At 34.9% G+C, this 125,967-nt stretch overlaps 2 protein-coding genes across 2 annotated transcripts; both read right to left on the bottom strand.

Moving 5' to 3' along the window:
• Window positions 1-4,324: 4,324 nt before the first annotated feature.
• Window positions 4,325-39,980, bottom strand: LOC141299809 (palmitoyltransferase ZDHHC8B-like). The gene is made up of 10 exons (XM_073830179.1): window positions 39,898-39,980; window positions 27,630-27,751; window positions 26,481-26,638; window positions 23,952-24,124; window positions 20,057-20,159; window positions 19,905-19,996; window positions 17,552-17,681; window positions 15,376-15,484; window positions 15,185-15,291; window positions 4,325-8,339 (listed from the first exon to the last, which is right to left on the bottom strand). The coding sequence occupies exons 1-10, from the start codon at window positions 39,978-39,980 to the stop codon at window positions 7,524-7,526; spliced, it is 1,893 nt and encodes a 630-aa protein (XP_073686280.1). The 3' UTR covers window positions 4,325-7,523.
• A 7,350-nt stretch (window positions 39,981-47,330) lies between these two features.
• LOC141299236 (ankyrin repeat and LEM domain-containing protein 2-like) lies at window positions 47,331-81,173 on the bottom strand. The gene is made up of 13 exons (XM_073829584.1): window positions 80,920-81,173; window positions 78,023-78,379; window positions 75,818-75,979; window positions 68,528-68,715; window positions 65,125-65,313; window positions 61,522-61,644; window positions 61,385-61,448; window positions 61,113-61,297; window positions 59,022-59,128; window positions 58,802-58,950; window positions 50,431-50,770; window positions 50,213-50,344; window positions 47,331-47,797 (listed from the first exon to the last, which is right to left on the bottom strand). Exons 2-13 carry the CDS (start codon window positions 78,366-78,368, stop codon window positions 47,635-47,637), a joined length of 2,148 nt encoding a protein of 715 aa, XP_073685685.1. The 5' UTR covers window positions 78,369-78,379; window positions 80,920-81,173; the 3' UTR covers window positions 47,331-47,634.
• Window positions 81,174-125,967: the final 44,794 nt, after the last annotated feature.

Raw genomic sequence — 125,967 nt, 5'->3', positions numbered from 1 at the left:
AACCATTTAGTTGTTTCTATTTGATTTAAAGACAAAACTTTAAATTTAATATTAATTACCTTATCGATGAAGCTTATATTAATTTAAATGTTTGTAAGAATTTCTGTAAATAGTAGGACTCACCTGAAAATGATGTTCCCAGAAGAGACTGCATGAACCATCTTTATATATATATATATATATATATATATATATATATATATATATATATATATATATATATAATTATAAGAAAGCACTTTAAATTTTACTGCCATGTATTTAAAAAAAATAAATATGAATTATTAGTTGTTTAACACAAAAATTTAATGTACTTTTACAATAAATGTTTAAATAAATAAATCTCTATATTCATCCTAAGTTGTACATTGAATGATTCGCAAACCCGCACCCAAGTCCCTATCTGAATCAAATGATTTGCGAACACGTTCAACTAAATCAAATGTGACCCTGGACCACAAAACCAGTCTTAAGTCGCTGGGGTATATTTGTAGCAATAGCCAAAAATACATTGTATGGGGTCAAAATTATTGATTTTTCTTTTATGCCAAAAATCATTAGGAAATTAAGTAAAGATCGTGTTCCATGAAGATTTTTTGTAAAATTCCTACTGTAAATATATCAAAATGTAATTTTTGATTAGTAATATGCATTGTTAAGAACCTAATTGGACAACTTTAAAGGCGATTTTCTCAGTATTTAGATTTTTTTGCACCCTCAGATTCTAGATTTTCAAATAGATGTATCTCGGCCAAATATTGTCCTATCCTAACAAACCATACATCAATAGAAAGCTTATTTATTGTATACATCTCAGTTTTGTAAAATATAACCTTATGACTGGTTTTGTGGTCCAGGGTCACAAATGACTTGTGAACCCACACTAAAGTCCCGATTTAAATCAAATGATTTGCGAACATGCTCTAAAGTTACAAACTAAATCAAATGACTCATGAACCTGCACTGAATTCCTGATTTGAATTAAATGATTCACTTCTCCGAGGTCCCAATTTAAATCAAATTATCCGCAAACCCACAATGAAATCCCGATCTGAATTCACACTGAAGTCTCGATCTGAATCAAATGATTCATGAACCCGCACCTAAGTCCCTATTTGAATTCATCGCAAACATGCTCCAAAGTTCTGATTTAAATCAAATGAATCACGAAACCGCACCGAAGTCCCAATCTGAATCAAATGAATTGCGAACACGTTCTGAAGATCCAAACTAAATCAAATGACTTGTGAACCCACACAAGTCCCAATCTGAATCAAATGATTCATGAACCCACACCAAAGTCCCGATTTGAATCAAATAATTTGCAAACACTATACGAAGTCCCAATTTAAATCAAATGATCCGCAAACCCGCAGTGAAGTCCCGATCTGAATCAAATGATTCGTGGACCCTCTTCGAAGTTCCAAATTAAATCGAATGATTCATAAACCCGCAATGAAGTCCCGATCTGAATCAAATGATTTGCGAACAAGCTCCGAAGTCACGATTTGAATCAAATGATTCTCGAACCCTTAATGAAGTCCCAATCTGAATCAAATGATTTGTGAACCCGCACCGAAGTCGCGATTTGAATCAAATGATTCGTGAACAAGCTCAGAAGTCCCAATTTAAATCAAATGATCCGCAAACCCACAATGAAGTCCCGATCTGAATCAAATGATTTGTGAACCCGCACCGAAGTCGCGATTTGAATCAAATGATTCGTGAACAAGCTCAGAAGTCCCTATTTAAATCAAATGATCCGCAAACCCACAATGAAGTCCCGATCTGAATCAAATGATTTGCAAACACACTCGAGTTCCAAACTCGATCAAATTAATTGTGAACCTGCACTAAAGTCTCAATCTGAATCTAATGATTCATGAACCCGCACCAAGTCCCGATCTGAATCAAATGATTCGTGGACCCTCTTCGAAGTTCCAAATTAAATCGAATGATTCATAAACCCACACTGAAGTCCCGATCTGAATCAAATGATTCTCGAACCCTTAATGAAGTCCCAATCTGAATCAAATGATTTGTGAACCCGCACCGAAGTCGCGATTTGAATCAAATGATTCGTGAACAAGCTCAGAAGTCCCAATTTAAATCAAATGATCCGCAAACCCACAATGAAGTCCCGATCTGAATCAAATGATTTGCGAACACACTCTGAAGTTCCAAACTCGATCAAATTAATTGTGAACCTGCACTAAAGTCTCAATCTGAATCTAATGATTCATGAACCCGCACCAAGTCCCGATCTGAATCAAATGATTCGTGGACCCTCTTCGAAGTTCCAAATTAAATCTAATGATTCATAAACCCGCACTGAAGTCACGATCTGAATCAAATGATTCTCAAACCCTTAATGAAGTCCCAATCTGAATCAAATGATTTGTGAACCCGCACCGAAGTCGCGATTTGAATCAAATGATTCGTGAACAAGCTCAGAAGTCCCAATTTAAATCAAATGATCCGCAAACCCACAATGAAGTCCCGATCTGAATCAAATGATTTGCGAACACACTCTGAAGTTCCAAACTCGATCAAATTAATTGTGAACCTGCACTAAAGTCTCAATCTGTATCTAATGATTCATGAACCCGCACCAAGTCCCGATCTGAATCAAATGATTCGTGGATCCTCTTCGAAGTTTCAAATTAAATCGAATGATTCATAAACCCGCACTGAAGTCACGATCTGAATCAAATGATTCTCAAACCCTTAATGAAGTCCCAATCTGAATCAAATGATTTGTGAACCCGCACCGAAGTCGCGATTTGAATCAAATGATTCGTGAACAAGCTCAGAAGTCCCAATTTAAATCAAATGATCCGCAAACCCACAATGAAGTCCCGATCTGAATCAAATGATTTGCGAACACACTCTGAAGTTCCAAACTCGATCAAATTAATTGTGAACCTGCACTAAAGTCTCAATCTGAATCTAATGATTCATGAACCCACACCAAAGTCTCGATCTGAATCAAATGATTTGCGAACACACTCTGAAGTTCCAAACTCGATCAAATTAATTGTGAACCTGCACTAAAGTCTCAATCTGAATCTAATGATTCATGAACCCGCACCAAGTCCCGATCTGAATCAAATGATTCGTGGACCCTCTTCGAAGTTCCAAATTAAATCGAATGATTCATAAACCCGCACTGAATTCACGATCTGAATCAAATGATTCTCGAACCCTTAATGAAGTCCCAATCTGAATCAAATGATTTGTGAACCCGCACCGAAGTCGCGATTTGAATCAAATGATTCGTGAACAAGCTCAGAAGTCCCAATTTAAATCAAATGATCCGCAAACCCACAATGAAGTCCCGATCTGAATCAAATGATTTGCGAACACACTCTGAAGTTCCAAACTCGATCAAATTAATTGTGAACCTGCACTAAAGTCTCAATCTGAATCTAATGATTCATGAACCCACACCAAAGTCTCGATTTGAATCAAACGATTTGCGAACAAGCTCCAAATTTCCGATTTAAATCAAATGATTACAATCATTACAATCGATGTCTAAATTTGAAAACGAATGGCTATAACTGCTTTTTGCTATTGAATTGCTTGAACTGAATGATCGAAGTCACAGGTTTGAATCAATCGGAGCGGTTCCAGCGTAAATGACTCACTCAATTGTTTACACGACACTGTCAGTACTACCACTGCATTAGCTCGCTAGTTCTCCTCGTTATCAGTCCACCTCAGGCGAACCGGCACATCAAACACCTCTCCATAAAAAGCCTTTCAAAGTCTGGCGGGAGCGCGCATAGCACTCTTAATATTTGATCAAAGGCGGTAAGTGATTCCATCACGGGAACACAACTAATGCACGAATCGCGATCACTGGGTGTAATCAGAAAGGGCTGAATGTGAGCACAGGAAGCTCAAATAAACAATATTTACTGCATGATTTATTCATTTTGGCACATCAATATTAAAAGCAGTCTGATGATGTGCTTTTCCATACTTTGCATCAGTTTTTACACTTGTATATTCAGACTGATTTGTTTAAGATGTACATGTATATTGTTTACACATGAACTTTCCAGTTCATGAACCGCATGTAATTTGTCTCAGTGAACACCAGAGGGAACTTCTGCTTCCATAAAGTTTGTAATAATCCTGATAATATTCCTGTCTACTTCACTAATGACATCAAGGGAATCTGTTTTTTTAGTGTGGGATTGTGACCTTTATTAAAACAGTCTGACCTACAACACCCTATTTCAGATCTAAAATTAACAAGAAAATAAAGTTCATTATAAGAGCAGAAACCAAAACCATCAAGTCAACAAATCAAACTTTATTAGCCAAGAATTACATAATAAAACACAATAATGATACAGAAAAAAACAGAAGTAACAAAACAAATATATCTGACATTAAATAATACTGTTAACAAATAAATGTGTTGTAATTAAAGCACAGAATGAAGTCTTTTGCATCTTTTAGTGTAGTAAAATCTTTTCTTGCTTATAGATTTGCTTGTTTATAAATGTTATGTCACTTTGGCTACTGTCTTGAGTTATTATTATTTTTTTAAATCCATTTTTCTGACTCATAGAATAACTGACTGCAATATATTCCTGTAAATACATTTTTACAATAAATAAATGGAAGAATACCTGTTGGGATAAAGTTATTTTAATATGATCAATATGTTCTTTATTTTTTTAAATTAGATTTTATTTGTATATTTTCTGTTTTTTCTTTCATTATAATCAAAGTTTTATTAAATCTGTTGCTTTTCTGTTTTTAAATGTCTATCATTTTTATTAATTTTAGTTATTAAATAAAAATTAGAAATGATGCCTTAAAAAACTAGCTGAAAATAAGTATTTTTTAAAAATATTTTAAGTTAAAATGATTTTTTTTTAAAGTAGAAAATATGTTTTTGATGGGATATCAGCATCTCTACAGTGTTTCCAACCCCTTTTGACCAATACATTTTTAGACCGATTGAATTTTTTTTTATTTTTTTTTGGATCATCACTGTTTGTTAAAGCGATAGTTCACCCAAAAATTAAAATTGTCATCATTTATTCATCCGTTGTTCCAAACCTGTATGAATTTCTTTCTTCTGTTGAACATAGAAGAAGATATTTTGAAGAATGTTCGTAAACAAACAGTTGCCTATGGAAGCCAGTTTGCGCCACTGAATAAAAAAATTAAAAAGGTATGAATTTTTTTCTTGCAATTGCAAGTTTACATCTTGCAATTCTGACTTTTTTTCTCAGAACTATGAGATATAAATGCACTATTGCAAGTTATAAAGTCAGAATTGCTAGATATAAAGCCAGAATTGCAAATATAAACTCACAATTGCCAGTTATAAAGTCCAGTTCTGAGAAGAAAAAAAAAGTTTATATCTTACAATCCTGACTTTATGACTCGCAATTGTGAGTTTATATTGCAAAATTCAGACTTCATTTCTCAGAATTGTGAGTTTCTATCTCGGAATTCTGACTTCGTATATTTCGGAATTTTGACTTTATAACTCGCAATTGCAAGTTTATATCACACAATTCCGACTTCATTTCTGATAATTGCAAGTATAAAAATCCCAGAATTCTTACTTTTTATATCTCGGAATTTTGACTTTAGAACTCGCAATTGCAAGTTTATATCACACAATTCCGACTTCATTTCTGATAATTGCAAGTATAAAAATCCCAGAATTCTTACTTTTTATATCTTGGAATTCTGACTTTTTATATCTCGGAATTTTGACTTTAGAACTCGCAATTGCGAGTTTATATCACACAATTCCGACTTCATTTCTGAGAATTGCAAGTTTATATCTCGGAATTCTTTCTTTTTATATCTCGGAATTCTGACTTGGTATATTTCGGAATTTTGACTTTATAACTCGCAATTGCAAGTTTATATCACACAATTCAGACTTCATTTCTGAGAATTGCTAGTTTATATCTCGGAATTCTTACTTTTTATATCTAGGAATTCTGACTTTTTATATTTTGGAAATTTGACTTTAGAACTCGCAATTGCGAGTTTATATCACACAATTCAGACTTCATTTCTGAGAATTGCAAGTTTATATCTCGGAATTCTTACTTTTTATATCTCGGAATTTTGACTTTAGAACTTGCAATTTTGAGTTTATATGACACAATTCAGACTTCATTTCTGAGAATTGCTAGTTTATATCTCAGAATTTTGACTTTAGAACTCGCAATTTTGAGTTTATATGCCACAATTCAGACTTCATTTCTGAGAATTGCTAGTTTATATCTCGGAATTCTTACTTTTTATATCTCGGAATTTTGACTTTAGAACTCACAATTGCAAGTTTATATGACACAATTCAGACTTCATTTCTGAGAATTGCTAGTTTATATCTCAGAATTTTGACTTTAGAACTTGCAATTTTGAGTTTATATGACACAATTCAGACTTCATTTCTGAGAATTGCTAGTTTATATCTCAGAATTTTGACTTTAGAACTCGCAATTTTGAGTTTATATGCCACAATTCAGACTTCATTTCTGAGAATTGCTAGTTTATATCTCGGAATTCTTACTTTTTATATCTCGGAATTTTGACTTTAGAACTCGCAATTGCAAGTTTATATCACACAATTCCGACTTCATTTCTGATAATTGCAAGTATAAAAATCCCAGAATTCTTACTTTTTATATCTTGGAATTCTGACTTTTTATATCTCGGAATTTTGACTTTAGAACTCGCAATTGCGAGTTTATATCACACAATTCCGACTTCATTTCTGAGAATTGCAAGTATATATCTCGGAATTCTTTCTTTTTATATCTCGGAATTCTGACTTGGTATATTTCGGAATTTTGACTTTATAACTCGCAATTGCAAGTTTATATCACACAATTCAGACTTCATTTCTGAGAATTGCAAGTTTATATCTCGGAATTCTTACTTTTTATATCTCGGAATTTTGACTTTAGAACTTGCAATTTTGAGTTTATATGACACAATTCAGACTTCATTTCTGAGAATTGCTAGTTTATATCTCAGAATTTTGACTTTAGAACTCGCAATTTTGAGTTTATATGCCACAATTCAGACTTCATTTCTGAGAATTGCTAGTTTATATCTCGGAATTCTTACTTTTTATATCTCGGAATTTTGACTTTAGAACTCACAATTGTGAGGTTAATATCACACAATTCCGACTTAATTTCTCAGAATTGCAAGGTTATATCTCGCAATTCTGACTTTATAACTCGCAATTGTGAGCATTTATCTCACAATTCTGAGAAAAAAGGTGAGATTTGTGAGATAACTAGTCGCAATAAATTTTTTACCTTTTTTTTATTCAGTGGCAGAAACGGCTTCCATAGTTGCCGGTAGCCATTTACTTCCATAGTATTTTTTCCCCTACAATGGAAGTCAATGGGGTCTGTTTGGTTACCAAAACATCTTTTGTTTTTAGGTTAACTATCTGTTTAAAATTCCCTCATATTTCCAGGTTTTCCATTGCGTCTCTAAACGGACGCTTTCATCAGGACTCATAGTTCTGGTTCAGGTATTTCTCCTCCTCTGATATAAGCCAGTGCTTTCTGCGGCCCGTAGGATGAGGTGGGAGGAGGAGCGGGAAACGAGGACGAAGGGAGCTGTGACTGTCGGTCCAGAGACTGATAGATAGAGGGCGATAAAGAGCGGTTAAAGTGCAGCGGCGAACTGGCGGTCCGAGGCGCGCGGGTGAGCGACGAAGACGAGGAGGAGGACAGATGCGAGCGACTCCCGTAGCCGTACGCCGCGCTGCTCAGGAGGAACTCCCGTGAGCCGTATGCCGGAGGAGTTGGACCGCGAGACGACGGTCCGCGGAAATCCAGCGGCAGGCTGCGTCTGCTGGGGGTGTCGTAGATGCCGGCGTCCGGCCCGAGAGAAGCCTGCGCAGGTTTGTCCTTGTCGTCGGGCTCACGGCGCTCTTGGATGGAGCTCATGAGTGGTTTGGGCAGGCTGTCGTAGCGGACGGGCGACGGCTCGCGGTTCATGTGAATGAACACCGGGCTGCAGTTGCGTGCCGGAATCTGCTGCATATCAACGGAGCCGCGGGACTGAGGCGGATCCATGGGTAAAAACGGCGCCTGGATGCCGATGGGACGCAGCAAGCTGTCGTAGGACAGGCTCCCCGTCCGGCCGCTGAGGACACTTTGGGGCGCTTGTGGGATTTCGGCTCGCTCGGATCCGCGGCGACTGGAGTGTTTGAGACTCAGAGAGCGTGAGTTCAGAGTCAGAGTGTTGACATGATTCTCAGACTGGAGCAGGCTGGGTTCAGATGCGTGTTCCTGAGGAACCAGTGGGGAAATCCTCGACCCCATCTACATTGACAGACAAAGGAACATCTAGAAGAACATGCAGCCACAGTTTCCAAGAAGTCATTTAACCATTGGTCGATTTCATTTTGTTAAGAGATTTGAACGTTGGTCATTTTCGTTCTATTACGACATTTAAATGTTGGTAGTTTTTATCCATTTAAGACATTTAACCATTGGTTGGTTTCATTCTGTTAAGAGATTTAAACATTGGTCGTTTTTGTTCTATTACGAGATTTAAACGTTGGTCGTTTTCATTCTATCACGACATTTAAACGTTGGTCATTTTCATTCTGTTAAGAGATTTAAACGTTGGTTGTTTTCATTCTATTACGAGATTTAAATGTTGGTCGTTTTAATTCTATTACGAGATTTAAACGTTGGTAGTTTTTATCCATTTAAGACATTTAACCATTGGTTGGTTTCATTCTGTTAAGAGATTTAAACGTTGGTTGTTTTCATTCTATTACGAGATTTAAATGTTGGTCGTTTTAATTCTATTACGAGATTTAAACGTTGGTAGTTTTTATCCATTTAAGACATTTAACCATTGGTTGGTTTCATTCTGTTAAGAGATTTAAACATTGGTCGTTTTTGTTCTATTACGAGATTTAAACGTTGGTCGTTTTCATTCTGTTAAGAGATTTAAACGTTGGTTGTTTTCATTCTATTACGAGATTTAAATGTTGGTCGTTTTAATTCTATTACGAGATTTAAACGTTGGTAGTTTTTATCCATTTAAGACATTTAACCATTGGTTGGTTTCATTCTGTTAAGAGATTTAAACATTGGTCGTTTTTGTTCTATTACGAGATTTAAACGTTGGTCGTTTTCATTCTGTTAAGAGATTTAAACGTTGGTTGTTTTCATTCTATTACGAAATTTAAATGTTGGTTGTTTTCATTCTATTACGACATTTAAACGTTGGTCGTTTTTGTTCTATTACGAGATTTAAACGTTGGTCGTTTTCATTCTGTTAAGAGATTTAAACGTTGGTTGTTTTCATTCTATTACGAAATTTAAATGTTGGTTGTTTTCATTCTATTACGACATTTAAACGTTGGTCGTTTTTATCCATTTAAGACATTTAACCATTGGTTGGTTTCATTCTGTTAAGAGATTTAAACATTGGTCGTTTTTGTTCTATTACGAGATTTAAATGTTGGTTGTTTTCATTCTATTACGACATTTAAACGTTGGTCGTTTTTATCCATTTAAGACATTTAACCATTGGTCGTTTTCATTCTGTTAAGAGATTTAAACGTTGGTTGTTTTCATTCTATTACGAGATTTAAATGTTGGTCGTTTTAATTCTATTACGAGATTTAAACGTTGGTAGTTTTTATCCATTTAAGACATTTAACCATTGGTTGGTTTCATTCTGTTAAGAGATTTAAACATGGGTCGTTTTTGTTCTATTACGAGATTTAAACGTTGGTCGTTTTCATTCTGTTAAGAGATTTAAACGTTGGTTGTTTTCATTCTATTACGAGATTTAAATGTTGGTTGTTTTCATTCTATTACGACATTTAAACGTTGGTCGTTTTTATCCATTTAAGACATTTAACCATTGGTTGGTTTCATTCTGTTAAGAGATTTAAACATTGGTCGTTTTTGTTCTATTACGAGATTTAAACGTTGGTCGTTTTCATTCTATCATGACATTTAAACGTTGGTCGTTTTCATTCTGTTAAGAGATTTAAACATTGGTCGTTTTCGTTCTATTACGAAATTTAAATGTTGGTTGTTTTCATTCTATTACGACATTTAAACGTTGGTCGTGTTTATCCATTTAAGACATTTAACCATTGGTTGGTTTCATTCTGTTAAGAGATTTAAACATTGGTCGTTTTTGTTCTATTACGAGATTTAAACGTTGGTCGTTTTCATTCTATCACGACATTTAAACGTTGGTTGTTTTCATTCTGTTAAGAGATTTAAACGTTGGTTGTTTTCATTCTGTTAAGAGATTTAAATGTTGGTCGTTTTAATTCTATTAAGAAATTTAAACGTTGGTAGTTTTTATCCATTTAAGACATTTAACCATTGGTTGGTTTCATCCTGTTAAGAGATTTAAACGTTGGTCGTTTTCATTCTATCACAACATTTAAACGTTGGTCGTTTTCATTCTATCACGACATTTAAACGTTGGTCGTTTTCATCCTGTTAAGAGATTTAAACATTGGTCGTTTTCGTTCTATTACGAAATTTAAACGTTGGTTGTTTTCATTCTATTACGACATTTAAACGTTGGTAGTTTTTATCCATTTAAGACATTTAACCATTGGTTGGTTTCATCCTGTTAAGAGATTTAAACGTTGGTCGTTTTCATTCTATCACAACATTTAAACGTTGGTCGTTTTCATTCTATCACGACATTTAAACGTTGGTCGTTTTCATCCTGTTAAGAGATTTAAACATTGGTCGTTTTCGTTCTATTACGAAATTTAAACGTTGGTTGTTTTCATTCTATTACGACATTTAAACGTTGGTCGTTTTTATCCATTTAAGACATTTAACCATTGGTTGGTTTCATTCTGTTAAGAGATTTAAACATTGGTCGTTTACGTTCTATTATGAAATTTAAACGTTGGTTGTTTTCATTCTATTACGAGATTTAAACGTTGGTCGTTTTCATTCTATCATGACATTTAAACGTTGGTCGTTTTTATCCATTTAAGACATTTAACCATTGGTCGTTTTCATTCTGTTAAGAGATTTAAACATTGGTCGTTTACGTTCTATTACGAAATTTAAACGTTGGTTGTTTTCATTCTATTACGAGATTTAAACGTTGGTCGTTTTCATTCTATTACGACATTTAAACGTTGGTCGTTTTTATCCATTTAAGACATTTAACCATTGGTTGGTTTCATTCTGTTAAGAGATTTAAATGTTGGTCGATTTCGTTCTATTCCGAAATGTAAACATTGGACATTTTCATTGTATTACGAAATTTAAGCGTTTAATTTTATTACAAAACGTTTCTCTTAAGAAAATTAAATGTTAGTGAGGTTTTTTTAATCAAAAGATTTAAACATTGTTCATTTTTGTTGAAATTTAAACTTCGGTCGGTTTTGTTAAGAGATTTAAACGTTGGTCAGTTTTGTACTATAAGATTTAAACATTGATAGATGTTGTTCTGTTAAGAGATTTAAAAGGTTGGTTTCATTCTATTACAAGATTTAAATGTTGGTCAGTTTTGTTCTATTATAACATTTAAACATTGGTTGGTTTGGTTCTAATACGAAATGTAAACATCTGTAGTTTTTGTCTCATTAAAACATTTTAACATTGGTCGAATTTGTTCTGTTAAGAGATTTAAATGTTGGTTGGTTTCGTTCTTTTACGAAATTTAAACATCAGTAGTTTTCGTTCCATTAAGAAATTTAAACGTTGGTTGCTTTTCTGTTAAGAGATTTAAACATTTGTCTGTTATATTCTATTACAAGATTTTATGTTGGTCGGCTTCGTTTTATAGCAAGATTTTAATGTTGGTTGTTTTTGTTCTATTACGACATTTAAACATCAGTAGTTTCTGTCCTAATAAGACATTTAAATGCAGATCATTATGTTCTGTCAAGAGATTTAAACATTGGTTGGTTTCATTCTATTATAAGATTTACAGGTTGGTCAGTTTTGTTCTTTTACAACATTTAAACATCTGTAGTTTCCGTCCCATAAAGATAATTTAAACTTTGGTTGGTTTTGTTCTTTTAAGAGATTTAAGTTGGTCAGTGTTGTACTATAAGATTTAAACATTTATAGGTTTTGTTCTGTTAAGAGATTTAAACATTGGTTGGTTTCATTCTATTACGACATTTAAACAATGATAGTTTTTTTTGTCTCATTAAGACATTTAAACATTGGTCGTTTTTTTTTTATTTATTTTTTTAAGAGATTTAAATGTTGGTCTGTTATATTCTATTACGAGATTTTAACGTTGGTCGTTTTTGTTCTATTACGAAATTTAAATGTTGGTCAGTTTAGTCCTATTACGACATTTAAACGTCAGTAGTTTCTGTCCCAATAAGACATTTAAACTTTGGTCATTTTGTTCTGTCAAGAGATTTGAACATTGTTTGGTTTCGTTCTATTACGAAATGTAAACGTTGGTCGTTTTTGTTCAATTACGAGATTTTAACGTTGGTCGTTTTTGCTCTATTACGAGATTTAAACATTGGCTGGTTTTGTTCTATTATGAAATTTAAACGTTGGACGGTTTTGTTTTATTACGAAATTTAAATGTTGGTAGTTTTCAGGCCATTAAGAAATTTAAACGTTGGCTGATTTTGTTCTATTACAAACTGTAAACGTTGGTCGTTTTTGTTCAATTACGAGATTTTAACGTTGGTCGTTTTTGCTCTATTACAAGATTTAAATGTTGGTCAGTTTATTCCTATTATGACATTTCAACGTCAGTAGTTTCTGTCCCAATAAGACATTTAAATGTTGGTCATTTTGTTCTGTCAAGAGATTTAAACATTGGTCAGTTTCGTTCTATTACGAAATGTAAACGTTGGTCGTTTTTGCTCTATTACGATATTTAAACATTGGCTGGTTTTGTTCTATTATGAAATTTAAACGTTGGACGGTTTTGTTTTATTACAAAATTTAAATGTTGGTAGTTTTCAGGCCATTAAGAAATGTAAACGTTGGCTGATTTTGTTCTATAACGAAATGTAAACGTTGGTCGTTTTTGTTCTATTACGAGATTTTAACATTGGTCGTTTTTGCTCTATTACGAGATTTAAATGTTGGTCAGTTTAGTCCTATTATGACATTTCAACGTCAGTAGTTTCTGTCCCAATAAGACATTTAAATGTTGGTCATTTTGTTCTGTCAAGAGATTTAAACATTGGTCAGTTTCGTTCTATTACGAAATGTAAACGTTGGTCGTTTTTGTTCTATTACGATATTTAAACATTGGCTGGTTTTGTTCTATTATGAAATTTAAACGTTGGACGGTTTTGTTTTATTACAAAATTTAAATGTTGGTAGTTTTCAGGCCATTAAGAAATGTAAACGTTGGCTGATTTTGTTCTATAACGAAATGTAAACGTTGGTCGTTTTTGTTCTATTACGAGATTTTAACGTTGGTCGTTTTTGCTCTATTACGATATTTAAACATTGGCTGGTTTTGTTCTATTATGAAATTTAAACGTTGGACGGTTTTGTTTTATTACAAAATTTAAATGTTGGTAGTTTTCAGGCCATTAAGAAATGTAAACGTTGGCTGATTTTGTTCTATAACGAAATGTAAACGTTGGTCGTTTTTGTTCTATTACGAGATTTTAACGTTGGTCGTTTTTGCTCTATTACGAGATTTAAATGTTGGTCAGTTTAGTCCTATTATGACATTTCAACGTCAGTAGTTTCTGTCCCAATAAGACATTTAAATGTTGGTCATTTTGTTCTGTCAAGAGATTTAAACATTGGTCGGTTTCGTTCTATTACGAAATGTAAACGTTGGTCGTTTTTGTTCTATTACGATATTTAAACATTGGCTGGTTTTGTTCTATTATGAAATTTAAACGTTGGACGGTTTTGTTTTATTACAAAATTTAAATGTTGGTAGTTTTCAGGCCATTAAGAAATGTAAACGTTGGCTGATTTTGTTCTATAACGAAATGTAAACGTTGGTCGTTTTTGTTCTATTACGAGATTTTAACGTTGGTCGTTTTTGCTCTATTACGAGATTTAAATGTTGGTCAGTTTATTCCTATTATGACATTTCAACGTCAGTAGTTTCTGTCCCAATAAGACATTTAAATGTTGGTCATTTTGTTCTGTCAAGAGATTTAAACATTGGTCAGTTTCGTTCTATTACGAAATGTAAACGTTGGTCGTTTTTGTTCTATTACGATATTTAAACATTGGCGGATTTTGTTCTATTACGAAATTTAAACGTTGGTCGGTTTTGTTCTGTTAAGAGATTTAAATGTTGGTTGCTTTAGATTTTTTTTTTTTTGCAAGATTTTAGCATTGCTTGGTTTTGTTCTATTATGATATTTAAACATTGGTCGGTTTAGTTCTATAATGAAATTTAAACGTCAGGCAGTTTTGTTTTATTACGAAATTAAAATGTTGGTAGTCTTCAGGCCTTTAAAAAAATTTAAACGTTGGCCGATTTTGTTCTATTAGGCAATTTAAACATTGGACGGCTTTGTTTTATTACGAAATTTAAACGTTGGTAGTTTTCAGCCCATTAAGAAATGTAAACGTCGGTCGGTTTTGTTTTATTACAAGATTTAAACGTTGGTCAGTTTTGTTCTATTAGGAAATGTAAACATTGGTCACTTTCAGCCCAATTAAAAAATAAAAATAAACATTGGTTGAGTTAGTTCTAAAACGAGTTTGAAGCATTGGTTAGTTTTGTTCTTTCTACAAGATTTAAACGTTGGTCGGTTTCGTTCTATTACGAAATTTAAACGTTGGTAGATTTCACCCCATTAAGAAATTTAAGCACTGGTCGGTTTTGTCCCATAAAGAGATTTAAACTATAGTTGGTTTCATTCTAATTAGAGATTTAAATGTTAGAGATTTTAGAGATTTGTGTTTTATTAAGAGATTTAAATGTTGGTTGGTTTTGTTTGATTGATATATTTAAATGTTTAAAAGTTTTCCAAAAGTAATTAGCAAGCTCTATGTAGTTTAAACAAGCGGCTGCTGGAAATACAACACATAAAGCTTTATTCCCCCAGTGAGCAGCCTGAGGAGACGCTGACAAGGAAAGATAAACACCCTTTGGATGGCCACAGGAGAATAAAATCCTTGGGTGAACACAGGCTACAGTGGGAGAACCAGCTCTCCTTCGGCTAAACAATTTTTGCATAAATCTGTATTCTTACCTGACCTCTGGGAACTTGGTAGAGCACTCTGGAGGGCGACTCTGATGTCTGAAGTGGATTCATATTGTGTCCTGAAGGCATTAGAGCTCTGGACTGGAGCAAACTCTCTGTTAGAAAACACATAGAGGAGACATGAAGACATTTAGCATTTCAGACGTCCAGAAACACGACTGTGCCACATGTCCACCCACCTTCCAACGCTGCCAAATGGTTCTTGAGCAGGACTGGATCTGGTTTAGGGGGCAGTGGAGGTGGACTGGTCAGACGTTTGCTGTCTGAAGCATCTAGTTCCTCTAGAGACTGACACAAACACAACTAAATCACACAAAAGATACACAGACAGTGATAGAGACATATAATAACACTCTTACTGTGATCTGGCATGATGGATGGGGAAGCTGCTTTGAAACCAGGGTTATTAAACTAAAACTGAAATCATAAAAAAATAAAAAAATAAATAAATTCATTACTTGGAATAAAATAATGCTAACTGAAATCACGTGAAAAATATTTTATTTCAGCTGTGGAATGTGGAAGCTTGATGTGCTAAAATAACTATAACTACAACAAAATGTAGAATCATGCTAGAACCATGCTAATAACATGCGAATCATGCTAGAATCATGCTAGTACCATGCTAACCATGCTAGTAACATGCTAATCATGCTATTAACATGCGAATCATGCTAGAATCATGTTAGTAACTTGCTAATCATGCTAGTAACTTGCTAATCATGCCAAACATGCTAGTAACATACTAGAATCATGCTGGTACCATGCTAATCATTCTGGAATCATGCTGGTAACTTGCTAATCATGCTAGAATCATGCTAGTAACTTGCTAATCATGCTAGAACTTTACTAATCATGATAGCAACATGCTAGAAACATGCCAGTAACTTGCTAATCATGGTAACAACATGCTAGTAACACCCTAGCAACCAACCTGAGTACCTAGCAACCACATAGCAACACCCTAGCAACGACCCAAAGTACATTAGCAACCACAGCAACACCCTAGCAACCACCCGAGTACTATAGCAACCACATAGCAACACCCTAGCAACCAACTCAAGTACCCTAGCAACTGCCCTAGCAACCACCCTGAGTACCTAGCAATCACATAGCAACCAACCCAGGTACCTTAGCAATCAACCTGAATACCCTAGCAACCACATAACTACACTCTAGCAACCACCCAGAGTACCTTAGCAACTACATAGCAACACCCTAGCAAATACATACTAACACCTTAGCAATTACCCCGGGTACCTTAGCAAGCAAATAGCAGCACCCTTGCAACCAACTCAGGTACCCTATAAACCGCCCTAGCAACTATCCTTGATACCCTAGCAACCGCATAGCAACACCCTAGCAACCAACTCAGGTACCCTAACAACCGCCCTAGCAACCATTCTTGATACCCTAGCAATCGCACAGCAACACCATATCAACTGCCCAGGTACCTTAGCAAACGCATAGCAACACCCATGCAACCAACCCATGCTAGAAACATGCTAGTAACTTGATAAAATATGTTACAAAAAATTGACTCTGTTTGCTTGCTATCTAGTGTCTAAACTTTAAGCTTTTAAAACTACTAATTAAACTTACTTCAAAGTTTCTGGCTATGCTTTTTTAAGGCAAATCAAAGTTTGTCTACAAACTTTACTCACCTAGTTTAACTTGATGTACTAAAATAACTATAACTAAAACAAAAAATAATAAAAACTGTATAGATTTATATTTAAACACTCACCAATAAAAAATGACAAAAACTATTAAAAAAAACATTAAGTGAAATAAAAACAGACATGATAAAATCAAAAATGAATGCAAAATATTGAAAAAAATGTATATAATATCTCAATTATTTTAAAATTACACTAGTACCCACTACTCATGATTTTGATATATTACTAAGTAATAAAAGTAGAAGCTCTTTAAATATATAACATTTGGTATATACAGTATATTTGTCAAAAACTCATTTAGCTAAATAGTTTGCTATATTAAAGGATGGACTCAGTGAATCATTTTGAATCATCCAAATTACCAGATTCCCTAAATGATTTAGATCTGCTTCAGAGAGAGGCCATAAAACCTGTTTCAAATTGTTTACTAGTTTTGCTGCTAGATTGAGACACATGTATTAACATTCATAAGCTGAAAACATTCCATAAATAATCTTTAAGCTTCAGTATCTTAGTAAATTGACTGTATGTTCATCCATGAATCTAAGTGAGTACGTTTATACTGTAAAGCACATCTGAAGGTTAATGCCGCTGAACGCAGGTCAAGTTTGCTGTTTGACCTCATTCATTTCTTCATTAGACCACAAATGAAGTATTTATGGGCATTAAGTACCTTGATCGGGAGCGTTTGGCTCGGGTCGCTGCCATCAGAGCTCTTCCCGGGGCTCAGTTTGAGGGACTCTGGGTGATGGAAAGGAGGCTGAATGCGAAGCGGCAATCTGTCACTGAGTTTCTCAGTGTACCTGATATTGAAAGAGCAACATCAATGTTAAAAATCAACATGCATGCTGTTAGTTTATCAGCAAGAGCTAGCTTTGCCAATCCTTGATGTTTGATTCATAAGAAAATGCATTAGGAATACGTATGATAAAAAATGTATAGCTTTGAATAAAAGCATGTCCTAAATGCATAAATGCTAATACCTTTTGGGTATTTTCTGCATTATTTAATGCGTGAGAGTTGCAACTATCAGCTATTGTTGCATATTTTAATAAAGTCAATTTTTATTATTTTATCTTTGTTATTAATAATAAGTAACAAACTAAAGGACATATACAATAAAACAAAGACACAAAGGAAATAAATAGGGCTCTATGAAATTTGTTTTAGACCCCAAGTTTTATTTTTTCCAAATTTATTTAATTTTTTCTGGATTCTGTTATTCCCGTTTTGAATTTTTCTAGACGCTATTTTAATGGTTACATTAAAAATATTAATCAAAAAGCATGTCTAATTAATGAAATCATGAAACATACATGATTTAACAAAAAGTGTAAACTTGAAAGTTTAAAAAAAAAATTACATTTTAAGGCCCTATAAGATTCAGTTTTATTTTCATCAAATTCTGTGAATTAATAATAATTAATCAATAAATAATAACTAGATTTTTCTAAAGATTTATTTATTTATTTATTTCAGAAATACTGTCTTGTGTATTTACAATTTTCTTGTAAATAAATTCTGGTAAATAATTTATTCCTTAAATATTATATATATATATATATATATATATATATATATATATATATATATATATAATATTTAAGGTTAATATTTATAATATTTAGCCTTTAATAATAACAAGTAACAAACTAAAGGACAAATACAATAATAAAAAAAAAATAAAAAAATAAAAAAATAGGGCTCTTTAGTCCCAAATTCCATTTTTTTTTCTCCAAATTTGTTGGAATTTTTCTGGATTCAGTTTTTCCCATTTAGAATTTTTCTAGACTCTATTTTAATGGTTACATTACAAATATTAATTAATTAATCAATTAATTAATTAATTAATTAATATCGTGAAACATACTGCATTCCATTGTAATAGTTTTAGTAAATTTAATAATCACAAGTATGTCTAATTAATTAATAAATAACTCGATTTTCTAAAGAATTATTCATTTTTTTATTTTATTTCAGAAATACTGTCTTTTGTATTTACAATTTTAAACTGTAAATAAATTCTGGTAAATAATTTATCTGGTAAATATATATATATATATATATATATATATATATATATATATATATATATATATATACACACACACACACACACACACACACACATATAATATTTAAGGTTAATATTTATAATATTTATATTTATTTTATAAAACAAGTTTTATTAATTTATCAAATTCTGTTAATCTGTTTTCTATTAATTTTCTGCATTCCATTTTAATAGTTTCATTAAATACTTATAATCACAAGCATGTCTAATCAATTAATAAATATTAATTTGATTTTGTATTATAGGTAAATATTCCTATAATATTTGTATTATTAGTAGTAGCACTGTCATTACATTAAACAATATTTCTGTCAAGTAAAATCAAACTGTTTGTATTTAAAATAATAAAAATATGATCAAAAAGCATGTCTAATTAATTAAAATCATGGAATGTACATGATTTAACAGCAATTTCTTAAAAGTTTAGCAAAAATTTAATTTTAAGGCCCTATAAAATATGTTTTATTAATTTTGATCAAATTCTGTGAATCTGTTTTCTATTTATTTTCTGCATGCCATTTTAATAGTTTCATAAAATTTTAATAATCATGACCAAAAGCATGTCTAATTAATTTATAAAGAGTAATTTGATTTTATAAAAAAAAATATTATTTATTTGTTTTGTTTGTTTGTTTTTCCCCAGAAATGCTGTCTTGTGTATTTACAATATTTTTGTAAAAATAATTTTTCTGGTAAATATTCCTTAAATATTACAATTTTTTAATATTTAATTTTAATATTACTGGTATATCGTGCAACACAATAATGTGCATTGAAATAACTTCAAATTTACTATAAATTGTTAAAAAATAACATGAGGTCTTAGTTTGCTCCACTCTGCATGATGTTATTTTATTGGTAAGGAAACGCAGAAATAATAACAGCATATGGATTTGATCAACATCATGATTTTGATGTAAATGAGTGTTTTAAAGTGTGAAAGTGCTCTGACCTCGGTGTGATGGGACTGAAGAGCACAAACTGCACGTTCTGACAGCAGCCGCGTGTGAACGGATTCACTCCTCCCTGGAACTTCCCCGTCACCTGTGATGCAGTTTAATCAAAATAAATGCAGAAACCGATGCATGTCAGATATGATCTTACCTGTTCGTTTGTGGTGCGTCCTCTCGCCACCAGAACCAGATGAAAACAGGACAGACCCAAGACGGGAATGAAGAACAGAGCTGAAATGCTCATGACCGTCAGACTGAACACACACCGTCAAGAACTCATCACTGCTTCGTGTTTCAGACGCTTGGATAGTTTGTAACGTGGGTAAAAAAGCATTAAAAGCATTTCTGTTAACTGAAACCTACACTTAAATTGAACTAAATAAAGCTAAAAAATAAATAAATAAAAATGACAAACTTGCATAATTTTTTTAATTAAAGTAAAAAAACAACAACTACAACTGAAATAAAAGTAAACATATATAGTAACATATAAAAGTTAAAATGACAAAACATAACAAAATTACAGAAATTACTGAAAATAATAAGTGTTAAATAAAAAAATAAAAAAAACTGGATAAAAAAAGGTTTGTCAGGACAAACTTTGAAGTTGGCTTGAGAAAGCTAAAACGGACAGTTAAAAAATTTTTAAAAGCTAGAAGTTTGTAGGTTTTCAGTTTAAAGTAGTTTAAAAAAAATAGATAGGTAAATAGCATGTTGTTAGCATGTTACTAACATAATTAACATGTAACTAGCATGTTGCTATAATGATTAGCTAATTACTAACATGTTTCTAACATGATTAGCAAGCTACTAGCATGATTAGCATGTTGCTAGCATGTTGCTAGCATGGTTGACAAGTTACTAGCATGTTGCTAGCATGATTCTAGCGTGATTAGAATGTTGCTAGCATTTTAACATGATTTGCAAATTACTAGCATGTTGTTAGCATGATTAGCATGTTACTAGCATTTTAGCATGATTTACAAATTACTAGCGTGTTGGTAACAATATTCTAGCATGATTAGCATGTTACTAGCATGATTATAACATGATTAGAAAGTTGCTAACATGATTCTAGCACGACTAGACAGTTACTAACATGATTCTAGTATGATTAGCAAATTAGTAGCATGTTTCTGTCATGAATAGCATGTTACTAGCATGTTGTTAGCATGATTTTAGTTTGATTGGCATGTTAATAGCATGTTACCATGTTTCTAACATGATTAGCATGTTTTTAGCATTATTAGCCTGTTACTAGCATGTTGTTGACATGATTCTAGGACGATTATCAAGTAGATAGTATGTTTATTTTTTTTATGATTAACAAGTTACTAGCATTTTTAGCATGTTTCTAAAATGATTCTAGCATGATTGGCCTGTTTCTAACATGTTTTTACCATGATTAACAAGTTACTAGCATTTTATTAACATGTTGCTAGCATGACTAACATGTAACTAGCATGTTGCTAACATGTTTGCATGATTAGCAAGTTACTAGCACATTGCTATCATGATTCTAACATGATTAGCCTGTTACTAGCATGTTGTTAACATGATTCTAACATTAATAACAAGTTACTACCATGTTGCTAACATGTTTGCATGATTAGCAAGTTACTAGCACATTGCTATCATGATTCTAACATGATTAGCCTGTTACTAGCATGTTGTTAACATGATTCTAACATTAATAACAAGTTACTAGCATGTTGCTAGCATGTTTCCAGCATGATTAACAAGTTACTAGCATTTTTTTAGCATGTTTCTAACATGATTCTAGCATGATTAGCCTGTTACTAGCATGTTTTTATCATGATTAACAAGTTACTAGCATTTTATTAACATGTCGCTTGCATGACTAACATGTAACTAGCATGTTGCTAACATGTTTGCATGATTAGCAAGTTACTAGAACATTGCTATCATGATTCTAACATGATTAGCCTGTTACTAGCATGTTGCTAGCAAGTTTCCAGCCTGATTAGCAAGTTACTAGCATTTTTAGCATGTTTCTAACATGATTCTAGCATGATTAGCCTGTTTCTAGCATGTTGTTAGCATGATTAGTAAGTTAGTTTGACTGAGTTTAAATGGATTATAATTATTCATGGGTACCAAAGACGTCACTTCCGCTATGCTCGCCGCCATGTTTGTGTCCGATATGACAACAGACACAGCGCATCTCAATGAGATTTAATAATAAATTGAAATAAGAAATGACTTTTTACTACTACTTCCCACACTGTGTATTTGACTTGATTGTATGTTTAGGACAAAAAGTGTAAATTGTTGTGAACGTAGTCGCTCGATGAAGGCTTTAAGACCTTGAAGAATCCTCTGCCGGCTGGTCACTAACTTACTTCACAGCGAACGGGACTCGCGCTGACGGCACTAATTCCCACAGTCCGCGCTTAGATGTCGGCAAATTAGTTTTGGCGAATGCAAAAAAATGAGATTATTGAGCATAAGCGCAACATCCAGCAAGCCAAGAAAACATAAAATATACCTGAGGGAAGACGTCTTTCACGTCTTGTGTATTCCTAAAACTGGATCTCATTATTGAAGCACAAATTCAAGCACCAAAAGCATGAGATTTCTTTATTTAAAATATGCATTTTTATTCATTCAAGCTATATGGCTGCAATAACATTTTAGTTTAATTTAGTTTATTACACCACTTGTGCAGCCAGTCACAATTCACAATGGTACCATTTACTTGGGACGATGGTTTGTGTATAACTTGTGTGCCATTTTTGTATGACAAATCATTTTTAGAGTAATTGTACATAAATAGTTTTAGCAAAACAAATATGATTATTTTTGAGAACCCTTTTACATGTATATACTTTACTGCAGGCGTTGCAATGACGAACGCTATGTAGTACAATAGTTTAGCGTTTATTATTTAATTTTCATAATTCACTAAACACCGCATAATCTAAAACACCTTCAACTATAAAACACTCTTGCTCTTAAGCCAAATGAAAACAAATAATTTACGGCATCTGGATGTACTGTAAGTCACTATTCTCTGCATTAGCACTGTTTTGAACTTGCTCTTTGAATGCTTTCTTGTTTACTAAATCTTTGGACTTACGAGTTGATCGGTTCAAAATGATGTAATCGCAAAAAAATGTTTCTTTTCATTTTAAGGCATTATTTTCGTTATAATGTACTGATTCACAATCTTAGTCAATATTTAATTATTATTCCAGTACTCTTATTGTGCCGAAAAAAAAAAACCCTGCTTTGGAAAGCACCTGCGTGAATGACACCGGTACGCTATATGCATACCGACCCACTTCGAGCACTGCTGAGATCTAATAAAACTGTTGTTAGTTTTTTTTTTCTGATGACTGTTTTTACAGCTAACTGAACAACATATCCCGGGCATATTGTATACTTGTTGTGAACAGTCTGGGAGTTTTGTTGATCTTCCTCTGGTAGTTGCGGCTGCTGTGACCATAGACTGAAACAGGTAGCGCGGACACAAAAATGGCGGCGATAAACTACAGTGACGTCACATGGAACCTATGGATAGTTGATAGAAGGGCAGTTTGATAGAGTCTCAAGGGATTGTGGGAATTTTGACAGTTGGAGTTTGAATCTATTTAGCACACTAAGTAAGATCAGTCTAAAGATCTAAACTGAGTTTGGAGTTTGGAGAGTTAAAGCTCTAGGAGGAATAGCAGTCAGAAAATTCAGTCTCAGAGTCAGAAGAAGAAGAATAACTGTAAGTTCAAATGGCATTTCAGTAAGTTGCCTTTCTCATGCCAACTTAATAGTAAAAAAAAAAATCTAATTCAATAAATAAAAACTGTAAATAATACTAAAATAACACTGGCTCAGAGTCTCTTCCTGAAGACTGAAATACTGTGATGCTTTCAGAACATTACAGTGTTTTGCTTGAGCGACCCGGTTTGTGTCAACTTCTGACTGACCAATCACGTGAGTCGGGGGGCGGGACTATCTATCACACTGACCAATGACAGACAGCAGCAGGAGTGTTTGAGTCATTTCACAATCATGGAGCTGAAGGATACGTGACCGCGGCGTGCAGTTCCCACAGGTTCTCCAGATGATCCAGAACATACAGGAGACTTCCGGAAAACACACCCACCATGTGAACACTCAGAGTCAGGAGGAAGAGGAAGAAGAAGCGATAGTTGCGTCTCCCGATGCAGTTGTTCACCCACGGACAGTGATGGTCAAAGTCCTGAACAGATTACATATAGTGCTGTCGATTGATTATAAAATAAACAAATTGCACAAACAATAATATTCATATTTTCATAACTTCACATTAAATCTCCAAATCAATGTAGAAACCACATTAGGATGGTATAAAATACTAGCATGTGGTTACCATGATTCTAGTTTCATTAGCACGTTACTAGCATGTTGTTATCATGTTTCTAGCAGGATTAACATGTTTTTACCATGATTAACATGTTACTAGAATGACTGGCAGGTTACTAACATTTAGTTAACATGATAAGCAAGGTGCTAGCATGACTCTAGCACGATTAACAAGTTACTAGAAAGTTTCTAGCATGATTACCATGTTACTAGCATGTTGCTAACATGCTTAACAAGGTACTAGCACACTGCTAACATGATTCTAGCATAATTAGCATGTTTCTAGCATGTTATTAGTATTTTGTTAGCATGATTCTAACAAGATTAGAAAGTTACTAACATTTTGCTAGCACGATTCTAACATGACCAGCATGTTGTTAGCATGATTAGCAAATCACTAGCATTTTGCTAGCATGATTCTAACATTATTAACAAGTTACTAGCATTTTACTAGCATGATTCTAACATTACTAGCATGTTGTTAACATGATTAACAAGGTACTAGCACACTGCTAGCATGATTCTAACATAATTAGCATGTTTCTAGCATGATTAGCATGTTACTAATATTTTGGTAGCATGATTCTAGCATGATTAACAAGTTACTAGCATACTACCATGTTACTAGCATGCTGTTAACATGATTAACAAGGCCCTAGCACACTACCAGCATGATTCTAGCATAATTAGCATGTTTCTAACATGATTAGCATATTATTAGTATTTTGTTAACATGATTACAGTTACTAGCATGTTGCTAGCATGATTCTAACATGATTAACATGTTGTTAGCATGATTCTAGCATGATTCTAGCCTGATTAGTAAGTAACTAGCATTTTGTTAACTTGATTCTAACATGATTAGCATGTTATTAGTATTTTGTTAACATGATTACAGTTACTAGCATGTTGCTAGCATGATTCTAACATGATTAACATGTTGTTAGCATGATTCTAGCATGATTAACATGTTGTGAGCATGATTAGCAAGTTACTAGCATTTTGCTAGCATGATTCTAACATGATTAGCATTTTGCTAACTTGATTCTAACATGATTAGCATGTTATTAGTATTTTGTTAACATGATTACAGTTACTAGCATGTTGCTAGCATGATTCTAACATGATTAACATGTTGTTAGCATGATTCTAGCATGATTAACATGTTGTGAGCATGATTAGCAAGTTACTAGCATTTTGCTAGCATGATTCTAACAAGATTAGAATGTTGCTAGCATGATTCTAGAAAGATTAGCATGTTGCTAGCATGATTCTAGAATGATTAACATGTTGCTAGCATGATTCTAACATGATTAACATGTTGTTAGCCTGATTCTAGCATGATTAGCAAGTTACTAGCATTTTGCTAGCATGATTCTAACATGATAAGCATGTTGTTAGCACGATTAGCAAGTTACTAGCATTTTGCTAGCATGATTCTAACATGATTAGCATGTTATTAGTATTTTGTTAACATGATTAGAGTTACTAGCATGTTGCTAACATGATTCTAACATGATGTTGTTAGCATGATTAGCAAGTTACTAACATTTTGCTAGCATGATTCTAACATGATTAGCATGTTTATATTTAAAGAGCATGTTGTTAGCATGTTCCTATTATTATGGAAGCTTGTTTGCGCCACTGAATAACATAAAAAGGTGAAAGGGTAACTTTTTATCTCGCAAGTCTGAGAGAAAAGCTAAATCTGTGAGATATAAACTCAGAATTGTAAAAAAAAAAAAGTCACAATTAGCTTTTTACATTTCTTTATACCAGGGGTTTTCAAACCTGTCCTGGAGCCTCCCCTGCCCTGCACATTTTGCTTGTCTCTCTCATCTAATACACCTGATTCAAATCATCAGCTCATTAGTAGAGACTGCAAGACCTGAATTGGGTGTGCCTAATAAGGGAGACATACAAAATGTGCAGGGCAGGGGAGGCTCCAGGACAGGTTTGAAAACCCCTGCTTTATACCATTGCAGGAAAAATAAAACCGAATTGCAAGAAAAAAGTCAGAATTGCAAAATATAAAAGAATTGTAATTAAAAGTCACAGCTTTTATTTTTGAATTATGTTCTCTTTTGCATCTTATTGTGCTTGAAAGAGTGTTTATTCTGCTGTAATGCTACCCAAAGGATGCCAGGAAAAAATGGAGGCCTTATATATCTTATTTTTTAGTGTTTTAGCTTATGTTTTAGCATTTGTCTCACCTCCACACAGTGATCACACACACTGCAATGCGAGCAGCGCGGCGGACGGTAGAAATGACAGGAAGCGCACCATTTCATGCGCACCTGCACGCCGCGCACCTCCACGTTCTTGAAGAGCGGCGCACGGAAGTCCTCGTCCTTGTCTTCGTCCTCATTCGCTGTGGAGAAAACAGAAAGCGTGAGACCAGCAGTGGTGCGCACTTAATGAGAGATTACTATGGAAGCTTGTGTCCCCACAGAAAAGTAGCAAAAAGAGCAATTGCAAATTTTAATCTTGCAATTCTGAGAGAAAATAGTGAGAAACTCAGAATTGTGAGATATAAAATCTGAATTGTGAAATTAAAAAAACAACAACGTTTTACATCGTAATAATAATATTTTTGATCAAATGAACACAGCCTTGATGATCAGAAGAAACTTCTTTAAAAAAACATAAAAACATCTTACTGATTCCAAACTTTCCACACTGAGTGGTAGTGTACATATAAATATTTTTTTTTACAATTTATACATCTGTGTGTGTATTTAGATATACATAATACATTTTCTGTGGTGGAAAAAAAACGTAATTGAATTGCAAAATGTAAATTCTAAATAAATTCTAAAAGAAAAAATTAGCAATTTTGAGAGAAATACTAAGAAAAAAGTAAAAATAGCAAATATGGATTCATAACTTGCAACTACAAGATAAACTTGCAATTGTGAGGAAAAAAGACAGAATTATGAGATAGCACCATGCTAAAAAAAATAATACAAAAAAGATGCTAGTCATGTTAGCAACATTATAAAAACATGTAAGCAACATGTTAAAACATCCTAGCAATAACATGATAATCATGCTAATAACATGCTAGCAACGTGCTTATTTTAGAAACAAGCCAACAGCATGATAACTGTGTCAACAATGTGCTAAAACATGCTAGGAACATGTTCAATCATGCTACAGATATGCTAGCAATGTGCTAACAACATGTTAAAATTACCTTATTAGCCTCTGAATATCCACTGAAAAGAATAGACTCTGTGCATTACGAGACTTTTTAAAGCATTCAAATTGGATTAGTGTTTCAAAAGTTATTAAACTTTTAAGAACGATAGTTATTTTTAGCCGGCCTTTAAAGGTTAATGTCTATGTTTGACTCCACTGACCTCTCGGGAACACGCCGGCATCCATGAACATGGCCATGATGAAGTTCGCCATAACGAAGAGGAAGACGATCCCGACGCATGGCGGAAGAGCAGGAGACACGTTCACCATGAGCCACGGACACCTGAGAGAAACATCAGATCTAGAATTGATCAACACTTTCCTGTTACAGATAATGTGTCTTCTGTCATCTGATTGATAGTTGAGTATTTTATCAAGTAAAAGCTCTTCTAGTGTAATTGTTCAAGCGTCCTCCTTCAGCTGGTGCTACATTGTGTTCAGTGTTTTTGCTGTCAAATTTTAAAGGAGTAGTTCACTCCAGAACAAAAATGTACAGATAATGTACTCACCCACTTGTCATCCAAGATGTTCATGTCTTTCTTTCTTCAGTCGTAAGGAAATTATGTTTTTCGAGGAAAACATTTCAGGATTTCTCTCCATATAATGGACTTCTATGGTGCCCCAGAGTTTGAACTTCCAAAATGCAGCTTCAGAGGGTTCTAAACAATCACAGCTGAGGAAATAAAGGTCTTATCTAGCAAAACGATGGGTTAATTTCTAAAATTTTGGAAGTTCAAACTCGGGGGCACCATAGAAGTCTACTATATGGAGTGAAATCCTGAAATGTTTTCCTCAAAACACACCACTTCCTTACGACTGAAGAAAGAAAGACATGAACATCTTTAAGGGGGTGAGTACATTTTTTCCCTTTAACTGATTTTCATCAAGTAAACATCAGAATAACTGTAGTAATATTTCCAATTGAACAGTTACTGGACTGAAGCAGCTTGGCTTTACTTGATTCTCCATCAATCATTTTTTTAGTCTCAAATCTGATCATCAGGATCTTTTGAGGAGCATTTGTTCCCAGAAGCTTTACTTTCTCTGTTCCTCAGTGGAGGAATGATCTTTTCAAGCCTCCAAAACATTGATCTCTCAATCATCATTGGATTGCACTGCATTATATGTTTAGATCTTTTCAATTTCTTCTTCCTAAGAATTATTTTTGGAGATATAGAGCGACTACTGATATTTACATCATTTTATACCAGTATCTGCTGTACTGCAATTAAAATTATTCAACCCCCTTGAGCTGCAAGACATTTTGCTGCAGAGAACAAAATTTGGTTGAAAACTATTACACAAAGGCATGAGTACACTATTAGAGAAAGCTGATTAATCCACATCTGAGTGGAATGAAAAAAATCAAATTGGCTCTAAACATTCATGTTTAAAATTATAGAATTTGGTGCAGAATCACTTGGAAGTGCTGAGAAGCTTCTGTCAGCTCTCTACTGCAATCTTGGCCCATTCCTCGCCCTGGATAAGTATTCAGATCACTGATAATCTTTGGTTTTCACAGTGCCACTGCTTTCTTCAAATTCAACCAACTATTTTCAATGAGAAATAGATTTAAAAAAGAGTTCGTCAAGACAAACTTTAAGTTGGCTTGAAAAAGCCTGACCATTAAGTGTGAAAAAGTTTTAAAATTTATAAAAGTTTGAGAAATTGTGGAATTTTATGGTTTTCGTTTAAAAAAGATTGAAGTTTAAAGTAGTTTTAAAGCTTAAAGCTTTAATGTTTTGAAGGCAATACAGTCTGTCAGATAGATGGATGGAAAAATAGATATATAGCATGTTTTAGCATGTTGCTAGCATGTTTTTAACTTATTTAGCATGTTACTAACATGTAGCTAGCATGATTAGCAAGTTACTAGCATGTTGCTAGCTTGATTAATATGTTGCTAGCATGTTAACATGTTCGCATGTTGATAACGTTGTTAACATCAATAACATGTTAGCATGTTTCTAACATGAGTCTAGAATTTTTCTAACATGATTAGCATGTTACTGGCGTATGGCTAGCATGATTAGAATGTTGTTAGCATTACTAGCATGATTAACATGTTTCTAGCATGACTAGCATGTTAACACGTTTCTATCCTAGTTTTAGCATTTTGTTAGTATGTTTCTAGCATTATTAACATGTTATTAGCATGTTACTAGCATGATTAGAATGTCACTAGCATGATATTAGCATTAGTAGCCTGTTGTTAACATGATTAGCAAGTTACTAGCATGTTTCTAGCATGATTAGCATGTTGTTAGCATGTTTTTATCATGATTAGCCTGTTACTAGCATGTTGCTAGCATGATTAGAATGTCACTAGCATGATATTAGCATTAGTAGCCTGTTGTTAGCATAATTAGCAAGTTACTAGCATGTTTCTAACATGATTAACATGTTAACACGTTTCTAGCCTAATTAGCATGTTGTTAGCATTATTAGCATGTTGTTGGCATGTTAATAGTAATCATGTTACAAACATCCTAGAAACATGCTAACAACATGCTTATCATGCGAGAAACATGCTAGCAACACGTTAGCAACATTTTAATCATCCTAGAAACATGCTAGCAACATGCTAATCATGCTAAAAACCTGCTAACAACATGCTAATCATGATATAAATATGCTAGAAACATGTTAATCGTGTTAGAAACATGCTAGTAACTTGGTAATCGTGCTAGAAACATGCTAATCATGTTAGAAACATGCTAGCAACATGCTAATCATGCTAAAAACCTGCTAACAACATGCTAATCATGATATAAACATGCTAGAAACATGTTAATCTTGTTAGAAACATGCTAGTAACTTGGTAATCGTGCTAGAAACATGCTAATCATGTTAGAAACATGCTAGCAACATGGTAATCATGCTAAAAACCTGCTAACAACATGCTAATCATGATATAAACATGCTAGAAACATGTTAATCGTGTTAGAAACATGCTAGTAACTTGGTAATCGTGCTAGAAACATGCTAATAATGTTAGAAACATGCTAGAAACATGCTAATCATGATATAAACATGCTAGAAACATATTAATCGTGTAAGAAACATGATAGTAACTTGGTAATCGTGCTAGAAACATGCTAATCATGTTAGAAACATGCTAGCAACATGCTAATCATGCTAAAAACCTGCTAACAACATGCTAATCATGATATAAACATGCTAGAAAGATGTTAATCGTGTTAGAAACATGCTAGTAACTTGGTATTCGTGCTAGAAACATGCTAATCATGTTAGAAACATGCTAGAAACATGCTAATCATGTTACAAAACATGCTAATCATGCTAGAAACATGCTAGCAACATGCTATTGACATGTTATTCTTGTTACAAAAATGTTAGAAACATGTTAACAACATGCTAGTCATGTTAAAAACATGCTAGTAACTTGCTAATCATGCTAGCAAAATGCTAAAACATGCTATCTATCCATTTATCCATCCATCTGACAGACTGTACTGCCTTCTAACAAGCTTTAAAACTACTTTAAACTTAATTTTTTTTCGTACTGAAAACCATCAAATTTCTACAATTCCTAAAACTTTAAAACTTTTTCACACTTTCTGATAAGGCTTTTTCTTCAAGCCAACTTAAAGTTTGTCTTGATGACCTTTTTTTTCAGTTGCAACTGTGCCAATTTCATATTTTTGCTCAGTTTGAGTCTCTGATTAAAACTGATCAGTTTTTCAGACTATATGAGCCATTCAAGCCTGCTGATCAAATATGATACTCAACATGCAAACATGAGGTGCACATGTTGACTTTAAGAATTTGTTTCAACATCACATGAAATAATGTTGGTTTCATATCAAGACACCAATAATCAATTCAGATCGCCTTCATGCCTCCCTATTTTAGATCAAATGTAGTCCATGATGAATAATTCACGAGCAAAACTTTCAGTCGAGTCGAATCAAACGTCTTTTGCCTTTCTGAAGCTTCATCTCCAACATCTGAGAGGCTCATCGGCCCCTGAGGACCATCAGCTTCACAAAGCGAAAAAATGAAAGTGCGGATGAGTCAAAAAAAGGAAACTGAAGCGGATGATTACATCCAGAGCATGAGATTAAATGCAGAGGTAATCACAGCCGCTGGGACGCAGATTAAACTCAGGTTTTCACTGAATTGAATGAATTTGTGAGATCAAATTAAAGACGGGAAACTACAGCATGATAGCTATGGCTCCGGTTGGAGAGGAGGTGGATTTGTTTCTGAGTTCTCTGGTTTTCTGATATATTTCTGTATGTGTGTCAGCAGGAGTAACGGGGGAAGAGGGTCTGAACGTCACTAATCCCAGATTACAGGATCACAGACCCGTCTGCCTGACGCTCACTGCACAAAACTGCTGGATCCATATGAACAAACCACACTGAACAACACAACTATACTTAATACATGGAATAACGCCATCAAAATCAATGTTAAGAACACATACACTCACATTTCACTCCAAAAATAGAAAAATAAGCAGTAAGATATTCATTCTGAAATGCTAAATATGCAGTTTTAGGCCCATTATAACGGTTTAACACATCTGTATGGAAGCTTGCTTCTGCCATGGAATAAAAATACAAAAAAGGTAATATATAACTGCAGTTACCGTGAACAGGAAGTCAGCTATTCAGATAAAGATACTCCTCTGAGGACTTTCCACCGATAGCCTTTAAAAACATTAGGGATGCAAAATCGCCAAAATCGATGACTCAGATTGATAAATAGAAATCAATTTAGAAACATGCTAGTAACTTGCTAATCATGCTAGCTACATGCTAGTAATTTGCTAACCATGCTAGCTACAAGCTAGTAACATGCTAGAAACATGCTAAAAAACATGCTAGCTACAAAATAGTAACTTGTTAATCATGCTCGGGACATGCTAGTAACTTGCTAATCATGCTAGCTACAAGCTAGTAACTTGCTAATCATGCTAATGACATGCTAGTAACTTGCTAATCATGCTAGCTACAAAATAGTAACTTGTTAATCATGCTCGGAACATGCTAACAACTTGCTAATCATGCTAGCGAAATGCTGTTAACTTGCTGATCATGCTAGTTACATGCTAGTATCTTGCTGATCATGCTAGCTACAAGCTAGTAAATTGCTAATCATGCTAATGACATGCTAGTAACTTGCTAATCATGCTAGCTACATGGTAGTAACTTGCTAATCATGCTAGCAACATGCTAACAACTTGCTAATCATGCTTGCTACATGCTAGTAACTTGTTAATCATGCTAGCAACAAGCTAGTAACTTGCTAATCATGTTAGCAACACGCTAGCAACTTGTTAATCATGCTAGCAACATGCTAGTAACTTGCTAATCATACTAGCAACTTGTTAATCATGCTAGCAACATGCTAGTAACTTGCTAATCATGCTAGCAAATTGCTAATCATGCTAGCTACATGCTAGCAACTTGCTAATCATGCTAACAACAGGCTAGTAACTTGCTAATCATACTAGCAAAATGCTAGCAACTTGCTTATCATGCTAGAAACATGCTATTTTTTCCCCCAAGTATTTCAAAGGGAATGAGCTGTGTTCTGACCTGAAGCGCAAGAAAGGCTAAAATGTTGGGGTTGAAGACAGAGAAAGCAATGAGAAGAAAATAATTTTATTTATTGTACATTAAAATTTCATTACATGGATATATCACAGTTACATTAGAACTGTACCCCGAAAAACATCCACATTAACAAGCGTGACAAGTGTGTGCTGTCACAATTTCTTACGAAAATTAATCATTTTCCAAGCCTAACTAAAAAACGGAAGACAGAGTTATTTTTTAACTCCATGTAGATCACAATCGATTAAAAATCGACTGAAAATGTTAAACTTTACAGTGTTTTTATGCAGAAATACGCACCTCTCAAGGGTTACCTTGAGAAGCATCTTCTGCCATTTTTAGACTTGGCAGACCCTGCTTAAAAGACCCGCCCTCCTCACTGGACAGTTAAAAAGACTAATAGAACTAGCGATGACATCAAGTATTACCCAATCAAAAGTAGGAAAGGAGGCATCTTCATAAAATGCATGTGGGATGATTTGCATGAGACGCTGCTTTAAAAAAATGATAAAAAATACGGGACAAAACCCATCCCGTATTGATTCAAAAAACGGGACGCGCAATTTCATTCTCAAATACGGGACAATTCCGTATTTTAAGGGACGGGTGGCAACCCTATAGACCAAAACCACTTTTTGAACCAGGCTGTAAACATGTAAACATTTTAACATGGGGAGTCAATGGGACTTACTCCCTTTTGCAGCCAGTTTAGCGGCCAGTCGATGAATTGTGACCCTGGACCACAAAACCAGTCATAAGGTTAAATTTTACAAAACTGAGATGTATACAACATATGAAAGCTCAATGACTAAGCTTTCTATTGATGTATGGTTTGTTAGGATAGGACAATATTTGGCTGAGACACATCTGTTTGAAAATCTGGAATATAAGGGTGCAAAAAAATCAAAATACTGAGAAAATCACCTTCAAAGTTGTCCAAATTAAGTTCTTAACAATGCATATTACTAATCAAAAATTACATTTTGATATATTTATAGTAGGAATTTTACAAAAAATCTTCATGGAACATGATCTTTACTTAATTTCCTAATGATTTTTGGCATAAAAGAAAAATCAATAATTTTGACCCATACAATGTATTTTTTGGCTATTGCTACAAATATACCCCAGCGACTTAAGACTGGTTTTGTGGTCCAGGGTCACAATTGCAGTTTAAGCCACTTCCGTGTTGGTTTCAATAGAGAGAGCGGGAGGTTGCCGCTTGGTCACTACACTGAAACAAATGCTTTCCAACCGGTGTCTGCATAGTTAAGAATTACATTGATGTGTAGCATTTTGTTCAAACAGAGACATATTTGTAAATACAAATGGTTTGTATTGTATTAAATACAAATGGTTATGGTTTGCATTAAAGTATCATAATTTGTGCATGTAGCGATTAAAATGTGCATTTGTGGATCAGGCGACAGGTGCATTCATTCACATCTCTCTGAGTCGATTCTATTCGATTCATTTGAATTTTGATACTTTCGTTCCGCCCTTTTAAGGTCCGAATTTTTTTGTCCAAATTTTTTGCATGTTAAAAAATAAATACAACCCTCACATTGTCAATCACGTTTGTCAAAATTGTTTTTCAAAATATTTAAGACATAAACTTACAATTAAGAGAGAAATAAAGTCAAAATTGTGAAATAAGAGTCAAAATTATTATTATTTTTTTTAATTCTGTGGTAATTCTGAGATTTTCCCCCTCACAATTCTTACTTTTTACACTGAAATCTATAGTTTACATCTTACAACATGACTTTTTTCCCTCTGAATTTTGAGTTTTTCTCAAACAAAAAAAAATGGACATAAACTCACAAATTAGAGAAAAAAAGTTAGAATTGTGAAATATTGTCAAAATTCTTTTTTTTTATTTTGTGGTGGAAATAATTGAGAGATTTTTCCCCTCACAATTGTAAGTTTACATCTCACAATTCTTAATTTTTTCCCCTCTGAAATCTATAGTTTATATCCTACAATATGACTTTTCCTTCTGAATTCTGAGTCAACATCTCACAATTCTCTTTTATTTCCGCCACAGAATAAAAAGTTTTTGTCACAATTCTGACTTTTCCAGAATTAAAAAAAAATCCAAATTATGAAACAAGCTCAAATTGTGAGAAAAGAGTCAGAATTCCACCTAATTTCTTATTACTACAATTAAAAAATTTTACATTTTCAACTGAAAAAAACATATATAATTTTAATTTTAAAGTATTTATACCTCTTGATAATATTTGATGTGATGCTTTCTTACTTATACTGATCTGAAATACAGTGGGGAAATTTATGAAAAATACAAATCATTTACAATTTAACATTATAAATAGATTCTTTGGAATATTTTTTATTTTATTTTTTTTGTTTGTGTGTTATTTATTTTTCTGTATAGCTTCAAGATATAATCATTGTGATCTTCTGCTTTGATTGATCTTTTAACATCATATGTATCAGAGATTTTTTTTTTAATATCTGGCGATTTATACTTTTTTTTAAATTTCCCTTTATATATATATATATATATATATATACACACACATCTGTATCATACTATTGAAGTTCTCTTTGCACCATGCTTGTTGATTTAGTTTATGTTGTATAAGAAAACTAAACAAAGTACAAATAATGAAAAAATAATCTATAAAAAAATTACGCATTACTATAACAAATTAATTTAAATATAAATTACTCAAAAGTAAAACTTTTAGACGCTGCAGTAATAAGGGAAAATAATAATTTAAAGTAACAGTGAAAAACTCTCAATACAGGTTCATTTTTTTATAAAATATATAATGAAAGTGAGTTAATCTGGATATAGGTCACGAACAAATGATTTGTATGGAGGACAAAGGCTTTTCTCTTTAAGATGCAGATTTCTTATGAGCGGATTATGGCTGATGTTTCATTGATTTCTGACCATCTGCACACAACAATGACAAAAACCAACTCATATTCAGTCCAACGGCAGCAAATAAGGCAGATATTACCATCATTATAGCAGACGGGTTAATCATGTTACCTGATTCACTCACAACATTTCTCTTAACATTAGATCTAAAATACAAACATTAATGACAGAATCACTGATGGAAACAGACTGATCAGTGCCATTTTTGTACTAGTAGATTGAGTGATGTCTCATAAACTAAAGATAACAATAACACACTTATTATTATGAAAATAATCACTTATTACAAGCACAAACAAACTGGAGGTGCAATGCATTCTGTGATTCAGACCTATTCAGAGCTTGAGTTAAATGTTAACCTTCCTACTGGAGCATTTAGAGCATAAATGCAGTATCAAATAAAATATGATCAACAACATCTAACGAATGCAGATTATTAACACAAAAGTCATTAAACAGAAGAACAAATTAGTCTCAGTCATTCACGTCTCTCCAGACACAGATGGGAGTCTGAGAATGACTTTCTTGTTTAGATTACAGATCATCAGTGCATCATGGGATGCTTTTAAACACATGTGATGAGCTTCTTCTTCACTATTCACTTCAACTCAAGTGTTCAGAACAGGGATGCATCTCTAGTTCAGAAACGGTTTTAGAATGAAATTCTGATTTAGGCAGAACAAATATTTGAAACACAAAAACAATTTACGCAGAAGCCGTTAGATTAAAAATATACATAATATCAGTGTCCAAACCTGTGTTATTCTAGGTACTATTGTAGTTCTTATTAATATTTTGAACCCTACTGACCATATGTGACCCTGGAGCACAAAACCAGTCTTAAGTCGCTGGGGTATATTTGTAGCAATAGCCAAAAATACATTGCATGGGTCAAAATTATAGATTTTTCTTTTATGCCAAAAATCATTAGGAAATTAAGTAAAGATCATGTTCCATGAAGATTTTTTGTAAAATTCCTACTGTAAATGTATCAAAATGTAATTTTTGATTAGTAATATGCATTGTTAAGAACTTAATTTGGACAACTTTAAAAATGATTTTCTCAGGATTTTGATTTTTTTGCACCCTCAGATTCCAGATTTTCTAATAGATGTATCTCAGCCAAATATTGTCCTATCCTAACAAACCATACATCAATAGAAAGCTTATTTACTGAGCTTTCATATTATATATACATCTCAGTTTTGTAAAATTTAACCTTATGACTGGTTTTGTGGTCCAGGGTCACATATAATGGTCAAGGATCAGCAATCTCCACATAAAACTGATAGTGCAGACCAAACCGTAAGTCGTAGAGACTTGAAACTTGGAGGGATGGTAGTACTCACACCCCCTATAACGTCACCAATGCTCGCCCCAATCGGCCTGACGGGGGCGCTACAGCGATCAAAAGTACGAAATCACTCATAACTAGTAACTGTCAGTCACAGACTGAATTCTTGATAAAGAAAAAAACATTGATTCACATGCCGCTTGATCTGAGGCGAATATAGTTATCTGGGGCTGACTTGCTACACCACTGCTACTGAGTTTCTGTGATCATTCTGCAGTGAAATCTTTAATTATCAGAGTTTCGTTTAATCTCACCAAATTTCCCACCACACTCGTCTATCATGAGCTCAATCTGATCTCAGTGTCTCTTCATCACCTGGATGAGCGCTGTGTGTTTCTCGTGTGAAGCTCATTCTGTCCCGATGACAGATGTGGAGCTTAAACTCATCAGGGGTCACACGCCTGATCAACACCCCGATTCTTGCGGGACGGGAATCAAACGGCACCGCCGGCAAATCCTAATCCTCAACTTCCCATCTGCTCAAATCTGGGACGAACACAGCATCAGCAACATCCAGTTCACATCAACACTAGACAACACTAGACCAGGCCATGCATACACACTAATAAAACCACAAGAAACACACATGCATGGAGAAAAACAATGCAATACATGTAGAAAGTCCTGGATGCGCTGGAAAAATAAGCGTGCAATATTAGGACATAAGCGGTTGTTTGCGTGGCTCACTGGCCTACTTTCAGTGCTGGATTAAAATCCGTCTCAATATGGAGTTCAGATCAGTTCAGACACACAAATCACTCAATATACGTGCTGTTGTGTTCAAAATACACAGAAATACTGAAAAAATACACTGCTTTTGATTCATTTGTGACAAAACTCTTTCAGGAATAATCTTAAACAAAGTTAACACTTTATCTGAAGCTTTTATGTGCAATGCATTATAAAAGGATTCATTATGTACTATGTAATGCATTATAATATTTGAAGCTTTATTATGTGTTTAAGGGGAGACACTGCAGGCAAAAACACTGTTTTTTCGTGCACCTGTCAAGTTTGAGATTTTGGGCTTTTTGGTTTTTCATAAAGTGTTTTTTCAGACTAGTGGAAAGAAAGCATCCAAAAAAACACTGCTAGTGTTTCTTTTATAGCACTTTATCTATTTGTGGCAATAGATTTCAATTACACTGAGCCATAAATCTCCACTTCAGTAGCACTTACACACACCAAACTTTACATTTTTATTCCTGTCTATATCCTAAAGGTTTTTACAGAGGGATTTGTTCATATATAATTGGCTTGACTTTATACAACATTTTATTCCCCATAAAAACTGTAAAAAAATCTATCATTTTCTGCCTGTTCTAAGTATTTTCTGAATTATGGAGTGATAAAATGAGACACCCAAAATTAAAACATTTGACTCTAATATAAAACTTCATCCGGTGTTTAGATTTTTGTACTAGAAATGCATGCAAATTTAATTAAATAATGCTAATTTGCATATTTAAACCTAATATTTTTGAAAACTTGTAATACAAAAAATGTTTGCAGTTATCAACGTAATCAATCACCTGAGTAAGCAAAGTGATAACTATTAGTTCATTTTTTACCCTATTCACCTGCAGTGTCTCGCCTTAATGCATTATTCTTTCTAAAGGTGTAACAATGAATAGATATGCATTATAATATATTATAGAATTATTCATGGGTCATGCAATGCATTATAAGCTTCATTACAAGGCATAATTAACGCATTAAAACATTTATACATTTAATACACACACTACCACTCAAAAGTTTGGGATCAGTAACTTTAAAGAAGTGTCTTATGCTCATCAAGACTGCATTTATTTGATCAAAAATACAGGAAAAATGCTAAATGTTATTACAATATAAAATAATGATTTTTATTTGAATATACTTTAAAATATAATTTATTCCTGTAATGCAAAGCTGATTTTTCATCAGCTGTTACTCCAGTCTTCAAGTGTCACATGATCCTTCAGAAATCATTCTAATATGCTGATTTATTCATTATTTATTTATCATCAATGTTGGAAACAGTTGTGCTGCCAAACCTGTGACACTTTTTTCAGGATTCTTTGATGAATAACAAGTTAAAAAGAACAGCATTTATTCAAAATATAAATCTTTTTTTAACAATGTAAATCTATGCTATCACTTATAATTAGTGTAAGACATTCTTTGTGACTGACCTCAAACTTTTAAACAGTAGTGTATATTGTCAGAAAAACCTTTCTATTTTAAATAAATGCTGTTCAAAGAGTTCTAAAAAAATATTGAAAATTCATCTTTAATTTCAAATATAAATTAAATTTAAATGTATTTTAATATAGAAAAACGTTGTTTTACATCGTAATAATATTTCACAATATTACCTTTCTTTCTGTATTTTTAATCAAATGAACACAGCCTTGATGAACAGAAGAAACTTATTTTTTTAAATCATTAAAAATCAATTATTAATTATACAGTGCATTATTAATGGACATAATTAATGCAATAAAATACTTTCATAATGCATTATATATAAAGGCTTCAGGTTTATCGTGAAAAAAATTCATGCATCTGTCAAAGCAAAAGTTCCTTACGTGAAAACGAAGAACAGCGTGGACGAAGTGACCAGCAGAGCGGCAGCAGTGGACACTGGGATGTAAGCGCTGTTCCTGCGCATCCTGCATCTGCAACAGCCATCAATCACTCAGACAATCACACTCTCAAACACACCTTCATCATCATCATCATCAGCAGCAGCAGCAGCAGCAAACACACACTCAGATCAAAGCAGTGTGAGTGTGTCAATCCTCAGTGTCACTGAGTTCAGATTATTTATACAGGGGGCTGCTAAGTGGGCGGAGCAGGAGGGAGCAGTGGGTGTGGCCTGTAGAGGGTGGGACAGGAAGGAATGGTGGGTGTGGCTTAACAAGCTCACAATGCCTGGCATCAGAACATCTCACACACTAATAGCCTAATTTAGCTTTATGCACAGCTCAGTAGTCACTAATCTGACATGGATGTTTATGCTCGTCTAAAATAAAGCGTCCCGCATGTTTTATGTGTAGAATTAAAATACAATTTAATTTGATAAGCCACATTACATTAATTGTTTTTAATGTTTTTATGCAATCTTAAAATCATCTGTGGACAAGGGTGTAGAAATTTTATAGGGATGCTTGGGACATGTCTCTACCAATATCTAACAACTAATTAATTGTCCTTAGCAATCATTTTTATCAAACAGTTAAATATACCTGATGTGTTTAACACATACAGCGCCTTGCAAAAGTATTCATACTCCTTCATTTTTTTCACATTTTGTTATGTTGCTGTCTTATGTTAAACTACTTTAAATTACTTTTTGCCCCACATCAATCCACACTCCCTACTCCATAATAATGGCAAAGCAAAAAAATAGTGTTTTAACATTTGTGCAAATTTATTATGGTGTATGGAGTGTAAATTGATGTGGGGGGAAAACTAATGCTGCAACAAAACAAAACGTGGGGTATGAATACTTTTGCAAGGCACTGTATGTGCACATTTCATCTTTATGTTGTTGTCCTATTTGCTCTTTTTACATTGTCACTCTATATAGACTGATGCAATCAAATATTTATTACAAAATAAGCTGATAAATGTAAGATTGACTTTAATGGTATGAGATGACTGGATGCTTTTAACTGAATTTCTATTGAACTGCAGCTCAAACTATTTCAAATCTAGTGAATTAAGCTACAAACTCCATCTTAATGCACAATGTTTCCTTCTAACATGTATTTTAAGCTGCAGCTCGTCATATTAATGGCGTGTTTCATCATTAGTTAGCAGTAAACCGCTTACCTCTCCTCAATATGTTTCTAGATCCGTATCCTTGAAATGGAAATATGCATATTTTATTTATAAAACATCATACTTTTCTGCTTATTTCAAGTTATGTCATAAAACTAGCGAGCTAGGCCAGCAGTAGTACTGACAGTGTCGTGTAAACACGGCTAAAGACGCAAAGCAGCAGGAACAAAGTGATTCAATTGAGTGAGTCATTTACGCTGAAACCGCTCTGACTGATTCAAAGTCGTCACTTCGATCATTAAGTCTAAGCAGTTCACTAGCAAAAAAACATTAAAAGAGGCAATTTTGACATTGCTTGTGATAAAAAGCATGTATGGGTGAAACTAAGCTTTTCGGGTCGAAACTCCAAATCATTTAAACCATTGCATTGCCACACGATTCACTGTCGGTTCGCGTGTCGCGAATCATTTGATTCAAATCAGATCTTCAAAGCGCATATCGCAAGTCGTTTGATCTAGATTGTGACTTCGGAGCGGGAAACATTTGATTTAAACAAGAATTTAGGAGAGGATTTATTTCATGAAACTGAAGTCCCGATCTTTAATTATGGTTCGTGAATCATTATTCAGATCGTAACTTCGAAGCGCGTGTTGTGAATCATTCGATTTAGACTGGAACTTTGGAGTCGGTTCGCGAATCATTTGATTTAAATCGGAACTTATTCCGCAAATCAATCCGCAAATAAAATTACTTGCAAACCACGCTCTCTAGTCCTGATCTGAAATGATGGTTCATGAATCTTTTGATTCAGATCGGAACTTCGAAGCGGGTTTGTGAATAATTTTATTTAGATTAGACTTTGAAGTCGGTTCGCGAACCATTTGATTTCAGTCAGAACTTCGGCGTGGATTCGCAAATTAAATGATTCGTGAATTGCGCTTTGAAGTCCCGATCTGAAATGATGGTTCGTGAATTTTTTTAATTCAGATCAGAACTTCAGAGCGGATTCACAAATCATTTCGCAAATTAAATGGTTCGCGAAACGCTCTCTGAAGTCCCGATCTGAAATGATGGTTCGTAAATCTTTTGATTCAGGTTGGAACTTTGAAGCAGGTTTGTGAATCATTTGATTTAGAACGGATCTTTAGAGTCAGTCTGCGAACCATTTGATTTAAATCAGAAGTTTGATTCAGATTCAGATTGTAACTTTAAAGTGGGTTTGCGAATCATTATTTAGATCAAATTTGTGAATCGTTTGATTTAGATCGGAACCTTGGTTTCGGTTTGCAAATCGTTTAATTCAGATCAGAACTTTGGAGTCGGTTCGCGAATCATTTCATTTAAATCAGAACTTCGGAGCAAATTCTCAAATCATTTTACAAATTAAATGATTCGCGAACCGCACTCTTAAGTCCCGATCTGAAATGATGGTTCGTCAATCGTTTGTTTCAGATTGTAACTTTAAAGCGGGTTTGCGAATCATTATTTAGATCAAATTCATGAATCGTTTGATTCAGATCGGAACTTTGGAGTCAGTTCGCGACTCATTAGATTTAAATCGGAACTTATTCCGCAAATCAATCCGCAAATAAAATTACTTGCAAACCGCGCTCTCTAGTCCTGATCTGAAATGACGGTTCATGAATCTTTTGATTCAGATCGGAACTTTGAAGTCGGTTCGCGAACCATTTGATTTCAGTCAGAACTTCGGAGTGGATTCGCAAATTAAATGATTCGTGAATTGCGCTTTGAAGTCCCGATCTGAAATGATGGTTCGTGAATCTTTTTAATTCAGATCAGAACTTCAGAGCGGTTCGTGAATCATAATTCAAATCAGAACTTCAGAGCGGATTCACAAATCATTTCGCAAATTAAATGGTTCGCGAATCGCTCTCTGTAGTCCCAATCTGAAATGATGGTTGGTCAATCTTTTGATTCAGGTTGGAACTTTGAAGCAGGTTTGTGAATCATTTGATTTAGAACGGATCTTTAGAGTCAGTTTGCGAACCATTTGATTTAAATCAGAAGTTTGATTCAGATTCAGATTGTAACTTTAAAGTAGGTTTGCGAATCATTATTTAGATCAAATTTGTGAATCGTTTGATTTAGATCGGAACCTTGGTTTCGGTTTGCAAATCGTTTAATTCAGATCAGAACTTTGGAGTCGGTTCGCGAATCATTTCATTTAAATCAGAACTTCGGAGCAAATTCTCAAATCATTTTACAAATTAAATGATTCGCGAACCGCACTCTTAAGTCCCGATCTGAAATGATGGTTCGTCAATCGTTTGTTTCAGATTGTAACTTTAAAGCGGGTTTGCGAATCATTATTTAGATCAAATTCATGAATCGTTTGATTCAGATCAGAACCTTGGAGTCAGTTTGCAAATCGTTTAATTCAGATCGGAACTTTGGAGTCGGTTCGCGAATCATTTGATTTAAATCGGAACTTATTCCGCAAATCAATCCGCAAATAAAATTACTTGCAAACCGCGCTCTCTAGTCCTGATCTGAAATGACGGTTCATGAATCTTTTGATTCAGATCGGAACTTCGAAGCGGGTTTGTGAATCATTTGATTCAGATCGGAACTTTGAAGCGGGTTTGTGAATCATTTGATTCAGATCGGAACTTTGAAGTCGGTTCGCGAACCATTTGATTTCAGTCAGAACTTCGGAGTGGATTCGCAAATTAAATGATTCGTGAATTGCGCTTTGAAGTCCCGATCTGAAATGATGGTTCGTGAATTTTTTTAATTCAGATCAGAACTTCAGAGCGGATTCACAAATCATATGCTTCACGAATCGCTTTCTGTAGTCCCAATCTGAAATGATGGTTCGTAAATCTTTTGATTCAGGTTGGAACTTTGAAGCAGGTTTGTGAATCATTTGATTTAGAACGGATCTTTAGAGTCAGTCTGCGAACCATTTGATTTAAATCAGAAGTTTGATTCAGATTCAGATTGTAACTTTAAAGTGGGTTTGCGAATCATTATTTAGATCAAATTTGTGAATCGTTTGATTTAGATCGGAACCTTGGAGTCGATTTGCAAATCGTTTAATTCAGATCAGAACTTTGGAATCGGTTCGCAAATTATTTAATTTAAATCAGAACTTCGGAGCAAATTCGGGAATCATTTTGTTAATTAAATAATTTGCGAACCGTGCTCTAAAGTCGCGATCTAAAATGACGGTTTGTAAATCTTTTGATTCAGTTTGGAACTTCAAAGTGGGTCCACAAATCATTATTCAGATCGGATTCACGCATTGTTTGATTTTGATCGGCACTTCAAATCGGTTTGCAAATCATTTCATATAAATCGGAACTTCGGAGCGGAATTTGCCAATCATTTCGTAAATTAAATGATTTGCGAACCGCACTCTGAAGTCCCGATCTGAAATGATGGTTGGTCAATCTTTTGATTCAGATTGTAACTTTAAAGCGGGTTTGCGAATCATTATTTAAATCAAATTCGTGAATCGTTTGATTCAGATCGGAACCTTGGAGTCGGTTTGCAAATCGTTTGATTCAGATCAGAACTTTGGAGTCGGTTCGCGAATCATTTCATTTAAATCAGAACTTCGGAGCAAATTCGCAAATCATTTCACAAATTAAATGATTCGCGAACCGCACTCTTAAGTCCCGATCTGAAATGATGGTTCGTCAATCGTTTGTTTCAGATTGTAACTTTAAAGCGGGTTTGCGAATCATTATTTAGATCAAATTCGTGAATCGTTTGATTCAGATCAGAGCCTTGGAGTCAGTTTGCAAATCGTTTAATTCAGATCGGAACTTTGGAGTCGGTTCGCGAATCATTTGATTTAAATCGGAACTTATTCCGCAAATCATTCCGCAAATAAAATTACTTGCTCTGTATTCCTGATCTGAAATGATGGCTCATGAATCTTTTGATTTAGATCGGAACTTTGAAGTCGGTTCCCGAACCATTTGATTTCAGTCAGAACTTCGGAGTGGATTCGCAAATTAAATGATTCGCGAATTGCGCTTTGAAGTCCCGATCTGAAATGATGGTTCGTGAATCTTTTGATTCAGATTGGAACTTTGAAGCAGGTTTGTGAATCATTTGATTTAGAACGGATCTTTAGAGTCAGTTTGCGAACCATTTGATTTAAATCAGAACTTTGGAGCGGATTCGCAAATCATTTCGCAAATTAAATTATCTGCGAACTGCGCTCTGTAGTACCGATCTGAAATGATGGTTTGAGAATCTTTTGATTCAGATTGGAACTTTGAAGCAGGTTTGTGAATCATTTGATTTAGAATGGATCTTTAGAGTCAGTCTGCGAACCATTTGATTTTGCGGGTTTGCGAATCATTATTTAGATCAAATTCGCCAATCGTTTGATTCAGATCAGAACCTTGGAGTCAGTTTGCAAATCGTTTAATTCAGATTGGAACTTTGGAATCGGTTCACGAATTATTTAATTTAAATCAGAACTTCGGAGCAAATTCGGGAATCATTTTACAAATTAAATAATTTGCGAACCGTGCTCTAAAGTCGCGATCTTAAATGACGGTTTGTAAATCTTTTGATTCAGTTTGGAACTTCAAAGCGATTCCACAAATCATTATTCAGATCGGATTCACGCATCATTTGATTTTGATCGGCACTTCAAATCGGTTTGCAAATCATTTTATATAAATCGGAACTTCGGAGCGGAATTTGAAAATCATTTCGTAAATTAAATGATTTACGAACCGCACTCTGAAGTCCCGATCTGAAATGATGGTTGGTCAATCTTTTGATTCAGATTGTAACTTTAAAGCGGGTTTGCGAATCATTATTTAAATCAAATTCGTGAATCGTTTGATTCAGATCAGAACGTTGGAGTCGGTTTGCAAATCGTTTAATTCAGATCGGAACTTTGGAGTCGGTTCGCGAATCATTTGATTTAAATCGGAACTTATTCCGCAAATAAAATTACTTGCTCTGTATTCCTGATCTGAAATGATGGCTCATGAATCTTTTGATTTAGATCGGAACTTTGAAGTCGGTTCCCGAACCATTTGATTTCAGTCAGAACTTCGGAGTGGATTCGCAAATTAAATGATTCGCGAATTGCGCTTTGAAGTCCCGATCTGAAATGATGGTTCGTGGATCTTTTGATTCAGATTGGAACTTTGAAGCAGGTTTGTGAATCATTTGATTTAGAACGGATCTTTAGAGTCAGTTTGCGAACCATTTGATTTAAATCAGAACTTTGGAGCGGATTCGCAAATCATTTCGCAAATTAAATTATCTGCGAACTGCGCTCTGTAGTACCGATCTGAAATGATGGTTTGAGAATCTTTTGATTCAGATTGGAACTTTGAAGCAGGTTTGTGAATCATTTGATTTAGAATGGATCTTTAGAGTCGGTCTGCGAACCATTTGATTTTGCGGGTTTGCGAATCATTATTTAGATCAAATTCGCCAATCGTTTGATTCAGATCAGAACCTTGGAGTCGGTTTGCAAATCGTTTAATTCAGATTGGAACTTTGGAATCGGTTCGCGAATTATTTAATTTAAATCAGAACTTCGGAGCAAATTCGGGAATCATTTTGCAAATTAAATAATTTGCGAACCGTGCTCTAAAGTCTCGATATAAAATGACGGTTTGTAAATCTTTTGATTCAGTTTGGAACTTCAAAGTGGGTCCACAAATCATTATTCAGATCGGATTCACGCATTGTTTGATTTTGATCGGCACTTCAAATCGGTTTGCAAATCATTTTATATAAATCGGAACTTCGGAGCAGAATTTGCGAATCATTTCGTAAATTAAATGATTTGCGAACCGCACTCTGAAGTCCCCATCTGAAATGATGGTTCGTCAATCTTTTGATTCAGATCGGAACTTCAAAGCGGGTTCACGAATCATTTGATTTAAATCTGAAGTTCTGAACGGATTCGCGAAATTGAATGATTAGCAAATGATTAGCTCTGATATAAAATAATGATTCGCAAATCTTTTGATTCAAATCATAACTTGAGCGAATCATTTAATTCATATCAGGACTCGTGATTGAGTGCAGGTTTGCAAATCTTTTGTTTTCGATCGGGATTTCGAAGCAAGTATTGCAAATGTTAGTTTTTTTTTCAATTTAATTTTAAAAATGAAATAGTAAACATCAAGCTTTACAGCTAAAGAGTCCTTTACTAGCGCCATCTGCTGGTACAGAGAAATAAAGAGGCTTTGCATTTGATTAATACTGTTATACTTACATGCACACAAATCTTGGTCATTCTGCACCTTCGTGTGAATTAAGAAAATATACCAAATGCAACCCGACTTTTTTCTTAACAAATCTTTATATAACAATGAAACATAGTTCAATGCATAATTATTATTATATATTACATATACCATACTTTAGACGCAGCATTTTTTCCCTGCATTTACAAACATTATAATGCTGGAAAATTAGTGCAATTATTATAGGCTGTGCAAAAATCGAAAGTTGCATAAAACATAGTTTAACTTGTAATAAAAGCTCCATTAAGAGTTTGTAAAGTGTGACAGCATCTGAAGTTCTGCTTAAAGATGGCTGCAGGATTTGTTCGGTGGGCTGAAGGTGAACTTCTGAGGGTTAAAGTGACCAGGGCTTCTGAACTTGGGCGAGACGGTTAACCAGTTCAATCTGAAGACCGGGGAAGTGCGGCTCTCAGCGGATCGGTTCATCTGTGAGGGCGACGGCCAGCTGAAAATCACACCGCATTTCAGTTCAGTACAGCAGAATACAAATACAGGACATTTTCACATTTGGAATAAATATTGTATTATAAATTTGGAAAAAATCAGATGCAACTTAAAATCCAATGCAAACAGGGTTTTTATTTGGGTTAAATAAAGGAACATTTAAGACTCTTTAAGACCCACAGAAACATGCAAAACATGCACAAATGCACACATTTGGCCCTTATTTATTTGTATAATGCATTTCACAAATGCCACTAGTTTTACTTTTGCTGTAAACTAATTTGTTTAGACATGGCGTTTATAATAAATGATATTTGTAATGTAAGCCACTATAATTTATGCTTGTTTTTATACTCATTTTTATTCCTGTTCTGTTCTGAATAGAGTTTATAATGTTTCTACACGTCTTAGTTTAATTATCAGTATTTTACATTATTTCTAAATGTAATAATAAAATGTGACTTAAACACCAGGATATAAAAGGGGGATTAACATTGATTAATACATCAATGAAGTTTACAAATTTATTTCAAGAATTAAATAATACATGAAAAATTTGATTGGTAGAAAAAAGCATAGATAACACATTTAGGAATAACATTGATTAATACATTTATTATAAAGTTGATAAATTTAATTACATTTATTTTAAGAAATAAATAGTAAACCGAAAATATGACTGACAGATTAAGGAAAAAAATTATATATTTATTGTTTATGAATTTAATAACATTTATTTTAAGAAATAAATTAACTAAATATGATTTACAAAATTAAGAATACAGTATAAATTCAAGAAAAACTTGATTACTATTAAATTAATATGGTTTATGAGTTTAATAACATTTATGTAAAGAATCAAACAATAAATAGAAAATATGACTGATAGAATAAAGAATAAAATTATAAATTTAAGAATAACATTGATTAATAAATGAATTATTTATTTTGAAAATACATTTATTTTAAGAATCAAATAATAAATTGAAAATATGATTGACAGAATAAAGAATACATTTAAGAATAACACTGATTAATAAATTAATAATAGTTTAATAATGTTTATGAATATTTTATGTTTTATTTAAGTTAAGAATCAAATAATACATTGAAAATATGACTGATAGAAGAAAAAAATAAATGTAAGAATAACATTGATTAATTAATAAATTAATAATAATTTATTTTTAAAATACATTTATTTTAAGAATCTGTTCGACAGAATAAAGAATAAATTACGAACAACATTGATTAAAAAAAATTGAACAATAATTTATTATAGTTTATGAATTTAATAACATTTATGTTAAGAATCAAATAATAAACGGAAAATAAGATTGATGGAATAAAGAATAAATTTAAGAATAACATTAAGAAATTATTAATAATTTATTTAAAAAATACATTTATTTTAAGAATCAAATAATAAATGGAAAAAAATTATTGATAGAATAAACTAAAATTTAAGAATAACACTAATGTTTATGAATTTAATGACATTTATTTTGAGAATCAATTAATAAATGGAAATTATGATTGACAAAATAAAGAATACATTCGTGAATAACATCGTTTAATAAATTAAGAATTTAATAAAGTTTATGAATTTGTTAACATTTATTTTAAGAATCAAATAATAATTGGAAAATATGATTGATAGGATGAAAAATAAATTTAATATCAAAGATTATTAAATTAATAATAGTTTAATATGGTTTATGAATATAATAACATTTATTTTGAGAATCAAATAATAAATGGAAATTATGATTGACAAAATAAAGAACACATTTGTGAATAACATTGTTTAATAAATTAAGAATTTAAGAATCAAATAATAATTGGAAAATATGATTGATAGGATGAAAAATAAATTTAATATCAAAGATTATTAAATTAATAATAGTTTAATATGGTTTATGAATATAATAACATTTATTTTAAGAATCAAATAAATGGAAAATATGATTGATAGGATGAAAAATAAATTTAATATCAAAGATTATTAAATTAATAATAGTTTAATATGGTTTATGAATTTAATGACATTTATTTTGAGAATCAAATAATAAATGGAAATTATGATTGACAAAATAAAGAACACATTTGTGAATAACATTGTTTAATAAATTAAGAATTTAAGAATCAAATAATAATTGGAAAATATGATTGATAGAATAAAAAATAAATTGAATGTCAACAATTAATAAATTAATAATAATGCAATATAGTTTATGAAGAATTAATGAATGGAAAATATGATTGAATTAAGAAAAAAAAAACACATTTAAGAATAACATTCACAAACCTAACTGAATAAAGTTTGTGAATTTAATAACATTTCGTTTAAGAATTAAATTATAAACACGCAAGACTAAATAAAGAATATTTTCGAGTTTTCTCGATGCAGCATTACCTTTGTCGCTGTGAAGGAGAAAAGGCCAAGATCTTGTTCTTCCAGCTGATGAGGTTGGGATGTGAGTGTTGCTCAATCTCCAAGTCATTCAGCGCTAAAAGAACATCAGTGTCCAGCTTGGTTGGTGAATTACTAACCAAAATAAAAGCAGAAGAATAAAACAGGAGCTCTGTAAATGCATTTCCATTCATGAATCTGAGCAGTACGCTCCATCTCACCCCACTATAAACACATCAGCTCTGCGGCGGTGCATTGGGCCGCTGTGGACATCCGTCACACTGTGTGTTGATTTAAACGAAGAGCTGGAAGAGCTGGATGAGTCCAGACGGGTGCGTGTTCCTCGGGACGTCCCGTCATCAGAGTCTTCATCGGCTGTGAAATACTCCTCTGAGCTGCAGCTGGAGCCGTCATCGTCAGCCGCACAACCGGAGTCAGCGCTGCGCTCCATCACTTCAGACGACACCAGAACCTTCTCAAACTCCTGCATCAGGTCACACACCGGGAACACTTCTGCTGCTCCAGATGAATTAAGAAACGACCTTGATCTAGCAGAACAGCCTTTAACACAGAAACACACACAGGACTTTCTGAGAACTGACATATGAGATAATAGACAGAAAAAGATCATTTTTGAAGCTTTGGGCAAAATATATATATATAAAAAATAATAATTAGTACTGTTACTACTACAACTACTACTTATAAAAAAAAAATAATAATAATAATAATGCAACTGTCATTAAAATTATTAAAATTTTAATGTTTGTTTTAACAAAAATTGTTAATAAAAATTATTTTAATTACATTAAAAAAAGAATAATAATTTTTTAATTACAAGATTAAATGTTTCAAGAAAAAAAGTCGAAATATTACGAGAATAAAGTCAAAATTACAAGAATAAAGTCAAAATATTACGAGAATAAAGTCGAAATGTTACGAGCATGAAGTTTAAATTTTACGAGAATTAAATCATAGCAATTAAAGTTATACTATTTTGAGAATAAAGTCGAAATATTACAAGAATAAAGTCGAAAAATTATGAGAATTAAATCATAGCATTTAAAGTTACATTTTGAGAATAAAAAAGAAATATTACGAGAATAAAGTCAAAATATTATCAGAATGTAATCATAGTAATTAAAGTTATAATATTTTGAGAATGAAGTCGAAATTACGAGTATAAAGTCGAAATATTACGAGAACAAAGCTGAATTATTACGAGAATAAAGTCAAAATATTATGAGAATTAAATCGTAGCAATTAAAGTTATATTTTGAGAATAAAATAGAAACAACAAGAATAAATTCGAAATACTATGAGAATAAAGTCAAAATATTAGGAGAATTAAGTCAAATATTATGAGAATTAAATCGTAGCAATTAAACTTAATATTTTGAGAATAAAGTCGAAATATTACGAGAATAAAGTCGAAATGTTACGAGAATGAAGTTTAAATATTACGAGAATTAAATCATAGCAATTAAGGTTATAATATTTTGATAATAGTCAAAATTACGTGAATATCTAAATATTACAAGAATAAAGTCGAAATATTACGAGAATTAAATTGTAGCAACTGAAGTTATAATATTTGGAGAATAAAGTCAAAATATTTGGAGAAACAAGTCTAAATGTTCAGAGAATAAAGTTAAAATATTACAAGAATTAAATTGTAGCAATTAAAGTTAAAATATTACAAGAATAAAGTTGAAAAATTATGAGAATTAAATCATAGCAATTAAAGTTACATTTTGAGAATAAAAAATAAATTACAAGAATAAAGTCAAAATATTACAACAAAGTCAAAATGTTATCAGAATGAAATACCAATTAAAGTTATAATATTTTGAGAATAAAGTCTAAATATTACAAGAATGAAGTCTAAATATTATGAGAATAAGGTTAAATTATTACAAGAATAAAGTCGAAAAATTATGAGAATTACATCATAGCAATTAAAGTTACATTTTGAGAATAAAAAATAAATTACAAGAATAAAGTCAAAATATTATCAGAATGAAATCATAGTAATTAAAGTTATAATATTTTGAGAATGAAATAGAAATTACAAGAATAAAGTTGAAATATTACAAGAATTAAATCATAGCAATTAAAGTTATAATATTTTGAGAATGAAGTCGAAATTACGAGAAAAAAGCTGAAATATTACGAGAATGAAGTAAAATTATTACGAGAATAAAGTCGAAATTACGAGAATAAAGTTGAAATATTACAAGAATTAAATCATAGCAATTAAAGTTAGAATATTTTGAGAATGAAGTCGAAATTACGAGAATAAAGTCAAAATATTACGAGAAAAAAGCTGAAATATTACGAGAATGAAGTAAAATTATTACGAGAATAAAGTCGAAATTACGAGAATAAAGTTGAAATATTACAAGAATTAAATCATAGCAATTAAAGTTATAATATTTTGAGAATGAAGTCGAAATTACGAGAATAAAGTCAAAATATTACGAGAAAAAAGCTGAAATATTACGAGAATGAAGTAAAATTATTACGAGAATAAAGTCGAAATTACGAGAATAAAGTTGAAATATTACAAGAATTAAATCATAGCAATTAAAGTTATAATATTTTGAGAATGAAGTCGAAATTACGAGAATAAAGTCAAAATATTACGAGAAAAAAGCTGAAATATTACGAGAATGAAGTAAAATTATTACGAGAATAAAGTCGAAATTACGAGAATAAAGTTGAAATATTACAAGAATTAAATCATAGCAATTAAAGTTAGAATATTTTGAGAATGAAGTCGAAATTACGAGAATAAAGTCAAAATATTACGAGAAAAAAGCTGAAATATTACGAGAATGAAGTAAAATTATTATGAGAATAAAGTCGAAATTACGAGAATAAAGTTGAAATATTACGAGAATAAAGTCGAAAAATTATCTGAATTAAAACGTAGCAATTAAAGTTAATATTTTGAGAATAAAGTCGAAATATTACGAGAAAAAAGCTGAAATATTACGAGAATGAAGTAAAATTATTATGAGAATAAAGTCGAAATTACGAGAATAAAGTCAAAATATCACGAGAATAAAGTCGAAAAATTATCTGAATTAAAACGTAGCAATTAAAGTTAATATTTTGAGAATAAAGTCGAAATGTTACGAGAATGAAGTTTAAATATTACGAGAATTAAAACATAGCAATTAAAGTTATTATATTTTGATAATAGCCAAAATTACGTGAATATCTAAATATTACAAGAACAAAATCGAAATATTACGAGAATTAAATTGTAGCAACAAAAGCTATAATATTTTGAGAATAAAGTCAAAATATTTTGATAATAAAGTCTAAATATTCAGAGAATAAAGTTAAAATATTGCAAGAATTAAATTGTAGCAATTAAAGTTATAATATTTGAAGAATAAAGTTGAAATATTACAAGAATAAAGTCTAAAAATTATGAGAATTAAATCATAGCATTTAAAGTTACATTTTGAGAATAAAAAATAAATATTACGAGAATAAAGTCAAAATATTATCAGAATGTAATCATAGTAATTAAAGTTATAATATTTTGAGAATGAAGTCGAAATTACGAGTATAAAGTCGAAATATTACGAGAAAAAAGCTGAAATATTACGAGAATGAAGTAAAATTATTATGAGAATAAAGTCGAAATATTACAAGAATTAAATCATAGCAATTAAAGTTAGAATATTTTGAGAATGAAGTCGAAATTACGAGAATAAAGTCGAAATATTACGAGAAAAAAGCTGAAATATTACGAGAATGAAGTAAAATTATTATGAGAATAAAGTCGAAATTACAAGAATAAAGTCAAAATATCACGAGAATAAAGTCGAAAAATTATCTGAATTAAAACGTAGCAATTAAAGTTAATATTTTGAGAATAAAGTCGAAATGTTACGAGAATGAAGTTTAAATATTACGAGAATTAAAACATAGCAATTAAAGTTATTATATTTTGATAATAGCCAAAATTACGTGAATATCTAAATATTACAAGAACAAAATCGAAATATTACGAGAATTAAATTGTAGCAACAAAAGCTATAATATTTTGAGAATAAAGTCAAAATATTTTGATAATAAAGTCTAAATATTCAGAGAATAAAGTTAAAATATTGCAAGAATTAAATTGTAGCAATTAAAGTTATAATATTTGAAGAATAAAGTTGAAATATTACAAGAATAAAGTCTAAAAATTATGAGAATTAAATCATAGCATTTAAAGTTACATTTTGAGAATAAAAAATAAATATTACGAGAATAAAGTCAAAATATTATCAGAATGTAATCATAGTAATTAAAGTTATAATATTTTGAGAATGAAGTCGAAATTACGAGTATAAAGTCGAAATATTACGAGAACAAAGCTGAAATATTACGAGAATGAAGTCAAAATATTATGAGAATGAAGTCAAAATATTATGAGAATTAAATCGTAGCAATTAAAGTTAAATATTATGAGAATTAAATCGTAGCAATTAAAGTTATATTTTGAGAATAAAATAGAAACAACAAGAATAAATTCGAAATACTATGAGAATAAAGTCAAAATATTAGGAGAATTAAGTCAAATATTATGAGAATTAAATCGTAGCAATTAAAGTTAATATTTTGAGAATAAAGTCGAAATATTACGAGAATAAAGTCGAAATGTTACGAGAATGAAGTTTAAATATTACGAGAATTAAATCATAGCAATTAAGATTATAATATTTTGATAATAGTCAAAATTACGTGAATATCTAAATATTACAAGAACAAAATCGAAATATTACGAGAATTAAATTGTAGCAACTAAAGCTATAATATTTTGAGAATAAAGTCAAAATATTTGGAGAAACAAGTCTAAATGTTCAGAGAATAAAGTTAAAATATTACAAGAATAAAGTTGAAAAATTATGAGAATTAAATCATAGCAATTAAAGTTACATTTTGAGAATAAAAAATAAATTACAAGAATAAAGTCAAAATATTACAACAATAAAGTCAAAATGTTATCAGAATGAAATACCAATTAAAGTTATAATATTTTGAGAATACAGTCGAAATATTACAAGAATGAAGTCTAAATATTATGAGAATAAGGTTAAATTATTACAAGAATAAAGTCGAAAAATTATGAGAATTACATCATAGCAATTAAAGTTACATTTTGAGAATAAAAAATAAATTACAAGAATAAAGTCAAAATATTATCAGAATGAAATCATAGTAATTAAAGTTATAATATTTTGAGAATGAAATAGAAATTACAAGAATAAAGTTGAAATATTACAAGAATTAAATCATAGCAATTAAAGTTATAATATTTTGAGAATGAAGTCGAAATTACGAGAATAAAGTCGAAATTACGAGAAAAAAGCTGAAATATTACGAGAATGAAGTAAAATTATTACGAGAATAAAGTCGAAATTACGAGAATAAAGTTGAAATATTACAAGAATTAAATCATAGCAATTAAAGTTAGAATATTTTGAGAATGAAGTCAAAATTACGAGAATAAAGTCGAATTATTACGAGAAAAAAGCTGAAATATTACGAGAATGAAGTAAAATTATTACGAGAATAAAGTCGAAATTACAAGAATAAAGTTGAAATATTACAAGAATTAAATCATAGCAATTAAAGTTAGAATATTTTGAGAATGAAGTCGAAATTACGAGAATAAAGTCGAAATATTACGAGAAAAAAGCTGAAATATTATGAGAATGAAGTAAAATTATTACGAGAATAAAATCGAAATTACAAGAATAAAGTCAAAATATCACGAGAATAAAGTCGAAATATTACGAGAAAAAAGCTGAAATATTACGAGAATGAAGTAAAATTATTACGAGAATAAAGTCAAAATATCACGAGAATAAAGTCGAAAAATTGTCAGAATTAAAACGTAGCAATTAAAGTTAATATTTTGAGAATAAAGTCGAAATGTTACGAGAATGAAGTTTAAATATTACGAGAATTAAAACATAGCAATTAAAGTTATTATATTTTGATAATAGTCAAAATTACGTGAATATCTAAATATTACAAGAACAAAATCGAAATATTACGAGAATTAAATTGTAGCAACTAAAGCTATAATATTTTGAGAATAAAGTCAAAATATTTGGAGAATAAAGTCTAAATATTCAGAGAATAAAGTCTAAATATTCAGAGAATAAAGTCTAAATATTCAGAGAATAAAGTCAAAATATTTGGAGAATAAAGTCTAAATATTCAGAGAATAAAGTCAAAATATTTGGAGAATAAAGTCTAAATATTCAGAGAATAAAGTCAAAATATTTGGAGAATAAAGTCTAAATATTCAGAGAATAAATTTAAAATATTGCAAGAATTAAATTGTAGCAATTAAAGTTATAATATTTGAAGAATAAAGTCTAAAAATTATGAGAATTACATCATAGCAATTAAAGTTACATTTTGAGAATAAAAAATAAATTACAAGAATAAAGTCAAAATATTATCAGAATGAAATCATAGTAATTAAAGTTATAATATTTTGAGAATGAAATAGAAATTACAAGAATAAAGTCGAAATATTACGAGAAAAAAAGCTGAAATATTACGAGAATGAAGTCGAAATATTACGAGAATTAAATTGTAGCAACTAAAGTTATAATATTTTGAGAATAAAGTCAAAATATTTGGAGAAACAAGTCTAAATATTCAGAGAATAAAGTTAAAATATTACAAGAATTAAATTGTAGCAATTAAAGTTAAAATATTACAAGAATAAAGGTGAAAAATTATGAGAATTAAATCATAGCAATTAAAGTTACATTTTGAGAATAAAAAAATAAATTACAAGAATAAAGTCAAAATATTACAACAAAGTCAAAATGTTATCAGAATGAAATACCAATTAAAGTTATAATATTTTGAGAATAAAGTCGAAATATTACAAGAATGAAGTCTAAATATTATGAGAATAAGGTTAAATTATTACAAGAATAAAGTCGAAAAATTATGAGAATTACATCATAGCAATTAAAGTTACATTTTGAGAATAAAAAATAAATATTACGAGAATAAAATCAAAATATTATCAGAATGTAATCATAGTAATTAAAGTTATAATATTTTGAGAATGAAATAGAAATTACAAGAATAAAGTTGAAATATTACGAGAATTAAACCATAGCAATTAAAGTTATAATATTTTGAGAATGAAGTCAAAATTACGAGAATAAAGTCAAAATATTACGAGAAAAAAGCTGAAATATTACGAGAATGAAGTAAAATTATTACGAGAATAAAGTCGAAATATCACGAGAATAAAGTCGAAAAATTATCAGAATTAAAACGTAGCAATTAAAGTTAATATTTTGAGAATAAAGTCGAAATGTTACGAGAATGAAGTTTAAATATTACGAGAATTAAAACATAGCAATTAAAGTTATTATATTTTGATAATAGCCAAAATTACGTGAATATCTAAATATTACAAGAACAAAATCGAAATATTACGAGAATTAAATTGTAGCAACTAAAGCTATAATATTTTGAGAATAAAGTCAAAATATTTGGAGAATAAAGTCTAAATATTCAGAGAATAAAGTCTAAATATTCAGAGAATAAAGTCTAAATATTCAGAGAATAAAGTCTAAATATTCAGAGAATAAAGTCTAAATATTCAGAGAATAAATTTAAAATATTGCAAGAATTAAATTGTAGCAATTAAAGTTATAATATTTGAAGAATAAAGTCGAAATATTCAGAGAATAAAGTGTAAATATTATGAGAATAAGGTTAAATTATTACAAGAATGAAGTCGAAAAATTATGAGAATTACATCATAGCAATTAAAGTTATAACATTTTGAGAATAAAAAATAAAGTCAAAATATTATCAGAATGAAATCATAGTATTTAAAGTTATAATATTTTGAGAATGAAATAGAAATTACAAGAATAAAGTTGAAATATTACAAGAATTAAATCATAGCAATTAAAGTTAGAATATTTTGAGAATAAAGTCAAAATTACGAGAATAAAGTCGAAATATGAGAACAAAGCTGAAATATTACGAGAATAAAGTAAAATTATTACGAGAATAAAGTCAAAATATTATGAGAATTAAATCGCAGCAATTAAAGTTATATTTTGAGAATAAAATAGAAACAACAAGAATAAATTCGAAATACTATGAGAATAAAGTCAAAATATTACGAGAATTAAGTCAAATATTAGGAGAATTAAATCGTAGCAATTAAAGTAATATTTTGAGAATAAAATAGAAACAACAAGAATAAATTCGAAATACTATGAGAATAAAGTCAAAATATTACGAGAATTTAGTCAAAATATTACGAGAATTAAATCGTAGCAATTAAAGTTATAATATTTAGCGTTTCGAGGATTCATTCTCGGAGCGTTTCAACGACTTTATTCTCGTAGTATTTTGATTTTATTCTCATAGTATTGCGACTTTATTCTTGTAGTATTCTGACTTTTTGACTTTATTCTCGTAGTATTTCGAGATTTTTTTTCTCCTTGGCACTAAAACGCCATCGTATAATAGCAATAATGTTAAATCTAAAAAAACCTTTTTCCGGAAAGTGACTGTGTGCTGCTGTACCTGTGGATGAATGGTTGATCAGACTGTCCTCTGTGAAGCTCAGATGCTCCTCCAGCATCTTCAGGCCATCAGTGCTGGTCAGGTCGATGAAGCAGCTGAGGAAATCCCAGTATTCGGCCCACGGGTGTCCCATCTCATGAGCCAGCTCTCTGTGGACACAGCCATGCAGGATTACTGGAGTAATGGAGTTTAATGTTATTAATTAAATGAACGTCCTCACCTGCCGACTCTCTCTGCGCCGCGCTCTGAATCAGTCTTCAGGATGTGATGGAAGTATCCGGCTCGCTCCCGCGGCGGCATCTTCCACAGTCTGTGAAACTCCTCGGCCTGAAAGGAAATCAGGATCTCAGTTTAACTGCTTTGTGAATCTGACTTTTCTTTTACTGTTTGTTATTTGCCAATCTGTGTTTAGTTTGAATTATCTATTTGTTTGACATGTCTGTATGTTCTCCCACCCTCTGTTTAAACTTTTTAGACTATTTGTTTAATGTTCTTTGTCTCTCTTATTGATAATAATGATGATTATTACTACTAATAAAACGAGTATTATTAATTTTAAAATTGTTATTATAAAAAAACTGTAATAAAAATTAATAAAAAATTATTTTACTTTTAAAAACAATAACTTATGCAATAAGGACAATACTGTAATATCTAAAAATGTCACTAAATGTTACAAAATAAAAATAATAACACAAAAATATTATTATTACAAATGATAATATTAATAATATTAATGTTAAAAAAGTTATTTAAATTATTATTATTATAACTTCTGTGCTACCAAAATTGTAATAAGATATAATTTTCACAATAAAATGTAAAAGAATAAAAACAATTGGCTAGTTTGCAATAATAATGACAATACTGTAATATCTAAAAATATTACTAAATATTATAATATAAAAATAATACTAAAAAATTATCATTATAATATTAATCTTAAGTTATTATTAAAATTATTGTTATAACTTCTGTGCTAACAAAGATTGTAATATAACTTTAATAATAAAATGTATTTATTTTAATTAGTAAAATAATAATTTACTATGATTTTTCGTAATAATGACAACAAATTTTAAAACTATTTATTTAAAAATAAAACAACACAATTTTTACTACTACTACTACTACTACTACTACCACCACCAATAATAATACTAATATTGAAATAATAATTATATGGTTATTTATTTTAATATTGTTATTATTAAAATTATTATAATTTGTGTGCCAAAAGAAACTGTAATATAATAATTTTAATATCAATTTTTATTTTACTTTTAAAAACAATAACTCATGCAATACTAAGGACAATACTGTGATATTTAAAAACATCACTAAATGTTATAATATAAAAATAACACCACAAAATATTATTACAAATAATAATATTATTTAAAAATAGTTATTATAATTATTACTATTATTATTATTATTATAACTTTTGTGCTACCAAAATTGTAATAAAATATAATTTTAACAATATTTTTTTACATTTTAAAAACAATTTGCTAGTTTGTAATAATAATGACAATACTATGATATCTAAAAATATGACTAAATATAATATAATATAAAATGAATACTAAAAATATTATCATTATTACCAATGATAATAAAAATATTAATTTTATTAGTTAAAAAAAAATATTAAAATTATTAATATAACTTTTGTGCTAATATAATTTTAATAATAAATTTTATTTATGTAAATTATTAAAATAATAATTTATTATGATTGTTTGTAATAATGACAACAATATTTAAAACAATTTATTTAAAAAATAATAACATTATATTTTTACTATTGAAAATAATAATAATGTTATTAATTTTTAAATTATTATTAAAATTATTATTATACTAACTTCTGTGCTAACAAAACTGTAATATAATATAATTTTAATAACAATAAATTGTATTTATTTAAATTATAAAAAATAATTATTATGATTGTTTGTAATAATGACAACAATAATGTAGTACCTAAAAATCCCTTTTTAATATTACTGCTACTACTACTACTAATAGTAACTAAAAAAATATATATTATAATAATATTTTTTTTAAATGTTATAATACTTTAATAATTTTTATAAATATAATAATAACAGAAATTGTAATCACTATAATTTTATTAGCATTATTTTAATTTATTTAAAACATAACATTATATTTTTAAATAGAAATAATAATTTAATAAAAAATTATTAAATTTGCTTTAAAATTCTTGTCATTAATAACGTCATTATTTTGATTGGCATTCATTTTTGCAATAAAAAATGAGATTCAAAGAGATATAAAGTACCTTTGATAAATTCAGAGGTCCAGCAAAAGCCTTGACGGTCATCATTGGGTTTTTGGGACTGTATATTATCTTTTTGGGACTGAATAACTGATCCCCGGACTCTGGTGAACTGGAACACCAGGGAACGCCGATGACTGGATGTAGTGTGTTATCTGCGGCCCTCAACAACGGCACGTAAAATCTGTCTGCGACAAAAACACCAAAAACCCAGCAGTGAAACACATCCTACATCACTGCACTGACAAAACCAGAGCGACACGATGGAAACAGACCTTCCAGATACTCCATGATCTTCTGCTTCACCTCCTTACTCTTGTTTTTGCGCTCACAGATCATCTGCCAAATGAACACAGGCCGTTATTTTTACATGTGAGAGTGAGACATGTTCAATATGATTGTAGTTTCTTACAGCGGAAGGTTTCTGGTCATATTTGTTCCTGCAGTGTTTGTCGATGCTGGGATGAGAACAGAGAACATCCACCACCTCCGGACAGCCGAACTTACACGCGAAGTGCAGCGGCGTCTCGTTGCTCTGGGAACAACATCACATCACATCAGATCTGTCAGTGTGACATATGCATGACGTACTCACTGCTTCGGTGAGATATTAGTACTACTATTAATCACTAGATTAAAAAATTTGTCAAGACAAACTTTAAGTTGGCTTGAAAAAACCAGGCCAAAAAATTTAAATTACTGTTTTAATTAAGTTTGACAGTTTTCAGTGTGAAATAGTTTGAAGTTTAAAGTAGTTTTAAAAGCTTAAAGTTTTAATAGATAGATAGCAAGTTACTAGCATGACTAGCATGTTGCTGCCATGATTAGTAAGTTACTAGCATGTTGTTAGCATGATTAGCAAGTTACTAGCATGACTAGCATGTTGCTACCATGATTAGTAAGTTACTAGCATGTTGTTAGCATGATTAGCATGTTGCTGCCATGATTAGTAAGTTACTAGCATGTTGTTAGCATGATTAGCAAGTTACTAGCATGACTAGCATGTTGCTGCCATGATTAGTAAGTTACTAGCATGTTGTTAGCATGATTAGCAAGTTACTAGCACGACTAGCATGTTGCTGCCATGATTAGTAAGTTACTAGCATGTTGTTAGCATGATTAGCAAGTTACTAGCACGACTAGCATGTTGCTGCCATGAATAGTAAGTTACTAGCATGTTGTTAGCATGATTAGCAAGTTACTAGCATGACTAGCATGTTGCTACCATGATTAGTAAGTTACTAGCATGTTGCTACCATGATTAGCAAGTTACTAGCATGACTAGCATGTTGCTGCCATGATTAGTAAGTTACTAGCATGTTGTTAGCATGATTAGCAAGTTACTAACATGACTAGCATGATGCTACCATAATTAGTAAGTTACTAGCATGTTGTTAGCATGATTAGCAAGTTACTAGCATGACTAGCATGTTGCTACCATGATTAGTAAGTTACTAGCATGTTGTTAGCATGATTAGCAAGTTACTAGCATGACTAGCATGTTGCTGCCATGATTAGTAAGTTACTAGCATGTTGTTAGCATGATTAGCAAGTTACTAGCATGACTAGCATGTTGCTACCATGATTAGTAAGTTACTAGCATGTTGTTAGCATGATTAGCAAGTTACTAGCATGACTAGCATGTTGCTACCATGATTAGTAAGTTACTAGCATGTTGTTAGCATGATTAACAAGTTACTAGCATGACTAGCATGTTGCTACCATGATTAGTAAGTTACTAGCATGCTAGCATGATTAACAAGTTACTAGCATGTTGCAAATATGAGTAGCATGTCACTAACATATGGCTAACCTCATTAACAAGTTACTAACATGTTGTTAGCATGTTGCTAGCATACTGCATCTTACTAACATATTGTTAGCATCATTTGTAAGTTAATAGCATATTGTAGCATGATTCTAACATGTTGCTAAAATATCTCGATTAGCATGTTATTAGCATAATTTGCAAGTTATTAACATGTTGCTAGCATGAATTTATCACGATTAGCATGTTTCTAGCATGATTAACATGCTACTAACATGTTGAATGATTTTATCACGACTAGCATGTTAGCAACATGTTTTTAAGATAATTTGCAAGTTATTAACATGTTGCTAACATGATTTTATCACGATTAGCATGTTTTCAGCATTATTTGCAAGTTATGTTTTTAGCATAATTTGCAAGTTATTAGCATGTTTTTAACATGATTCTAACATGTTGCTAACAAATCTCGATTAGCATGTTATTTGCATAATTTGCAAGTATGAATTTATCACGATTAGCATGTTTCTAGCATGATTAACATGCTACTAACATGTTGCGTGATTTTATCACAATTAGCATGTTAGCAACATGTTTTTAACATAATTTGCAAGTTATTAACATGTTGCTAACATGATTTTATCACGATTAGCATGTTTTCAGCATTATTTGCAAGTTATGTTTTTAGCATAATTTGCAAGTTATTAGCATGTTTTTAACATGATTCTAACATGTTGCTAACAAATCTCGATTAGCATGTTATTTGCATAATTTGCAAGTATGAATTTATCACGATTAGCATGTTTCTAGCATGATTAACATGCTACTAACATGTTGCGTGATTTTATCACAATTAGCATGTTAGCAACATGTTTTTAACATAATTTGCAAGTTATTAACATGTTGCTAACATGATTTTATCACGATTAGCATGTTTTCAGCATTATTTGCAAGTTATGTTTTTAGCATAATTTGCAAGTTATTAGCATGTTTTTAACATGATTCTAACATGTTGCTAACAAATCTCGATTAGCATGTTATTTGCATAATTTGCAAGTATGAATTTATCACGATTAGCATGTTTCTAGCATGATTAACATGCTACTAACATGTTGCGTGATTTTATCACAATTAGCATGTTAGCAACATGTTTTTAACATAATTTGCAAGTTATTAACATGTTGCTAACATGATTTTATCACGATTAGCATGTTTTTAGCATAATTTGCAAGTTATTAGTATGTTGTTAGCATGATTAGCATGTTTCTAACATGTTGTTAGCATGATTAGTAAGTTACTAGCATGCTAGCACGATTAGCAAGTTACTAGCATGTTGCAAATATGACTAGCATGTCACTAACATATTGCTAACATCATTAACAAGTTACTAACATGTTGTTAGCATGTTGCTAGCATGATTAGCATGTTGCTAACATATTGTTAGCATCATTTGCATGTTACTAGCATATTGTAGCATGATTCTAACATGTTGCTAACATACCTCGATTGCAAGTTATTAACATGTTGCTGACATGAATTTATCACGATTAGCATGTTTCTAGCATGATTAACATGCAACTAACATGTTGCGTGATTTTTATCACAACTAGCATGTTAGCAACATGTTTTTAGCATAATTTGTAAGTTATTAACATGTTGCTAACATGATTTTATCACGACTAGCATGTTTTCAGCATAATTTGCAAGTTATTAGCATGTAGTTAGCATGATTCTAACAATTACCATATTTCTAACATAATTATTATGTTACTAGTAAGTTCGCATTATTTTAACATGATTAGCAATTTATTAGCATGTTGTTAACATGATTCTAGCATGATTAGCAGCAAGTTTCTAGCATAATTTAAATGAGTTTTATTATACTAAAAATATAGTTGATAGAAGGGAAGTTTGATTGAGTCTCAAGGGATTGTGGGAGTTTTGTCAGTGTGAGTTTGAATAGTGTTGATCATTTAAACATTCCCTCAATGTAAGTCTATGGGATTTTTCCCAGTTTTATTCGTAATTTTTAGGAAAACTGTGAGTCGGATCAGTCTGAACAGATCCAGCAGCTGGAGTCCGATCAGTCTGAAGATCTGGCCTGAGTTTGGAGTTTGGAGAGTTAAAGCTCTAGGAGGAGTTAGTCAGAAATCTTAGTCTCAGAAGAATAATAATATTAAGTTGAAAGCCAACTTAATCACTCACTGCTTCGGTAAGATATTAATTCTACTACTAATAATTACTCACAGCTTTGTCAGGAGTGTTGAGGTACAGGTCGACGATGTATCGTATTCGCTGCTGCAGCATGAGCTCCTGATCGTCAGGATACATGAGCCGCATGAACTCAGGGTCCTCCAGCGTCTCCAGCAGCAGACGAGCCATACCCGCCTGGTTCTCTTTGGCCGCTACATGCAAGACGTTATATCTGCAGCCCTCCTGAACCATCAGAAAATTATACTTGGTGTTAAAAGAACAGCTCAACCAAAAATTTAATTTGTACAAAAAAAAAAATGCTTGTAAAATCTTCCAAAAACAACATCGATAATAATCAGAAATGTTTATTGAGCAACAAATCAGTATATTAGAATGATTTCTGAAGAATCATGTGACGCTGAAGACTGGAGTAATGATGCTGAAAATTCAGCTGCACATCACAGAAATAAATCACAGTTTTACAGATTTTCACATAGAAAACAGCTGTTTCACATTTAAAAAATATTTTAAAATTTTTACTCCTTGATGAATTTTCTTTTTTTCTTATTTAGTTTTTTTTTTTACTTACAGACTGGAGTAATGATGCTGAAAATTCAGCTTTGATCACAGAAATAAATTACACTTAAACAGATATTCACATAGAAAACAGCTGTTTTAAATTTAAAAAATATTTTACATTTTTTTACTCATTGATGAATTTTCCTTTTTTTATTTAGTTTTTTTTACACTTATCACAAACTTTTGAATGATTGTGTTTTATCCATTGTTTTCATATCAGTATATTAGAATGATTTCTGAAGAATCATGTGACACTGAAGACTGGAGTAATGATGCTGAAAATTCAGCTGCACATCACAGAAATAAATTACAATTTAACAGATTTTCTCATAGAAAACAGCTTTTTTGAATTCTAACATTATTTTAAAATTTTTGCTGTATTACAGGTTTTGTACAGACACTGTAAAATTTCATTCCAGGACTTTCAAGGACTTTTGGGGCACCTGAGGCACTTGTACATTTTTCCTTTCAGACCTATTCTAGCAGTCTGCATCAATTGTCATATATCAATATAAACATAAGAACAAATTTAAAATGACAATTTTCCTTTAGTTTTCTCTAAAAATTAGTGAATTTCTAGAATTTTAGGAAAAACGCTACCAACAACTGGGTGTTTTTTTTTTTACTGTGTACTCAAACAAAAACTCCTGAAGTTTGGCATTTTTTTCTTTGGAAATTTGTATTTAGGTGTTTTACATTTCCAAATAAAATTGTCCATAAATAGCATTCCCCAAGCAAGTTATAGCCATAAATTTCCATATATTATTATAGGTGCTTTTCAGTGAAAAACAGGCCTATTTAGTTTATTGACAATATAGACCTGTCCAAAAAATGTTTCAGGAGTAAAGTCATAGTAGAAACAGTGTTATATAATAGCAAAACAAAGTAAAAAAAAAAAAAGTTTATTTTTCAGATAAATATATTCTTAAATCTGAGTATGAACAATAAACACCAACAGTGTAGAAAATAGTGAAAACAATTGCACTAATTGTCTTGTGCAACAAAAATATAAACAGTCCAAATTATTCACAAACTACAGTCGTGGCCAAAAGTTTTGAGAATTACATAAATATTGGAAATTGGAAAAGTTGCTGCTTAAGTTTTTATAATAGCAATTTGCATATACTCCAGAATGTTATGAAGAGTGATCAGATGAATTGCATAGTCCTTCTTTGCCATGAAAATTAACTTAATCCCAACTGCATTGTTAATGAAGGCTTCAGGGTTCAAGGCGCATGGACTGCTGAGGACTGGGGCAAAGTCATATTCTCCGATGAAGCCTCTTTCCGATTGTTTGGGGCATCTGGAAAAAGGCTTGTCCGGAGAAGAAAAGGTGAGCGCTACCATCAGTCCTGTGTCATGCCAACAGTAAAGCATCCTGAGACCATTCATGTGTGGGGTTGCTTCTCATCCAAGAGAGTGGGCTCACTCACAATTTTGTCCAAAAACACAGCCATGAATAAAGAATGGCACCAAAACACCCTCCAACAGCAACTTCTTCCAACAATCCAACAACAGTTTGGTGAAGAACAATGCATTTTCCAGCACGATGGAGCACCGGCACAATAATAAGGCAAAAGTGATAACTAAGTGGCTCGGGGACCAAAACGTTGACATTTTGGGTCCATGGCCTGGAAACTCCCCAGATCTTAATCCCATTGAGAACTTGTGGTCAATCCTCAAGAGGCGGGTGGACAAACAAAAACCCACTAATTCTGACAAACTCCAAGAAGTGATTATGAAAGAATGGGTTGCTATCAGTCAGGATTTGGCCCAGAAGTTGATTGAGAGCATGCCCAGTCCAATTGCAGAGGTCCTGAAAAAGAAGGGCCAACACTGCAAATACTGACTCTTTGCATAAATGTCATGTAATTGTCGATAAAAGCCTTTGAAACATATAAAGTGCTTGTAATTATATTCCAGTACATCACAGAAACGACTGAAACAAAGATCTAAAAGCAGTTGAGCAGCAAACTTTGTGAAAACTAACATTGGTGTCATTCTCAAAACTTTTGGCCACGACTGTACACACAAAATGAGAGATAAATATACAGAGGGCAACAGAAAAAAAAAAATAGTACAAATAATCAACTATATAAGAATTAGTTACATAATATAACAACCAAATAGATGGATCTGCTGGCTGTAGTCTGCGTCCGAATCTATTTTACTGGGACATCGCCTAGTGACAACAAAACCTAAATTCCTGCTGTTTCATCCTTGTTTTAGGTTTGTGTTATGTCAAAGAGCTCTGTCCTGAGTATTTCTGTGCTTTTTCAAAGAATGCTGTCATGCAAATGTCTTATTTTGCATTTGTTTTCATGCACGCAAGACGCATTTTACTTTCACTTTGCGTTTGTTCACATTTCCAAAGAAACTTGCTGATCGGTGGTTCAAAAAACCAAAACCTATGTTTATTGGTTGAATAGATGCCAGTTTGAGCCAATCTGGGCACAGGGGTGGGACTAAGCATCAACATTCATTCCTGTTTGGCTCAGAGGACCCAAATGCATTGGTTTAATCTGACGAATCAGTGCTGAGAAAATGTGATGGAGCCTCTGAATATCCAAATGAGACAAATGTGATATCAATTTGTGCATTACAAGACTTTTACTTTTTTTACCTTCTAAAGCATTCAAATTGGATTAGCGGTTCAAGAGTTATTAAACATTTAGGAACAATAGTTATTTGTAGCCGCGGGTTAATAATTCAAGCAGTTTTCAAGTATCTCTTCAGGAATGTTGCTGTTTTCAAGGGTTTTTCCAGACCTTAAAGTTCAAAAGGTCAAATTCCAGTACTTGAACCCTGGTATTACTGATTAAAAAAACTGCCTTTGTGAGCAGAAGAGACAAACACTTTCAAAAACAAAAAAACACACCTGCACGATAGTAGGATTGTCACCAGATCCGATGAGATATCGTGGATTTCCCCAGACGAGTTCTCTGAAAGTCCCCTCGTCTCCTCTCTCCACGGTTTTGCGCAGTTTGGCCGTCAGGTCTTGTGTTCGAGGACTCTTAAAGTCATTGGCCTTCTCCAGATTCACTGCGTCTGAACTCAGCAGACACTCTGGACACACCATCCATCAATAACACATCATGCACTTCACATGGGACATCTTAACAAGCTTCATGTCTAGACAACTACGATCTCAGTCATGAAGAAAACAAAGAGAATCAAAGAATCCAGTCATAAAATTTTAATTTACAGTGTAAATTTTGTATCAATCAATCAAATGCAGGTCTGCAGACTGAATCAGATGTGGACGAGTGTGTGAATATAAATGTGAATCTGTAGGCGACGTGATGCTCGTTGTGTCTCAATATGTGACCCTGGACCACAAAACCAGTCATAAGTCTCAATTTTTCAAAAATGCAATTAAAACAAAAATTTCAGTAGAATGTACAAATGTAGTAATAATAATAAGTTTTATGTTAAAGGAATATCACAATTATTTATTCATGTTTCAATTTTAACAGTAAACCATAAATACAGCAAACTTAAGTTCAAACAACACACAATTTATTTAAAGACTAAAGCATGCTACTGAAAACTGTAATAAATTATTAAATTATAAAATAATTAATTATTAAAGTCAAACTAGACATGCTTTTTGTTATTGAAATTTAATTAAACCATTAAAAAACTGAATCCAGAAAAAGTACAACTAAAAACTGAAATTAAGAAGAAAAAAAAAAAATCTAGAAAACAGGATTTTTTAAAAACTAAATAAAATAAATAAAAATAATAATATTTAAAAACTGTATAAAAATTGTGTAAGTTTCATAAGTTTTATTAATTAGACATGATTTGTGATCAGTTAAATTTAATTTAACCTTTTAAATGGAATGCAGAAAAAGTAACACTTAAAATACTGAAACCAGAAAACGGAAAATAGACAAAACGAAAAAAATAAATAAATAATTAAAACCAGGGGAAAAAAATTAATCCATAAATAGTAAATGGTGGGTGTGTCAGGAATCCGTAGAGATGAGACTGGAAACAGAGGTAAGTAAAACGTAATGGTGGTTTATTAAACAGATTGAGTATTGAAACAGGAAATGAAGTCAATGGTGGCAGGTAAGGCTTATCTGACGGTCCTTTAGCAATCGTGGGAAATGAGTCCTTAAAGATCTCGCTGGAAGAGAGGAATATCCGGAAGAGAGGTCTGACGTCCGTGGTTGACATGGGAATGTTAACAGTAGACCAGACAAAGAGTCTCTGAAGGTTTGGTCTATTTAAACAGGTGAGGTGATTGAGAACAGGTGTTTAGAATTCGGTTGATGATGATCTGGTGGGTGGAGCTTCAGTGTTCGTGACAAGTGATGGTGGCTGTTGTGAATGCCTGACATTACCCCCTCCTCCAGGGGCGGCTCCCGACGCCCCAACACGACGTCGAGGACGGCCGCGACCACGAGGGGCTGGACGATCTGGGTGGCGACGGTGGAATTCTTGTAGGAGAGTGGGGTCTAGAACATCATCTCTTGCCACCCAGGAACGTTCTTCAGGACCATACCCCTCCCAATCCACGAGATATTGCAGGCGGCCACCTCGACGTCGTGAATCCAAGATCTCATGCACTGTGTAGATGGAGGGTTGGTCTAAGATCTCGGATGGAGGAGGTTCAGCTTCAGCTCTTGTGGGATCTGTGGCAGAGGGAGAAAAAGGTTTAAGAAGGGAGACATGGAACGTGGGATGAATTCGGTACCTTGGAGGGAGCTGAAGCTGAAAGGTAACGTCGTTGATCTGCCTCAGGATTTTGAATGGACCAATATAGCGGGGACTCAGCTTACGGCAGGGTAGTCGCAGACGGATGTCCTTGGTGGATAACCAAACCTTGTCTCCAGGTCGAAAGGGAGGAGCGATTCGGCGTCTGACGTCTGCGAAACCCTTGTGTCGTCGTATAGCCCGTTGGAGATGTTGATGAGCTGAGTCCCACACTCTCTCGCTTTCTCGAAACCAGTGGTCTACAGAGGGGACATTGGAGGGTTCCTCCGTCCAGGGAAACAGCGGAGGCTGGTACCCGAGTACGCACTGAAATGGTGTTAATCCGGTGGTGTCCTGGCGAAGGGAGTTCTGTGCGTACTCGGCCCACGGGAGGAACCTGCTCCAATTGTGCTGATCGTTGGAACAGTATGCCCGAAGGTAGCGTCCAAGCTCCTGGATCTTCCGTTCAGTCTGGCCATTCGTCTGTGGATGATAACCAGAAGAGAGGTTAACAGAGATACCCAACAGTTTGAAGAAGGATTTCCAGACGTGTGAGATGAATTGAGGACCCCGGTCCGAAACAATCTCCTCCGGGAGACCGAAATGACGGAAGATGATGTGGAATAGAGCTTCCGCCGTCTCCATGGCCGTGGGAAGACCCTTCAGGGGATGGAATTTGCAGGATTTGGAGAAGCGGTCCACCACAACCAGGATGCAGGTGTTACCGTCGGAGAGGGGTAGATCGGTGACAAAGTCTACTCCTAGGTGGGACCAGGGCCTCTGTGGAATAGGTAATGGCACCAGTTTTCCTGTGGGGAGATGTCGAGGGGAGTTAGACATGGCACAGACTGAACAGCTTTGGACGTACCTGATGGTATCTTGGCGCATACTCGGCCACCAGTAACGAGGTTGGAGAAGCGAGAGGGTCCTTCTGCTGCCCGGGTGTCCAGAGCCCAGAGATTGGTGGATGGAGTCCAGAAGGAAGGGACGTTGGGAGCTGGGAACATAGATCCTTCCTTCTGGACATTCCGGCGGAGCTGGCTCTTGGAGGGTGGCTTGACTAATCTCTTGATCAATGTTCCAGATGATGGGACTGACAATGATTTGTGGAGGAAGAATGGATTCAGGTTCGGAGGGAGAGTCTGTAGTGAACTGTCGGGAGAGTGCATCAGCAGGAACATTCTTGGATCCAGGACGGTAGGTAATTCTGAAGTTGAAACGTGTGAAGAACAATGCCCATCTGGACTGTCGAGGGTTAAGACGTTTGGCTTCTCGAAGATATTGCAGATTCTTGTGATCAGTGATTATGGTAAATGGATGAACAGCACCTTCCAGCCAATGTCGCCACTCCTCCAGAGCCAGTTTGATGGCTAGAAGCTCTCGGTTGCCAACATCATAATTTTGCTCCGCCGGAGTAAGTTTCTTCGAAAAGTAGGCACAGGGACGGAGGAGTGAGGATTCACCAGCCGCTTGAGAGAGTACTGCTCCCACTCCTACCGTTGACGCATCGACTTCCAGGAAGAAAGGACGTTCCGGATCAGGATGATGTAATAAGGGAGCAGTACTGAAGATGTTTTTAAGCTGTTGGAACGCTTCGTGGGCAGAGGAATTCCAGGCTAGATGTTTGGGTTTACCTTTCAGGAGGGAGGTCAAAGGAGCGGTGATGGAGCTGTAGTTCTGGATAAACCGTCTGTAGAAATTGGAGAATCCGAGGAAACGTTGGAGTTCCTTAACAGTATTGGGCTGGGGCCAAGTCTGGATGGCTTTCACCTTGTCCTGATTCATCTGCACACCCTCGGCATTGATGTTGTATCCCAGGAATTGTACTGATGGTTGATGGAATTCACACTTTTCAAGTTTGAGGAACAGCTGGTGTTGGCGGAGTTTCTGGAGGACCTGTCGGACGTGCTGGCGATGTTCGGCCTGGTTCCGGGAATAAATCAAAATGTCGTCAATGTAGACAACCACAAAACGATGGAGATATTCCCGGAACACCTCATTCATAAATGTTTGGAAGACTGAGGGACTGATGGATAACCCATAGGGCATGACCTGATACTCGTAGTGCCCTGACGGAGTAATGAAGGCCGTCTTCCACTCGTCTCCCGCCCGAATACGAATGAGGTTATAAGCACTCTGCAGGTCCAACTTCGTGAAGACTTGGGCTCCACGAAGTTCTTCGAGGGTGGCAGGAACGAGTGGTAACGGATAGGGTTGTTGGATGATTTGGGAGTTTAGGTGTCTGTAATCGATGCAGGGCCTGAGACCTCCATCCTTCTTACCCACGAAGAAAAAGCTGGAAGCGGCTGGTGAGGTGGAGGGTTGGATAAAACCTTGCTTCAGGGCTTCAGCAATATACTCCTCCATCGCCTGGCGCTCTGGGATGGACAGAGGATATATCTTTCCTTTAGGGAGCTGTGCCCCGGGCAGCAGATCGATGGCACAGTCCCATGGCCGATGAGGTGGTAGTTGTGTGGCAGCTGCTTTGCTGAATACATCCTGGTATTCCAGATATTCCGCTGGGATCTCCGGGAGACAAGCAGGTTCGGGACTTTCAACCATGGTGGATGATATGGGTATGGATGTGGAGCTTGGAGCTGGTAACTGAGACAGACAGTGTTGGTGACAGTGATTACTCCAACGTATGACATCGCAGGGATCCCAGCGGAACTCGGGTTGATGATGTTGTAACCAGGGACGACCTAGGATGATACTCACGGTGGAATCCTCCAGCACCAGAAATTTAATCCGTTCCGTATGAAACAAACCGACTTGTAGGGTGAGAAATGGTGACGAGTGGCGAATTCTCCCACGCCCAAGTGGCTTTCCTTGGATGGTTTTGACGGCGTATTCATGGTTGTGGCGTAAACGTTTGACGTGGAGTAATTCTAAACATTCTTGCGTGATGAAGTTCCCAGCAGAGCCTGAATCAACCAGAGCAGAGACACATACCGAATGATCAGCAGTATATATGGTTACGGGTATTAAGGAGAGTGAGGTAGTTTCAATGTCTGAACAGATGGTACTCACCACCGGGCGTGGGGGTCGGACTGGACAGTTTCTGATGAGGTGATCTGATTGTCCGCAGTACAAACAAAGTCCCATGGTGATGCGTCGATTCCTTTCCATCTGAGATAACCGGGTTGAATCAATTTGCATGGGTTCTGGTGCTGGAGTTGCAGCTGCCACAGAGACGGACTGAGGAGCGGTTAGAGTGGGCTGGCAGGTGGCTAGTTGCTGGGACACCCGGGTGGTTCGTTGGAGGAAAGATTCCAACCCGATGGAGTTATCGTAAAGGGCCATCGCGGCACGGATGTTTGAGTTGAGACCTTGTCGATAGGCACCCAGCAGTGCGGTTTCGTTCCAGCCGCTAGCCGCCGCCAACGTACGGAACTGCAAGGTGTAATCGGTAATCGAAGAAGATCCTTGTCGGAGACGGAACAGTTGATCGGAGGTGGATAATACATCTGTATTCATACAGAAAACTTCAGAGAAATGGGTAGTGAATTGATCAAACGAGTGGATGATTGTATGTTCGGCTTGCCATATGGATTTTGCCCATTGTAGAGCCTTACCGGAGAGGAGAGAGATGAGAAACGCCACTTTGGAATCCTCGGTGGTGAATTTATGAGGTTGCATTTTGATGAATAATTCAACTTGTAGAAGAAAACCGCTACACTCAGCCGCCTCGCCGGAAAACATTGCCGGCATGGCCATGGGACTTCCTGAGGCAGATGGCGGTGGAGGTGGTGGAAACGCCGCCCTTAAGGCATTCACAAGTTCCGAAGTTTGATCTGGAACAGCCGTTTCCTCTGTGCTCATTGTTGTAGTCGGTCTGGTCTTCTGTCAGGAATCCGTAGAGATGAGACTGGAAACAGAGGTAAGTAAAACGTAATGGTGGTTTATTAAACAGATTGAGTATTGAAACAGGAAATGAAGTCAATGGTGGCAGGTAAGGCTTATCTGACGGTCCTTTAGCAATCGTGGGAAATGAGTCCTTAAAGATCTCGCTGGAAGAGAGGAATATCCGGAAGAGAGGTCTGACGTCCGTGGTTGACATGGGAATGTTAACAGTAGACCAGACAAAGAGTCTCTGAAGGTTTGGTCTATTTAAACAGGTGAGGTGATTGAGAACAGGTGTTTAGAATTCGGGTGATGATGATCTGGTGGGTGGAGCTTCAGTGTTCGTGACAAGTGATGGTGGCTGTTGTGAATGCCTGACAGGGTGGGGGCAAAATCTAGGCAAAAATGGAATCTAAAACTATTTAAAAAAAGCAAACAAACAAACTAAATCCAAAAAATAATAATAAAAACGGGGGGAAAAATATACTCCTGAAAAAAATAATCAAAAGAAAAGAAAATAACCTTTTAATTAAAAGAAAATTAAAAAAACTCTGGAAAATAGAATCTGGAAAAAGCATATGGAGAGAGAAAAAAAATAGAATGGTTTTAAAAATTAAAACCAGAAATAATCAATCAATCAATCAATCAATATATTCAACAGAAGAAATTGAATCAAGAAATTTTTTTTTCAAAAAAAGCATTCCAGAAAAAAAAAAAAAAAAAGAATAAAAAGAACCAGAACCAGAAAAGAAAAAAAAAAAGAATGGTATGGAGACAAATTCAAATGGAAAACAAAAACTAAATTCAAGTAAAAAATGAAAAATAAATAAATAAATAAATAAATAAATAAATAAATAAATAAATAAATAAATAAATAAAGGATTTGTTAGGATAGGACAATATTTGGCTGAGATACAAATATTAGAAAATCTGGAATCTAATGACACAAAAAAATTTAAATATTGAGAAAATCACCTTTGAAGTTGTCCAAATGAAGTACTTAGCAATGCATATCACGAGTCAAAAAATAAGTTTTAATATATTTAAGGTAGCAAATTTCTCTACAGTGCGACCATTTCACTCGCATTTGCGACTAAAAATTACTACGTGCGACTATGAAAAAATATTTAGTAATTTTCCTTGACTATAACACCGGAATGGGAGTGTAGTTCCTAATCTTATCGACCTAGAAAACCACATCTTTACATTTTCCGGTGGTATTAGTACACGATATAACTACAGAAGACTCAAGTTTTAAATAGGACAAATATGGAAACTCATTGGTAGTTTTTGAACGTGATGCTATTGGTCTCATAGGATTCAATGATCTATGCTAAGCTATGCTAAAAGTGATATCGCCAGAATAGAACGGCTGAATGGATTTCAAAACGGTAAAACTCAACTTATTAACTCGGGGGGAGTTGGAGAATGAGCCTATTTCCAAAAAAAGTGGAGTGCTCCTTTAATATCCTAATGATTTTTGCCATAAAAGAAAAACGTACAATTTTGAGCCATACAATGTATTGTTGGCTATTGCAACAAATAAACCCGTGCTACTTAAGACTGGTTTTCTGGTCACAGGACAGGGTCCTACATGTTTGTATGTGAGAGTTGGACTGACCTGCGCTGGTTTTCTCAGGAGAGGGTTTGTGTGGCGACACACGGACACCTTTAGCAAAGTTCTCAGCATCTTCTTTATTAGCGAAGGCTTTGAATCGACTGCCCTTTAGCTTCATCACGACCTTCAGCGCTTTCGTCTTATTGACGTAGACGTGCGGCGAACCTGAAACCATCACAAATCACTTCATCAGCACCGGACACAATAAAACACACTTTCAGAAACACAAAGAACTAGGGCTGCAAGGTATTGGGAAAATAAGCGATATGCGATATTGTTGTTGAATATCGCGATAACGATATTTCTTGCGATATAACATTTATAGAAATGCTTTTTTATTATTATTATTAGCTTTTTTTAATCATTTATATATGTAATGATCATACTAAAATAAACAGGTAGATATTTGTCTGATTGAATTAAATCTAATTCAGGCTTAAAAAAAAATAGACTTTAGACTTTAAAATTTTTTGAGTGACTTAAAACCTCGGCAGATATTCTGATTTCTGGTTTTCTGTTACCATACACCTGCAAACACAAACAACTTTTTATTTACATGTAACCATACACTTAAGAGCATTGTTTAAACAAAATATTTTGCTTGCCTGTTTTTTTTTTTTTTATAAAAATAAATATTAAACAAAATTTAATTTAAAAAAATATTATTAAACAAATTGGTATGTAGTGGAAATACTAAAAATACTAAAATATGAGTACATGAACAAGATGTTTATGTTTTCTATTATAGGTTCAGCCATTTAAATTACAGGCAACCACTGCATTTTTTAAAAATCTACAGTAGAAAGAACACAAAATAAACGACACAGTTCTTTCTTAGTCGTGTAGACAATAAATGCAGCCATACTCAAAGTAGGCTACTCTTTCAATATTCAAAATGCAAATAGAAAACGAATTTTCAAGCATGATACAGAGTTATAAACAACTACACAACTTATTATAGCTCACATACTAATAACAGCCTATTTATTTTATGTAGCCTAATTTGCGCGCATTGGGGAGTCACTCTCTAAACGTGGGCTATTAAAATTGCTTTTGAATGCACGTGTGTATTTGACTTTTGGTTTCGTTTTAATGATCGCGCGAAACCTTCGGAGGCACAGAGTGCGCATTCTACAATACTCCAGTCTTCAGTGTCACATGATCCTTCAGAAATCATTTTAACATGCTAATTTGCTGTTCAAGAAACATTTTTATTATTGTTATTATCAATAAACCAATAGAGTAAATTTTTTCAGGATTTTTTTATGAATAGAAACAAAGATCAGCATTTATCTGAAATAAAAAGCTTTTGTAACATCATACAATATACCATTCAGAAGCTTGGAGTCAGTATCATTTATAGAGAAAATACTTTTATATAGCAAGGACGCTTTAAATTGATCAAAAGTGATGGTAAAGACTTTTATAATGTTACAAATGATTTCTATTTCAGATAAATACTGTTCTTCTGAACTTTATATACAACAAAGAAACCTGAAAAAAATATACTCAGCTTTTTTCAACATAATAATAATACATGTTTTTGAGCAAATATTATACCAAAATATTTATAATCAACCACCTAGACAGATTTACATCTGAGGGAAAAAGAAAAGATGTGATGTTCAGATGGTAACTACAGTAATGATCAAAGTGGGAAGTGATGTCGTCTGGGGGCGTTTGTCCAGGGGTGCTTTTACACCACAATGTTTGAGAAAAAAGAAACATATTATGAAAATATAATTACATTTTCCTTAAAATGTTCTTCCTAACTTCAGGCCTTATTCTCATATCATTCATAACTGTGATGTTCTGCAAAACAACAAGCTTTAAAACACTTTTTTCTTACTGGTGAAAACGAGATGGTCAAATCAGTTTTCTCTCAGGTACATCTTCACAGTGAACAACATCACTCTCGTTAACGTAGTCCATATCAGCAATAAAAATAGATCTTGACTCCATATAGGCTAGTGGTTATTTTGGGAAAATCCAAGGCTTTTTGAACAGGAGGATTATTAAAAAATATATGCTAATATAAAATTAAATTAAGTAGCCTATAAAATTGCTAAACAGTTAAGTACTTTTTAACTTAAGTTCACAGATGTAGTACTTTTGTACTTTCACTCGAGAAAAAATTTAAAAAGGAGTACTTTTACTTTAACTGGAGTAATATTGTATTATACGTATCTGTCTACAAAGAACACAGACCTTCTTCAGCCGCTGGGTCGTCCGGCTGCGGACACACGCCGTAATAAACACTCGGACTCTCTGAGGACGACTCCGTCTCTGGGGTTTCCGCTTCGTGAGTCGCTTCCTCTTTGTTCTGCTCACTGATTGGCTGCTGGAGCTCCTCAGCAGGACGCGAGTTCCCAGAATGCACCGCGGCCTCGTCGCTGCCATCCGTCTGTGTTTCTAGAAGAGCTCGAGCCAGTCTCTTCTCAAAGATGCTCCTGGTGGTGGCTGTGATCGGGCCGCATTTGACTCCGGCGCCGCTGAGCTCGCCTCTCAGCTGATCTGCGCTCAGTGTCTGGAGTCTCTTCAGCACCGCCTCCATTACGCTCAACACTGGAGAACAATCACAAACACACTACTTTTTAGGATTAACGGTCAAATATATGAATATATAATAGTGCACTGATTTCTAACATTTAATTAAAAAGCTTTCAAGCAAATATGAGATGTTTGATTCACCTGGATAAAAGCGTCTGCTGAATGCATTATCATATTTTTATAAATGTGACCCTGGACCACAAAACCAGTCATAAGGTTAAATTTGACAAAACTGAGATATATACATCATATGAAAGCTCAATAAATAAGCTTTCTATTGATATATGTTTTGTTAGGATAGGACGATTTTTGGCTGAGATACATCTATTTGAAAATCTGGAATCTGAGGATGCAAAAAATCTAAATACTGAGAAAATCACCTTTAAAGTTGTCCAAATTAAGTTCTTAACAATGCATATTACTAATCAAAAATTACATTTTGATATATTTAGAGTAGGAATTTTACAAAAAAATCTTCATGGAACATGATCTTTACTTAATTTCCTAATGATTTTTGACATAAAAGAAAAATCAATAATTTTGACCCATACAATGTATTTTTGGCTATTGCTACAAATATACCCCAGCGACTTAAGACTGGTTTTGTGCTCCAGGGTCACATATATATAAAAAAAAAAAATAATTATTATTTTTTTTTTTTTGCTGTTGTTATTGCAAAAAAAATGTAAAACAAAAAAATATTGTAGATCATCATTACTTTATTTTAGCAATTCTGCAAAATTATATATACATACATACATACATACATATATATATATATATATATAAAATTTCTGGCCAAAAATAAAGCAAAAATTGTAAAACAAAAAAAGAGGTAGTTTTATTATTATTATCATTATTATTATTATCATTATCATCGTCATTTTATTTTAGCAATTTTATATATTTGAAATATATTTGTCTGTGATATTATGTATTTATATTTTGCAAAAATGGTTAAATATTTTGCAAAAGTTATATATAAAAGTTATTTAAATATAAATAAAAAATATTAATACGAAGCAAAAAATTCAAACAAAAAAATAAAAAATAAAATAGAGGTTTATTAATATTATTATCATCATCATCTCATATATATATATATATATATATATATAAGTTGAAATCAAGCAAAAAATTGTTTCAAAAAAGAAAATAAACTTATATGTAACAGTTACATAAATATATACTGCATATATTGCATATATACACGAATTTATTAATTTAAATAAATAAAATAAAAAAATATTTATATTTTATTTTTTATTATTTTTTATATATATTTATATACATATATATTATACCTTATATATTTTTAAACTATTTGTTTTATTTATTTTTATTCTTTTTTGTAGCTATTTTTTTTCTTGTAACTATTTTATTTAATTATTTTTCTATTTTTTTTCTAACTATTTTATTTTTATTATTTTTAACTTTTTTTATTTATTTTATTTATTTTATTATTTTTTTATATATTTTTTGTAACCAATTTTTTATAATTATTTTTTGTAACAATTTTGTAATAATTAATATTATTATCATCATCATTTTATATTAGCATTTTTGCATATATACACAAATGTATTAATTTACATTTTGTTTAATTACATTAAAAAAAATATGTAAAACATTTAACTTGTATCTCTTCAGCTCTCAATGAAGACTGATTTTTCCCCTTCTTATTAAAAGGTTTTAGCGCCTCTATTAAACACTATACAATAAAACAAACAGGTCAACACACTTTTACTATGAATAAACTCCTTAATTGATTATGAATATATATTTATTAATAAATAAATTATTATAAATACATTTCTATTTTTTATAAATATTTACATAACAAAAGTAAATATAATTACACTAATATTACATAATATGTATTATATAAATAATCAACATGTACTATATATATAAATATTTTTTATATAAATATTTACATAAAAAGTAAATATAATTACACTAATATTACATAATATTCATTATATAATCAACATGTATTATATATATAAATATATTTCTATTTTTATAAATATTTACATAAAAAAGTAAATATAGTTACACTAATATTACATAATATTTATTATATAAATAATTAACATATATATATATATATATAGCTTATATACAGCTTAAAAATTCCTTTGAAACTATATACATTAAAAACGATGATTATTAATTGTTTTTTGTAATTATTAAGAATAAAGAACCACAAAAATATACCTCACGTCAAATATGCTGCAGTCTTTACTGAAGTAAAGTGTTAACTAGTCAACATACTCGTTTTTCGACACGATTTCTGAAATGACGGAGTGTTAATAATGTGTCCAGCATATAAACTGATTCTCTGACTAAAAGCTGAAACTTCTATTAATAATCGACTGAACTTCTGTTCATTCTGTTGCTGTGAGTCACTGAACCAGTTTAATATGGAGGATGATGATGAAAGACTGTCGCGAATATTTTAATCAAACAAACAGGCCTGAACACGCTTTACACCGCTGGATTTCATCTTAGATATATGTAATAAACAATAATCTACAAGACAAAACTCTTACCAGTCGGTTGTCAAAGCAGTAAAGTCTGATAGTGATCCAGAAGTCGAACACTTGAACACATTTACTGTAGAAACGCGTCACTGTCGAGTCCAAACGCGTCCACAGAACGAAACAAAGACAAGGAGATGATCACAAGCCCTTCCGAACCTCAAATTAAACGCTAATGGAAACATATCTAACGTACACTAAATACAGTCAATCTTGTTTTATTTTTACAAACAGAAGAGAAGAGACACGCTGCTGAGGGAGGAGTGTGCGCGCCTCACTGCGCATGTGCCGGCGCGATCCAGCAGAGGGCGCCGCCACCGCACAGACACTCACTGAGCACCGCCGGTTTTAGCACAGAACCGCATGCAATGGTCACATTGACCATATTATTATTTTTTTATTATTATCATTTTTGTAATTATTATTTTTTTAATTATTATTTTTGTAACATTTTTATTTTATTTTTTTAAACTATTTTATTTTATTTTTTGTAACCATTTTATTTTATTTTTTATTATAATTTTTTTGTAACTTTTATTTTTTTTTCTTGTAACAATTTTATTTAATTTTTAATTATTATTTTTTGTAACCTTTTTATTTTTTTTAACTATTTTATTTTTTATGTAACTATTTTATTTATTTTTTAATTATAATTTTTGTAACTATTTTGTAACATTGAATTGTGAAAGGAAGTAAAAATAATCTAAAGAAAAGAAATATGTCCAAAATGTGGTATATGTTCTCACTGGAGAATATTCCCAAAATGAAATAATTAAATATAAAATAAATATGTGCAAAATGTGCTATTTGTTCCCACTGGAGAAAACCCCAAAATAAAATAAAATAAAATAAAATAAAATAAAATAAAATAAAATAAAATAAAATAAAATAAAATAAAATAAAATAAAATAAAATAAAATAAAATAAAATAAAATAAAATAAAATAAAATAAAATAAAATAAAATAAAATAAAATAAAATAAAATAAAATAAAATAAAATATTGGTTTCCACTGGAGAATATTTTTAACCCTAAATAAAATAAAAACAAATAAAATGAAAATAAAAACAGATATTTGTTTCAAAATATGGTTAATGTTTTCACTGGTGAATATTCTTAACCCTAAATAAACTAAAATAAAATAAAATGAGAATAAAAATGTATATTTGTTCCAAAATATGGTATATGTTCTCACTGGAGAATACCCTAATTGGAGAATAACCCTAAATAAAATGGAAATAAAAAATAAAAACACAAATAAAATGAAAATAAAAAGGGAGATTTGTTTCAAACTGTGGTTTATGTTCTCACTGGAGAATATTCTTGACCCTAATTAAAATAAAATAAGAATAAAAAGGGAGGTTTGTGCAAAATGTGTTATTTATTAAATATTCTTAAATATTAACACTTAAATAAACACTGCTTTTTAGTTTAAAGCATATAAGAACTATATGTAATATGTAATATTCTTCTCTTGCTGGTTTTTAGTAATTGCAAAATCAAAGGCATTCTTCATGAAGATTACACAGTGTATGAATCAGTCTTTTGCATGTGAATGTAAATTTTTACATATCCTATAAATATTAAGCCAAATAGAAACAGAAAATCGTGCTATTCTGCCCTCCAAAGGCAAAGCGCTCTAACTACACATTTGGTCGAAATTGAGTTAAGGGTTAAAATGGACTTTGTGACAACTGTCTTGTCTTGTGGCAAAATCTCCTGGTTAAATCGTGTCCCGTTTCAGAGAAACGAGAGTTTCAACATGTTTGACTAGCTGGTCTAAAAACTTTAAAGGCATTTTTCTCAGTTTCAGTGTTGGCGTAGTTACTGCACTTTGCCTTTGGAGGGCAGTATACGCACCTTCGTCATGAGATCGGGTTAGACTACAACAATAAATTAGCCTATTTTACAAATGGGAATACAACGAATTCATGGTTAACATTTAAGCTACCGTAAAATGTATATTGGAAAGTTCTTTAAAAGCATCTGTAATTTACGGTGACGCATTGCTGCCACACACTTATTTTTTTTCCCACTCAGCTATGTCGTTATAACGAGATCTTTTCTCGTAAAAACGAGATCTTTTCTCGTTAAAACGACATCTTTTCTCGTAAAAACGAGATCTTTTCTCGTTAAAACGACATATTTTCTCGTTAAAACGAGATCTTTTCTCGTTAAAACGACATAATTTTCTCGTTAAAACGACATATTTTTCTCGTAATAACGACATATTATGTCATACGATCTGATGTTCCTGTTATAGACATGTGAGGGAGCTAAGCGTTTGTCCGCGGTGCCTTCGCCAGTCCTGACCTAAAGGAGGATGCACGCTGCTGGAGTTATATAGAAATACACTGTTTAAATAACTTTAATGTAATTGTTTCAATTGTAGCAGCATGTTCATTAGGATTAATCTCCATACTAATCTGCCCTCAGACCCAGAGGATTTAAGATGATCAGATCAAAACTGTTATTTCTGACTCTGAGCTTGGAATATTATTTGGATGAAAGTTTGATTTTACAGAAAATTTAAATAGTATCAGAAATAAATAAAAGAAAAATGACACACGGTTTGATCGTGTTATTATGATGATGATGATTTCGTTCTGTTTAAAAAATCAAAATAAATAAATAAAGCCAGATTTTATTTCATGAAAAGAGTGCTTATGCTTTAATATTTGTGCGTGAGCGGCCCGGAAAAGCCACTTTTCAACTCAGCCTGTCTTTACGGTCTGAACCATCATGCCGAATAAATGTTCGTCTGTACCGCTCTGGGCTGCGTTCTCCGAAATCACCTTAACGCTACGTCGTTCTTAAGTTGTACCTTAAGAAGTACCTTATCGTTAATATGTGTTTTCCGAAACCTTCTTTGTTAAGTATACCTTCTGTAAGTCATACGTTGGTAAGGTTGGTCTGGAGCGCTCTTAGCTATACCTTACCGCTGCTGACGGTTCGTACCGCTAGTGGGCACCACGCAAAAAGCTTTTTTACATCGCAGTTTAATTACAAATAGAAAATTTTATATGAACATTTAATATAAAATCTGATTTAGTATTAAAATTGCATTTTTTACTTTACTTTAAAATTTTACACATAAAATACTTAAGTTGTTATAGCCTACACCCAGTGTCAAGTCAAGTCACCTTTATTTATATAGCGCTTTTAACAATACAGATTGTGTCAAAGCAACTGCACAGTATTTAAACAGACCAATAGTGTGTAAGTAACGCATTATTGTAAACAATCAATTTTCAGTTAAAGGCAGTTCATCAATGAATTCAGTGATATCACCGTCAGTTAAGTTCAAATAGTATACGATATCGCTGGAAAGTGTCCCCAACTAAGCAAGCCAGAGGCGACAGCGGCAAGGAACCAAAACTCCACAGGTGACAGAAATGGAGAAAAAACCTTGGGAGAAACCAGGCTCATTCGGGGGACCAGTTCTCCTCTGGCCAGTGTATGGAAGTGTTTTCATCAATAAAGTTTTCATGGTTGTTAGCTTTTTGTTTAATTACTATCTCGAGGCACATCAGCGGGCGAACCATTTGACAGAAAAGGCTATGAGTCTATATAAAGAAAGATGAGTTCACACAAACTTTATAGCTATGGCAGCGAGACCGTGAGTACTTGTTTTAAATCAAAGACGGCGCCGTGCGTGGAGAGTAATAGTGTGTAATGCATACGCCAAAGTCCAATTTTGCGTGCATATGATACGCCAATCCTTCCAATTAACTTCAATGGAGAGAGGATGCGTATAAATACCACGCATCATCTTTTATATATGTTGCCCCCCCCCAGTGGGGCGATGGCAGTGTTGACTACGCCACCCCTTGGACAAGACTGGAAGAACAAGGGGACTCTGTTATAAAGAAACACGCACAGGCTTGGTTTAGCAAAGTAAAAAGATACAATGTTTATTTTATCTTAGTTAAAAATAAGTCGCTTTAGATAGTTAATAAATAACACACAAATTCATCATTTAACAGGGATAAGCCATAGTAGAGTGAGTCACCAGAATGTAAGCTTAAACAGGCCTAGGTTTCAATACCACACGTGAGCTAAGGCACACCACTTTAGAGTAGAACAAACACTACAAACTCAGCTTACACACCACGACAACATTGCTAGTGGAGCTATTACACCAGATGCACACTTCACAGCATTACACTGCACACATCGGTTCCAAATGGGTGAAAACACTCTAAGGAAACCAAACTAGAGCCTGGTAGGCTAATCTATCCTATGGGCCCAATCCACATTAGGCTATTAGTAGGAAAAGGGGGGGGGGGGAAGACAGACAAAAAGAAGAAACCACTAGCCAGTGGCCACAATCAGTACACTAGACACACATCTTTGACAGCCCGCCGGCTAGTGGTAAAAGAAAAACAACAATAAATCAATAAACCAAACGAAAAAGTATCTAAGAAGCAGCACCTGCACATACATACACATTCAAACACATTTAAGAGAACAGCAGCCGACAATCTGATTGCTGTAGCCTCTATAAAAACAAACAAACAAACAAAAAAGAAACAAGAGACCCAGTTGAGTGCTCTGTGCGCCTAAAAGTCATAATCAGTCAGTCTATTTACATATAGCTACTAAATACACGCGCACACACAGCAAACACAAGACCCATAAATTAAATACTGTTAAATCCTAACCAGACGTAAGCCGGTAGATTTACTGGAAGAAAAAACCTCCTACCATTACTTCTTTCAGCAAAGACCATGAAGCACATAACTTTGTTACAAGTTTTGCTTTTTATCAAACACATTATAATTTAAAGCCATAACATACCTTTTTGCAAGCTAGCGATTGGGTGAGTAGACAGTGTTTCCGTGCTTCACGCATTCACCAGGGTCACTGGACGCTGGCAAACATAACAACGGAGCCTCATTACAATTCACATAATAAACCGACAGAGATACGCTAAAACAGAGATTTAAAAGGGTACCTTCTCTACGCTTGTCACTTTAGACACTCCCAACGTGTTTTGGAAACGTATACACACACACAAAACAGTAGCGCCGTTGGCGATCGCTCGGTAACACCTTAACCCATCAAGAAAACATTAAAACCTCCCTTAGTGCACTGAACCCAAATAACCATTATAGTCGTACAACAACCGATAGTTTGGACATACCTTGCACAACAAACAGCACCCAGGAACACTGCTGCACTCCAACGCGTCCGTAGCTAGCTACAATGAATGGCTACCGGCATGAGGACCCCAGGTGCCTATACACCTGCCTACGCTTAATTGCCAACCTCTCCCACCCACATTAGGTGACGTAACAATACGGGAAAAAGCAAAAGTGAGCGAGAGGCAGAGAAAAAGGGAGAAGAGAAGGAAAAGAGAGCACCCCAAATCCACAGGCTACACCACCCCCTCCAAATGAATCGGCGGCCCGACGATGACACCTCATGCCCAGGAGTCTTCACCCTCTATTCCTGATGGACCATCATTTCTGCCACAAGTCGGCCGGGGTAGATGGTAGAGATTGGAGTGCTGCCCTGCTGTAGACCTCGCTGAACGGCGCACAGCCACAATATTGTCCTCAGGCACCTCGGCCATATCCTCACCGTCAATTTCTTCAGATGCTGAGGTGCCGGTTGGCGCAGGTACAGCTTGAGGTTCTTGTTCTGCCCCATACCAAATGATCACATCTCGGGCATCACTATCGCTACAGGCAGGAGGATCCTTGAGGGTCTCCTCCTCCCAAGCTGGACAAGGGACACCACCTGGCCCAGGCCTCAATCCCATAGGGATGGCGCGCATCTCCGAACGATGCACCTGTCGAACAGGTCCACCCGCATCTGCAGGGATCACAGTGTATACCGCTCCTGCTCCAGAAGGGCAGCGTACAACTCGATAGGCCACAGAGTTCCAGTAGTCCTGGATTTTATTTCTCCCATGTGGGTGGTTCCGCAGATAGATCAAATCTCCTTCTTGGAAGCCGGCATCGTTCACCTGATCGGTCGCTGTTTCGCTGTTTCCCTGCTTCCTGTTTGCCTCGCTGCAGAGTGGTCTGTTTGTTTGTAACGTTAGCTCTCTGCAGCTTCGTTTTTCTACTGGATTCTCTATCTTATTGTTAATTCTGCCGTTTTAAATTGATAGATATAGCTTAATTTAATTTCTGGTCTTATCCATCAAACTAATCTGACTAATTTGATTGTTCGCCTTACTCTATAATCACGAGTGCAGCACGTTAGCATTCCATAGCCGGTTAATTTGCCGCTCGCACTCCATTCACGCTTTTAACTCTTGTTTACTATTTTTAGCATTGCGCTGGCCGGTTAACTTGCCATCTGCGTTCCATTCACGTTTTTATTTATTTTTTTCTCGTGTTTAATATCGTTAGTACTCTTTTAGCCGGTTCCGTTCCGTTTTTTCTCCCCCTGATCTGTTCTTCAGGAACTCTAACAACATTGGTAAGTTGAAATCATTCTACAATCACGGTGAGTAATGGCTTCTTCTCCTACAATTGTAGTCTGCACTGCTTGCCACATGTATAGCTTATCTATCTCTGTCAGCAGTGAGCCTTATACATGTGATAAATGCAGGAATATAGTCAGGCTGACAGAGAAGATTTCAGAACTAGAGTCACGCATCCAAACTTTAATGGAGGATAGTAAGAATGTGAGGGCCTTAGATACGGTTTTGGATGTGACTAGCTCAGAAAGCCCTGTACATTGTTCGGTTCCGGTAACAACGCCCATGCAGCAGGGCAATTGGGTGACTGTGAGGCGGCATAGTCGCGGGTCAAAACACCGCTCTTCCGTTCCGATCAGAACATCAAACAGGTTCTCCCCACTCAGTGAAGCACCCACTGAGAAACCTGATGAAAGTGCTCTAGTAATTGGCGATTCTATTGTACGGAACGTGAAAATAGAGACACCAGCCAACATAGTCCAATGTTTACCGGGAGCCAGAGCGCCTGACATCTTGGCAAATTTAAAAGTGCTGGCTAATGCTAAACGTAAATTCAGTAAGATTGTTATTCACGTCGGCGCTAATGATGTTCGACTTCGCCAGTCGGAGATCACTAAAAATAATGTTAAAGAGGTGTGTGATCTTGCAAGTACGATGTCAGACACTGTAATATGCTCTGGTCCCCTCCCGGCTTACCGTGGTGACGAGATTCACAGTAGACTGTGGTCACTCCATGGCTGGATGTCAAAGTGGTGCCCACGAAATAACATAGGTTTCATAGACAATTGGACAAGCTTTTGGGGCAGACCTGACCTGTTGAAAAGAGATGGTCTTCATCCCTCCGGATGTGGAGCATCTCTTCTATCTAGAAATATGGCACATAGTCTTAGAGTTTGCACTTGACTCACTGGGGCCCAGGTCAGGAAGCAGACAGACTGGCTAAACCGACCGTCTGCTAGCCGCCTCACGTCACAGAAATCAGTTAATTCTCTGCACATAGAGACCCTTTCACCTAGATATCACTCTATAGAGACTGTGTCTGTTCCCCGAGCTAGAAAATACAAAAAACGCCTGAATCAAATCAGGACCAACAATTTAATTAATGTTCAACAAATAAAAAATATATATAATACAGAGAAACAATTGATAAAGCTTGGCTTATTGAATATCAGGTCCCTTTCTACGAAAGCACTTTTTGTAAATGATATGATCACTGATCATAACCTAGATGTGCTCTGTTTGACAGAAACCTGGCTAAAACCAGACGATTACATTATTTTAAACGAGTCCACCCCCCAAGATTACTGTTATAAACATGAACCGCGTCTAAAAGGTAAAGGAGGAGGTGTTTCTACTATTTATAGCAGTATTCTCAATGTCTCTCAGAGAACGGGCTTCAATTATAACTCGTTTGAAGTTATGGTGCTTCATATAGCATTATCCAGAGAAACAAGTACTAATGATAAATCCCCTGTGACGTTTGTGTTAGCTACTGTATACAGGCCACCAGGGCACCATACAGACTTTATTAAAGAATTTGCTGATTTTCTATCCGAATTAGTGCTGGCCGCAGATAAAGTCTTAATAGTGGGTGATTTTAACATCCATGTTGATAATGAAAAAGATGCATTAGGAACAGCATTTATAGACATTTTGAACTCGATTGGGGTTAGACAACACGTGTCAGGTCCTACTCATTGCCGAAATCATACTCTAGATTTAATACTGTCACATGGAATTGATATTAATGGCGTTGAAATTCTGCAGCAAAGCGATGATATCTCAGATCATTATCTAGTCTCTTGTACAATCCAGATAGCTAAAACTGTTAATTCAATTCCTTGCTACAAATACGGTAGAACCATCACTTCTACTACAAAAGACCGCTTTGTAAGTAATCTTCCTGACTTATCTGAATTCCTCAGCATATCCAATAGCTCAGAAAAACTTGATGATGTAATAGAAACTATGGACTCTCTCTTTTCTAGCACTTTAGATACAGTTGCTCCAGTGCGCCTAAAAAAGATTAAGAAAAACAGTCTAACACCGTGGTATAACGATCATACCCGCGCCCTAAAGAGAAAAGCACGAAAAATGGAACGCAGCTGGAGGAAAACAAAACTAGAGGTTTTTCGTATTGCTTGGCGTGAATGTAATTTATCTTATAGGAAAGCATTAAAAACTGCCAGATCGGATTACTTTTCATCTCTCTTAGAAGAAAACAAACATAACCCTAGGTATTTGTTCAATACTGTGGTTAAATTAACTAAAAATATAGCAGCAACAGGTTTAGACATTTCCCAAAAGCACAGCAGTAATGACTTTATGACGTACTTTACCTCCAAGATAGACACTATTAGAGATAAAATTGTAACCATACAGCCGCCCGCTACAGTATCGCATCAGATAGTGCGTTGTAGATCTCCTGAGGAACAATTCCATTCATTCTCTATTATAGGAGAGGAGGAATTGTATAAACTTGTTAAATCATCTAAACCCACAACATGTATGTTAGACCCTATTCCATCTAAGCTACTAAAGGAGGTACTTCCAGAAGTCATAGATCCTCTTCTGAATATTATTAATTCGTCACTATCATTAGGATATGTCCCCAAAACCTTCAAAATAGCTGTTATTAAGCCACTCATTAAAAAACCACAACTTGACCCCTATGAATTAATTAACTACAGACCAATTTCGAATCTCCCTTTTCTGTCAAAGGTACTAGAAAAGGTAGTATCCTCACAATTATGCTCCTTCTTAGAGAAAAATGGTATCTGCGAGGATTTCCAGTCAGGTTTTAGACCATATCATAGTACTGAGACTGCTCTAATTAGAGTAACAAATGACCTGCTATTGTCAAGCGATCGTGGTTGCATCTCTCTATTAGTGCTACTGGATCTTAGTGCCGCATTTGATACTATTGACCACAACATTCTTTTAAATAGACTTGAAAATTATGTAGGCATTAGTGGTAGTGCACTGGCATGGTTCAAATCGTACTTATCTGACCGTCATCAGTTTGTGGCAATAAATGAAGAGGTATCATTTAGATCGCAAGTGCAGTATGGAGTACCTCAAGGCTCAGTGCTAGGGCCATTACTTTTTACGCTTTACATGTTACCCTTGGGAGATATCATCAGGAAACATGGTGTTAGCTTTCATTGTTACGCTGATGATACTCAGCTCTATATTTCTTCGCAGCCCGGAAAAACATATCCATTCGAAAAACTAACAGAATGCATAGCTGATATTAAAAACTGGATGGCGAATAACTTCTTACTGTTAAATTCTGAAAAAACAGAGGTATTAATTATTGGACCTAAAACCTCCACAAGTAATGACCTAAAACACAGTCTAATACTAGATGGCTGCTCTGTAAATTCGTCGTCATCAGTTAGGAACCTAGGCGTCCTATTCGATAGCAATCTCTCCTTTGAAAGCCACATTTCTAGCATCTGCAAAACCGCATTTTTCCATCTTAAAAATATATCGAAATTACGACCTATGCTATCAATGTCAAATGCTGAAACATTAATTCATGCGTTCATGACCTCAAGGATAGATTATTGTAATGCTTTATTGGGTGGTTGTTCTGCACGCTTAATAAACAAACTCCAGCTGGTCCAAAATGCAGCAGCTAGAGTTCTTACTAGAACCAGAAAGTATGACCATATTAGCCCGGTTCTGTCAACACTGCATTGGCTCCCTATTAAACATCGTATAGATTTTAAAATCTTGCTAATTAATTATAAAGCCCTCAATGGTTTAGCTCCTCAGTACTTGAACGAGCTCCTATCGTATTATAGTCCTTCACGTCCGCTGCGTTCTCAAAATTCTGGCAATTTGATAATACCTAGAATATCAAAATCAACTGCCGGCGGCAGATCATTTTCTTATCTAGCGCCTAAACTCTGGAACAATCTACCTAACACTGTTCGGGAGGCAGACACACTCTGTCAGTTTAAATCTAGATTAAAGACACATCTCTTTAACCTGGCTTACACATAAAATCATTAACACATTTCTATAATTCAAATCCGTTAAAGGATTGTTAGGCTGCATTAATTAGGTCAACCGGAACCGAAAACACCTCCCATAACACCTGATGCACTCGTTGCATCGTAAAAAGAATGGCATCTACGCTAATATTAGTCTGTTTCATTCTTATTCCGAGGTCACCGTAGCCACCAGATCCAGCCTGTATCCGGATCAGATGGTCACTCCAGTCCCCCGGATCCAGTCCGTACCCAGCTTAGATCATGGATCACCACCTAGAGATGACTTCAATAGCCGTGGATGTCAACCAGATGAGCTCCAAGGCGGATCACCAATAAAGACCTCGCCAACCTTGACGGCCATCGGCACTACACCACAGGATCCTGATGAGTTCTCTACAATCAGACATTGGTACAAACTGTTGTTTGGTCTGGCCAGAGGAGAACTGGTCCCCCGACTGAGCCTGGTTTCTCCCAAGGTTTTTTTCTCCATTTCTGTCACCTGTGGAGTTTTGGTTCCTTGCCGCTGTCGCCTCTGGCTTGCTTAGTTGGGGACACTTTCCAGCGATATCGTACACTATTTGAACTGAACTGACGATGATATCACTGAATTCATTGATGAACTGCTTTTAACTGAAAATTGATTGTTACAATAATGTGTTACTTACACACTATTGTGCTGTTTAAATACTGTGCAGTTGCTTTGACACAATCTGTATTGTAAAAGGCGCTATATAAATAAAGGTGACTTGACTTGACTTGACTTGATCATTATGGTTCTGGTTCCGCCTGAGGGCCAGTTCTTCTGATCTCTGCTTGACATGTTCATGAGTCATCCTGACACTTTGCTGGTGCTTTTCAACCCATTCTTCTAGGGTGTTGGTGTCTGGAGCAGCCTCCCTAATACCAAGCAAGAAATCAACTGGCAATCTTGGGTGGTGGCCAAACATCAGATAATATGGTGTATGTCCGGTGGTCTGGTGTGGGGTAATATTATAGGCAAAGGTGAGCTGAGGCAGATGATGTGGCCAGCGACGCTTCTCTGTCTCAGGTAGTGTGCGCAGCAAGTCATGGAGCGTGCGGTTAAACCGCTCACACTGGGCATTCCCTTGAGGATGATATGGAGTGGTGCGGCTCTTCTGTATACCGTACATCTGACACAGTTGCTGGATCAAGAGGCTCTCAAAGTTTCGCCCTCGGTCAGAGTGTATACGAGCTGGGGGACCAAACCTATGGAACCATTGCTGCACCAAGGCCCTGGCCACAGTAGGAGCTCTTTGGTCTTTAGTAGGGACAGCCTGAGAGTACTTTGTAAATATGTCTGTGAGAATCAAGACATTCTCTCGTCCATCACTGGCCGCTTCTAACAGAGTAAAATCAAGAGCCAGGATTTCATTCGGTCGAGTGGCTTGCATCGTGCTCCAATACGTACGGACTTTGGGCTGGACGGCCTTCCCCAGAACGCATCGCTGGCACTGCTGGCACCACTGTTCAACATCTTTAGTCATACTGGGCCAAAAACATCGGCTTCGGAGTAGCTGCAATGTTCTTTCCATGCCTTGGTGCCCTTGCTCATCGTGGACACTCCGTAGGACTTCGGCTTGCAGGCACTGAGGCAGCAACAGCTGGAGGCCCTCTGGACCCCCCCCGGTGCATGAATCTGGCGGTACAGAACTCCTTCCTCGTTGACCAGGCGGTCCCAGTGCCGGAGCAGGGCTCTGCTGGACTTGGGTAACGCTTCACGCTCCATTGTACCTGGCCGTCGCCCTTCTTGATAGTACTTCCTCACGGGCCCGATGACTGGGTCAGCATCCTGAAGCGAGCTGAGATCCTGAGGTGTACGCCCTGGTAAGGCCACCACCTCCTCGCATTGGCCCTCTATGGCCGGCGTCGGACCAAGGCTGGTCAATGCGCCCAACGCAGGGACCTCTGTCCCGAAGGTGAAGCGTTCCAGATACTGACGAGAAAGAGCGTCCGCATTCTGATTGCTCTTGCCCGGACGATATCTGAGGGTAAAATTGAATGATGCCAGTTGAGAAGCCCACCGCTGCTCGGTTGCTCCCAACTTTGCCGTGTGCAAATGGCTCAGGGGGTTATTGTCTGTAAGGATTGTGAAATGGTTCCCCAGCAAATACTCACGGAACTTTTCCGTAACTGCCCATTTTACCGCAAGTAGTTCGAGCTTCATGGAGCTATAATTCTCCATATTTCTTTCAGCAGCTCTGAGTCCCCGACTGGCAAATGCGACTGGGCGTACTTTCCCTTCATGTTCTTGGGAGAGGACTGCACCAAGACCTCCGTGGCTGGCATCTACCTCCAAGATGAAGGGCTTCTTAAAGTCGGCATAAGCCAGCACTGGAGCCGAGGTGAGTCGCTCCTTCAGAGACAGAAATGCTTGCTCACATCCTTCATCCCAGGCTGAGGCCAGAGGAACTGGGGGGGTCTTTCCCTTCCTTCGAGGTCCACTGAGTCTTCCTACCAGATGGTGGAGCGGGGCTGCCAGCTTTGAAAATCCCTCCACGAAACGCCGATAATAGCTCGCGAAACCGAGGAAAGATCGTAATTCAGCCAGATGTCCAGGGCGTCTCCACTCCTTAACCACCTCTATCTTGGCAGGATCCGTGGCAACTCCCTCAGCGGAGACCACATGCCCCAAGTAACTAACCTGGTGCTGGAAGAACCTGCATTTTGACAGTTTTACTTTTAGTCCCTGTTCTTGCAGACGGGAAAACACCTCTCCCAGTCTTTCCAAATGCTGCTGGACGGTGGCGGAAAAGACGATCACATCGTCCAGGTACAGTAGAACGGACTGGTATCTGCAATCGCCAAACATGCGCTCCATTAACCGCTGAAACGTTCCAGGCGCATTACACAGTCCAAAGGCCATTCTGTTAAACTCAAATAGGCCAAAAGGCGTACAGAATGCGGTCTTAGGTTTATCCTGCTCCGCCATTGGCACCTGATTGTATCCACTTGCAAGGTCCAAGGTGGAGAACCATTTTGCTCCTGAAAGTGCATCCAACGATTCTTCGATACGGGGAAGGGGATATGCGTCACGGCGGGTTTTTGCATTTAACTGCCTGTAATCTACACAAAGGCGCAAACTCCCATCCTTCTTAGTCACCAAGACTATAGGAGAAGAATATGGACTGCTACTTTCTCTGATGACTTTACTATCTAAAAGCTGTCGGATGTGCGCTTTTACAGTTTCATACTGGGAGGGTGGAATTCTACGATATGGCTGTCGAACAGGAGCATTGTCCAACAAGGGAATCTCATGGCTGATTAAGGACGTGCATCCTAGGTCTCCCTCCCCTTGGGAAAAGATGTTGCTATACTGGACAAGGAGGGCCCTTGCCTCAGCAGCTTGTTGCTGGGTCAACCCCGGAAAGTCTGGCGCCATGAACTCAGGGACACTGCAGCACTCAACTACCTCCTGGGTGGAGACATAAGCTTGACACTGTTCCCACGAAGGGTCGACGGATATAGAGGCAGCTGTTCCTGTTACAGCTGCTGCCACAACTTGTACAGTGCCAATAGGGCGGCGTGGGGGCAACCATACCTTTGTGTTACCCACATTCACCACGGGTGCATATAGAAAACCCTTTCTAGCCGGCACCAAGGTAGGGGACACTAGTAGGCCTTCGGGCAACTGCTCCTCGTAAAAGTCCAAGGGCTCCAGCAAAAACTCTGCGGACTCAAGCTGGGGGCATGTAACCGGGACCATGGTTAGGGCTCCTGCCTCCAGACAGACTGCCCTTTTCCCATGGACTTTCACTTTGAACGGCTTCTGTGCATTTACAATGGCCTGGATCTGTTCGCAGTGTCTCAACGCACGTCGGGCTGCCGGTGCCGCCGATTTCACAGGGAGGGAATGAAAGAGCTGTGACCCATGTTGTTTAAACAGGACCTGATAGCATTCCCCAATTACATTCATTCCCAATATCCCGGGTGTTACAAGCTTACGGTCTTTAAGAGTGCTATTCTCTGGGTCTTTAACAATTAAAATTCCCCTCCCCTGAATGCATTGCCCCAATACCCCCACATCCAACTCTAGGTAACCAATATAGGGGATGTCTAAGCCATTAGCGGCCTTAAGCCCAAGCCATCTACAATCCTTCTTTTGTAGATGATGAAAATGCTCTCGAAAGAAACTCTCGGTGATGGTGGTCACCATTGACCCAGTGTCAATCAAACAGGGAACTGTTACGTCTCCCATAGAAACAGACAATACAGGGCAAGTTTTAACTAACTTATCATATGATTGAGAATAAATTGAGCCAGACACATCCCTTCCCAGTGTGTGGCTCTGCACACTGGGAATTGCTAGTTTCCCGATTGACTAGGACGGTTGTCTGGGCCCGATGCTTGGTTAGGGGGGATATCAGGGGGCAAACTTGAAGCTAACCTACTATTGTGGGTGGGGGGAACTTCCTGGCAGTAGCGGGCTATATGGCCTGGCTGATCGCACCGTAAACAAATGGGCTGACCATTGGGGGCACGTTTGTATCGCCCACCCCGGTGTGGTGGAGGGGGCTGTGATCTACCACTATGGTGTCCTAACTGCCTCACGAGCATGTCTAACTGAGCTTGTTGCTTAAGGACCAAGTCTTTTAATTCAATGAATTCCGATGACTGGGGGGCTGTAACACATTGCGACACAACCTGAGCTTCACTGCTTGCACCTAGAGCACGGTAACTACGGTCTCGGTTGGACTGACCCTCCTGCACCCATCTTATAGCTTCTTTCCGTACGCCTAGCAGAGTCAACCCACTATCTGCTCGTACCAGTCGCTTGAGTTCCCTGCGTAACATAGGATCACAGACGTTTTCACAGAACTGGTCTCGCAAAACAATATCAGGGTTTCTATTGGCACCTTCATTTGACTGTTTTACTTTATCCAACATTTCCATTAAAGCATGAGAGAACTCAAACAAAGTTTCATTGTCCTTTTGCTTTCTGTTAAAGAAACGCTGTTGCCAGTACACATATGATTTAGCACACCCATATACTTCCCTTAAGACTTCAATTATCGACTCTGGGTTTTCACGTGTGGCTATAGGACAGTACTTAATCTCATTTCGGGCTTCACCCTCTAAGTGATCAAACAAAAACAGGGCCTTGTCAAAATTAGACATATGCGTTGCCCGAATACAACTTTTGGCTTCTTCAATCCATTCTTCAACAGACAAAGACCCTGCAGTTGCAGAGCCAGAAAACTTTGGGCATCGCCGCTCTCGAGGTATAAAGAGCGCTTGCTCCCGTCGAGCAGGCTGGGTACTAGTAGTGCTACTACTAGCATTGCCCGCTATCCCTCCCCCCGAAAGTCTCTCATTTTCAGCCTGGAGCTGCTCCAAACGTCGTCGCAGCTGCTGTAACTCCACCGCGGACTCATCTCCGTCATTCATTTTGTTGCCAGCTGCTGTTCCCTATACACACTTACGTACTCTTTCTCTCAGACACCCACACACACACACACACACACACACACAGGTGCTGCTTGAATAAACTAACCTAGCGACACAAATGCTACCCTGCCGACTACGCCAATTGTTGCCCCCCCCAGTGGGGCGATGGCAGTGTTGACTACGCCACCCCTTGGACAAGACTGGAAGAACAAGGGGACTCTGTTATAAAGAAACACGCACAGGCTTGGTTTAGCAAAGTAAAAAGATACAATGTTTATTTTATCTTAGTTAAAAATAAGTCGCTTTAGATAGTTAATAAATAACACACAAATTCATCATTTAACAGGGATAAGCCATAGTAGAGTGAGTCACCAGAATGTAAGCTTAAACAGGCCTAGGTTTCAATACCACACGTGAGCTAAGGCACACCACTTTAGAGTAGAACAAACACTACAAACTCAGCTTACACACCACGACAACATTGCTAGTGGAGCTATTACACCAGATGCACACTTCACAGCATTACACTGCACACATCGGTTCCAAATGGGTGAAAACACTCTAAGGAAACCAAACTAGAGCCTGGTAGGCTAATCTATCCTATGGGCCCAATCCACATTAGGCTATTAGTAGGAAAAGGGGGGGGGGGAAGACAGACAAAAAGAAGAAACCACTAGCCAGTGGCCACAATCAGTACACTAGACACACATCTTTGACAGCCCGCCGGCTAGTGGTAAAAGAAAAACAACAATAAATCAATAAACCAAACGAAAAAGTATCTAAGAAGCAGCACCTGCACATACATACACATTCAAACACATTTAAGAGAACAGCAGCCGACAATCTGATTGCTGTAGCCTCTATAAAAACAAACAAACAAACAAAAAAGAAACAAGAGACCCAGTTGAGTGCTCTGTGCGCCTAAAAGTCATAATCAGTCAGTCTATTTACATATAGCTACTAAATACACGCGCACACACAGCAAACACAAGACCCATAAATTAAATACTGTTAAATCCTAACCAGACGTAAGCCGGTAGATTTACTGGAAGAAAAAACCTCCTACCATTACTTCTTTCAGCAAAGACCATGAAGCACATAACTTTGTTACAAGTTTTGCTTTTTATCAAACACATTATAATTTAAAGCCATAACATACCTTTTTGCAAGCTAGCGATTGGGTGAGTAGACAGTGTTTCCGTGCTTCACGCATTCACCAGGGTCACTGGACGCTGGCAAACATAACAACGGAGCCTCATTACAATTCACATAATAAACCGACAGAGATACGCTAAAACAGAGATTTAAAAGGGTACCTTCTCTACGCTTGTCACTTTAGACACTCCCAACGTGTTTTGGAAACGTATACACACACACAAAACAGTAGCGCCGTTGGCGATCGCTCGATAACACCTTAACCCATCAAGAAAACATTAAAACCTCCCTTAGTGCACTGAACCCAAATAACCATTATAGTCGTACAACAACCGATAGTTTGGACATACCTTGCACAACAAACAGCACCCAGGAACACTGCTGCACTCCAACGCGTCCGTAGCTAGCTACAATGAATGGCTACCGGCATGAGGACCCCAGGTGCCTATACACCTGCCTACGCTTAATTGCCAACCTCTCCCACCCACATTAGGTGACGTAACAATACGGGAAAAAGCAAAAGTGAGCGAGAGGCAGAGAAAAAGGGAGAAGAGAAGGAAAAGAGAGCACCCCAAATCCACAGGCTACATATAGATGATATAAAAGATGATGCGTGGTATTTGTATGCATCCTCTCTCCATTGAAGTTAATGGGAAGGATTGGCGTTGCATTACACACTATTACTCTCCGCGCACGGCGCCGTCTTTGATTTAAAACAAGTACTCACTGTCTCGCTGCCATAGCTATAAAGTTTGTGTAAACTCATCTTTCTTTATATAGACTCATAGCCTTTTCTGTCAAATGGTTCGCCCGCTGATGTGCCTCGAGATAGTAATTAAAAAAAGCTAACAACCATGGAAACTTTATTAATGAAAACACTTCCATACACTGGCCAGAACTGGTCCCCCGACTGAGCCTGGTTTCTCCCAAGGTTTTTTCTCCATTTCTGTCACCTGTGGAGTTTTGGTTCCTTGCCGCTGTCGCCTCTGGCTTGCTTAGTTGGGGACACTTTCCAGCGATACCGTATACTATTTGAACTGAACTGGATGATGATATCACTGAATTCATTGATGAACTGCCTTTTACTGAAAATTGATTATCTACAATAATGCGTTACTTACACACTATTGTTCTGTTTAAATACTGCGCAGTTGCTTTGACACAATCTGTATTGTTAAAAGCGCTATATAAATAAAGGTGACTTGACTTGACACTGGGTGTAGGCTATAACAACTTAAGTATTTTATGTGTAAAATTTTAAAGTAAAGTAAAAAATGCAATTTTAATACTAAATCAGATTTTATATTAAATGTTCATATAAAATTTTCTATTTGTAATTAAACTGCGATGTAAAAAAGCTTTTTGCGTGGTGCCCACTAGCGGTATGAACCGTCAGCAGCGGTAAGGTATAGCTAAGAGCGCTCCAGACCAACCTTACGAACGTATGACTTACAGAAGGTATACTTAACTAAGAAGGTTTCGGAAAACACATATTAACGATAAGGTACTTCTTAAGGTACAACTTAAGAACGACGTAGCCTTAAGGTGGTTTCGGAGAACCCAGCCCTGCAAATTAGTCACAAGAACGTTTCTTTGCAAGTCTCATTTATAAAGCGCAACACTGCACTTCTCGGGTCGGCGCCAGCGCGATCCCTTACTTTGTGATTACAGAGGAAAGAAATATAAATGTCTGCTTTATTTTATAAACTTCCACGATAACAACAAAACGTTACAAATTGCCTTTGTAAAAATACAGGGTGCGCTCTCCCAATTTATGTCTCTCTATGCAGCTTGAAAGGTCTACTTCAATAAAAGAATCGGAAACAAACTTGTGTTTACTTAATTCGTATAAATCCAACAAGAGGTAATGTACAGTCTTTCCCGTGTGAGTTCATTATCTGTAACCTACCATTGTGCTTACACTCAGAGACTGCGCAGCATATTTCCACAGTAGCCTATAATCCAGATGAAAAACCGGATTCGTGGCTTGATTCAGCTAAATATAAAATTTAATAATACATAATAAATAATGTGTAATTTGTATATAATCATACTAAGTATCAAGGCCGCATGTTAAATTAATATTCAACCAATAAGCTCATGTGTTTTACCCACGAACAAAAATACGAAGAATCAAGCTTTTCGTTTTTCAATTTCTCAAACAAAATGAAATAATAATAATAATAGGCTACTCAAATTGTTATTATGCTTATTATTATTTTTTTTATTACAAAATCTTATTTAAGATAATCAAAACTATTAATTCTGAATAATTGACTTTTTGATTGATTTAACAGCAAATCGAAATACGAGCAGAAATAAATAAATAGAATTCATAATAAGAAAAATATAATAATAGGCCTAATAATAATAATAATAGCTTATTATTATTATTATTATTATTATTATTATTTCGTTATGTTTGAGAAACAGAAAAACGAAATTAAGCTAGATTTGTTTGTATTTTTTTTATTTGTATTTATTCTGCATGATGCGATAGACAGTAAAAACAGGTTGTATTGAAAAGTGGCTTTTCATTGCCGCCCACATATAATTATTAAAGCATAAGTTCTCTTTTTACCCACGGACAAAAATACTAAAACTGTTTTTTTTTTATTATTATTGATTTTGTCCATTTTTTAAACAGAACGAAATTATCAATACAATCAAACCGTTTGTCATTTCTATTTCCTTTCAAAATCAAACTTTCATCCAAATAATATTCCAAGCTCAGAGTCGATTATTCAGAAATAACAGTTTTGATCTGATCATCTTAAATCCTCTGGGTCTGAGGGCAGATTGGAGATTAATCCTTATAAACACGCTACAATTGAAACCATTACATTAAAATTATTAAAACAGTGTATTTCTATATATAGCTAGTGTATTCTAACTCCAGCAGCGTGCATCCTCCTTTATGTCAGGACTGTGGCAAAGGCAGCGCGGACAAACGCCCTCACATAACATAATCATATCATCTATAACAGGAACATAAGATCGTTTTTATGACATATTATGTCGTTATTACGAAAAAAATATGTCGTTTTTACGAGAAAAGATGTCGTTTTAACGAGAAAATTATGTCGTTTTTACGAGAAAAGATGTCGTTTTTACGAGAAAAGATGTCGTTTTTACGAGAAAAGATCTCGTTATAACGACATAGCTGAGTGGGAAAAAAAATAAGTGTGTGGCAGCAATGCGTCACCGTAGAACAGACCCTAACCTCAGATACCTCTAAACAATCGCACGAAGTCTGCTTAAAAAAAAATCATGTCATTTTGAAATTCTGTAGCCTCAAATACTTGTCTGCCAAAAAATAGGCTTTATGAAAAATACATGTTATGTTTATATATGCAATCTTTATGTTCCGATCAGAAACCACGGGCAGTTTTTTTTACAAATAAAAACATTTTCTATTGATATAAAGCAGGTTCATAACCCGATTGCGATCGCAGGAGTTTACTGTCAAAAAAGTACATTTTGTGTTTTTGTACTGTAACGACAATTAGGTCTTGTCGATCTCCTGCATTTCTAATCAAATGCATTTTTATTGAATAGACCCTAACCTCAGATACCTGTCAACAATCGCACGAAGTCTGCTTTAAAAAAAATCATGTAATTTTGAAATTCTGTAGCCTCAAACACTTGTCTGCCAATCAATAAGTTTTATGACAAATGCATGTTATATTCATATATGCAATCTTTCTGTTCCGTTCAGCAACCACGGGCAGTTTTTTCACAAATAAAAACCTTTTCTATTGATATAAAGCAGGTTCATAACCCGTTTGCGATCGCAGGAGTTTAGTGTCAAAAAGTACATTTTGTATTTTTGTACTGTAACGACAATTAGTTCTTGTCGATCTCCCGCATTTCTAATCAAATGCATTTTTATTGAATAGACCCTAACCTCAGATACTTCTAAACAATCGCACGAAGTCTGCTTCAAAAAAATCATGTCATTTTGAAATTCTGTAGCCTCAAACACTTGTCTGCCAATCAATAAGTTTTATGACAAATGCATGTTATATTCATATATGCAATCTTTCTGTTCCGTTCAGCAACCACGGGCAGTTTTTTCACAAATAAAAACATTTTCTATTGATATAAAGCAGGTTCATAACCCGATTGCGATCACAGGAGTTTAGTGTCAAAAAAGTAAATATTTTGTTTTTGAACTGTAACGACAATTACGTCTTGTCGATCTCCCGCATTTCTAATCAAATGCATTTTTATTGAATAGACCCTAACCTCAGATACCTCTAAACAATCGCGCGAAGTCTGCTTAAAAAAAATCATGTCATTTTGAAATTCTGTAGCCTCAAATACTTGTCTGCCAATCAATACGCTTTATGAAAAATTCATGTTATGTTTATATATGCAATCTTTATGTTCCGATCAGCAACCACGGGCAGTTTTTCACAAATAAAAACATTTTCTATTGATATAAAGCAGGTTCATAACCCGTTTGCGATCGCAGGAGTTTACTGTCAAAAAAGTACATTTTGTAGGCTATTTTTTCAATGTAACGACAATTAGGTCTTGTCGATCTCCCGCATTTCTAATCAAATGCATTTTTATTGAATAGACCCTAACCTCAGATACCTCTAAACAATCGCACGAAGTCTGCATCAAAAAAATCATGTCATTTTGAAATTCTGTAGCCTCAAATACTTGTCTGCCAAAAAATACGCTTTATGAAAAATTCATGTTATGTTTATATATGCAATCTTTATGTTCCGATCAGCAACCACGGGCAGTTTTTTCACAAATAAAAACATTTTCTATTGATATAAAGCAGGTTCATAACCCGATTGCGATGGCAGGAGTTTAGTGTCAAAAAAGTAATTTTTTTGTTTTTGAACTGTAACGACAATTACGTCTTGTCGATCTCCCGCATTTCTAATCAAATGCATTTTTATTGAATAGACCCTAACCTCAGATACCTGTCAACAATCGCACGAAGTCTGCTTTAAAAAAAATCATGTAATTTTGAAATTCTGTAGCCTCAAACACTTGTCTGCCAATCAATAAGTTTTATGACAAATGCATGTTATATTCATATATGCAATCTTTCTGTTCCGTTCAGCAACCACGGGCAGTTTTTTAACAAATAAAAACCTTTTCTATTGATATAAAGCAGGTTCATAACCCGTTTGCGATCGCAGGAGTTTACTGTCAAAAAAGTACATTTTGTAGGCTATTTTTTCAATGTAACGACATTTAGGTCTTGTCGATCTCCCGCATTTCTAATCAAATGCATTTTTATTGAAGAGACCCTAACCTCAGATACCTCTAAACAATCGCACGAAGTCTGCTTAAAAAAAATCATGTCATTTTGAAATTCTGTAGCCTCAAATACTTGTCTGCCAAAAAATACACTTTATGAAAAATTCATGTTATGTTTATATATGCAATCTTTCTGTTCCGATCAGCAACCACGGGCAGTTTTTTCACAAATAAAAACCTTTTCTATTGATATAAAGCAGGTTCATAACCCGTTTGCGATCGCAGGAGTTTAGTGTCAAAAAGTACATTTTGTATTTTTGTACTGTAACGACAATTAGTTCTTGTCGATCTCCCGCATTTCTAATCAAATGCATTTTTATTGAAGAGACCCTAACCTCAGATACCTCTAAACAATCGCACGAAGTCTGCATCAAAAAAATCATGTCATTTTGAAATTCTGTAGCCTCAAATACTTGTCTGCCAAAAAATACGCTTTATGAAAAATTAATGTTATGTTTATATATGCAATCTTTATGTTCCGATCAGCAACCACGGGCAGTTTTTTCACAAATAAAAACATTTTCTATTGATATAAAGCAGGTTCATAACCCGATTGCGATGGCAGGAGTTTAGTGTCAAAAAAGTAATTTTTTTGTTTTTGAACTGTAACGACAATTAGGTCTTGTCGATCTCCCGCATTTCTAATCAAATGCATTTTTATTGAATAGACCCTAACCTCAGATACTTCTAAACAATCGCACGAAGTCTGCTTCAAAAAAAATCATGTCATTTTGAAATTCTGTAGCCTCAAATACTTGTCTGCCAATCAATACGCTTTATGACAAATGCGTCTTATATTCATATATGCAATCTTTCTGTACCGTTCAGCAACCGTGGTCAGTTTTTTCACAAATAAAAACATTTTTTATTGATATAAAGCAGGTTCATAACCCGTTTGCGACCGCAGGAATTTAGTGTCAAAAAAGTACATTTTGTATTTTTGTACTGTAAGGACAATTAGGTCTTGTCGATCTCCCGCATTTCTGATCAAATGCATTTTTATTGAATAGACCCTAACCTCAGATACCTCTCAACAATCGCAGGAAGTCTGCTTAAAAAAAATCATGTCATTTTGAAATTCTGTAGCCTCAAACACTTGTCTACCAATCAATAACAAAAAAATACGCTTCATGACAAATGCATGTTATATTCATATACAGTGTTGGGAGTAACGCATTACAAAAGTAATATATTAAATATTACTTTTTGCTGTAACGCAGTAATATCAGGCATTACTAATACAATTTGGCCAATAATATTACTTGTTACAATCTCAGTAACCCACATTACAACAACATATTTTTACTTAAAATTAGTTTGTGAATTTATAAAAATCCAAGGGTAAAATAGTTTGTCTTCCTTTTGCTCGAATTCGATGGTTGAGATGACTGCAGAGACGGATTCATGTGTGAGATGGACACTCTGTTATGGAAATAAAAGTAGAGGCATTGCAGTTTTGAATGATCTGTATGACCAAAAATGATGGAGTTGTTCCACTGTTGGATTGCGCCGGCGCCTCATGCACACACAGCATTGCAAACGTTGCAGTCTGTTCATTATAAGAATAAAATACAGTCAACCGAATATAGAAACACTGGTAAAATTAAATAGTGCGTACTGCGTAGTACAATCCGTGCCTTTCAGCCTGAGCTCGGGCTAAATTTGCTCATGTGTGGAGGATGTTTTTAAGCGTGTTAAGTACAAATCCTGGTTTACATAATAGTTTAGCATTCAAATACATCACCAATATGGACACAGTTAATTGGATTCATGCCGAATGAGAGAGGTAGGCTGCAGGAGAACAACACGTTTGCTTTTAGTTTCGCTTTTACCCTCATTCGTTTTGGCTCGTTTAGCAACTTATATTCTTCATTCTTATTTTGTTCTGAAAACCGTTTAAAATAGCATATAGGCTATTTATTTTGTTTAATGGTTGTATGTTATAACACTTTGCTTTATTTTACAGGTGTTATTTAATCTGTAGCCTCAAATACTTGTCTGGCAAAAAATATGCTTCATGACAAATGCGTGTTATATTCATATATGCAATCTTTCTGTTCCGAATCCGTTCAGCAACCGCGGTCAGTTTTTTCACAAATAAAAACATTTTCTATTGATATGAAGCAGGTTCATAACCCGTTTGCAATCGCAGGAGTTTACTGTCAAAAAAGTACATTTTGTAGGCTATTTTTTCACTGTAACGACAATTACCTCTTGTCGATCTCCCGCATTTCTAATCAAATGCATTTTTATTGAACAGACCCTAACCTCAGATACCTCTAAACAATCGCACGAAGTCTGCTTCAAAAAAAATCATGTCATTTTGAAATTCTGTAGCCTCAAATACTTGTCTGCCAAAAAATAGGCTTTATGAAAAATACATGTTATGTTTATATATGCAATCTTTATGTTCCGTTCAGCAACCACGGGCAGTTTTTTAACAAATAAAAACCTTTTCTATTGATATAAAGCAGGTTCATAACCCGTTTGCGATCGCAGGAGTTTAGTGTCAAAAAGTACATTTTGTATTTTTGTACTGTAACGACAATTAGTTCTTGTCGATCTCCCGCATTTCTAATCAAATGCATTTTTATTGAAGAGACCCTAACCTCAGATACCTCTAAACAATCGCACGAAGTCTGCTTAAAAAAAAATCATGTCATTTTGAAATTCTGTAGCCTCAAATACTTGTCTGCCAAAAAATACACTTTATGAAAAATTCATGTTATGTTTATATATGCAATCTTTATGTTCCGATCAGCAACCACGGGCAGTTTTTTCACAAATAACAACATTTTCTATTGATATAAAGCAGGTTCATAACCCGTTTGCGATCGCAGGAATTTAGTGTCAAAAAAGTACATTTTGTATTTTTGTACTGAAACGACAATTAGGTCTTGTCGATCTCCCGCATTTCTGATCAAATGCATTTTTATTGAATAGACCCTAACCTCAGATACCTGTCAACAATCGCACGAAGTCTGCTTAAAAAAAAATCATGTCATTTTGAAATTCTGTAGCCTCAAACACTTGTCTACCAATCAATAACAAAAAATACGCTTCATGACAAATGCATGTTATATTCATATACAGTGTTGGGAGTAACGCATTACAAAAGTAATATATTAAAGTAGTATATTACTTTTTGCTGTAACGCGGTAATATCAGGCATTACTAATACAATTTGGCCAATAATATTACTTGTTACAATCTCAGTAACCCACATTACAGCAATATATTTTTACTTAAAATTAGTTTGTGAATTTATAAAAATCCACGGGTAAAATAGTTTGTCTTCCTTTTGCTCGAATTCGATGGTTGAGATGACTGCAGAGACGGATTCATGTGTGAGATGGACACTCTGTTATGGAAATAAAAGTAGAGGCATTGCAGTTTTGAATGATCTGTATGACCAAAAATGATGGAGTTGTTCCGCTGTTGGATTGCGCCGGCGCCTCATGCACACACAGCATTGCAAATGTTGCAGTCTGTTCATTATGAGAATAAAATACAGTCAACCGAATATAGAAACACTGGTAAAATTAAATAGTGCGTACTGCGTAGTACAATCAGTGCCTTTCAGCCTGAGCTCGGGCTAAATTTGCTCATGTGTGGAGGATGTTTTTAAGCGTGTTAAGTACAAATCCTGGTTTACAAAATAGTTTAGCATTCAAATACATCACCAATAAGGACACAGTTAATTGGATTCATGCCGAATGAGAGAGGTAGGCTGCAGGAGAACAACACGTTTGCTTTTAGTTTCGCTTTTACCCTCATTCGTTTTGGCTGTTTAGCAACTTATATTCTTCATTCTTATTTTGTTCTGAAAACCATTTAAAATAGCATATAGGCTATTTATTTTGTTTAATGGTTGTATGTTATAACACTTTGCTTTATTTTACAGGTGTTATTTAATCTGTAGCCTCAAATACTTGTCTGCCAAAAAATAGGCTTTATGACAAATCCGTGTTTATTTATGCAATCTTTATGTTCCGATCAGCAACCACGGGCAGTTTTTTCACAAATAAAAACATTTTCTATTGATATAAAGCAGGTTCATAACCCGTTTGCGATCGCAGGAGTTTAGTGTCAAAAAGTACATTTTGTATTTTTGTACTGTAAGGACAATTAGGTCTTGTCGATCTCCCGCATTTCTGATCAAATGCATTTTTATTAAATAGACCCTAACCTCAGATACCTCTCAACAATCGCAGGAAGTCTGCTTCAAAAAAATCATGTCATTTTGAAATTCTGTAGCCTCAAACACTTGTCTGCCAATCAATAAGTTTTATGACAAATGCATGTTATATTCATATATGCACAGCAAATTCTGGTCTTTGGAATAAACTCCCTGGTAGTTAAAATCAACTCAATCTGAGTGTACATGCGTGACCATCAAATAGACTCCAGCGCAGAGTTAAAATAACTCCGCTCTTGGAGTTGAATTTTTAACACTTTCTCAGAGTTAAATTTTAACACTTTCTGGAGTTAAAATATTAATCATTTGGAGAGTAATTTTAACTCTAAAATTTTGTTAATTATAATTTAAACTCTTTAACAAGTGTTAAAAACACTTTTTAGGGTTAACACAATATGTTTTATGTGGAAATGACTACACTGAAAGCCATACTCTCAACTTGCTGCTTTTATTTCAGGAAATACATAGATTGGATTTAGAAATTCCATGCATGTAAACACTTTGAAATTAACTGCTGTCATAAAATACTGTAAAATCTAATAGCAAAACATTTACATTTAATACATGTCTGCAGTGCCAACAAGAAATGTTTAGTAAAATTGTATACAGCATAGTCAACAACACATCATTGCATTATATAAAATCAAGCCTGAATGATTATAAAATAGTGCAGTAGTATTGTGTAACCAGAGGTAGATATACATCAGATGAAGTAACAAGAAACAACTCCACAGTGATAGCAGGATACATTCCATGACTTAGTTTGAGGCGCCTGAATAAAAACAAAGCTGAAAGCTGAAGGATGGAGCACAGAGGAGAGAACTTAACATTTTGCTTAAATAAGAAAATTACTGCTTGTTCAACTGCCTTGCTCTCAGTTCTTTGACTTCAGTTGTACCTATCAATATTATATACATTTGTCTGTAAAAAAAAAATATATATATATATGTACAGGCTGGACAGAGCATCATGATACTTTACTTTACTTGAACAGCTCTTCAACAATACCCAAGGTTTTACATGACTGACAAGGCGAAACTTCTCTGTCCAAGACGATGTAAAAGGTGGAAACCTGTGCTTTTGATGTCCCTGAGGCAAGAAGATATGGCTGAGGGTTTTCTTTAGTGGCCAGGTGATGGTCATCAAGACTTTGGCATGACTGAAACACAAGATAAACATCCCTTTATAAACAATAGGCATTAAAGGAAGAGTCCACTTCCAGAACAAAAAATACAGATAATTTACTCACCCGCTTGTCATCCAAGAGGTTCATGTCTTTCTTTTCTTTCTTCAGTCACAAAGAAAATTTTTTTAAGAAAAACATTCATTTCACAGCATTTCTCTCCATATAGTGAACTTCAATGGTGCATGCGAGTTTGAATTTCAGAATTGCAGTTTCAATGCAACTTCAAATGGCTCTAAACCATCCCAGCCGGGGAAGAAGGGTCTTATCTAGCAAAACAATGTGTTACTTTCATTAATAAATTCATATTTGTACACGTTTTAACCACAAATGCTCGTCTTGTCTAGCTGTGCATTGAGCATACATACTATGTGCACTCTGGTTTCAAGACAGTTAGGGTACGTCGAAAAACTACCATCTCAATTTCATCCATCTCTGACTCAAAATTGTCCTACATCGCTGCAGAAGTACCGACCCAGTGTTTACAAAGTGAACGTGCAAAGATTATCAAATGCCCTTTGCAAAAAAAAAAAATAAATAAATAAAATAAATAAGGTTTTTCGATATACTCTAAATGTATTGAACCAGAGTGCACAGAGTATGCATGTGCATCACAGAGGTAGACAAGACCAGCATTTGAGATTAAAAACTGTATAAATATAAATATATTCAATACGTTAAGCACCACAGAAATCCACTATGTTGAGAAAAATCCTGCAATGCTTTCCTCAAAAAACACAATTTCTTTATGACTGATGAAAGAAAGACATGAACATCTTGAATGACAAAGGGGTAAATTATCTGTAAGTTTTTGTTCTGGAAGTGAATTAATTCAAGCTAAATATTTGGAATAGAATAGTGTTGTCTAAACAAACCTTTTCACCAGATGATATGTTGCCTCTTCAAAATTGATCTTCTTGGCCTCAATTACTTTCCAAGTGTTCAATTTTTCCAGGAACCTTGTAGCAACCACCATTCCAAGCATCCGTGATAATTCTTGCAAATCTAAAAAAAAAAAAAAAAAAGATAATCTTTCAGACAAATGTAACAATATATATATTTTTTTTCAATAACATTTTGAAATATTTTTTAATACTTACCAGTCCTTTGACATCCAAGAATCAAGAAAACGTGTAGTACATCAGCTGAGCCCTGGTCATCTGTGATTTTCAGTGTTGTTTTATCTGGTATCAAAAACTTCTGCTGGACTACACAATAACATCAACAACATGTTATTTACAAAATAAATCATAAAATTACAGTCACTTACTCTAAACATATAACTCACCTGAATTGAGAAAATCTGAGAAACAAATTTCGTCCAGTTTTACTACTTCACTCCATCCTGCACTTCTGTCAACATCCTGACAATGAAGAGAAAACATGTAATTTAAAATAACCTCTAATGTTATTGTGATTTAAACTGCAAAATGTTTAATATGAAAGCCACGAACTCTCATAGGTCACGAGTCACTACTAAAACATTTGTCACGTTAGCCGTTACGACTCAAAACATTGCAGGCATAACTTTACACGTTCATGGCTAAACTATGATCGTTTTTAGCCAGGGTAAAGTTAGACTTAGACACTTCAGTTTACTGACATTGCTAGATATTACCTCGTCTCGTCGGCATTACATTATGGAAGCTTAACAGAATGTTTCTTGAGCGAGTCACAACTTAAATTTGACAGCAAAACACTCGTTTACAAAAATAAGGTGAACAGAAAGACGTAAGCTAATATTAGCTTGTTCACATCGGGGAAAAAAAAGTCCGCTCAAAACAGCCATGTTTTGCATCGGAGATTCATTCAACACAAAGTTCGCCGCGGTTATTGGCGTCAGTACACAGTAGATAACGTAACAGCTATGTAATCAGCTGTCTGTCAGAAGATAAAGAACATTTTGGAATTCGTTTTTTACCTACCTCATGACGAAGTAGACAACTTCATCAGTCCTTCGTGTGGCAGAACCAGAGCCATATAAAAAGAGAGTTGCGACACGCTTTGATCTCGCCGCCGCACGGTCACGTGGTTCATGGAGCTCTCAATAGTTCCAAACAGCTCCGCGCTGTCAATGTGTTTGAATGGAGTTAAATAGGATATACAGCAGTTTTACTATATTTGCAGCAATTTCGAGTAATTATTAACACATAATGTGCATTGATTGTGTATTGATAACTTCTCTGAATACGCTTTACAATCGCATTTTATTCAGGGGAGTGATAAAGAGACATAATTAATATGTTCTCATACTCTTTGGCAGTCAAATGTGACCAAACACCTTAAGTGTAACTTTTATTCAATTAAATAACTGTAATATATATAGTTAAGTTCTATTTAGTAAATATTTTGAGGAGGTTTTTTTTGTACTTAATATGTGCAATAATGATCCTGACCATTTAAAAGATAACATTTTCTAATATAGTATTTAGATTACAGTTAGTGTAATATTTAAGGTTAAATACATCTGCATGTGTATTTGGACATGATCAAACACTTTTTTTATACAGTATGTTTCGATTTAACGATTTAATGTTAAATAAAAAAAAGTAATTTACTCTTGTTTTATGATATTCAAATATACAACATAAGTGAATATTATAAAAGGCAAGCAAAAATGGCATTTAACATAATAGAAAAGATGAAAATAATGTTTAAAAAACACAAGGCAACGAATTGCATTCAGCATACATTTTTATCGTGTTTCTTGAATGCAGTCTTTACTGAAACTCATTCAACCTCCTACAGTGAGAGAAAGATTGCAGAAAGACTAAAAGCATAAAAATATGACAACTAGTATCTGGTTATGGTCGCTATTACGGTGTTTCTCACGTTATCCAGCTGCATTTACAGTTTAACTGTTTATTTTTTAACGATAAACATTAACTATAACACGCTTCATAAAACACCACTATTGGCCAGTTTTTCGAGAGGTCAACTGATGCGTTAAAATGTAAAGAAATGCAGTAATTTCTTCAATATACTTGCGACTGTGCTTGAGAAGCGCTGAAATGGATGGGCTTCAATGGAGGAGCTATTGGTTGTTTGGAACTATTGACCGCTCCATGACACGCTTTACTTCCGCATTCCTCAGTTCCTATGAGGACGGGGTTGTGGCTAGAGGGTATACAGCTCAGACCGGAAACTAACAATGAAATTAATTGTTCTACCTATTAGATTGTGTTTTATTAACGTCGCAACTCTCTTTTTATATGGCTCTGGGCAGAACCAGGCTCGTGTAATGGCGCGCTACTGATGTAACGTTAGTGTTAAAACGTGCTCCTGAACACCAATGAATGAACTCCGAAAAACAACACAGCCAGGGAGTATCCCGTAACACAAAATGTAGTGAAAGTTAAAAAATAAACTCCAAAAATTTAACTCTTTCACACTTTTTTGCCTAACTCCTGATTTTCGAACTCCAGAAATTTGCTGTGTGCAATCTTTCTGTTCCGTTCAGCAACCACGGGCAGTTTTTTCACAAATAAAAACATTTTCTATTGATATAAAGCAGGTTCATAACCCGATTGCGATCACAGGAGTTTAGTGTCAAAAAAGTAAATATTTTGTTTTTGAACTGTAACGACAATTAAGTCTTGTCGATCTCCCGCATTTCTAATCAAATGCATTTTTATTGAATAGACCCTAACCTCAGATACCTCTAAACAATCGCGCGAAGTCTGCTTAAAAAAAATCATGTCATTTTGAAATTCTGTAGCCTCAAATACTTGTCTGCCAATCAATACGCTTTATGAAAAATTCATGTTATGTTTATATATGCAATCTTTATGTTCCGATCAGCAACCACGGGCAGTTTTTCCACAAATAAAAACATTTTCTATTGATATAAAGCAGGTTCATAACCCGTTTGCGATCGCAGGAGTTTACTGTCAAAAAAGTACATTTTGTAGGCTATTTTTTCAATGTAACGACAATTAGGTCTTGTCGATCTCCCGCATTTCTAATCAAATGCATTTTTATTGAATAGACCCTAACCTCAGATACCTGTCAACAATCGCACGAAGTCTGCTTTAAAAAAAAATCATGTAATTTTGAAATTCTGTAGCCTCAAACACTTGTCTGCCAATCAATAAGTTTTATGACAAATGCATGTTATATTCATATATGCAATCTTTCTGTTCCGTTCAGCAACCACGGGCAGTTTTTTAACAAATAAAAACCTTTTCTATTGATATAAAGCAGGTTCATAACCCGTTTGCGATCGCAGGAGTTTACTGTCAAAAAAGTACATTTTGTAGGCTATTTTTTCAATGTAACGACAATTAGGTCTTGTCGATCTCCCGCATTTCTAATCAAATGCATTTTTATTGAAGAGACCCTAACCTCAGATACTTCTAAACAATCGCACGAAGTCTGCTTCAAAAAAATCATGTCATTTTGAAATTCTGTAGCCTCAAACACTTGTCTGCCAATCAATAAGTTTTATGACAAATGCATGTTATATTCATATATGCAATCTTTCTGTTCCGTTCAGCAACCACGGGCAGTTTTTTCACAAATAAAAACATTTTCTATTGATATAAAGCAGGTTCATAACCCGATTGCGATCACAGGAGTTTAGTGTCAAAAAAGTAATTTTTTTGTTTTTGAACTGTAACGACAATTACGTCTTGTCGATCTCCCGCATTTCTAATCAAATGCATTTTTATTGAATAGACCCTAACCTCAGATACCTCTAAACAATCGCACGAAGTCTGCTTCAAAAAAAATCATGTCATTTTGAAATTCTGTAGCCTCAAATACTTGTCTGCCAATCAATACGCTTTATGATAAATGCGTCTTATATTCATATATGCAATCTTTCTGTACCGTTCAGCAACCGTGGTCAGTTTTTTCACAAATAAAAACATTTTTTATTGATATAAAGCAGGTTCATAACCCGTTTGCGACCGCAGGAATTTAGTGTCAAAAAAGTACATTTTGTATTTTTGTACTGTAACGACAATTAGGTCTTGTCGATCTCCCGCATTTCTGATCAAATGCATTTTTATTGAATAGACCCTAACCTCAGATACCTCTCAACAATCGCAGGAAGTCTGCTTAAAAAAAATCATGTCATTTTGAAATTCTGTAGCCTCAAACACTTGTCTACCAATCAATAACAAAAAAATACGCTTCATGACAAATGCATGTTATATTCATATACAGTGTTGGGAGTAACGCATTACAAAAGTAATATATTAAATATTACTTTTTGCTGTAACGCAGTAATATCAGGCATTACTAATACAATTTGGCCAATAATATTACTTGTTACAATCTCAGTAACCCACATTACAACAACATATTTTTACTTAAAATTAGTTTGTGAATTTATAAAAATCCAAGGGTAAAATAGTTTGTCTTCCTTTTGCTCGAATTCGATGGTTGAGATGACTGCAGAGACGGATTCATGTGTGAGATGGACACTCTGTTATGGAAATAAAAGTAGAGGCATTGCAGTTTTGAATGATCTGTATGACCAAAAATGATGGAGTTGTTCCACTGTTGGATTGCGCCGGCGCCTCATGCACACACAGCATTGCAAACGTTGCAGTCTGTTCATTATAAGAATAAAATACAGTCAACCGAATATAGAAACACTGGTAAAATTAAATAGTGCGTACTGCGTAGTACAATCCGTGCCTTTCAGCCTGAGCTCGGGCCAAATTTGCTCATGTGTGGAGGATGTTTTTAAGCGTGTGAAGTACAAATCCTGGTTTACATAATAGTTTAGCATTCAAATACATCACCAATATGGACACAGTTAATTGGATTCATGCCGAATGAGAGAGGTAGGCTGCAGGAGAACAACACGTTTGCTTTTAGTTTCGCTTTTACCCTCATTCGTTTTGGCTCGTTTAGCAACTTATATTCTTCATTCTTATTTTGTTCTGAAAACCGTTTAAAATAGCATATAGGCTATTTATTTTGTTTAATGGTTGTATGTTATAACACTTTGCTTTATTTTACAGGTGTTATTTAATCTGTAGCCTCAAATACTTGTCTGGCAAAAAATATGCTTCATGACAAATGCGTGTTATATTCATATGCAATCTTTCTGTTCCGAATCCGTTCAGCAACCGCGGTCAGTTTTTTCACAAATAAAAACATTTTCTATTGATATGAAGCAGGTTCATAACCCGTTTGCAATCGCAGGAGTTTACTGTCAAAAAAGTACATTTTGTAGGCTATTTTTTCACTGTAACGACAATTACCTCTTGTCGATCTCCCGCATTTCTAATCAAATGCATTTTTATTGAACAGACCCTAACCTCAGATACCTGTCAACAATCGCACGAAGTCTGCTTCAAAAAAAATCATGTCATTTTGAAATTCTGTAGCCTCAAATACTTGTCTGCCAAAAAATACGCTTTATGAAAAATTCATGTTATGTTTATATATGCAATCTTTATGTTCCGATCAGAAACCACGGGCAGTTTTTTTTTACAAATAAAAACATTTTCTATTGATATAAAGCAGGTTCATAACCCGATTGCGATCGCAGGAATTTAGTGTCAAAAAAGTACATTTTGTAGGCTATTTTTTTAATGTAAGGACAATTAGGTCTTGTCGATCTCCCGCATTTCTAATCAAATGCATTTTTATCGAATAGACCCTAACCTCAGATACCTCTAAACAATCGCACGAAGTCTGCTTTAAAAAAAATCATGTCATTTTGAAATTCTGTAGCCTCAAATACTTGTCTGCCAAAAAATACACTTTATGAAAAATTCATGTTATGTTTATATATGCAATCTTTATGTTCCGATCAGAAACCACGGGCAGTTTTTTTTTACAAATAAAAACATTTTCTATTGATATAAAGCAGGTTCATAACCCGATTGCGATCGCAGGAATTTAGTGTCAAAAAAGTACATTTTGTAGGCTATTTTTTTAATGTAACGACAATTAGGTCTTGTCGATCTCCCGCATTTCTGATCAAATGCATTTTTATTGAATAGACCCTAACCTCAGATACCTCTCAACAATCGCAGGAAGTCTGCTTAAAAAAAATCATGTCATTTTGAAATTCTGTAGCCTCAAACACTTGTCTACCAATCAATAACAAAAAATACGCTTCATGACAAATGCATGTTATATTCATATACAGTGTTGGGAGTAACGCATTACAAAAGTAATATATTAAAGTAGTATATTACTTTTTGCTGTAACGCAGTAATATCAGGCATTACTAATACAATTTGGCCAATAATATTACTTGTTACAATTTCAGTAACCCACATTACAACAACATATTTTTACTTAAAATTAGTTTGTGAATTCATAAAAATCCACGGGTAAAATAGTTTGTCTTCCTTTTGCTCGAATTCGATGGTTGAGATGACTGCAGAGACGGATTCATGTGTGAGATGGACACTCTGTTATGGAAATAAAAGTAGAGGCATTGCAGTTTTGAATGATCTGTATGACCAAAAATGATGGAGTTGTTCCGCTGTTCGATTGCGCCGGCGCCTCATGCACACACAGCATTGCAAACGTTGCAGTCTGTTCATTATAAGAATAAAATACAGTCAACCGAATATAGAAACACTGGTAAAATTAAATAGTGCGTACTGCGTAGTACAATCAGTGCCTTTCAGCCTGAGCTCGGGCTAAATTTGCTCATGTGTGGAGGATGTTTTTAAGCGTGTTAAGTACAAATCCTGGTTTACATAATAGTTTAGCATTCAAATACATCACCAATATGGACACAGTTAATTGGATTCATGCCGAATGAGAGAGGTAGGCTGCAGGAGAACAACACGTTTGCTTTTAGTTTCGCTTTTACCCTCATTCGTTTTGGCTGGTTAAGCAACTTATATTCTTCATTCTTATTTTGTTCTGAAAACCGTTTAAAATAGCATATAGGCTATTTATTTTGTTTAATGGTTGTATGTTATAACACTTTGCTTTATTTTACAGGTGTTATTTAATCTGTAGCCTCAAATACTTGTCTGGCAAAAAATATGCTTCATGACAAATGCATGTTATATTCATATATGCAATCTTTCTGTTCCGAATCCGTTCAGCAACCGCGGTCAGTTTTTTCACAAATAAAAACATTTTCTATTGATGTGAAGCAGGTTCATAACCCGTTTGCGATCGCAGGAGTTTACTGTCAAAAAAGTACATTTTGTAGGCTATTTTTTCACTGTAACGACAATTACCTCTTGTCGATCTCCCGCATTTCTAATCAAATGCATTTTTATTGAACAGACCCTAACCTCAGATACCTGTCAACAATCGCACGAAGTCTGCTTCAAAAAAAATCATGTCATTTTGAAATTCTGTAGCCTCAAATACTTGTCTGCCAAAAAATACGCTTTATGAAAAATTCATGTTATGTTTATATATGCAATCTTTATGTTCCGATCAGCAACCACGGGCAGTTTTTTTTTACAAATAAAAACATTTTCTATTGATATAAAGCAGGTTCATAACCCGATTGCGATCGCAGGAGTTTACTGTCAAAAAAGTACATTTTGTGTTTTTGAACTGTAACGACAATTAGGTCTTGTCGATCTCCCGCATTTCTAATCAAATGCATTTTTATTGAATAGACCCTAAACTCAGATACCTGTCAACAATCGCACGAAGTCTGTTTTAAAAAAAATCATGTCATTTTGAAATTCTGTAGCCTCAAATACTTGTCTGCCAATCAATAGGTTTTATGACAAATGCATGTTATATTCATATATGCAATCTTTCTGTTCCGTTCAGCAACCACGGGCAGTTTTTTTCACAAATAAAAACCTTTTCTATTGACATAAAGCAGGTTCATAACCCGTTTGCGATCGCAGGCGTTTACTGTCAAAAAAGTACATTTTGTAGGCTATTTTTTTAATGTAAGGACAATTAGGTCTTGTCGATCTCCCGCATTTCTAATCAAATGCATTTTTATCGAATAGACCCTAACCTCAGATACCTCTAAACAATCGCACGAAGTCTGCTTTAAAAAAAATCATGTCATTTTGAAATTCTGTAGCCTCAAATACTTGTCTGCCAAAAAATACACTTTATGAAAAATTCATGTTATGTTTATATATGCAATCTTTATGTTCTGATCAGCAACCACGGGCAGTTTTTTCACAAATAAAAACATTTTCTATTGATATAAAGCAGGTTCATAACCCGTTTGCGATCGCAGGAGTTTAGTGTCAAAAAAGTACATTTTGTATTTTTGTACTGTAACGACAATTAGGTCTTGTCGATCTCCCGGATTTCTAATCAAATGCATTTTTATTGAATAGACCCTAACCTCAGATACCTCTAAACAATCGCAGGAAGTCTGCTTCAAAAAAAATCATGTCATTTTGAAATTCTGTAGCCTCAAATACTTGTCTGCCAATCAATACGCTTGATGACAAATGGTGTTATATTCATATATGCAATCTTTCTGTTCCGTTCAGCAACCACGGGCAGTTTTTTTTCACAAATAAAAACCTTTTCTATTGATATAAAGCAGGTTCATAACCCGTTTGCGATCGCAGGAGTTTACTGTCAAAAAAGTACATTTTGCAGGCTATTTTTTCAATGTAACGTCAATTACGTCTTGTCGATTTCCCGCATTTCTAATCAAATGCATTTTTATTGAATAGACCCTAACCTCAGATACCTGTCAACAATTGCACGAAGTCTGCTTCAAAAAAAATTTTGCGATCGCAGGAGTTTACTGTCAAAAAAGTACATTTCACGAGTTCCCTCTTACAGATAATAAACTGAGCGAAAGGTTGTGCGTTTTTGGCGTGCTGTCCGGGAGAGGGCCTCGAGCTCGGTAGCCATTCCCGAGCCCGGGGCTCTCCCCCGCCCAGGGGGAGGGGTCCGAGCTCAGCACTGGCCCGAACCCTATAAGCGCTCCCCAAAGGGCAAGTAATTAATCGCAGGACAGCAGCCAAATAGCCCCCCAAAAAGCTTGGACTTAAGGGATGCTGGACGTTCGTAGTGGGTGTTGATGCATGGATGGAGATAGGGGAGGAGCTCCTGCGAGCGCTGTTGGGGAAAAAATAGGAAAAAACTCCTATGGAGGAGGGGACTGCTGCGGCAGTGGGGAACTTATAAAAGGAGGATGCGGCTCCTGCCGGAGCTGAAGCTGCTGCTGAAATGCGGGGAAGAAGGCTAGAGGCTTCTGCGGAAGCGGGCTCTGCTGCGGCAGAGAAAGGTTGTAAATAGAGGCTCCGGCAGGAGCTGGCACTGCGGTGCAGGGAAGAGGGCCAGGGGCTTCTGCGGAAGCGGGCTCTGCTGCGGCAGAAAGAGGTTGTAAATAGAGGCTCCGGCGGGAGCTGGCAGTGCGGTGCGGGGAAGAGGGCTAGGGGCTTCTGTGGAAGCGGGCTCTGCTGCGGCAGAAAGAGGTTGTAAATAGAGGCTCCGGCGGGAGCTGGCAGTGCGGTGCGGGGAAGAGGGCTAGGGGCTTCTGTGGAAGCGGGCTCTGCTGCGGCAGAAAGAGGTTGTAAATAGAGGCTCCGGCGGGAGCTGGCAGTGCGGTGCGGGGAAGAGGGCTAGGGGCTTCTGTGGAAGCGGGCTCTGCTGCGGCAGAAAGAGGTTGTAAATAGAGGCTCCGGCGGGAGCTGGCAGTGCGGTGCGGGGAAGAGGGCTAGGGGCTTCTGTGGAAGCGGGCTCTGCTGCGGCAGAAAGAGGTTGTAAATAGAGGCTCCGGCGGGAGCTGGCAGTGCGGTGCGGGGAAGAGGGCTAGGGGCTTCTGTGGAAGCGGGCTCTGCTGCGGCAGAAAGAGGTTGTAAATAGAGGCTCCGGCGGGAGCTGGCAGTGCGGTGCGGGGAAGAGGGCTAGGGGCTTCTGTGGAAGCGGGCTCTGCTGCGGCAGAGAAAGGTTGTAAATGGAGGCTCCAGCGGGAGTGAACACTGCTGCTGCAGTGTGGGGAAAAAGGGGGCTAGGGGCTCCTGCGGGAGCTGGCACTGTGGTGCGGGGAAAAAGGGCTAGAGGCTCCTGCGGAAGCGGGCTCTGCTGAGGCTAGCGAGAAAGGAGAGCGGGCTTGGACGGAAGGAAAAGTGGCTGTTTGCGGAGGCATGCTCACGCTTGGGGCGATTCCTGGGACTGATGGCAGAGGAGGGAGGAGGGGGGGAATAGCGGGCATTGAGGCTTGCGTCATTAGCGGCGGCACGCACGCGCTAGACGCAAACCCTGTGAAGGACGAAGGAGGGAGGAGGGGAGGAATGGCGGGCGCTGGGGCTTGCGCCGTTTGTGGAGGGATACTTGCGCTGGAGTGGGATGGCGGCGCTGCCGGCCATGGGAAGGAAAAGGGAGTGTGGTGAGGCTCAGGCTGTAGCACTCGGCGGCTTGAAGAAGCCGTGGAGTTGCGATTTGGGCCGTGAGCAGCGTGTTGGCGTTCGGCTGAACGCGGAAGGGGGCGTTCAGGCCCTGGCGGCCTCGGCGTCCGGGGCACGGCCTAGACTCGCTGACGGTCTGCTGGTGCGCCCTGGCCGGAAACCCGTTCCTGCTCGTTCTGTCCGCCATGGATGCAGGGGTAAGGCTGGAGGATTCGCCCAGTTGGAGCGAAGCGTGCAGATTGAGGAGGTCCGCTTTGGTAGCTCGGCGCGGGAAGATGACGCCGGCGCTAGTGAGCACTTGCCGCAGTCCCGCCATGGTCCATTTCCCTGTGGCTGGAGCGGAAGAGAGGGCTGAGGCGTAGGAAGACGCCGGGGAAGGTGGAGGACGCCTGGAGGGTGCCGGTGATGGCGTGGATTGGCGTCGACGGGTATGAGTGGCGGCGGCGGCGCGGGAAGGCCTGCGGCCCCGTGGTGCAGCCGCGGGCTCAGTTGGAGGAGCCTGCGGGGCGGTGGTGGCCTGAGTTGCAGGAACTGGTGCCTCTTCGAAGGCGTTATTCTCTGGATGGAGGTCGATCTCGGACATGTCCGCGGTGGTTGGATGGGCCATAGCGTTAACAAGACAAGAGATGGTGAAGGTAGGAATGTTGTGATATTTATAGGGATTTTCTGGGTTGATTGGATATGGAGAGTAATTGCTGAGGGGGAATCGGCCATGTTAATTATCTGTGCGAGCTCCTCCCGAAATTAGTTTATAAAACATCACTTTGTGTTTGTAAACTGTAACGACAATTAAGTCTTGTCGATCTCCCGCATTTCTAATCAAATGCATTTTTATTGAATAGACCTTAACCTCAGATACCTGTCAACAATCGCACGAAGTCTGCTTCAAAAAAAATCATGTCATTTTGAAATTCTGTAGCCTCAAATACTTGTCTGCCAATCAATACGCTTTATGACAAATGCGTGTTATATTCATATATGCAATCTTTCTGTTCCATTCAGCAACCGCGGTCAGTTTTTTCACAAATAAAAACATTTTCTATTGATATAAAGCAGGTTCATAACCCGTTTGCGATCGCAGGAGTTTAGTGTCAAAAGAGTACATCTTGTATTTTTGTACTGTAACGACAATTAGGTCTTGTCGATCTCCCGCATTTCTGATCGCATTTTTATTCAATAAACCCTAACCTCAGATACCTGTCAACAATCGCACGAAGTCTGCTTCAAAAAAAATCATGTCATTTTGAAATTCTGTAGCCTCAAATACTTGTCTGCCAAAAAACAGGCTTTATGACAAATCCATGTTATGTTTATATGCAATCTTTATGTTCCGATCAGCAACCACGGGCAGTTTTTTCACAAATAACAACATTTTCTATTGATATAAAGCAGGTTCATAACCCGTTTGCGATCGCAGGAGTTTACTGTCAAAAAAGTACATTTTGTATTTTTGTACTGTAAGGACAATTAGGTCTTGTCGATCTCCCGCATTTCTAATCAAATGCATTTTTATTGAATAGACCCTAACCTCAGATACCTGTCAACAATCGCACAAAGTCTGCTTAAAAAAAAATCATGTCATTTTGAAATTCTGTAGCCTCAAACACTTGTCTGCCAATCAATAAGTTTTATGACAAATGCATGTTATATTCATATATGCAATCTTTCTGTTCCGTTCAGCAACCACGGGCAGTTTTTTAACAAATAAAAACCTTTTCTATTGATATAAAGCAGGTTCATAACCCGTTTGCGATCGCAGGAGTTTACTGTCAAAAAAGTACATTTTGTAGGCTATTTTTTCAATGTAACGACAATTAGGTCTTGTCGATCTCCCGCATTTCTAATCAAATGCATTTTTATTGAATAGACCCTAACCTCAGATACCTCTAAACAATCGCACGAAGTCTGCTTCAAAAAAATCATGTCATTTTGAAATTCTGTAGCCTCAAACACTTGTCTGCCAAAAAATACGCTTTATGAAAAATTCATGTTATGTTTATATATGCAATCTTTATGTTCCGATCAGCAACCACGGGCAGTTTTTTCACAAATAAAAACATTTTCTATTGATATAAAGCAGGTTCATAACCCGTTTGCGATCGCAGGAATTTAGTGTCAAAAAGTACATTTTGTATTTTTGTACTGTAACAACAATTAGGTCTTGTCGATCTTCCGCATTTCTAATCAAATGCATTTTTATTGAATAGACCCTAACCTCAGATACTTCTAAACAATCGCACGAAGTCTGCTTCAAAAAAAAATCATGTCATTTTGAAATTCTGTAGCCTCAAATACTTGTCTGCCAATCAATGTGCTTTATGACAAATGCATGTTATATTCATATATGCAATCTTTCTGTTTCATTCAGCAACCGCGGTCAGTTTTTTCGCAAATAAAAACATTTTCTATTGATATAAAGCAGGTTCATAACCCGATTGCGATCGCAGGAGTTTAGTGTCAAAAAAGTAATTTTTTTGTTTTTGAACTGTAACGACAATTATGTCTTGTCGTTGTCGATCTCCCGCATTTCTAATCAAATGCATTTTTATTGAATAGACCCTAACCTCAGATACCTGTCAACAATCGCACCAAATCTGCTTAAAAAAAATCATGTAATTTTGAAATTCTGTAGCCTCAAATACTTGTCTGCCAATCAATGTGCTTTATGACAAATGCATGTTATATTCATATATGCAATCTTTCTGTTTCATTCAGCAACCGCGGTCAGTTTTTTCGCAAATAAAAACATTTTCTATTGATATAAAGCAGGTTCATAACCCGATTGCGATCGCAGGAGTTTAGTGTCAAAAAAGTAATTTTTTTGTTTTTGAACTGTAACGACAATTATGTCTTGTCGTTGTCGATCTCCCGCATTTCTAATCAAATGCATTTTTATTGAATAGACCCTAACCTCAGATACCTGTCAACAATCGCACCAAATCTGCTTAAAAAAAATCATGTAATTTTGAAATTCTGTAGCCTCAAACACTTGTCTGCCAATCAATAAGTTTTATGACAAATGCATGTTATATTCTTATATGCAATCTTTCTGTTCCGTTCAGCAACCACGGGCAGTTTTTTCACAAATAAAAACCTTTTCTATTGATATAAAGCAGGTTCATAACCCGTTTGCGATCGCAAGACTTTACTGTCAAAAAAGTACATTTTGTATTTTTGTACTGTAAGGACAATTAGGTCTTGTCGATCTCCCGCATTTCTAATCAAATGTATTTTTATTGAATAGACCCTAACCTCAGATACCTGTCAACAATCGCACAAAGTCTGCTTCAAAAAAAATCATGTCATTTTGAAATTCTGTAGCCTCAAACACTTGTCTGCCAATCAATAAGTTTTATGACAAATGCATGTTATATTCATATATGCAATCTTTCTGTTCCGTTCAGCAACCACGGGCAGTTTTTTAACAAATAAAAACCTTTTCTATTGATATAAAGCAGGTTCATAACCCGTTTGCGATCGCAGGAGTTTACTGTCAAAAAAGTACATTTTGTATTTTTGTACTGTAACGACAATTAGGTCTTGTCGATCTCCCGCATTTCTAATCAAATGCATTTTTATTGAATAGACCCTAACCTCAGATACTTCTAAACAATCGCACGAAGTCTGCTTCAAAAAAAAATCATGTCATTTTGAAATTCTGTAGCCTCAAATACTTGTCTGCCAATCAATGTGCTTTATGACAAATGCATGTTATATTCATATATGCAATCTTTCTGTTTCATTCAGCAACCGCGGTCAGTTTTTTCGCAAATAAAAACCTTTTCTATTGATATAAAGCAGGTTCATAACCCGTTTGCGATCGCAGGAGTTTACTGTCAAAAAAGTACATTTTGTATTTTTGTACTGTAACGACAATTAGGTCTTGTCGATCTCCGCATTTCTAATCAAATGTATTTTTATTGAATAGACCCTAACCTCAGATACCAGTCAACAATCGCACAAAGTCTGCTTCAAAAAAAATCATGTCATTTTGAAATTCTGTAGCCTCAAACACTTGTCTGCCAATCAATAGGTTTTATGACAAATGCATGTTATATTCATATATGCAATCTTTCTGTTTCATTCAGCAACCGCGGTCAGTTTTTTCGCAAATAAAAACATTTTCTATTGATATAAAGCAGGTTCATAACCCGATTGCGATCACAGGAGTTTAGTGTCAAAAAAGTAAATTTTTTGTTTTTGTACTGTAACGACAATTAGGTCTTGTCGATCTCCCGCATTTCTAATCAAATGCATTTTTATTGAATAGACCCTAACCTCAGATACCTGTCAACAATCGCACGAAGTCTGCTTAAAAAAAAAATCATGTCATTTTGAAATTCTGTAGCCTCAAATACTTGTCTGCCAAAAAATACACTTTATGAAAAATTCATGTTATGTTTATATATGCAATCTTTATGTTTCCGATCAGCAACCACGGGCAGTTTTTTCACAGATAAAAACATTTTCTATTGATATAAAGCAGGTTCATAACCCGATTGCGATCGCAGGAGTTTAGTGTCAAAAAGTACATTTTGTATTTTTGTACTGAAACGACAATTAGGTCTTGTCGATCTCCCGCATTTCTAATCAAATGCATTTTTATTGAATAGACCCTAACCTCAGATACCTCTCAACAATTGCACGAAGTCTGCTTAAAAAAAAATCATGTCATTTTGAAATTCTGTAGCCTCAAATACTTGTCTGCCAAAAAATACGCTTTATGACAAATGCATGTTATATTCATATACAGTGTTGGGAGTAACGCATTACAAAAGTAATATATTAAAGTAGTATATTACTTTTTGCTGTAACGCGGTAATATCAGGCATTACTAATACAATTTGGCCAATAATATTACTTGTTACAATCTCAGTAACCCACATTACAACAACATATTTTTACTTAAAATTAGTTTGTGAATTTATAAAAATCCACGGGTAAAATAGTTTGTCTTCCTTTTGCTCGAATTCGATGGTTGAGATGACTGCAGAGACGGATTCATGTGTGAGATGGACACTCTGTTATGGAAATAAAAGTAGAGGCATTGCAGTTTTGAATGATCTGTATGACCAAAAATGATGGAGTTGTTCCGCTGTTCGATTGCGCCGGCGCCTCATGCACACACAGCATTGCAAACGTTGCAGTCTGTTCATTATAAGAATAAAATACAGTCAACCGAATATAGAAACACTGGTAAAATTAAATAGTGCGTACTGCGTAGTACAATCCGTGCCTTTCAGCCTGAGCTCGGGCTAAATTTGCTCATGTGTGGAGGATGTTTTTAAGCGTGTTAAGTACAAATCCTGGAAAACTTATATTCTTCAGCAACTTATATTCTTCATTCTTGTTTTGTTCTGCAAACCGTTTAAAATAGCCTATAGGCTATTTATTTTGTTTATTTGGTGTTATTTAATCTGTAGCCTCAAATACTTGTCTGCCAAAAAAATACCCTTTATGACAAATCCATGTTATGTTTATATATACAATCTTTATGTTCCGATCAGCAAAGGCGGCCAGCAGTCTTTTCACAAATAAAAAAAAATTCTATTGATATAAAGCAGGTTCATAACCCGTTTTCGATCACAGGAGTTTAGTGTCAAAAAAGTATATTTTGTATTTTTGAACTGTAACGACAATTACGTCTTGTCGATCTCCCGCATCTCTAATCAAATGCATTTTTATTGAATAGACCCTAACTTGTGTAAGTAAAATTACATTTTTATTTGATTATTTCTTATGGTTTTCGTAGCACAAATTGATTTATTTTGTGAAACTGTCTAAAAATCGCTTGGACATCTGGGACGCGAAAGCTACTTTTTCCACCTTTGACCACAAGATGTCATCAGTGTGCAACGTGTTGAAAAGCTTCGAGTAATGAACCTTTTTACGATACAGTTGAGGGTAAAGCCTCAGTGCTTCGAAAAGCTTCATTTTCCCATTACTACCACATACATTACACTCATACTCACCAGGCTGATTTCCCTTCCCCTCCTTTGGTTGCCAGTGGAGCGGGTGCACACGCCCTCTTGAGAGTTTCTTACATTACATTACCCTGTTCCAGATTCATCCCGATCAAACATACATGCATTGTCTGGTTTTGTTGTATAT

This window comes from Garra rufa, chromosome 23 (genome assembly GCF_049309525.1).
Source record: "Garra rufa chromosome 23, GarRuf1.0, whole genome shotgun sequence".
Taxonomy (NCBI): domain Eukaryota; kingdom Metazoa; phylum Chordata; class Actinopteri; order Cypriniformes; family Cyprinidae; genus Garra; species Garra rufa.
The sequence above is the reverse complement of the archived record's forward strand: the minus strand, read 5'-3'. Positions and strand labels throughout refer to the sequence as shown.

Coding starts and splice junctions, on each gene's coding strand:
- LOC141299236 (XM_073829584.1), bottom strand. CDS start 78,368: ATGGAGGCGGTGCTGAAGAGACTCCAGACACTGAGCGCAGATCAGCTG. Junction 75,980..78,022: donor CGACCCAGCGGCTGAAGAAG/GTCTGTGTTCTT, acceptor TGATGGTTTCAG/GTTCGCCGCACGTCTACGTC. Junction 61,298..61,384: donor GATCATGGAGTATCTGGAAG/GTCTGTTTCCAT, acceptor TTTTTGTCGCAG/ACAGATTTTACGTGCCGTTG.
- LOC141299809 (XM_073830179.1), bottom strand. CDS start 39,980: ATGCGCAGGAACAGCGCTTACATCCCAGTGTCCACTGCTGCCGCTCTG. Junction 17,682..19,904: donor TTCAGTCCCATCACACCGAG/GTCAGAGCACTT, acceptor TTTCAATATCAG/GTACACTGAGAAACTCAGTG. Junction 15,292..15,375: donor CCATTTGGCAGCGTTGGAAG/GTGGGTGGACAT, acceptor GTTTTCTAACAG/AGAGTTTGCTCCAGTCCAGA.